Source organism: Dipodomys spectabilis, unplaced genomic scaffold, assembly GCF_019054845.1.
Source record: "Dipodomys spectabilis isolate Male_0828 unplaced genomic scaffold, ASM1905484v1 ptg000125l, whole genome shotgun sequence".
NCBI lineage: Eukaryota > Metazoa > Chordata > Mammalia > Rodentia > Heteromyidae > Dipodomys > Dipodomys spectabilis.
Genome location: NW_024870802.1, coordinates 14,718,523 through 14,862,701, shown reverse-complemented (window position 1 = coordinate 14,862,701; position 144,179 = coordinate 14,718,523). Strand labels below are relative to the sequence as shown.

Here is a 144,179-nt window from a genome sequence, read left to right as displayed (position 1 = left end):
GCATGGGCTACATATTGAGACCCTTTCTCAAAAAAAAAAAGGTAAAAAACAAAATCCTTTAAAAGATTTTTTCCCTGAAGTTATAAATTGATTTGTAGGAATATCTATAGTTTTCTATTTATTTTATTAACTACAATACAAAATAAAGTATTTTTTTGGTTGTCCTGAGGTTTGAACTCTAGGCTTCAGACTTGCTGGGCTGTCCTGACTTTTTGCTCTAGTTATTTTTGAGAAAGAGCCTTGCTTTTCGCTTAGGCTGGCACCTGGATCTTGATCCTCCTATTTTATGTTTTCGGTAGTAGCTATGGTGACAAGCACATATCCCCTCATTTCTTCCATTAAGATGGAAAATGTTTTATGCTAAATTGGCTTGGAACTGAGATCCTCTTAATCTTAGCTTCCTCCAAAGCTCGAATAACAGGTAGGATCCACTGTGCACAGCTACAGGTTGAGATTGAGGTCTCATGAGGTTTTTGCTCTGCTCAAACTACGATACTCTGAATCTTGGTCTGTGGGATAGCTAAGATTACGTGTGTGAATCACTGTGCTCAGCTAATTTGTGTGTGTGTGGGGGGGGGGGGGTGTTGGTTATCCAACTTAGGGTCTTACACATGCTATTGCTTCACCACTGAACTGCACACATGCCTTAAAGTACATTTTTTAAAAGAAAACCTTTCATGATTCTAATATTTTAATTTGACAATTATGAAACCCATCTTAAAAAAAGATCACAGTGAATCTGTTATTTTTGCCTTCTACCCATATATCTGCCCCCACTCTGGTACCTGAATAATATTTTTCCAACATGGAGACATTCCTTGCTCACTCTTGGTTCATGTGGGGGTCAGTCTTGGCTGTGGTCATTGTTTAGGGAGGGTCATCACACCAGTTTGACCAATGGGATTGTATCCTGGGGCTTTTGTTGAGACTAGTCACGCTCTCTCTCTCTCTCTCTCTCTCTCTCTCTCTCTCTCTCTCTCTCTCTCTCTCTCTCTTTCTCTATTGTATTTGAAGATTGAACTGCTGGGGGGCTTCCATGTCAAGTCTGCTTGAGAGAGAGAGACAAAGAGAAATGAAGAAGAGGAGGAAGGTGAAGAAAGAGGAGGAGGAGAAGAAGAAGGAAGAGGAGGAGGAAAGCTGAGAGATTAAGAAAGGCTACAGTATTTAAACCCCTGGATCTAGCCATGTCTGAAACTTATTTCAGACATGACCTTCTCTAACTATACAGTTGGGTCTGATCTAACTGTAGATTTTCAAGTCATTGAGAAATAAATTATGTTTTCCCTTAAGCCAATTTTTTACTTTCTTTCACTCTTCACTAATAAGCTCCTGCTTAATATATAAGTAGATCAAAGCTTAATCATGGAAGTTTATCTCCCTTCAAAGTTGTCACCTTGGGAAGCCACACTTATTCCAAAGCAGTTTTTAGAACTCCTCGGTGAGATAATCCATAGTATCAATTTAACAATAAAGTTGTCTCCTTACCTTATATCATCTGAAGGGAGATTATTCTGTTTGATCACCTGCTTTGTGCATGAGGCTTAGTTCTGAATAATCATTTCCAAAACTCAGACCTAGCCCATCTCAGAAGACGGAGACTTGCTGATGAGGATACCAGCTGCAGATGGGTTGCAGGCACAATTCTCAATTTGTGATTTGCTTTTCAAGGTGAATGGGAGAAAATTAATTTGCATAGACGAGTTGTAGTATGAAATACCAACCTCATTATCTTTGGTCATACCTCAAAACTAACAGCAGTGCCTGTTCTCCTCTAGACTTTTTTTTTTTAATGCTCCGAGAGCCATATGGATGTCATCTCATACAGGTCTTAAAGGAAGCATTCCTTTTTACAAATAAGAATACCAAGGGTAATGTAAGTTCTGAATAAGTTTCTTTTTCAATTAATTAATTAGTTTTCATTTTCAGATAATATCTTGCTATGTAGCCAGGGTCTTGAATTTGAGATCTCGAGTACTGGAATTGTAGGTGGGCACCAATAGGCCTAGATCGAATAGGGCTCTCTTGTGAAGCTGAATATGTATTAGGATTCATGATATTAGATGGAGTTACTGAACAAAGAGAACAACAAAGAACCAGTGGATGGATTTTGAGATTTAGACCATGACTACCAGATGGAGCCAGCAGACAGTAAGAAGTGAAACACAGGAAGAAAGGATCAAGCTAAGATAGATCTTAAGCAGAAACAGGAGCAAACCAGGCAAGACCAGAAGGGTCACCCAGCAAAGGCAACTGGAGTATGAGTCCTACCCACTCCAGTTGGTGATTGTCTGTACTCAGTCTGGGGTTCCCTGTCAATGTGTGGATGATCTAGGGAACTAGTACGGTTCCTAGCTTTCATATTCTGCCCAAGAAGAGGTTTCTTGCCCTCTGTGGAAGTTTACTACATCCAGACAATTTAATCCTCTCAAGTGGATGGGCAGGCCCTGGAGATAATAAAGAAAGAAGGTAGTAGATCGGCAATGCTTTTAATACACAACATTACAGGGTAATGGGAAAATCGATGGGACTATCCAACAGTGTCGTCCCACCTGCCAGCAGTGCTGTCATTAATGGAACAATTGGTGCTCTAGTCACTGCAAGGGGGCAGGAAGTACCCTAGCATCAGAGCCCAAGCTGACCTTTTCAGAGCTTAAGTGGTTTCATCCACTCTCAGGCTTCCCACTTGGTCAGAACAGGAACAGATGACCTTCTTCTCTATCTTGGGCACACTTCATGTTCCTAACTTGACTTAATAATATCTATAATTTATTGATCCCTTTCTTTGGGCCATGTTCTAGGCTAAGAGAACTTTCTGAAACATTGTATTTAATCCTTTCACCAACTCTATAAATTAGCTACTCTTACTGTAATTTTCATTTCACATGTAAGTAAAAGGAAGGCCAGAGAGACCCATGTGCCCTTGACCATTGGCCAGGAGAAAGGATGGATGGCTTAGCACAGATCACTGGCGATGAAAAAGCTGTGAAAACAAGCCCAGCGCTGGTGGTTCATGTGGGTAATCCTGGCTAGCCAGGGGTCTGAGATCTGAGATTCACAGTTCAAAGCCATTCTGAACAGGAAAGTCTGTGAGACTCTTATCTCCAATTGACTACCAGAAAACTGGAAGTGGAGCTGTGGCTCAAAGTGGTAGAGCTCTAGCCTTGAGCAAAAGAGCTCAGGGACAGTGCCCTGGCCCTGAGTTCAAATCCCACAACTGACCCCCGCCTCCCCCTCCAAAAAAAAAAAAGGAAAAGAAAAGAAAAGGCTGAGACAGGTTGCCTCACAGAGATACAGAGATCTAGACTGACCCCTTAGAACAACTTACCTGGGACCACACAACAGATCAGTGGTAGCAAATCTGGAATTATAAAGTAAGCATCTACTATTTAGTTCAGCATTCATTGTCACCATTATATCATCCAGTCATCTCAGTCCACAGAGCACACACCCTGGTAGCTTTGGGCTTGGGACTCATTCATTGTAATGAAAGGGTTGGTCATTTAGGAATTGTTTCAATTCAATGCAAAGCTACTAACGACACTCACTGTATTCTAAGGATATAGGTACTAAAAAAACCAAAAGGTCTAGTTATTGTTCTTAAAATTCTGTATCATCTGGCTGGAAAAAATGCAAAGACCTGAAACAATCTTAGAATAATTCTTAGACACAAATAAATAAGTGTGAGAGCTTGTGATGCCAACCGTGTACACCAAGAAGCTGGGAATTAGATGGGCTGGGAGAGAGATTTGGTCACCAGAGGCTGTGGAGGTACAGGTTTGGAACTGAGCTGTTACAGGAATGAAGAATCAGGATTAGAGAGAATGAATGAGGAGGGAGTGGGGGGGGGCGGTAGAAAGAACACAGCATATAATACACTAGTCCTGCAGAAAGGAGAATTCATACTACTGAAGCAAGGGTTGGGCTGGGTGGCAGAGGTTTTAAACCAGTTTAGGAAGCAATGCTGGGGCCTTGTTGGTGGTTATACAGAGCAAAGTGAGACAACAGAAGTGGGCTTAGGAAGATTTAACTGATGGTAGATAGTCCAAAACAGTGGCGATTGAGGCTGGGGAGGTAAAGAGGGAAGGCTTGCAGGCATGAAGTAGTGGTGGGGATGGTGTGTGGGGCAGGTGCTGCTGTAAGTACTACAGAACAAATAATCTTCACTTAATATAATTTTTTCCAAGTCTTTCAATTTCCCAACAAGTGGGGCAATGTCATTTTTTCTGATGGAGGCATAGAATTCCATTGTGTATATATACCACATTTTCTTGATCCATTCATCTACTGGGGGGCATCTGGGTTGGTTCCATATCTTAGCTATGGTAAATAATGCTGCAATAAACATAGTTGTGCTGGTAGCTTTAGTGTGGTCTTGTTTGTGAACATTTGGGTAAATGCCCCGAAGTGGGATTGCTGGGTCATAGGGGAGCTCTATGTGGAGTCTTTTGAGGAACCTCCATACTACTTTCCAAAGTGGTTGAACAAGTTTACACTCCCAGCAACAATGAAGTAAGGTTCCCTTCTGTCCACATCCCCTCCAGCATCTGTTGTTATTAAAGTTCTTGATTTTTGCCATTCTAACTGGGGTGAGGTGGTCCCATGGTTTCCCTTATTTGCAATATCTAGTATATGTTTGAGTCAAGCAGAAAAGGTCAGATAAGGTGATGTTAGGAAAATGAACCCTAAGATATGTATTTAAATGTTTTTTTCCTTTCATGCATTTGTTTCTAACACAATTATAAGATGATTTCTTTGTTGCTTTGTATGCCCCTCCCCCACAGTATAACCCCTGCTTTCACTGTATTTGATGTCGGTATAATTTGTGGAGGGGAAGGGGAAAAACAAGTCATTTAAATAAGGATACAGGTGGACCCGTTGCAACAATGAGAAGTACAAGTTGTTATGTCGAAAACGAACTTTACAACTTTGGTGGGGGGGGGGGAGGATTGGGTGGGGGGGGAGGCTGGGAAGGGATGGGAAGGGTAAACAAAGGAGGAGGCTACAATGCTTGATAAGAAGTGTACTTACTATCTTGCCCATGTAATTGTAACCCCTCTGTACAGTATTTTCACAATAATAAAAAAAAAAGAACAAATAATCAAGAGAAGGCTAGAGAGGCTCAAGGCGGGTCTCCAGGGGAAGTATCAGGTGGAATCATCATGGCACAGACGTGAGAACCTGGGAGGCCAGATAGTTTGTGTTGAAGTTGGGATGAGCGTTATCTAGGAGGAAGTAAAGAAATGGAAACCAGCCATTTTCTTTTCTTCTTCCCTCCCTCCCTCCCTCCCACCCTCCCTCCCTCCTTCCCTCCTTCCTTCCTTCCTTCTTTCCTTCCTTCCTTCCTTCCTTCCTTCCTTCCTTCCCTCCTTCCTTCTTCCTTTTTGCCAGTCCTGGAGCTTGAACTCAGGGCCTGGGCCCTCTCCCTGAGCTTCTTTTGCTCAAGGCTAGCACTCTACCACTTGAGACATGGCACCACTTCTGGCTTTTTCTGAGTCATTTTATTGGAGATAAGAGTCTCAACAGGCTTTCTTGCCTGGGCTGGCTTCGAACCGTGATCCTTATAACTCAGCCTCCTGAGTAGTTAGGATTACAGGTGTGCGCCATCCATGCCTGGCTGCCATTTTCTTTTAAGGACAATCTTCCTTTGAACTTTGAATGGGAAACACAAGTTCCTGTAACCATCTCCCTCCCCCAACCCTCATGTGTGTCCTCCGCTTTAACCTACAGTGTGCTTATGGTGTAAGTGGTGTGAAAGGTTAGGGCTATGAGTTAGATGGACTGGCAGCTCAGATTTCAGCCATGGCTGCCTTCGCCAGATTCCTTATAAACATGTGTTAGGTAAATATTAGTTACTGTCACTACAAAAGCAGCTTTAATGCAAACCACCGGCCAGGTTCCCAAACCATCTGAAAAGCTTAGGTCTTAAACATGTGGATGTCACAGAGAGCAGAGTTGCAGGGAAAGCTGTTGGAGGACATCAGCCAGTAGAGAAGTCTGAGGTAACGACTTGTCCCACCTCACTTCTGAGTTTCTCAGAGTGATCGACAGGCTCCTCTCCCATCTGCACGCCTGTGGGGCTGGTGGGAACTATCATTCTCTGGACTCTTCGCAGACCTGGAGAACAGAGGCTCAGCCCAGGGTGTGGAAGTCTGCTTTTAATAAGCTCCACAGGTGACTCAAAGCCAAACAGGAGACTGGGAACCACATGTTAAGTGCCAACACGCATCTCTTCACTGTCATCAGTGCAAAGTGGCCCAGAGCTCACTCCTAGCCAGCCAGTCCACTTATCTTGGTGGACCAAGTCTCTGGTTCATAAGGTTCCCTCCCAGGCCCATGTACCTCTCAGAGAAAAAAAGAAGCAAGGGAGAGAAGTAAAGTGGAAGAGGGAGCAACAGAGGAGAAAAAGAGAGTGACTGAGAAAAAAAGTAAAGACCCTTGCTGGGTTGCAGGGGGTGGCAGCACCACTGGGGGTAAGAAGGAGGCAGAGCTGGCTCCCTGGGCAACACAGTCACACCAGGTTATTAAAGGGAAGAAGAATGAGCCTCCCCTGTATCTCTATGGAGCAGGGCGAGCGTCATCAGCAGACGTTATTAAAATCCTTTCCCCACCAGTGAGACACTTATCGCTCTTCATCAGCAAAGCGCTCTCTTTTTGAAAAGGAAAATCAACGAAGCAGGTGGGGGCTGTCTTTTCCCTCCTCCTGGGAAAGAGACGAAGGCTGCCTCCTGCCAGTGCAGGGCACACGGAGCTCCCCTACGCAGCGCTCTCTGGACCCTCAGTGTCCTGGCACTGTGGACAGGAGGGGACCTCTCCCCAGCTGCAGGGACTACGAGTTGGTAGGGTGGCAGCTGCAGGCTGGGCATAGCCATGGGGACTGTTGCCGAAGGGCCCTGGATCCCTGGACAGGAAATGGTTGGGTACAGTGCTGCAGTGTGGCTGCAGGGGACCGGACCTGGTTTGGACTGCAGCCTCTGCTTTCCCTGCATCTGGACTCCTTCTTTCCATCCTCCCTCCTACCGGTCATCTCTCCTGAACATGTCAGTGCCTGTTGACAAATGCTTGGCAATCACCCAGGATAACAGGAGCACAGCCATGTATTAGACCAGCACCCTAGGCCAACATGCAGACAGCCGTCCAGATTGGCTACAAACTACCCTCCCAGACTGGCATCAGGTCAGATCACTCCTCCTCCAATCCCCATGGCTGCTCTGCTCTGGCTCAAGGCACTGCTCTGCCGGTACTTCCTCCCTCTTCTCTCCCAGGGGTTCTGTTTAGTGACCCAGTGTTTCCTCCTCTGGGAAGCCCACCCTGACCTCTCCAGGTAGAACTAATTACTCCTCTTCCAGCTCCCACACCAGAAAGCACATTCTATTTCAACAATGACTACTGTTCTCCTGGGTTGTAATCTCTTGTTCTTGTATCTGCGTCCCTCATTATGGGGGAGGCAGGGGAGGAGAGCCACAGGACTATGCACAATCTTAACAAAAGAAGGGCTTAACACTCTGGGGGCATTCAAATATATTATTTTTATATAATTCTTGGAGACTGTAGTTTTTGTTTGGTTGTACTTGTGTGTATGTAGAGGAGGATCTCAAAGTGCAGACCGGTCTGGAACTTGCTATGGACTCTAGGCTGGCCTCAAACTCACTGTTCTGGAACTCAATCCCATCACAGATAACTCTGTCCTTGAGCTCCCTGCCCTCTTCCCCGGCTTCTGCAATGCAGGCAGCACAGGCCCTCCTCTCTCACTCACCAATTCAGTCCTCACGTGCCTTAGGCCTTGCTTCTGGCAAAGCCCTGGACAACCCAACAGAACAGTAGCTGCCTTGTCTCTGTCCTCAGGTTCCAGCTAACTCTGGAGGGGGACATAGCCCTGGACAGTTGTCCTTGTTCCACTGTTGTATTTAGCAGTAACTCCTTTCCATGGGCCCCAGTTTTTAAGACCAAGGCCAATTTTACAACCTTGTAAACTCCCTAAGGGTAGCAGCTAAGCTTTTCTTGATTCTGCAGGTCCCACCATCCCTATTCCAGAGCTCTGCACCTAGACAGATGCCTTGTAAATGGGAATTAATGACTCCCAGAAAGCCCAGAATGATTTCACAAGTACTTTTTCAAATTCAACACTTTCAATCTTGATTAATTCTATCCCTTAACAATCCCCTTATTTTCCCTCTAGTTCTGGAAAGAGTGGTCTCTCTTCATCTCTATTCTGCCTCTTCATCTCTGTTCTGCCCTCTTCCTTGAGCACCAACTCTCTAATTGCCCTAGGGCACCGGCCAGTGGGCCCAGATGACTCCTCCGCCTATATTCCCAGTACCCTTGCACACTGGGACCCTGCTTTAGGTGGAGAACAGGACTCAGGCCATTTCTATATTTACTTAACATATGGTTACTGAGTGCCAACCTTTCCAGGAATGGAGAGGAATATGGTTCAGGGCCACCTGGTGGGATACAGTCTATGGTAGAACAAATCACAGTGTTTTGCTTTGTGTGTTGTTGCTTCCCTGGTACCCAGAACAGTGCCTGGTGGTTAGGAGCAGGAGTATTTATTGGGTGAAAAACCAAACTGATGATTGTTGTATATGCTATTAATTCAAGATCAGCCCCCTTTTCTCCAGGGACTGTTTCTACTCTCTCCTTCCACTGCATCCTTATTTATTCTCCTCATCTCTGGGACCCCCAAGTCCTTATACCTCAGGACTCCAGTTGCTTCTCCTCATTCACTTCCATTATCCCAGCCTCATCTGCCTTGGAGGTTTGTCTTTATCTCTAATCTGTTTCCCCCATCTTTCAAGGTTCCATTTACCTGTGTGTGTATCTGTGTGTGTGTGTGTGTGTGTGTGTGTGCGTGCGCGCGTGTGTGCACATATGTGCCCCAGTCCTGAGGTTTGAACTCAGGGCCTGGATGCTATACCTGAGCTTGTTTTTGCTCAAGGCTAGTGCTTTACCACTTGGAGCCACAGCATTATTTCCAGCTTTTTGGTAATTAATTGGAGATAAGTCTCAAGGACTTTCCTGCTTGGGCTGGCTTTGAACTGCAATCCTCAGATCTCAGCCTCCTGAATGGCTAGGATTACAGGTGTGAGCCACCAATGCCTGGCTGCCTTCTGTCCCTGTTTTTCTTCCTATAAAACCTGTACCCTTAGGAGCCATTTCAGTGAAGAATTTGGTCATCTCTCGGTAACCCACAGAGCCTCATGGCCCACCCACCTTAGCAGTTATTTGGTTCTTAATGTCCCCAATTTTTCTTTCTCTGGAAAGAGAGACTGCATAAAAATCCTGCACGTCAGCCTCACTACAAATGTATGTTGACTAGCTTCAGTTGCTTGCCAACGCTAAAACAAATGTGTATTTAAACAATTTTCTGAAAGGGAAAACATTCCTTTCATCTTCTTGCATGAACTATTTACATAACTTGGTGACCTTTCATGAACCACACCATTGTATGCGCATCATTTTCCAGGATAGAACTCAACCCATCCAGCCTATTTTATACTCTACCGTGTTCACCTAACATTTCTCATGTATTGACACAGTGCCCAAATTTATCATTTGTAATGGTTATATAATATTCTATGGTATTAATGTTCTGTAGTTAAACATTCTCCATTGGTGGAGCATTTGGGTGTTTTCCAAGATTTTGCCGTTATGAACAAGATAGCAATAAACATCCTTTTGCAAATAGTTTGTATTTCCTTTTCAGTTATTTTATGGTATGTATTCCCAGAAGAGGAATTATTGGGTCAAAGGCCAGAAACACTTTTATGGCCGGGCTCATGAGGTGCCAGACTGCTCTCCAGAAAGACGAGGCTGGTTTGCAGTTCTTCAGTCTTTTTATTCCTGTGTTGTAGCTTCCTAATGAATTCCCCCAGGGACTATTCCAATTCTTCTGGGTCTACTTTGGGCATCCAGCCACCTTGACCCTCCAGAGGTGATTTTTCTTGAGACCCTTCCAGGTGTCCCTGAGTCTTCTCAACTTCATTCTACACCAACATTTCTCATTTCATCTTGAGCCCTTCCTTGGCTGCTCTCTGAGGAAGCCATTTCCAATTTCTGTTCCCACCAACCTCCTGGCCTGTATACTTAACCTCATTCCTTCCTCGTGTCTCTTCATGCCCATATTACCTTGCTTATTCCCCCTTTCCCATCATCCTTCTATCCTCTTCTGCTCTTTCCCCCCAGCCTGCAAAGAGCCTCAAATATCCCTCTGTCTAAAAGCAATAAGCAACTTTGCCTTTGTACTCTCATCCCTTTAGCCATCCATCTTCTGAAAGAACAGTGTACCCTATCCGTCCCCTTCTCCTTTTCCAGTTCTTTCTCAGTCTGCTGTTCTTTTCCATCCATGACAAACACTCAGTTAACACGGTCATCTCAAAGATGCTAATAATGAATTTTTTTGTGCCAGTTCTGGGGCTTGAACTCAGGGCCTCATGCTCTTGCTTAGCTTTTTCAATCAAGCCTAGTGTCCTTCCACTTGAGCCATACTTCTACTTCCAGCTTTTTGATGGTTAATTGGTGATAAGAGTCTCACAGACTTTTCTAATCTGGGCTGGCTTTGAACTGATAGCCTTATATCTCACCCTCCTAAGCAGTTGGATTACAAGTGTTTGCCACCAGCACCTGGCTAACAATCTTCCTAGTCACTCAAACAAATGGCCCTGATCAAGTCATCACCCCTACCATTTTGTTGGTTGTGGTGTCTGCACTGAGACATGCTCCTGACTGGATTTCCATAGTAGTGCAATTTCCTTAGAGCCCCTGCTTATCCTATTGGTATTGTATTGCTATAGGAATCTGCCATGGATCTTTTAAATTTTAAATTATGTCTGCTTCACATTGTGTAGCAGCCAGGAGAACTGGGCAGAACTGATTCTACCCTCCACCCTGGTGGCAAGCTATGACTGGTCTGAGTCCTTAACTACAAATGCATTCCAGCTATCACAGGGAAACCAGACCAGAGTAATCAACATGTTATCTCTGGAGATCCAATTAGAGCAAACTCAAGACTTTTGTCTGCTAGTAGAGGGAAATGAGTCCTCCCCCCCACCCTGTGCATAGGTAATAATAATGTAAACATAATTATTACTGATATCATTTTATGATCTACAGGGAAACCACTATGAAGAAAGAAGCAAAACACAGAAAAGAGCAGACTTGAGAGAACTGATCTAAATCCCTGATTAAACTATGCCTGAAGCCTACCTTACTAGAATTTTCTGTTGCACAGCCTGTACATTTCTTATATTAAACCATAGTGTGTAGAAATTTCTGTTATTTGCAATTTAAGCATGGAATTATTCTAACCCTTTCTGCGGTTCTCTCTTTATATTCTATATCTCATTGCTCTCACTCATTCATTGTCACATTTTCCAGGATCATATATAATTTTCCAGGATCATAGATAATTATTCCTCTGTACCCCGTGCTACCACCTGTCTTCATCTTTAACTTTAGTACTTGTTGTTTGTGCTGAGTGGCTATACTGAATGGTTTATGAAGCTTTAATCTTAGCACATTTAACAATAACAATGTAACCCTAACACCTAAGCCAAATCAATCTCACTTTGCTATTCCATTGTATCTGATTAGTCAATTGTCAAAGTTGGAAACTTTAGAGCTTCCTTAACCTTTTGTCCTTAGAGTCTGCGGGCATCAGCTGCCATGACCCAAACCAGTGGTCTTAGCCCCTTGACTCTTAATGCATTGGAGCTGTAGTTCTCAGCATATGGCCAGCATTGGATGTTTTTAGAAACTGAGGGAGGATCTACCTTTATATGTATCCACATTTAGGAAAAAGTGAGTCGTTATAACTATTAAGACTAGTGGGAAAAAATCCAGGGGCCAAGAGCCAATCAATCTGTCTTGTTTGTCAACTGTGGGACCTTAAACAAGGTTTTCTCCCTTCTTTCCTTCCTTCCTTTTCTTTATTCCAGGGCTGGGGTTTCAACTCAACTTGCAAAGCAGGTACTCTACCACTTCAACCACTCTGCCAGCTCTTTGTGTTGGTTATTTTCAAGATAGGGTCTCGCTTTATGCCTGGGCTGACCTGAACTTCAGTCTTCTTATTTGTGATTTTTCTGCGTTTTTGGGATGACAGACATGCATCACGACACACATCCATGATCCTTTCTCCGTAGTTCAGGATGGCAGGTACATTCTACTGCTCCCAGCCATTGGTTGAGATGGAATCTTGTGAACTTTTATTTCCCAGGCTGGTCTCGAACTTCCATCCTTTGATCACCTCCTCCCAAGTAATTAGAATTACAGGCTTGAGCTACCACACCAGGTTTGAACAAGTTTAATTTCTCTGGGAACCTTTAGCTTCTTTACCTGGGAAACAATAGGGCTAGGTTGCGATGTTTCTCAAGAAGATTTGCTTCAGATTTTCCTGAGTGATTGAAATCTGCATATTCCCTGGGTACAAACCAGTGTTACTAAAAATGGGGCCTGGGTGTCAATTGGGCTAGGTTTCTTATTCCTATTTGAGTTAAAAATGTCCAGAATGTAACCAATACACACTTCCTTCTGTTCTAAGATGTGATGCTGCTGGATTTTGTAACTGAGTTGCTTGGCTATGGATGACTGAGTAACTCAGAGATTATTTTCCCTCTTTCTTTTTCTTTTATCTTTTCCTTTGTTTTCCCCTTTCTCTCCTTCTGCTCTTTGTTCCTTTCTTCCCCTCCTGCCTCTCCAACTTTTCTTTTCCTTCTCTCTCTTCCCTCCTTTTTCCCACTCCTTTTCTGTCTTTTGTTTTCTTTGCATTTTTGTTATTCTTTTTATTTTTCCTATGTAACTTGGGCTAGCTTCAAACTCAAGATTCTCCTTCCTCAGTCTCTGTAGTGCTGGGATTAACAGGCCTGCAGCCCCACACTAGATCTCCTCTTTCTCTTTCACATTTTCCCAAATCCCACTGGTACCTGGGCTAACACATCATTACCAGTACATTCATTTGCACTTACCTAATATACTTCTTCCATGAAGTCTTTCCCGCTCCCTCAACCAGATGTAAACATTTCCTGCTCAGAACTCTCAGAGCACTTTGAACTTCCCTCATGCCATTAATCATGCTTTGTCCTGTGATATTTCTAGGATGACTCTATTGTATGCTGCTGAAGAAAATGGCTACAGTGTTCATCTCTATGTGCCCCCTTGTATAGGACGTTACGTGGCCTTCTGAAGGTGCTTCACATATGATGACAATATTTTACATTTCTGAAGCATCTATCAGTCTAATGTTAGAAAATAACAAATGTGTAGAGGTGTTTCCTGAGTGGACTGATACACAAATTCTTGTTTTTCCTGTATCATATTCTTTTTGGCTGCACTGGAGTTTGAACTCAGGGCCATGTGCTTCCGAGGCAGGTACTTGATCCATGTCCCCAACCTGTTTTGCTTTAGTTATTTTTCAAATGGTCCTGGCTGGCCTGGACCATAATCTTCCTATTTATTCTTTTTTTTCACAGCTAAGATAACAGGCATATGTCAGTGAGTCTAGGGACTTATTAGTTGAGAGAGGGGGTCTTGCACACTTTTTTGTGTGGGCTTGCCTGGAGTCTTAATCCTCCCTATCTCAGCCTCTTGAGTAACTGAGACAACCGGTACAAGCCACCATGCCAGGCTATATCTTATTCTTGAGCTTATCTTCTTCTCTGTCCAGGAGGCAGAATTGAGTAGAGGGACAGACACTGACCTTAAGTTAGAGGACTGCATTTAAAGGCTCATTCTACCCCCCAATAGCTGGTGATCTTGTGCAAATGGTTTAACCTCTCTGAAGCATGATTTATATATACAGTAGATATGAAATGCTTTCTTTCCAGAGTTGGTGTATTTAACTGCAATTACTTGTGAAAATATCTGGCACACAGAAGATAATTTTAAAATACTTCTCAAATGGAAATATTCCTTGCTCCTAAACTTTCGCCTCCATTAGAATGTACCTTAAGGACAAACACTGGCCCTGCTAATTCTTTCTCTCCAGATTTTCACACCGTGTCTTGGTGTGCTGCATACAAAGTGTGTGGAATACATTTTGTGAGCTCAAAAATGGTCAATGTCATAAGGTGAAGTAAGTATGAAAAATATTTGAATGGAAACGAATAACCTGTGTTCATCAAGATTCTTTGTTGAAGGTCCACATGCCCGATTCAAACAAGCTTAAAGAGGGAAAAAGACATAATTTATCTACTTCTATGACTGAGAAACACCAGGATTTAAGTCCAGCTGAGTTAATGGGTTAAAATACTAAAGTCAAGATGTTGTCTCTTTCTCTAGCTCTGGACCCTTCCTCTGTCTTCAGTCTTGGGTGTTGGTAAAGATGGCTGCTGACTTGTGAGCCAAAAGGGAGAGGTCTTTTCTATTTTGTGTCTATGTGCAAATCTCATGGACAAATTCTCATAGATCCTGCTTACATGCCATGCCACATCTGAGCTAGTCAGTGGGTAATCTTGGCTTTGCCTCTGCTTGTGGCCATAGGAAGGGCACAGCAGTGGACAGCCCTTCAAATCGCAAATGAATGAATGAGAAGTAGTTTCTCCAAAAGAAAGGATGTTGGAAGACAAGATCAACTGTGTGTACACATACAAAGTATCACTTCTACTTCCTGTTAGATGAATCTATTATTCAGCTTTGAGTTGTTATAACAACATGTGTGGAGTCATTAGCTTACAAAGAGAAAAGGCAAATCTGGCTCATGATTCTGGAGATTCTGGTTCAAGACCAAATTATCTTATGGCTTTAGGCCTCTGGTGAGGGGTGTCAGATGGCAGTGCTGGGGAGTACATGGTGAAGCAAAGAAAGCAAAGAGGAAGAGATCAAGGTCCCATAGCCACTGTAAGGGTCATGCCTCCAATGACCCATAGACCTCCCATCATACTCCACCTCCTAAAGGTTCTGCTGCCTTCTAAACAACAACCCCAGAGACTATGCATTGGTGTGTGTGTGGGGGGGGGAGGCAGTTAACATCTAAACTATAGAATGCTCTATATATAAGACAGCCTGCTTTGTGCCCAGCAGATTGATTTATTCATTTACCATTATTGGAAGAAAGGCAAGCATTTTGAGAATCTCCTGATTTTGAGTGTCCCAGTGTGAGGGTTTGGAGTAAGGCCATGGTGAAGACAAGCACAGGCCTTTTCCCACAGAGCTCCAGTCCAAGGAGGGCCCCAACACCTGTCACTACATAGACTGCCACAGCTCCTAAAGTCTGTCCACTAAATAAGGTATTTTGCTTCAAGGAATGATTCCAGAATGTTCTCATTACAATGTATCAATGGGGAAGAGATTTGCTTTATTCTGGTATCACTTCTTTGGCACAATTGGTTTGTTGGCTGCACTGGCCTCTCCTGGCAGAGATCACGGGATAGGATGCTCAGAGGAAAGGACAAAACTGACACCAAGTACAAGGAGCAAGTTCAGGGATTCCATTGTTGCTTATGTTTTTTTAAATTAAAAATATTATTGTTGGGTGCTGGTGGCTTCCTCCTGTAATCCTAACTCCTTAAGAGACTGAGTTCATACTGGTTTGAAGCCATCCAGGGCAGAAAAATCCATGGGATTCTTTTTTTTTTTGGAGGGGGGGGTTCAGTTATGGGGCCTGAACTCTGGGCCTGGGCGCTGTCCCTCAGCTCTTCAGCTCAAGGCTAGCGCTCTACCACTTGAGCCACAGCGCCACTTCCGGCTTTTTTCTTTTTGCTTATGTGGTGCTGAGGAATCGAACTCAGGGCCTCATGCATGCAAGATAAGCGCTCTACCACTGAGCCACCTTCCCAGCCCCTCCATGGGATTCTTATCTACAATTAACCAGCAAAAAGCCAGAAGTAGAGCTGTGGTTCAAGTGGTATTGTAACAGTCTTGAATGAAAAAGCCAAGTGACAGGGCTGGGAATGTGGCTTAGTGGTAGAGTGCTTGCTTAGCATGCATGAAGCCCTAGGTCCAATTACTCCATATCACATAAACAGAAAAGGCCAGAAGAGGCCCTATAGCTCAAATGGTAGAGTACTAGCCTCGAGCAAAAAGAAGCTCAGGTACCTGAGTTCAAGACTCATGACTGGGGGAAAAAAAGCCAAGTGACAGTGTGAAGCTCTGAGTTCAAGCTCCAGTAGTAGCATACACAACAACAACAAAAATTTGATTGTGGGTAAAATGCTAATAACGTAAAATTTACCATCTTAATCATTCTTAAATGTTTAGTTCAATACTGTTAAGTTTTGTTCACACCGTTGTACAACCAATCTCCAGAACTCTTTCATCTTGCGAACCTAAACTCTTCATCCAGGAAAAATCAACTGTCCATTCTCCCCTCCCCTTAGCAACCACCAAGCTATTCTCTGTCTTCTCTATGAATTTCACTACTCTAGATTCTTCCTATATGTGGAATCACATAATTTTTGTCCTTTTGTGATTGGCTTATTTCACTTAGTGTAATGTCCTAAAAATTTGTCCATTGTTTGTGTTAACTTCATTTTGTCCCTCCATTCATCCATTCATGGATACCTGGGTTGCTTCCACCTTCTGGCTATAGTAAATAATGCCGGAACATGACAAGGAAGGTCAGTTTTAATGGCAGGATTCGAAGTGGCAGAATTCACATGTAATAGGGCTCCAGTAGGACCCTGTACAGACAAGTCCTGTGTTAGAAGAGGCAGCATATTCCAGAGTAGGCTGGGATTAGAAGAGGATTATTTTTCTAGGTCTAAGGAAGTATTCAGACATGAGGTCGAAGATCTAGAAGGAAAGAAAGTGCCACACTTGATATAGCTTACAATTCATTCAGCACTGGCCAGGATTTCACACTTTGTTGACCAATCTTCGGAACTCTTGGCAGGTCATTAGAGGTGACTTCCATACTTATAGTATTATACTAATTACTCTAGGAGGGATCTCATTCTTCAAGACCTACCTCCATCCTCTGTTAAGCATTCCATCAAAGGGCTCCCAGAAGTCTCTGCTGGTCCCTTCCCATCCTACCCCCACAGAGCTGGGCCTCCCTCCTCTACCTTCTCCCAGGATTGATTTCACTTCCCTTTGTCAGATTTGCTGTGTATCTGTTTGTCTTTTGTCTAGGCAAGACTGAGGTGAGAAGCCAGCTCACTCAAGTGCTCAGTGCTTCCCAGCAGTGAAGTGGTGAATGTTCAATGCAGTGACTTTGAAGGCAGCAAAGGTTGGTGACACAAACTGAACTCTGGGTAGTATGGTGGCACCAGCATAAATAGGCTGTTAGCTGGAGACTGAGTCAAATAGAAGCAGAGTATCTAGGGGACTTTGAAATGGCTGCTGAAGACAAGGGAATTGCTTGTTGGAACTAGGCGACCCAGAAGCAGACTTCACGGTGCAGGAGATCAATACTGTTCCTTCTAAGAAAACAAACAGAATCAATGCCAGCTGCCCTAGGTCTCAAAGCAGATCTGAAAGCTATGGGGCCCATGGATGGAAGGCTCCATGATGATTTCGTAGGATATTGCACTATGTACCTGTTTGGAGACTGGAAAATACTTCATTGAATGTTATATCAACAAGTGAACCTGGACCACCATAGACCCAACAACCAAGCATATAGAGTAGCAACAGAGGAATATTACAGGGAACAGTGGAAAAAGGCTTTAGACATTGCAAATGGCATTTTGGCTGCCATCCTCTGCTCTTCTACCCACAGTAGACATGGCTCATTGACATACACTTGCCTTCTGAGCCTGGCCACAGCCTCAAAATGGTTTTATTAACTGTTGTTTCAGGAGCCACTAGTACACAGTTCTGGTTGGCTGTGATCAGTGTGGATCAATCTAACGCCATTCCAGAAAGGGCTGTTTCTATAGTTTGCTGAGGAACTGCTCTGGAGGCCTTGTGAACATTATTTCCTTATTGAATAGTTCAAATTCTTAAACCTCCAGTTCAGTTAAAGTCCATTACGTTTTTACCACAGGAAAGATTTTGGGCTAAGTGTTATGACGTCCTTTCCTTAAACAAGGCAGAATTTCCTCCTACCTGCTTCTCATTGGCTCTACACTTGTTTTCTGGATGACTGAATAAGGTTGTCCCTATCCATGTGCCCACCCTTTCCAACACTTGAAGGTAGCTTGTGCCTTCACTCTCTCCACCTCTGTCTTTGTTTTTTTTTTTTTCTTCCAGAATAAGTCATTCCAGTGGTTTCAGACTTCTCACTCTCTGGAGCAACCAGACACATGCAGTACTTATTTGTAATTACAGTACAAACCAGCACACTAGGATGCAGGGATATTTAGGTGAGTCTTATTTTTGGTTGGTTCTGGAGTTTGAACTCACTGCTTACGTCCCTGAGCTCTTTTGCTCAAGGCTAGCACTCTACCACTTTGAGCCACAACTCCACTTCTGGCTTTTTGATGGCTAATTGGAGATTACTAGTTCATGTCTAGGACAAGCAGAGAAGGTCAAAGACTGTGTAGATATGACCATATGAGATGATTGAGATGATGTTAAGCGAAATGTACCCCAACACAGGGACACAGTGGTTTTTTTCTTTCTTGCTCTTGTTTTCAATGTACTTGTAATGTACTATGTGGTTCTTTTGTTTCTTTTGTATGTTCTTCCCCCGCAGTGTAACTCCTGTTTTCACTGTATTTGATTCCAGTGTTCTGCATTTTGCGTATACATTTTTTTTTTTTTTGGTCCGGTCGTGGGGCCTGAACTCTGGGCCTGGGCGCTATCCCTCAGCTCTTTTAGCTCAAGGCTAGCGCTCTATCACTTGAGCCACAGCTCCAGTTCCGGCTTTTTTCTTTATGCTTATGTGGTGCTGGGGAATCGAACCCAAGGCCTCATGCATGCAAGGCAAGCAATCTACCACTGAGCCACCACCCCAGCCCCTTGTGTATACATTTTTGTAATTTGGGGAGGGGAAGGGATATAGCGGAATGCTTACATAGGGATGCAGGTTGACCCATTGTGGCGATGAGATGTACAGGACACTATGTTGAACATGAACTTTACAATGTCAGGGGTGGAGGGAGGGAGGGGTTGGGAAGGTTGGGTGGGAAGGGATGGTTAGGGGAAAAACAAAGTAGGATGTAACAATGCTTGATAGGAAATGCACTTATTACCCCACTTATGTAACTATAACCCCTCTGTACAGTATTTTCACTATATATTTATAGTTATATATAATATATGTGTAAATATATTATATATATAATATATATAAAGAATCTTACAGACTTTTCTGCCTTGGCTGGGTTTGAACCATAACCCTCAGATTTTAGCCTCTTGAGTACTTGAGTTTGAATACTCAGAGCTTTTTACTTATTAGTCATGCCTCCACCTTTTTTTTTCTTCTTCTAGTTATTTTTTCAGATAAGGTTTGTGGTTTTACTCCTGGGCCAAGTTGGACTGAGATCTTCTATGCCTCTTGCATATCTGGGATTACAGGCATAGCCTATCATGCCTGACCTAGGTCATTCTGAAGATGACCTAGTTAACAAAGTACCAAGTTAACAAAGTACAGCAAGGTATTTCTTAGCAATTTCTTGCAAATGTATCTGTGACTTGTTTGGGATAGATTATGTAGATTCTTATATGAACCAAGTCCTGCTATTTTCATGACTTAAAATTATTCTTAGAAATATAAAAGCTCAGAGTCACAAAGATTTTTTAAAAAGACACAACCTCTTATCTGATGATTAAATGACTAGTCTATAATATAACTTACAAAGGATTAGAGGTCTTGAGTCTCTTCTATAATGGGAAACTTTGTTCTTTTGAAGGCAGTCCGTTCAATTTTTTGTCTCCTCTCTTCAAAAGTTCCTCCTTTCCAGTTGAAACCTGTTTCATGGCAACATTAGCCATTTTTCAGCCATATTAAGCATTTCATTTGCTCAGTGCTATTCTAGGCATTGCTGTGTATGGAAAGCAACTGTGCTCTATGTGGGTAATCAAGAAGAGGAACCAAGACAAATAAGCCCCAACTTTTGTCTCCAAAGAACTTATACTCCAGTGGAGACACCCATACACATAAAAAAGTAAAATAAATACTGTTTAAGGAGACATAGGTAAAATACTGCGGAAGTATAGAGGGAGCTATCAGAGATGACCTGTCATCCTGTCTCAATACCAGCCAGAGTTATCTCTTTCCAAGCCAAATCAGATGGCATATGTCTGTTTAAGACTCCTCAAGGCTTCCCATCATACTCAGAATTGAACCCAAAGTGCTGACTGTGGCCTGCAGAACCTGAATTACTGTCACCTGGTCACTTCTCATTGTTCACATGACCTCTTGCCCTTTTCTACTTTTCATTTTCCAGGTTACCTTCATTCCCTTGGGTGTCTCCATGACTTACTCCTTCACATCATTCAGTCTCTGCTCACTGTTAGCTACCCAGAGACCTGAAGTCCTCCCCCATGTCCCATGATGCCTCACTTACTATCTTCCTACTTCTTTACTTACTAGCAATCATTATTACCTAAAACTACCTTTCTGTTTATTTATTGTCAGTTTCTGGTAGTATGTGATTTGGTAGAAGCATGGATTTCTATCAGTGAAATGAATGAATGAGTTTATGTTTTTGATAATCAGTTCTAAAAACCTAGCAGCAGGCAATATTAACATCCAGGATATTTTGCTGTTTTTTAGAAACAAGTCCAATCTGCAAAATGAGACCAAATCGTTTCTCATTTGAAATCTTATGGAATCTCCTTCTTTATATGATTTCTCAAAAGATTTTGACTGTGATTCTAAGGTTTGCAAGCTCTTCCATCTGCCTGGGAGGTTTTTCTACCTAGGGTGAGGTACCAACAAATTGCATGCATGGAGGAGTCTCATGTAGCATAAGGTTACATTTTCAAGTCAGCATGCAAAGGTAAAATTGACATATCACTGGAATTTTCCTTGAACATCCTCAGCATCACAACAGAGAACTGGTTCCTAGTTGTACATCCAAGGAATTGAATTGTTTATATTAAGAACCCTATAGTGTGAAAAATATGGCTCTGAGAGTACCAGTCACTCTTAGCCTGACTGGTACTTTTCCTATTGGAATGAGTTTGGGAATTAAGGCTTTGAGAACGGGTATTTACATTTCCTGGTATAGCAAAGTATGGATATTGGAGTTAGACTGTCTAATTTTATTCTATTTTATTTTTTGTGCCAGCTGTGGGGCTTGAACTTAGGGCCTTACACTCTTTTTTTTTTTTTATCAGTTGTGGGGCTTGAACTCTGGGCCTGAGCATTGTCCCTGTGCTCTTCAGCTCAAGGCGAGTACTCTACCACTTGAGCCAGAGAGCCACTTCTGGTTTTCTAGTGTTTTTTTATTGGAGATAAGAGTCTTATGGACTTTCCTGCTTGGGCTGGCTTTGAACCCTGATCCTTAGATCTCAGCCTCCTGAGTAGCTAGGATTATAGGCGTGAGCCACCAGTACTCAGCTTGGGCCTTACATTCTTGCTTAGCTGTTTTGCTCAAGGCTGGTACTCTATGACTTGAGCCACACTTCCACTTCTGGCTTTTTGTTGGTTAATTGAAGATAAGAGTCATTTGGATTTGTCTACCTGGGCTGGCTTCAAACCATCATTTTCAGATCTCAGCCTCATGAGCAGCGAGGATTACAGATGTGAGCCACCAGCTCCTGGTTAGACTGTTAAATTTTTGTCAGTACTGCCTCTAATACTTGTTTACTTGTCATGTGGCTTGCAAACAAGTGTTACCCAAGCTCTCTACAAAATCAGTTTCCTCATCTGAGGAAACTGTTTCATCCTCATCAAAGAGATATGTTGACACCAAACCCATTAATGTATAGTCGTTAGAATGACCTCATATGACCTGGCACAGTTTACTATCTCTCACTGAAGTTCATATCAAGGCATACACTAAGTGGGTGGCAAAGCAGCCAGAATGTGCTGGACTGTTCAAACTGTAATTGCTTGCTTGTTCTCTTACCTTCTTTCTCTTGTTTCTCTTTCCCCAAAGGCCAATAGTTGCATTTATCTGATGTGACCTCACTGCAAATTGCTCAGGTACTTCCTTCTGCTGGAATTCTTCACATTCTTATATTTATTATCATATAATTTGTAGCTTACAGGTCTATCTAAAGATTGACAAAGGTAAGAAAATGAACCTTAAAGCATTCATGGAGTCTTTTGACCTGTTCCTCTGCCACACACTCATTTTCACAGTTACTAGCAATAGAAGCTTTGGCCTTTTCCCAATGTCCCCCTCCAAACACAGCTACTGACTCTCTTCAGTTGCTTTCACCTTTTCTTGGAGCCCCAGTTCACCCTGTGGTTTGAGGTAGTTGGATGCTTTTCTTTTAGATTCATGTTCTTCCCTTTCTTTTAGCACTGAGAAAGTAAAAAAGTCAAGAAGAAAGGCAACCCTGCAAAAAAATGTGTGAAAAATAGCCAGCCAGGATTTTTTTTTTAATGTGAAGAACAGAAAAGAGCAAGGCCTGAGGAGTTGGCATGAGGCAAAAGGAACATTTGCTGTTATATACGGCAGAAGCCGCTGTCCTACCACAGCTGATGAATTCCCAGAGGCCAGAGCTGCAGGAGACACATGAGGCTCTCAGGGACAGGCAGTCTGGCATACAAACGAAGTGCTAGAGGGTGCAGGCCAAGTTTTGACCACATCTGGAAAGTTCACTTATTACAAGTATTTGTTTTCCTTCTAAGCCCTGGCATAGAATCCCTTGAGACTAGAGAGGGAAATGGTATATAAGCCTCAGTAAGTGTCAGCTGTTATTCTTAATATCATCCTTTGATTCCATATTGAACTCACTAATTCATTGATTCACTCATTCATTCAACAAATATTTTCTGAGCATTTATATTCCAGGCACAATACAAAGAACTCAGGAAAAAAAGATGAAAGATGTAAGTTTTCTCCCTCAGGAAATTCATGTCTATGGACAAAGAGAGGCAAACATAGATAACTCTCTAAAAGCCAGATGGGTCAACATCTGAGGTTGGGTGTCTGACAGTTGTGAAGTGATCCCGGGAATTACCAACAGAGGAGATGAAGAAAGGGAGGCCTGTAAGAGCTGTGTTGGTCACGTCACTGATTTGGGGTTTAGTCCCACTGCATGCCTCTCAGAGAAAGAGGAGAAGTGTTGTCCCATCTGAGGGTGAGGATCTGAGGTTTTATCCCAGGAATCATCATCTTCCTGACTGCTCTAATTTTTGGACAAGTGAATTCCTGGACATAGGAAGTAGAAAGTAATGAGGGAATAGGAAACAGACGTTCCACAAGAACACTGACAGTGTCTCTTATGTGCACTTAAGAAACAAGCAAAGCACACTGTGGAATCCTAAAAGGATTCCAGCTCAGCCTGGTTGAGTCTAAGAAGTCTTCCTGGATGAGGTAACCCAAGGGAAATCTTGCTCCACAGCTGTTTAGGGATAGCTCAATGCAAGAAGTCCCTGATGTCTGGCCACATAGAAGTTTTCAAATTGCAAGTTCTGTCTAAGGTTAATAAAGATATCTACTGATCATCCTACTCAGGACGTTAAGATCAGGACAAGAATTCAGAAGGCTGAGATCCTTATAGAGCTATTTTTCCAGGACGAGAGAGAGAGAGAGAGAGAGAGAGAGAGAGAGAGAAAGAGACAGAGACAGAGACAGAGAGAGACAGAGAGAGAGAGACAGACAGAGACAGAGAGACAGAGAGATACAGAGAGATACAGAGAGAGAGAGAGAGAGAGAGAGAGAGAGTTTTGGGTTTGCCCATGGCCTGCTCTAGTTTCCCGTGGGATTTGGTGCTGTCCCAGAGCATCCTTCCTTCCATCCTCCTTGCAGCAGCCCTGCCCAGCCCCCACATGCCTGCTGCACTCACTCATCCCTCACCCAGCACTATCTCCCAATTAGACGAAGGATGTGGCAATTGGGCTGCCCAGAATTGCTCTCCCCACCTTCAGCTTGCCCTGAACAGAGTTCAGATTGCACATTTCCCGACACTCAGAGAGACCCATTAATATTTAGCATGTTACATTTTCAAAGCACTTTGCTAACACGAATTGATCTTCTCAGCACCCCCTTGTGAGGCAGCTCAGTACTGCTAGCCCTACTGGGGACATAAGGCTTCAGGAAGATAAGCTACTTAGGCTGGGGCCTTGACTGGTGAGCGATGGATCCAGATTAGAACCAAAGGTCGATGACACCAGTTGTCTGCGCCTCCAGACAGAACTCTAGAGTGGCCACGACACCTCCTCCCTCTCCAGGCTGCCCTGGAACAAATCCAGCCCTCAGAAAGCTTAAATAGAATGGATTTGTCATCTTTAAGATTGAACTGTCTACAAACCAGCTACCATTTATGGACCTTGGCACTTTACATAGATTGTAGCATTTAATTCTCACAACCCATGTGCACATTCTGTGATGCCACTACTATTGTGTGCGTCAGAAAACTTAGGCTCAGAAAAATTAAGTAACTTCAAGTTTGCCCTGTAAGTAATTAGTAGAGCTAGGATTCAAATGTAGGCTGTTTAGTTTCTGAGGTCTTATCTCTTCTGAACCAGATTAGGTATGGATAGAGGGACAAAGTCAAGTGGAATTACTCTGTGAAATTCTACCTACTCCCAGTCAATTCATCATATACTTTGCAAGCTTATTTCTGGAGGTAAAGGAATTACAGGAAAAGGGGTGGGGGTCTGCAAAAAAAAGTGTGTGTGTGTGTGTGTGTGTGTGTGTGTGTGTGTGTGTGTGTGTGTGTACTGGGGCTTGAGCTCAGGACCTAGGCACTGTTCCTGAGGGTTTTTTTTTTTTGTTATTGTTCAAGGCTAGTGCTCTACCACTTGAACCACAGTGCCAGTGGCTTTTTTTTGGGGGGGGTGTGCTTAATTGGAGATAAGAGCCTCCTGGACTTTGCTACCCCGGCTAGCTCCAAACCACAATCCTTAGATTTCAGCCTCTCAAGTGGCAAGGATTATAGGAATGAGCCACTGGCACCTGGCTAAAAAGTATTCTTGAAGAATGAGAGTGTAAACTAAGTTGTTGGTTGTTGGATTTCTTCTGTTTTTCCTTTGGCTTCCCATTGCAAGCCCTCCCTAAAAGGACAGAGAGGCAATCAGTTTATCCAATGAACCTGGGGCCCATGTACCATGCACTGAGTTCCATGGTGACACTAATGTGTGCAGAGACATTCATAAGTAATTGTGATTTAGTAGGGAGCATTATAACCAAGACTTGTGTGAGTTCACTGAGGGGAAGGAAGATGGAGGAGGCCAAGGATACTGAAGGTTTGCTAGAGATGCCGCAAGTTAGATATTGATGGAAGTAGTTGAGAGAAAGGACAGCATGAGCAAAGGGAAAGAACTGTGAAATAACACAGTGGGGTTAGAGACTGGAATTATGCTTCTTGCTTTCTTCAGTGATGTGGATCAATTTGGGGCTTCCAATCTTGGATGAAAGATCGGGTTACAAATTCCAGGGAGTATCTGAAATGTAACTCTCTGGGACATACCTGCTAGCTAAACTCTCATCTTAGTGTTTTGCTGTGGTATAGAAAGGATAATTGTCTACCAGATAATATATGCAATGCACTAGGAGTCCTGGTGAGGGAACCATGCCTTCCTGAGAACACAGGGCTATAGGAAAGGGCCTGGGACTGATAGTTGTGTCCTGAAAAGGAACTGCCTCCACCCCTCTCAGAAGGGAAAAAGAGGATTAGCACTGCAGTTTTAAAATGTATTAGTTTCCTGTTCATATTATGTCCTTTTGTGTAATGTTTATCTCTCCCCCCTTTAAAAATAGTTTACTAAACCGTTTTTCATTCCTTTTGTAACTTAGTACTCATGGTTAACTGACAGAGTGGGTCTTATTGGGTCTCCATTTTATATTTGAGTTTTAGTGAATCCTCTAAGGTTATATGCTTTTTTTTGGAGGGGGTCTAGTACTGGGATTTAAATTTAGGACTGCCTCATGCTCAATTTGCTTGCTTGCTCAGCCTGTGCTTTATACTTGAGCCACGCCTTTAAGCCCCTCTAGCCTGGCTTTACTTTGAAGATGTCTTTGAGACTTTTATGCTTGGGATATTTTAAATCTTGATCTTCTGATCTCAGCTTCTTGAGTAGCTAGGATTACAGGTGTGAGCTACCAATGCCTAGCTATATCTTTTCAATAGAAGGCATTTTGGGGTCTTAGTCTCAACTTGTTCACTTACACAAGGCATTTCATCGTCCACCCCTGCTGGGTACGTGGCACAGCCTCTAAGGCAGGCTAGAGGTCCCCAACAGCACTTTGCAGTAGGAGGTGTGGCTTGTAGCATATCCCAATTTAACTGTTGAAGGTATCAGAATCAGGGCATAGATGATACCATGTTGGAATAGAAAAATACAGACTAGCCCAGCTCTGGTAGTTTATGCCTGTAATACTAGCAATTCAGGAGGCTGAGAGCTAAGGGTCAAGGTAAAAAGCCAGCCCAGGCAGGAAAGCCTGTAAGATTCTTATTTCCAATCAATCACCTAAAAGTCAGAAGTGGAGCTGTGGCTCAAGTGGTAGAATGTTAGCCTTGAGCAAAACAGCTCAGGGCCAGTGCCCAAGCCCTCAGTTTAAGCCCTACTACTCACACACACACACACACACACACACACACACACACACACAGACAGACTAATAATCAATTATAGCTCTAAGGAGTCAAATTATTATCAGATGATTCAGTCAAGATGAATGTCAGCACAATATTGCTGAGCCCTTCCCACTATGTGGGCAATTGTGGCATACTAGCCTAGAGATCAAGAGCAGGGTCCAACAGTCTTGGTGCAGGAAGGCTAAGTAGAAAGTGGGTGGATATGTGTGCTGGTGTGGTGGTGGCTGCTGGCACAGTTCACATAGTTGGATAATAGCAGAAGAGGCTGTGACCTCATAGCCCAGAAATGCAGTCAGAGCAGGATTTGCTACTAGGTCCTTTAACAAGTGGCTCCAGTGACAGTTGGAGAGTCCTCTGGGTTCCTAAACTTAGACTTTGGAGTCTGGAGTCATTGTCATTTGATAAGTGTCCTACTTTTCTCCATTAATTAAAGGGAGCTGTCTGTGGATGCCCTGCCCAACTATTGTCCTAAAACAAAACAAAACAAAAGCCCAGATCCTCTACTTGATGTCTTGGACCCAAGGCATTCAAAATAGTAGAACTGACTGGTTAGTCACTGGGAAGGACTTAATATTCAAAAGCCCAATAAAATTTGGATTCTCTGTGCTTATGTGTTGAAAATCACTAATGAAAAGAACCCTTAAGTTAGGAGGCACTAATCAGGACCCACATTTCCAAGAGGAAGGCTTGTTTACTCCTTTCTTGATAATATTTTCTCCTCCACCTTCCATACTGTATGGTAATTAAGATATGTTAGGTTTTTAAAAAGAGGTGAGTAAGAACAGCACCACGCATGTGGTATTCAGGTAAGGGGTAGGTTTATTCATCGTTCTGGCTGGCACCAGGCCATGTTGGCCCTCCACAAGGATGGGAAAGGCCTGGGAAAGAGAGCTGGGAAAGAGAACTGAGAAAAAGAGCTTGGAAAGAGAGAGAGAGCTGGGAAAGAGAGCATCTGGGCCTGGGCTAGGCCTTATCTAGGGTATGGGCAGAGAAAGGTGTGGCCACATCAAATTCAGATGTGACCTCAGCGGATGTAGGTGTGACCTCTTCCAGGTGTGCCAGTTGCCTAGGTAACGCAGGTACTGGGTGGAGACTTTGCTGCGAGGAGGGTGAAGTCTGCTCACCATCCAGGAGCGGACCTTACAGATATTATATCAGAATATTGAAACTCAAAGATGTCTTCCAGCAGGTTTAGGCCTTTTATTATCGATATATATATATATATATATATATATATATACACACATACAAATATATATTTCTTATCTCTTGTATATGCTTTGTTTAAACTGTCCATTTTGAAACTAGGCTGGAGATAACCATGTCCCCAATCACTGAGCAGATGGGCAATAGCAAATCCCTGAGTCTGAGAACCAGATACCCTTTGTTAGTCATGACTCAAAAGGGTCACACTATTAAAGCTAGGAATCTGGCCCTAGGAGCCTCTGAGAGGAATAAAGTAAAGTGATATAATAGAGTAGTTGAGAGCTCAAACTTGGAAGCCAGGCTGTCTCTGTGCAGATATCTGGTTTGTCACCTATTAGCAGCATAGCCTTAGGCAGGTGATGTAATCTCTATGTGTATGCTTACATTTTTTCCCCAGATGTGAAATGATGGTGCACGTGCTCCTCCCTGACAGGATTTGTATGAGGACCAACCCAGATTAGGCACGTAAAGAATTTGGCATGGCTCCTGGCACACATTAGTAATGCTGTTAACTGTTAAATGCTATTGTTTATTAAAGGAGGGAGATTTTCTTCTTTCTGTTTCTTTTCTTTCCTATATCCTTGAAATGTCTACCCTGACTCTTTCTCTAGTTCACATTTGTGGAAACAGCTGTTTCAATAGCCTCTCCTTCTTCTGGTTGGGGATGTAAAGAAAAGCAGCTTGCATGTGAGCAATTATTATCCATTATTGTTTGATGGTGATTACAGTATCACCATAAACCAATATGCCACAGCTCATGTTTATCCAAGGGCTAAAGGCCCTTTAAACTAGCCATTCCTTATTTATTCTGTTTTGAAAAAAAGTCTTTTGGTTTCATGTTCTTTGATTGTATTTTGTAAGGCAAGGCACATACAGGGGCACTATATAAATGTTAAAGACTCTAACAATAGTAACTGAGACAGATGAGAAACTCAAGGAAGCAAAGTCACCATTTTGAATTTAGCTTTTTATTGATGGGCTGAGTGATCTGGGAGAGACAATGTGGCTCCAAGGCTAAAGAGCCCTTAGGGAGCTGGATGGCAAGGTTTGAGTCTCAGTCATAGCAGCAGCTCCGGTGACCCCAGGCAAGTAGCTTCCTTCCTCTGGACCTCAAAGTCTCCCCATGATACTGGGCTTGAAGCCACAGAACTGTCTCCCAGGGATGCTAAGTTAAACTGTATTGCTGTATGTGGTCGTGCAGACTGTGCACTGCACAAGGGCATCTGCTGAGGGGTAGAGGGAGGATGGAATGCAGTCCATACACTGCTTACTAGTCTGTACCCTGAAGGAAGGTGGCACTATTGTCTTTTTTTTGGGGGGGGGGGTCCGGTCGTGGGGCCTGAACTCTGGGCCTGGGTGCTGTCCCTCAGCTCTTCAGCTCAAGGCTAGCGCTCTAAACTATTTGTCTTTTTAATTTGTACAAGAGGCAAATTGTGCTACTATATGGGCTAGTAGAGGGCTTGTCTTAAGCAGTTTGACGTTTGTGAGGCACAGGTTAGCATTCATTCAGCTCAACTATTGAATATGAACTATGTGCCAGACCTAATCCTAGGCTGAAGTTATGGAGATGGATCTAACCAATTATTTGTACCATGGGTTTGATGTTTCTTCACTAGCTCATCCTCCATTGTGGTCAATCTTTAGCAAGTCTTGTTGACTTAATGTGTCAAACCTACTCACTTCTCTTCATCCTATTGCTAAGAGTTTCATTATTTCTCATTGCCTACTACAAGAGATAGACTCCTACTTGGTTTCTCCAAACAAAAACAATGAGTGCTCAGGAAAAGAGTTGGGGATAGGAAATACTCAGGAAAGGCTTCCTGGAGGAAGTGATATTGTCTCTGTGGTTTGTTGACTTCAGGCCTCTAGCTTCTAAACTGGCTAACACAGTCCTGCTCCCTGTAGTCCACAATCAACTGTTCCTGGTTTTTCTACTCAGCTCATCTCTGCTTACCTTGGCATTATCAAACAATTCAGTTGAATTCTCAGCAAATCCTTCCATGTGGCTGGAGTTCTCCTGGGTTTGCTTTGACTCTAACAAAGGAGAATTAGAGCAGAAGTTAGTCAAGGGAGAAAGGAAATTAAAAAAGGGACAGCTTATGCAAAGGTGAGAGAACAAGTATAATACAATAGTTTGGCAATTTTAGATGTAGGTGGGAAGAAAGTGTGTGTGTGTGTGTGTGTGTGTGTGTGTGTGTGTGTGTGTGTATTTGTGTGTAAGATTGGCTTCCTACAGGCTTTGCTTGTTAGGCTAACATAAGCTGATTCTCAAACTAGACTGGGGCAGGTGGCAAATAGAAGGGAAAAAGGACAATAACTTTTCCTCCATTATTCTTATCACATATGGTAGTATGTTTGCCTAACTATGTCTGCGTTTATTGCTGTTACTTTTTTGGTATGGGATTATTTGATTAATATACATCTTTTGTAAGATAATGTAAACCCCACAGGGGAAGAGAATCTTCTGTTCACTATTATTTTCTCAGTAAACAACACTGACACATAAGAAACAACAAAATACATTTCTTGTTGAAAAAATCCTTGGGGAACTTGTAAAAAAAAATGCCCATGCCTACCTACCTTACAATAAAATTTGATGTAAATCTTCCTTTTCTAAACCTCTCAACCACGATAGAGGATTAGGATTTTTTTTTTTGAGTGAGGTTCATATATTTTGTTTTCTTGCTGGGCTGGGGAGGCCCCTCTGCTTTGCAGTGCACAAGCTAGACTAGCACTCTAACACTGAGCTGTATCCCCAGCCTCTGGGATTCCTGTTTTGAAAAAGGTAGGCAAGGTGTTAACCTCCATTCCTCTTTTCAAACTCAATCAAATGGAGTCTTTAAAGGATTTTTAACACAAACACGACTTGATTAAACTTGTTATTTACATTAATTGGCCTAAGGCAGTAGGGAGGACCCCACAGAGGTACTGAGATCAGTAAGCAAGCCCACACAGTAATCAGCTACGAAATGAGGAGGGCAGGAATTAAATCACCCGCAGTGGAGATGAAATGGAAACAGACACAAGGAGTTGGAATAAGAGGAACGACAATATTTGTTGACCATCTGAACATGGCGAAAGAGGCAGAGGACTCCGGGGGGGGGGGGGGGAGAGTGGGGAGGGAAGGAGAGGGAAGGAAGAAGGAAGGAAGAAGAGGGGGGGGGGGAGAGAATATGAAGAGGGGTAGTAGTTCGCTTTTTTTTCCCTTTCGTAGTGCTGGAAGTTGAATCCGGGAGTACTGAGCTACACCCACCAACTTTAGGTACTTCGGAGACGTCTGCGGAGCGGGGGATCTGGAGGGAAGGGATGGAGCCTCGCCTCTCCAGCGTCCACAGCAATGCTTGAGAGGACCGAGTGCACTGCCTGGAAAGGCGGAGGGCAAACCCGGGTAGGTGTCATAGAAAATAAACGATAACGTCTCACAGCGTCTCGTGACTAACGCTGAAGTTGACGAGCTCGAAAACACCTCCAGTGGGCCTGGCTGCAGGGACACAGACGGGCGACAAGGACGTGTGCTGCGGGGCGAACAGAAGCGGGGGTGCAGAGTGGAGGAGGCGGAGACTGAGTGTCGACTACTTTTCGGAGGACGTGGCTGTGAACAGAGAGGAGACGGATAACCGAGACGGACGCGAGGAGACATTAGCAGGACCGCCGAGGAGGGCGGAAGGGGGCTGGAGGCTCGACATTTTCCCGCCCCGCCACTTACAGGCCCCGCCTCAACGTGACGTAACGTGGAGGCGCCGCCGCATCCCGCGCGGACTACAGTATCCAGAAGGCCCTACGGAAGGGGCGTGGCTGAGGCCTGGTGCGCGCCCCAGCGGCGAGCGGAAGAGCGGGAGCTGCGGTGAGGCGGCGGAAGCAGAGAGTCACGGCGTCCCGGTAACCACGACCCCCGCCCCCCCTCCACATTTCTCTGTCCCTTCACACCCCGACCGGGGGCTCATTGTCCCTACTTTTCTCTTCGTGGCGTGTGACAAAAATCTCTTCTCCTGTTGTGTTTGTTACCGGTAAATTTTTCCCCTCACGTGACGCGTAGGGTCGGCCTCCGCCTGGGGCGGAGGTTACTGGTGACCTACTGCCCTTCGACCCCAGGACCCCCGCAGGCCCGGCGGCCTCGGGGACCTCCGGACCCCTGCTGTCCTGACTCGGCGTCGCCGCTAGCGTTCCCTGCCGCAGGGCTCGTCCCTTTCCTCGGTTCAACAGGTAGCGAGGGCAGGGTGTGGAGCGACCCCGGAGGGCTCCCTGGACGAGGGCCGCAGAGCCCCCCCCCCCCGCTCCGGACCCCGCACCCCGGACCCGCTGGCGGTTTCCTGGGCCGTCAGTTTGGCGAACTCGTCGGCCGGGCTGTCCCGGAGCTCGGGGCTACGGACTGGAGTCTGCGGGGAGGAGTTGCACTTCCTGCTCTTCTGGGTCGGCCCCGGGAACACTCCCGAGTCCCGGTATCAAAGTTTTCTTCCCGGAGTACAGAGCCTAGGATGTGGTGTCTGATTCAGTCTTGGGAGGAGGCCTGACGCTTTCTAGACCTAGGATCTTCTTGTAGTCCCGCTTGCTGCTGCCTTGATGTCCCTATCTGAAAAAAATGGGTCTGTTTGCTCTTCTCCCTTCCAGGGTTGTAGGAGTCAGCAGAAGTGATACATGCATGCAAAAGCTTTGGAGTACAACTGTAACCTTAATTAATGTTCCTCCTGTCTCTAGTCCTGGTCGGTTGAATTTTAAAACTACACATTCATTATAAAAAGTCAAATGAGTTTATAAGATCGAATGAGTTAATAAACGGCCCTTGGGAACCAATGCTGTCGATATATGCCAGGTTTCTTAGTGAAGAGGTGACCCAAGGGAGGAGGAGTGCCTTACCTCCTGTCGACCAGTTTAAACTTCTGGATTTTAAGGCTCACCATTCGGATTCTTCCCTATTCTCCAACACAGCCTTCCATCTACCCCTTATGCTCTGTTAGAACCTTTTCAGCACTACACAGGTCCAAGCATCTGAGGAGGCGCTTTGGCCCCCAGCTACGTTGCTGAATTGATTGATAACCAGCCTCCAGCAGTTCATATGTCTTTTTCTTCCTTACACATAGTACTCATGCACTAAACTAAACATACTCTGCTTCTTACACAGTCCCACTCACTAACCTGTGCTCATGCTGGCAGAAATACTAGGATTATTTTCACTTATCTTGGTTATATTTGAGTTCACAGAATTCAGAGTATAATGAGCCAATATTCCAGCCTATTTTCTATAGGTTGAGCACAAATCCTAAGCAGGTTGCTTATTTTTTTTTTTCTTTCCTTTGTAGAGAAAGGAAATTGTAATCAGTTGTTACAGAGTCTTATGATACAGTTAGGAGGTATCTTTATTTTACTTTTTGCCAGTCTTGGGGCTTGAACTCGGGGGCTGGGCGCTGTCCCTGAGCTTGGTTTGCTCAAGGCTAACATTCTACCACTTGAGCCACAATGCCACTTCTGGCTTTTTCTGTTTATGTGGTACTTAAGAATCAAACCCTGGGCTTCATGCATGCGAGGCATGCACTCTACCACTAAGCCACATTCCCAACTGTCTTCAGCTGTTTTTTTTTTGTTGTTGTTTATTTTGTGTTTTTCCCTGAAGTCATTGATTGGAAAGTGTTTGGCTCAGAAAATACAGAATGGCAGTAAAAATGCCGCTAATATTTGGTGTATGAACTAGAGTTCGAATTCTGGTGTTGAGGCTTACTATTAGTTTTTAGCTTTGGACAAATCTACTTCCTTGAGTCTATTTACTAATTTCTAAAGTGGATTTAGTAGCATTTACCACCTAACAATGTTGTTAGGGTGAAGTGAGATAAAAATAATAAAAGGCATAGTAATGGCAGGTGAAAGTAAATTATTGTGTTGCTGTTTTTGACTGTGATGATGATGAAAACATGATGACTAGACATTTGTCAGGAAATTTATTTGTAAAATGAGAATAGTTAACTTTAATCGGCAGGCTTTAAAAAATTCTCTTGTGCTGCTCTGACATGCAATCCTAGTAATAGATATTGGCTCCTATAATTTGTGTCAGAAATGTAGTTGTTTGCAAAAAGAAATTACCTGCATTTTGAGAACTTCTACTTAGATTTTTTTTCTTTTTTCTTTTTGTTATTAGAGTTGTTTTGGAACTCAAAATCTCAAGTTGAAGGCCAACTTGGCCACTTATTAAAACTTTCAAGTACAGTTTTGTTTGTTTACTTCCTTCAAGTGCTACTTCAGTAATCAGATATTTGCTCACTCTGATAATGAGGAAATGTTTCCTTTGTATCCCCTGACTATGCTTCTCTGGTTTCATTGTTACCATTAGTTATGAGTTAGTCTAATAGCTATTTTTTGAAAGAGACCTTGGTATACAAAGTTATGACATGCTTGCCATCCTAGCTAATTGTAAGGCTAAAGATAGGAGGATCTCAATTTGAGGCCAGCCTGGGCAGTAAATTTTGAGAGATCCTTTCTCAACCCATAGCTGTGTGCAGTGGTGCCCCTGTCATTCTAAGCTACATGAGGGGCTGAGATTGGGAGGATCATAGTTTGAGAACAGTCTGGGCAGAAAAATCCACAGGACTCCATCTCAACAGAGGGAAGCTGGGCATAGTGGTAGGTCCTTGTCATTCAAACAACTAGAAACTATAGGAAGCCTAAGATAAGAGAATTGTAGTCCAGGTGCCAAGAGACCCTTTCTAAAAATAACTAGTGAAAAACAGGACTGGAAGTGTGACTCAGTGGTAGAGCACCTGCCTAGCAAACTTGAGGATCTGAATTCACACCCTACTACCACCAAATTCTGGCAGTAGTCATTTTCATTGAAAACTATTTTGTATGCCATTATGTGCTATTTCCTTTGCTTGTTGACTCTTAATTAAAAGGAATTTGGAAGGTAGACTTCATTCTCAAATGTAGCAGCTAAGGCTGCATACTGGGTGCTTAGTGATGGTGCTGAATAGTTCTGAATAAGAACATTTATTATCTTGTGTCACGGAAGCATGCTCAGGAGAGGCTTCTTTGTATAGTGAGAATAACCTAAGCTTTGGAGTGAGACAAAGGTCTATATCCAGACTGCTGGGTGTGACATTGGTTCATATAGTCATTATCTATGCACTATCATCATCTGTAAAGCAGGGACAATGTTATTAGCTCTGCATGGCTGAAATGATGAAAGATTATTTGAACTAAGCATATACTAGTTATGCTTATTTCTAATTTTTATTATTGTGTTTTTCTAATAGTAATAGATTTGGTTTTACACCTGTAGTCATTCTCCTAATCCTTCATGTGATGAGTATGTCTTTGTTAGCCAGGATTCAGAATTGTTGATTGTGACCATGAAACCTGAAACATTACAAAGCTAAGTGGCAAACATGGAGTTTGAATCTGTGACCTTGTCTCCATTAGCTTCATGAGCTTAATACAAATATTCCACCAGAAATAAATGAAAAAAAGTGTATTTTTATCTGGTATATATGCAGTTCATTAGACATAAGTAAAATGAATGAACGCATGAGGAACTGTATAGAATCTTTTTTTTTTCCTTGCCAGTCCTGGGGTTTGAACTCTGGGCCTGGGCTCTGTCCCTGAGCTTCTTTTGCTCAAGGCTAGCACTCTACCACTTGAGCAAAACCACTTCCAGCTTTTTCCTTGTATGTGGTACTGAGGATATGAACCCAGGGCTTCATGCATGCTAAGCAAGCATACTACCACTAAGCCACCTTCCCAGCCCCTGTATAGAGTCTTAAATATTTAGAAGACTAGTCCTTATGGTATGTATAAAATTGTTAACATACATGATGACCTTTGACAACCACCAACCTGAATTATAATCTAGACGTTATTTTAGTTGTTGAATTATATTTGTTAATGACTTCTCACCAATAAGAAAAGTAATAAGTAAACTGTTTTTGGGTTGAAATTTCTATGTATCCCATAAGAAAAGACATTCTTTGCTAGTGGGAAAATATTTAGAGTTCTGTATTAATGAGCCCAGTAGGAGGATGTATTGACTTACAGAGAAATTCTAGTTGTCTAACATTTAGATAGAAGAAACCTTGTGGAGTGTTGCTCTATAACAGAAAGCTTATCTTTGAAGAGTGTTTTCTCCAACTTACAAGTCTGTGGTATGCACTTCTTCATTGTTCCATACTAGCCTTCCGTGTAATTTTCCATTCTTCAGATTTTCTTTAGTTTTATTAATATTTGTTTTCCCGCCCCCACTTTCCTTTCCTCCTTCCATTTCCTTCCTTCCCACCTCTCTTGTTGTCTTTCTCACTATCTCTCTTTTCCTTCTTCTAAAAATGGCTGATTTGGGCATAGGAATAAAAACAGAAGCATTGTTAAAAACCTCAAGTTCTCATGTGTAGTATAGTAACACAGGTTAACCTGATAACATGGTGATATGAATTTATGGAATAGGCTAATGGCTGACAGTTCCTGACCACTGAACGTGATGAAGAGTTTAAAATGTGGGCAAAAGGTATATAGCATTCTTTAATATTGGATTTACTGCTTAGAAAAGAATGTGTGAATATTGGCTTATAGTTGGGTTGTTTTAAAATTGTTTACTGTGGAAAGTCAAAAACTTACTAAAGAAAGAAGGGAAGCACTTAAGTATAAATTCTTTCAATTTATGCCAATAGTCTGGTTTCTATTTTCCTGCAAAATAGGGATAATAATAATACCTGCTTAAAAGTTAAAGGATGCCAAGAAGGATGTCTTGAATATGGGATGGATATAGAGAAGAGTAAGGCAGAATCTGAACAGTACAGTCATATAGACACAATGGGCAGAGATTGAGAGCCTGTCAGAGACAGAGAAGTTTTATAACCACTGAGGTGGATAGTTACACAGGCAGTTAGAAAGTCAGGTAATCAGAGATACAGAGGGAAGGACAGCATTAGAAGGTCATCTTGAGAAATGAGAGACATAACAGATTGACAGTTCAGGGGAGGGAGACAAAAAGCAAATGTGTGAATTAACAACTGGAAATGCGATCAAGAGAGAAGAAGTGAATTGAGTTAGCTTCTGTCTGTTATTAGAGGACAACTTGTAAATATTTATAGTTTGCTAGGAAAGGAAAGAAAATCACATAGTAATGAAGTGACACACTTCTGCAGTTTTTAACTAGCATTTCTACTTAAGTATTTATTTTGCATAGTCTTCATGCATCTACCAAGGCAGTTTCAATCTTGTTATTTACTTGACTCTTCATAGTGTAGTTTAAACATGCTTCTAAAAAATTATTTATTCTTTTCCTTCTTATTTTTGGTGGGATTGGTTGGTCCTGGGGCTTGAACTTACAGGGCCTGGACACTGTTGCTTAGCTTTTTTGCTCAAGGCTAGCGCTCTACCACTTAAGCCATAGCTCCAAGTGCAGCATTTTGGAATTTAATTATAGAGATAAGAGTTTCGTGGACTTTCTTGCCCAGGCTGGCTCTGAATTGTGATCCTTAGATCTCGGCCTTTCCTGAGTAGCCCTTGCAAGCAGTTTTTCTTTTTATTTCTATCTATCTATCTATCTATCTATCTATCTATCTATCTATCTATCTATCTATCTATCTCTTTTTGTTGGTTGTGGGGCTTGTACTCTGGGCTTGGGTGCTGTCACTGTGCTCTTCTGCTCAAGGCGGTGCTCTATTGCTTGAGCCACTGCAGCTACTTCTGCTTTCCTAAGGGTTTATTGGAGATAAGAGTCTCACAGAGTTTCCAGCCCTTGGGCTGGCTTCAAACTGCAGCCCTCAGATCTCAGCCTCCTGAGTAGCAAAAACAGGCGTGAGCCATGATGCCGGGCTTCTCCCAATCTTTTTATTCTTTTTTTTTGTTGTTTGTTTTTTTTGTTTTGTTGTTTTTTTTTTTTTTGGGTCCGGTCGTGGGGCCTGAACTCTGGGCCTGGGCGCTGTCCCTCAGCTCTTCAGCTCAAGGCTAGCACTCTACCACTTGAGCCACAGCGCCACTTCCGGCTTTTTTCTTTTTGCTTATGTGGTGCTGAGGAATCCAACCCAGGGCCTCAGGCATGCAAGGCAAGCGCTCTACCACTGAGCCACCTTCCCAGTCCCCCACCCCCCCACCCCCCCAGTCTTTTTATTCTAAGCATTTACTAAAGTTTGGCTTTCCTAAGGAAGTAAAGAAGCTGTTCATAAATCCAAAATTACACTGTAAATTAACCATTTGTGGCAGGATTTTTTTGTACTCAATCTGACACTTTTATAAGCTTTTTATACATTTCTTTTTCTGACTCATTAGTAAGCTATAGGCTATATTTGTTAATTATCTTTTTGTCTTAAGCTTCTACCAAAGTATAGTGTATATGTAGGTAGTTAGAATATTTTTTAGATGAATTATGAAGTCCTCTGAGCAGAACTTGTCTTACTTAAATAGGTCTGCCTAATTGCACATTGGTAAATTGGACCATCTTTAAAGTTGATTTTATGGAATATATGTATGATTAATAGGAAGCTACTGAACTCGGAAAAGATGCTTTGTCTTTTGTTGTATAGCAAGGTGTTCCAAAAATTACTAATGTAATACGAACATTTTGTTATGTCTATGGATTCTATAGGACTTTATACAGGGCAGTGTAGAGATTGTGTTCCAGAGCCTAGCCAGAGCCTTAGCTTGGAAGAGTTGAAAGATGGTTGTGACTTGATGGCTGGGAACTAGAACCTGAAGGCTTCTTTACTTACAAGTCTCATGGTTGAAGTTGTCTGTCCCTCAGATGACCTATCTTTCCACATACGTAGGCTAATTTGAGCTGTTTCACTGCTTGGTGGTTAGTGACTGTTTTCAAAGTGAACACTCCCAAGAAAACCAATGGAGGCTGCATTGCCTTTTGTGAACTAGCTTTGAAAGTCAATGACTTGTGACAGAGCTTGGCATAATCAAGGAGAGTGTGGTTCCATGAACCCACGTCCCACAGGTGGGATGGAAGATAGGTGAAAGCTGTAATAGATTAAAAATGAGTTAAGAAAATAGTATCACTTTTGAGCCTGGTTTGTGGCTGAAATCCTAGCTACTCAGGAGGCTGAGATCTAGAGAGGATCTGGTTTGATCCTAGCCTGGGTGGAAAAGTCTGCTAGAGTCCATCTCCAAAATAGCCAGCAAAAAGCTGGGCTGGAGGCAGGGCTCAAGTAGTAGTGCACCAGCTGAGCAAGCTCGCTAATCCTAATACTTAAAAAAAAAGGTCTGGGTTGCTAGTGCTCATGCCTGTAATCCTAGCTACTCAGGATACTTATTTCCAACAACCATCAAAAAGCAGGAGATGGGGGTGTGGTTCAAGTGGTAGAATGCTAGCCTTGAGTAAAAAAGCCAAGCAAGAGTATGAGGACCTGGGGCTGGGAAGGTAGCTCAGTGGTAGAGTGCTTGCCTCGCGTGCATGAGGCCCTGGGTTCGATTCCTCAGCACCACATAAGCAGAAGAGTATGAAGACCTGGGCTGGGAATGTGGCTTAGTAGTTCAGTGCTTGCTTAACATGAATGAAAAACTGGGTTGGATTCCTCAGTACTGCATAAACAGAAGTGGCACTGTGGCTCAAGTAGCCTTGAGCACAGAGAGGCTCAAGGACAGGCCCTGAGTTCAAGCTCCAGGACCAGCAAAAAGAAAAAAAAAAATTAGGCCTTGAATCCCAGTACTAGTACCAGTGCACAAAAATGTCATTGAGTAAATGTGTAAAGGTTTGCCCTATTGTTAGTGGTATTTTTAACTTAGTTTTAAATCTTACACTTAAGTTATAACAACATTCAAGGTTTTAAAAATAATTTTTTTGACTTTTAAGCTCTGAGGAAGACTCATTCACTCTTGTTGTTTTAGTCTGTTCTTTTCGTGTCTCTTTTTGGTAATGGAGATTACTAATGCACATGTCCTTGTGCATTGTAGGGAACTGCTGAACCACTGAGGTACATACCCTGCTCTTATCTCTTTAACTTACTGTGATGGTCAGTTCTGTGCTTGGGCTTTGCCGCACTCCATTTTAAAACAGGAGCTTTGATTTTGTAAATGATATGATATATACTTACTGTAGAAAATATGGAGAACTAAGGAAGAAACAGAATCAATCTACAATCTTACCTCTTAGATTGTCATTTAAATCATAATTTCTTATTCATAGTTCCTAAGTTCAAACTTATGAAAATGAAGTTTTTAGTTTATGGTAAACTCAGTTGGTAGCAAAGTCATCTGATATAAGGCTATTTATAGTCTTTGTTCTTTGTAGAGTCATGTTAATAACTCATACTTTTTCTACAGAAAGATTAATTTTTGTTTTGTTTTTTTAATTTGTGGTGGTATTGAGAATTTATACTTGCTAGAGTAGTGTTCTATCCCAGAACTTCATCCAAATTGCTTAATATATTGGATGTGATCTAATAAATAACAGGACTTCCATTGAAAGTCATATAATGACTGCCATGTTTGATAAAGGTTGTCTTGCCATTTTTGTATGTGAGAACTCCAAGTACCAAGTGGCTATAGAGCATTTCAATAGTAATGTGGGGTAGTATAGAAATAAGACATGGGCTGTGTTTTGTGGAGGAAAAAAATATTAAGACATCGGGTTCAAAAATCTTGAAGAGTTTGAGCTAGACATATCAAGTGCATTGTGTCTGGAAAAGGGTCTCAGATCTAGGAGAGAGATGATGAGTTCACTCTCTGATATGTTAAATTTTAGGGGTATAATTGATGTGATATGGGAAGTCTGATACTTAAAAAATTATTTTAATATTCCCTTTAAAGTCTATTTTTGAGGTCACAAGTTTATTTTAGCAAACAAATGTTCTAAATATTTCTTTTAATAAATATTTTGTCTTTTGGAAATACTTTTAGAACCAATAGAGCCTTATGAAAAAAATCAATGTCGTCACTTGATGGTTATATCCCTTGACCCTAAAAAGAATGCTCTCTTGTTTGGTCACCCATCTTATTTATATAGTTGTCTCTAATAATTGATAATTTCTACAAATTAATCTGCAAAGGCATTAGATTTATGATCATGCAGATTTAAATGTGTTGTGGTTGTTGAAGATATTTATGAAGTGTTAGGCTATATTGGCACCTTAGGAACATCATGCTAGTTAATGTGCACTGGTTAAGAGGATGGGCTTGGAAACCTAGGTTTGAATGATTTCCCTTAGTTATCTTGAGTAAGTTATTCAATTTGTATTAGTCTTTTTTTTTCATTTGTAAAATAGGAGTTGTAATACTAACTTTGTGAGATTGGTGTAAGGATTAGCTCATATTTAGAAAAATGTCTGGCAAATATTAAGAGTTCAATAAGTACTAGTTATTTTTTTTACCATAACTACTACTACAATCACTTTGTCTATTTTGTCTGTTTTAAAAATCAATTATGATCTTATAATTATGTCTCATGTTAGTGCAATCATATCTTGCTGGAGATAAAACTGGATCTGAAAACATCAGACATAAAGATGTTTCTTTACAGTGTCCTAGAACATCTTGGGGAAGAGCAGGAAAGATTAAGGAGGGGGTACTGGGAGTCTACTACTTGAGCCACAGCTTTTTTCTTTTTTCTTTTTTTTTCTTTTTAATTGGAGATGCGAAACTCACAGACTTTCCTATCTGGGCTGGCTTTGAATCCTGATCATCAGATTGCAGCCTCTTGAGTAGCTAGGATTATAGTCATCAGTTCCTGGCTAGAGGTTATATTAATTAGGATTAGATTTGGTCGCAGTCAAGAAAACTTGACTTAAACATGATAGAAGTAGTATTTCTGTTAAGGTGAAGAATTCCAGACATTAGTTTAGGACTGATTGGCTTGCAGTAGTAACATGTTGTTGGTCCTCTGTGCATGGATGCAGTTCTTTTTCAAAGTCTGTTAAGAGTCCCAGCCATCTCATTTATACTCCAACTAGCAGAAAGAAAGAGATTTCACGTTTCTTCTTTACAGGATACTTCTAGGAGGTTTTATATACTAGATTTGCTCATATTCTATTGATGAAACTTATTAATACAGCCACAGCTTGCTGCTATTATTTCAAATCATCACTGCCTTGGAATAAGTTAAGAACAGTGTAGCTAGAGGAATAAAAGGATAAAAGCCAGTATTTTTCAAATGACAGTTTAATTCATTATTGGTATTCTTTAGTAGAATTAGTATAGTTACGAAATTATATGAACATTCAAAACCTGAAATACCCTGAAACTCCAAATTCTCTAAAATCAGAAACACTTCTTGCCCCCAACCAATTTGGATAAGGACCTCTAAATCAGTATATTGTTTTTTAGAACATAATCCTGTCTGAATTGTGTGTGTGTACATGTACACATATACATATAGGTACACATATACATATAGGTACACGTACATAGATACACACATATATATTCTCACTTAACATTAAGTTGACTACCGCTACCTCATATGATAGCAGTGTGCAGAAATTGATGACAAACCTCTGATATACCTTTTATGGTTTTAAGCCTGTAATGTTTTGCCGACACCCAGCTTACCAGTTTGATTGGGTTTTGGCCAATTTTTTAATCCATCTCTGTCTTTTTATATTACTTTTCTCTCATGGTGCTGTTAATTGTACTTCCCAAAATAGATAAATGAACAAATTTAATTAAATGCCCTATTTGCACAGTCTCCTGATCATTAATGAATTTGTAAGTAAGGTCAGACCTAGAATCTTCCCAGTATAACAATTACTGAATTTTGTCTTCCCATTCCTGATAATTATTTGCTTTTAATTTATAAAAATATTTCACATTTTGTGTGCTTATGCTCTTTCTGTGTTAGAAATATAAAAATCTTCTAGAAAAAAGATTTTTTTTGTTTTTTTAATTGAAAAAAATATATTTTTGTCAGTCCTGGGACTTGAACTCAGGGCTTGGGACACTATCCCTGAGCTTCTTTTGCTCAAGGCTAGCACTCTACCACTTGAGCCACAGCACCATTTCCGGCTTTTTTAGAGTAGTTCATTGGAGATAAGAATCTCACAGATTTTCCTGCCTGGGCGGCTAGCTTTGAACCACAGTCCTTAGATCTCAACCTTCAGAGTAGCTAGGATTATAGGTTGAGCCACCAGTGTCTGGCTCAATTGTAAATACTTTACTTGTACCTTTTTGTTGGTGTTGTTGCCAGTCCTGGGCCTTGAACTCCAGGCCTAGATGCTGTCTCTGAAGTTTTTTGCTCATAGCTACTCCTCTTCCACTTAAGCCAGAGCTCCACTTATGGCTTTATTGGTGCTTAATTGGAGATGAATCTCACACACTTTCCTGATTGGCTGGCTTTGAACTGCCATCCACAGATCTGTCTCCTGAGTAGCTAGAATTATAGGCATGAACCACTGGTACCCAGTTTATTTGTGCTATTATTTATTTATTTATTTTACGTCGTGAGGCTTGAATTTGAGCACTGTCCCTGAGATTTTTTGCTCAAGGCTAGCACTTTACCACTTTGAGTCACAGCACCACTTCCAATTTTTTGATGGTTAATTGGAAATAAGAGTCTCAGGGACTTTTCTTCCAGGGCTGGCTTCAAACTGTGATCCTCAGATCTCAGCCTCCTCAGTAGCTAGGATTACAGGCTGAGCCTCTGGCACTTGGCTGTTTATACATTTTTATTTTTATTTTATATTTTGTCGGTTGTGGGGCTTGAACTCTGGGCTTGGGCGCTCTTCCACTTAAGCCACAGTGCCACTTCCGGTTTTCTAGTTGGTTTATTGGAGATAAGAGTCTCACTGACTTCCTGCCTGGGCTGACTTTGAACTGCGATCCTCAGATCTCAGCCTCCTGAGTAGCTAGGATTATAGACTCTATACATTTTGAAATAAAGATGTGTTGCATTTTGTTTTTTGTTTTCCTTTTACTCTCTTTTGAGGCACTGGGCTTTGAACTCTTCTTGTTTGACTATCTTGTTTATGGTAGTGCTCTTCCATTTGAACCATGCTCCAGGTCTATATTTTACTAATTAATTGGACATGGTATTTAATGGATTTTAATGCCTGGGCTAACCTTGAACTGTGATCCTCTAGGTCTTAGCCATCTAAGTAACTAGGATTGCAGGCATGAGCCACAGGCATTGGGCTCACATACTTTTGCCTGGGTTGGCCTAGAACTATGATCCTTCTGATCTCAGCTTCCTGCATAGCTGGGATGACAGATACAACCACTATGCCCAGCTATTGATTGAGATGAGGTCTCATGAAGGTCAGCCTCATCTGACTTTGAACCATGATTTTCTTGATCTTCACTCCCAAGTAGCTAGGATTACAGGTATGAGCCACTAGTGCCTGGCTGGCTGTTTGTTTGTAAATTATTCTTTATATGTTACCAATAGACAAATTTTAAAAGTCAAAGAGTTAAGAAAAAAGGATTCATTAAATGTAATGAGTAGTTTTTTCTCTTCATCTCTACTCTATAGTCTCTAACAATTTTCAAGTCCTTGTTTCTTTTTAGTTTTTTGTTTTGTTTTGTTTTTGACATACTTAAGACTGGACTCAGGGCCTTGCACTTGCTAGGCAAACACATTTCTACTGAGCTAAACTCCCAACAACACCCTTTTTCTTTTGATATTATGTATCTTCATATTATGTATCTTCATTAACCGATTTATTCATAATATGGAGTTTTCATTATGGTAGAGAAAGTTTTGCTCTTTTTAAATAACCATCTTCATTGTTGCTTTCCCTTCCCGATTCAGTTATAATATTTGGTTAAATCATATTGTTAGTATTATGTCAGGAAAAATTTTATTCCCTGATAGTATCTTAAATACCCCCTTAGTGTGGTTTTCTACAAGGTTAATTAGAGTAATCTTTCAGCTCTTCTCTCCCTCCCTTTCTACCTCTCCTCCCTCCAAAAACTTCTAAAGACTTTCCTTATTCTTGCTAAGTCTAATCTCTAGGCCCACTGCACAGCTCTTCTCTGAGATGATTCCCCTTTGTTGCAGTCCTTAGACTTTCTTCTCCTTTTAGGTTTGATTCTTAGTACTGTTAGACTTTTGTATCTTCTTTTCATTTGCTCTCTAATAGTTGAGCCTGAGTAGATGGTTGCTGTGGCTGAAAGCAGGTGTATGATTGCCTTGAATGTGCCTGTTTGTCACATAAACCCAGTGTGGATTGGTTGTCTTTGCTTTTGGTATGGCATTATTATCCAAGAATCCCCAATTACCAGTCTATTTCACTTCTGTGTTGTGTTGGCTATCCTGTTTTCCATTCCTCTTATCTTTGTCTACGTTATTATCCTGTTATCAAAGAATGACAAGATCATAACTTATTCTCTAGAGTATCTGATCACACACAATCTCTTTGAACAAAATAGATTACTAATCTTATGTAAAGCTTTATATGTTTCAACTTTGAAAGTTTTATTGCTCTTCTTTCCTGCTTTCCATCTTTATGAGTTTATGTCTTAAAAGAAATTTTCTGTTAGTAAGATTTTTGGGAAGAAGCAAAATTACTGTGTATGTACATGCCTCTCACTTAATGCACAAGAGTGAGATGATTTGAGAAGAAAGTATGTTTTTTGTTTGTTTGTTTATGATGGCAGGAACTGAACCCAGGGTAGGACATTCTTATGTATGTTAATATTTACATGATCATTATAATTTCAAGAAGATGAAAGTAACAACAGTACTCAAATGTAACTTAAACAATTTCTAAAAATAATTTTTGGAAAAGACACAAATGTCATCTTTGTTAGAAGAAAACATTGCTGTATGAGGATGAAAGTAAGAATCACTTTAATTTTACCATCCAGAGACTATCACTAGTGTGATAGCAACAGTTTAGTGTGTATTTTTTGTGTTTTCTGTATTTGTGTATTTAAATGGAGCATACTACATACATTTTTGTTCCTTCCATTTCTCCTGCTGTAAAAGAATGTACCTCTTGAGTCAAGAGAACTTCATTGTGCACAGTATCTTGAGATTATGGTCTCATTAACAACAGCTAACAGCTATCAGGAATTTGAGTGTTGGTCATGTGTCAGGTACTGTGTGCTGACATTTTTTTACTGCTGTTGTTTCAGCTGGCAGAAAAGTTCTAAGAATGGTGGAAAGAATTGACTCAGAGATCTCACATATTAACGTTTTACTGTTTCCTTTTTGTCTTTTCATTGCATCATCTAACACATATACAGTCATGTAGTATTTAATGATGGGACTATGTTTTGAGAAATGTATCCTTAGGTTATTTTGTTATTGTGTACATATCATGCTTAACAAATCTAGGTGGTGTAGGTCAGTAATTCCATGTGGCCTCTTGATGCAATCGAGACATTTGTAGCATAGCATGCTGTTATACAGAATTTTTCGTAAGTACTACAATCTAAAATAATGATAAAAGTATAATAAGTACACAAACTAGAGCATTATCATTTATAACTGTTATCAACTACTATGTTCTATATATAATTGTGTGTGCTATAACACTATACAACTTGAAGCTCAGTAGATTTCTTTCTTTCTTTCTTTTTTTTGATTGGTCATGGGGCTTGAACTCTGGGACTGAGCACTGTCCCTCAGCTCTTCAGCTCAAGGCTAGTGCTCTACCACTTGAGCTACAGCACCACTTTCGGTTTTCTGGTGGTTTATTGGAGATAAGAGTTTCACAGACTTTCCTGCCTGGGCTGGCTTTGAACCGCGATCCTCAGATCTCAACCTACTGAGTAGCTAGGATTACAGGCGTGAGCCACCAGCGCCCAGCTTTCAGTAGATTTCTTTACACTAGCATTACCATAAACATGTGGCTAACACAGGTTTTAATGTTACTCTGGCTTTGGTGTTATTAGGTGATAGAAGTTTCAGCTCTTAGAAGTTTTTGAGATCACTGTTGGATATGCAGTCTGGTGATGTCATCATGTGGTTCATGACTAAATTTCTTGAGAGATGAAGATGTAGACCTTATTGCCCCTTTTTTCTAAATAACTTCATTGTTTCTTTTCTTTTCTTTTTTTTGGGGGGGGGTCCGGTTGTGGGGGCTGAACTCTGGGCCTGGGCGCTGTCCCTCAGCTCTTCAGCTCAAGGCTAGTGCTCTACCACTTGAGCCACAGCGCCACTTCTGGCTTTTTTCTTTTTGCTTATATGGTGCTGAGGAATTGAACCCAGGGCCTCAGGCTTGCAAGGCAAGCACTCTACCACTGAGCCACCTTCCCAGCCCCTGTTTATTTTCTTAAAACAAGGACATTCACTTATGTAACCAGTTGTCAAAAGCAGGAAATTAGCATTGATTTAATATGATCTACAGCTTGTTCAGATTTTGAAGAAAAATTTTCCAATCATGGAATGCGTTCAATTGTCATTATCTCTTAATCTAAAGTAGTTCCTCAGTTTTGTTCAGATTTTTTTTTTATGATACTGATAATTTTGAAGAGTACAGGCTACTTATTTTGTAGGATGCCTTCAGTTTGGGTGTCTGATGATTGGATTTAGGTTATCCATTTCTTGCAGGAGTACCACAGAATTAGTGTGCTTCTGAAGATACATGAGGAAGCATAGAATACTGAAAGAAAATATTAAAATATTGATGTATGTAATCTTGGATCACTTCATGAGGGCTTTTCACTGTAAAGTTAACTGTTTTCCCTTTTGTAATTATTTTGTGTGATAAAATGAACTCAGCAAAATGTATTTTTATGCATTAATTTTTAGGTGTATGGCTCAGTGGCATTGCATTCTCTTTGCTATTTATGAATTACTAGTAGTTTGAAAATAGCTTGTGAGATCTTGTTAATATTTTGTTATTCCCTGAATTATCATGCACTAATTTATCCTTTGGTGACTTCTGACTGAAGTGTGATTTCTGATGAGTTTCTAATTCTCTCATTCCCTCTATATTTAATTACAGTAGTACTTTATTCTGATTTTGTTTCTGCTTTGGCCATTAGGAACCCCTTGAAGCTGATTTCTGCCTCATTTTGACATATACTTGTCATTCTTTGAGCACTTCTTCAGGCCCCAACCCTAGAATGAGTAACTTTTTCAAGGAGTGCTCCTTTTTTAAAAAAAAAATTAATTTAGTTTTTTAAAATTTACCTTCAAGTAATTGTATAGAGGGGTTTCAGTTTGATCTATCAGTTTGTGACTACATGCATCTTGATCAATGTCCTCTCATATCATTCTCCTTTTAATAGAGAAATGGCTTTACAAGCATTCTTTGTCTTAGTTGTTACTTGGTAGTGTTGTTTAAAAGGCCTTTTCAGTAGACATCTGTGAAAAAGATATATGTGAGGTGTGTGTGTGCACGTACGCTTTTTTGTGCCTGCATGTGTGTGCACATTCTGATTCCAATCTAATACTACAGGTTTATTCTGTTTTCCTTTATTCCATGTTAATAGCTCCATCCAATAATGAGAAACCTGGTCCCATTATTCATATTTATTATTTATCGATTCAATCCTAGAATATCAAAATCTCAACATTTACAAAATATGATGAAAAGTCAAATAGATGTCAAAGAAATACTGTCCTTTTTTTTTATAAAAGTAATTTTTTTTCTTTTTTTTTGGTCATGGGACCTGAACTCTGGGCCTGGGTGCTGTCCCTCAGCTCTTCAGCTCAAGACTAGCTCTACCACTTGAGCCACAACTTCACTTCTGGCTTTTTCTGCTTATGTGGTGCTGAGGAATTGAACCCAGGAACTCATGGATACAAGCAAGCACTCTACCACTGAGCCACCTTCCCAGCCTAAAAATAATTCTTGTTACTATTATTTCCAGGTGAGGCTGCTATCAGAAGGAAATTTTTGTATAATTTGCCATCAGACAGTCTGTCTGCATATTGTAGAGTTTTATTATTCAAAAAAACGTAGTAAGTTGCCTACACTTAGGAATATTTTATGGAGTTATTTTTTTGTTTGCTTTATATGTATTACTTGAATGCTTATTTTGTAACTAGTAAGTTTTAAAGTATAAATTTTTAGAAACACTTAGAGCCTTTAATAGATTTTTCTTGCTTCTGTTCAGTGTCTTTCTTTGTTTTGTATCTTTCTTTGTGTTTGTATTTGTTTGTGGTAGAGTTTTTAAGAGTTGGATTACTAGCTTTTTTTTTTTGTTTAGTCTTTCTGCTGCAACTGAGAATTAGCCTTCTTATCAAGCTCTAGGTTTCTTACAATTGATAATGAGAACTGCAAAGATGTAGTGTTATTGTAGGGGTTGAATTTATTTAGGAAGAATACATGTCTATTTTAAATCCTTAGTAAAGTATAATAAAGCAGGATGAATAATGTTATTAAAATACTTTAAAATTAGATAACTAATTTTAATGCTTAGTATTACCCTGTAGATACTTCTTTTCAGTTAATGTGTGTTTCTCCAGAGAAGACTTGGTAAATTCATATGAACTACTGTTTCGTGAGATGTTCTTATCTGTATCTTCTTAAGATCTTTTCAGTCTTTCATGTGTAGTAGTGTAAAGGCTTTAGTGTGAATAAGAGCTTTGGTCACAGCATTGGTACTCATGTGCTGCTCAATCATATGACAAAACTTAGATAGCAACTATAGCAACATCACTCTTTTCCTCCCTCCTTCCCTTCCTTTTTTTGGGGTAAGAGGAGGTGTGGGGGGGATTGCACGCATGTCTGTGCCTGTCCTGGGGCTTGACCTCAGATCCTGAGTGCTATTCCTGAACTTTTTTGCTCAAGGATAGTGTTTTACCACTAAAGCTATACCTCCATTTCCAGCCTTTTGTCTCGCTGTGTGTGTATATATATGTAATATGTGTTTGTGTGTTTGTGTGTGTCTGTTAACTAGAGATAAGAGCTAGAGATAAGATTTTCCTGCCTGCACTGATTTTGAACCTCCATCATCAGATCTTAGCCTTCTGAATAGTTAGGATTATAGGTGTGAGCCACTAGTACCCAGCTTGTTTGTTTTTTTGAAACAGTATGCTTAGGCTGTCATTGAATTCTTGATCTTCCAACCTCAGCTTCCCAAAGGCTAATGATACAGATTGTGTTATAAGTCCAGGTTCAGAATTTTCTTTTAAATTGTTTTACAGTTAGATATAGTGAGAAATAAATATTAATGTTGAAACTTGAGTTTAAACAGTGTTCTCAAGTAGTATACAAAGTTGAGGAGCTATAAGCACAAAAAAAGGGAAAAATTAAGATTCTCCTTTGTTCCATTTGTTTGGTAGACTTTTTGTTTTTTTTTAGTATCAGAAATCTCTTTAGATAAATTTCCAGATGTGTGTGGCTTAAAGTAGATTGCTGAGTTTTTTTTTTTTTTTGTATATGACTGAAACAGCTTATGTCTCAGAGAAACCAAAGTAAGTTTTAATCTTGGTTATTTAAAATCTCCTTGTACCTGTCTTATTAAGAGTATTATTTTTTTTAAAGAAGAAGCTAATTTGCAACTGGCTATAAAAACTGACATTGTGTCTGGGAAAATGCTGTACTAACACACTGTAACTGTCCCATAAGAGTACTTCTTAAGTCTCCAAATGCAGTACTGACAATCTGTGACAGCCTGTGAATTGTTGAGCAGCAGTTTGGGAAGGTGGACAGCAGAATAAAATGGCTATAAGTCAGTTAAAGATGAGATGAGGTGGGAGGAAGTGAGCAGAGGAACTCAGGTTTAATAGGTAGTTTGAATGGAAGATATTCTAGTTGTTAGGCTCTGTTAATAAAAATATAAAACAAAAACCTAAAACTTGTTTGGTTCGTGGAAACTCAGTCTTTTAATGTGTAGTTGTTTCACTTTCTTATCAAAACTATGTGGCTGGATTAAATGGAACTTTATACCAGGAAATGAAACTGTAAGAGTTAAGGTAATGGAGATGGTAATAATAAGACCAGTTACCATTTCTAGATCCATAGTGTATGGACCTTTATTCAGGCAAATATGTCTCTGTGACTTATTGATTGCTTATTTTGATTGGATTTACTAACACACACATTGTTGGCTAGTATTGTTTCAGAAATACATGGCTTACCATACAGTCTCTGTCAGATACCAAGGAATGAATTTCAGATTTTTGGATTAGGGATGCTCAGTTCATAAAGTCTACATAAATATTCTAAGCCCTGAAACCTGAAACAGTTTTGGCCCAAAGCTTTTCATATAAGGGACTCAACCTGTAAGTGCATTTGATTGTTTTACTAAGTATAATGTCTAATTCTAAGATTAGATTTCAGACCCATTGTTTCGGAACCCATTCATTCTCTTGATTCATTTGTGCTTTTAGATTAAATATGTTGCTAGTTGGCACAACTACCATTGGATTAAGATGGAGATGGAGAGGGGAGAGGGAGAGATATAGATAGATACCATTCTTAAAGTTTCTTTTTTTTTGGGGGGGGCGGGGGGTCCGGTCGTAGGGCCTGAACTCTGGACCTGGGCGCTGTCCCTCAGCTCTTCAGCTCAAGGCTAGCGCTCTACCACTTGAGCCACAGCGCCACTTCCGGCTTTTTTCTTATTTGGTGCTGAGGAATCGAACCCAGGGCCTTGAGCATGCAAGGCAAGCGCTCTACCACTGAGCCACCTTCCCAGCCCCATTCTTAAAGTTTCTTGCTGTCCTATTTTCTCTATAGTGTGAGATAAATATATTTAAAACAGATGCCAGGGGCAAATGGAAAGACAGATGCAATGATCCAAGGGAAAGTGCAAGCCTAGAAAGACTACTACTATTCTCACATTATCTGTGGAGTCTAGGCTTGATTTTCTCCTGCATAGGGTACTAATGCCTACTCCTTAGTGTTGAAGATCTTTCAGGCTGAATACAATCTTTCTGACAAAATCTTCTTTCTGTTTGGAATGTTTCCCCTAAAATTCAGTGTCAGCTTCTGAATACCTATCTCCGTCCACTACCACCCATTTCATGAAATATTCCTCAACCATTCCAGGCCCTGTGTGATACACCTCTTTACCTTGAGTTTCTATCATTTACTCCTTTTCCCTTTATGTGGCACCTATATTTGATCACTTTGGACAACCTCTTTATTTTTTCCTCCTTACATCTTAAGGTAGAGACACCTTAAGTGGAGAGGTTGCATTTTTATTTATCTGTTTCAAATGACATTGTTACTTACAATCCTAGATTTTAATCTCCTCTACCCTAGCCTAGATGTCAGTACAGTGTGTAAACTTAATAAATATTTGTTTGATGGTGAGAAAATACCATTACCTATTATTAGCTTTTATCTCTCTTTAACATTTATCTTTCTTTCTGAATCATAAGAATAATAGATTAGAATGCCCTTTAAGTATCTGGGCAATGTTTGCTTAGTAGATTATTCTTTGAAAGCAATCTGTAGCCCTCTGTACTAGCTTTCTGATCCTTAAAATAACATTGCTCTGAAGATGTAGTCTAAAGTAATTGTTATACTTGAAACTCTTAATTAGTAAACTTTCAAGCATCATAGAAGAAAAGCTTTTATTATCCACCTAATATTTTCTTTGCCTGCTTAAAGTGAAACTTGCTTCTTCTGGTGTCTTATCAGGCACAATTGGCTTTTGTATGTGCTGGTATAGCATGTATGATAGAGTATGATAGAGGAAGTATGGAAAGAAGAGCTAGAAAATAGAGCTCTGACTGTATTGCTATGTATGTAGACTCTGCCTCCTTTACAGTTACTCATTTTTGTTGCTACTGTACTTTGATGCTTATTAAATTTAATTATTTTTGCTGTGCTTTATCACACTTTTAAAAGGTATGTATTCTATGTAGTAGTTAAATGCAAGGACTTTGACATCTGAATCAACATTTAGGAACATGGTGATCTTAAGTGACTTAAGGTTCAGATTTCTGATCCAGGAAGTTGAGATAATAGTAGTAGCTCTTACTTAGTTGTAGTTGGGATCAAATGAGATACTATATGTAGACACTAAGCACAGATTAAAATAGTGTCCTTGACTTAAAAAATTTACTTAGTGGTTTAGTTTTTAAGTCTGTTCATCCTAAAGAGGAAAAAGATATCAAATTGTAATACATGTCAGGATTGAGATAGAACCTCTGTTTGTGCTCTTTCTTTGTCACTTATTAGAAGTCAGTTTAACTCAAACAAGAGAAACCAATGTTAAACACAGACTAACTCCCAGTTAGGGTTTTTTATTTCCCCCTTCTCTGCTTGCTCCCTCCTGCTAGGCATTTATAGAGTAGGAAATGTATTTTTTGTGTTACTTTTCTATTAGATATTATATTGCTGCTGTTCAGTTATATTAAGGCTTACCTGGGTGTTTTCAAAGGAGTCTGTAATCAATGCTAAGATTGAACTTGAAATGGTTAAGTTGGTGAACCATGGAGTTCCCATGTCAGTGGATTGTGAAAGAGACTCAGCTGGGGCCTATGTCCCAGCCTATTAAATATGAAATCAGTAGGTGACGATGCCCGGTAAGACATTAATTGTGTTGAATTGTGAGAAAAAAAGTTTTCATGCCATAGTATCTTTATGTCTTTTGGGGCTCTCAAGATAATAATGGAATATGTATCCTGTATCCAGATACCCAAATTTTCCATGAATTGTTTCTTCTCATTGTACAAGCTGTATTCTTTGTACAACTACATGTAGAGGGGCAAAGACTTTTTATGTCTGTGGAAAACTAGTTAAAATATTGTTAACATGTTCTGTGCAAGATTGAATCTGAATATGCTATCTGCAGTTGGTATTTGCTGTATATGTTTCTTGTTTTAGGTTTTAATTTAATTAAATTAATTAATTTATTTTTGGGTCCGGTCGTGGGATCTGAATTCTGGGCCTGGGCGCTGTCCCTCAGCTCTTCAGTAGCGCCCTACCACTTGAGCCACAGCACCACTTCCGGCTTTTTTTTTCTTTTTGCTTATGTGGTGCTGAGGAATCGAACCCAGGGCCTCATGCATGCAAGGCAAGCGCTCTACCACTGAGCCACCTTCCCAGCCCATAGTTTTATTTTTTGAGTCAGGGCCCTGAACTCACAACTCTCCTTCCCAGTGCTGGGATTAAAGGAATGTACTGTCATACTCAGTTTAGTTTCCTCTGCTCAGATTGAGCATATTTTATGCTGTGCTTTGAAGCTCTCTTCAGCCTGAGATCTGTGTTAATCTGTGTTACTGGTTATTAGTCCCATATTTCATGTACCTCTGGATACTTCCAAATGCTTGGGGAGTTGAAGAGAAGTATAGAAATTATTCTTATGGGAAATAGAAGAGGAAGAGTTCTTCTCCTGACACCTGGTGAGGTTCTTTACCATATGGCTTGGAGAGTGAGTCAAGGTGAATGAGGAAATTTCAGAGACAATAGTGAATTATAATTGTCAGCACTTTTAAGTCTAGAAGGTTAGTGGAAATAGATATGCCATAAAAGCATTAAAGTTCTTCCATTGTTACTCTGCTTGTTTTTCTTAATTATTGAAGCATCAGTCTTTGAACTGTTTGGTTGCGTTGTATTTATTTACACATAGTCTAAGAAGATTGGGAATATTTATGAACTTAATACATTATTGTGAGACAGACCATCCTGCTGAGTATCTGGCAGGCTAGTATTATAGTCAAGTGCAGAGACTAATTAACCAATACTCAGAAGCTGGTTACAAGTTATTTAAGCTCTAGATTGCCCATCTGTAAAGCTAAAGCTACCTCATGTTGTAGTTGAATCAAATGAGTTAGTGTATATACAGTATTTAACATAGTCCTTTTGACATTGTTAATACTCAAACAGTAGCTGATCTTGTTCTTTTTCTTCTACTACTATTATTGGTATTACTTTATCACAACTTTGTTTGTAGAACCTAAACTTAGAGAATGTAATTGACATTGTTTACAGCCACGAGAGTTTGGAAAAAAGGTCATTCTTCTCTTAGGCATGGAGTAATCGTTCTTTCTTGAAACTCCATTAAGAGACTTTAATAAATACGTTAAAGATCTTCATACTGGTTTAAGATAGCTGTCCAAATAAGTATAAAAACTAATTTTTATGAAGTGTATTTTATTAATTCAAATAAAACAGCATCTATGAAATTATGGATTATATAGAAGTAAAAATTGAAAGAATTTTCATTCCTTATTACTCATTTAACATAGCTATTTATTTCTGAGTTAAAGCCCTTTTGGGGGGACTCTTAGAAAAAAATGCTTTTTTCCCTCATAGTAAGAGTAGTTGTAGTGTCTTGTCCAGTGTATGAGGCACATTTTTGTGGAAATGAAGTAGAAAAGTCATCCTAATCATTTACATTAACGCAATTGAGCATTAGTGTGGATAATATATTTGGATTTGATGTGCATTATGTGGTTATTTTTGCAGCACAATTAACTTCCTCATTAAACTTTGCTCAGCATATATCCTGAGTATGTACTGGGTAGAAAACTGGGTGATACAGCAATAATGGTGATAAAATTAGTTTAATTGGTAGGTGGTCTAGATTTTAGTTTGAGTTTCTACTCATACAGCTGTAAATCATATGTAAGTTTCCTAACTAGTTTTTTTTTTTAATTTTTAATATAAGGAGGTTATACAACATGATTTAAGGGTCCTTTTTAGCTGTAAGGTATCAAGGTACATGTGGAGGTAGAATGTTAATCAGGACATGCAGTAGTGAAACATCCTGGCCACCAGAGGGTGAAGTCCAGTTAGTCATCTTGTCCTCCATTTTGACCAGAATGTGACATTTTTGGACATTGCTGCCTTAGCTCATCTATTTATACTGTCTTAGGGCTTCTGACTCTGATTTTTATGTTCATTTTATTTCTACTTTATTACTTTTCAACCTTCTGTATAGAATTGGAGTAAAGGAGAGAAACAGAGGTTTCTAGTTGTTAGGCTTTCTCTGATTTTGTTCCTTTAGCTAGTAAATGGCTCTCAGATGAACTGTGTGCCACAATGATGAGAAGCACGATAGGCAATCAGATTTCTTTGTGACCACACTCTGCCCATCCAAACATACGGGCACACACTTATACAACACTTAGCCCCTGTCATGAAATCCCTAGTATAAAAATAGAAAGCCTGAGAAATTGACTAGAATGAGCACAGTATTGTAAACTATGTACCAGGCTTGTTTTGATATTTAGTATTTAATGTAACTCCACACTTAAAACTTTGGAATCTCAATATCTTTATTTGAAAAAAAAATTGGTTATATTAAGTTCTGACATGTGATTCCTTCCAGTAATAGAACTGTAGGATTCTGTTGTACAACTATTTAAAGATAATTTTTTAAATGATTTAAAAAACCCAAAAGTTATGTAAAATTTTTTCTTTGGTAGAGAGTAATATCGGAGTTTGAACTTAGGGCTTTGTGCTTGTTAGACTGGCATCCTACTACTTGAGCCATGCCCCTGGATCTCTTTTTTTCTAGTTATTTTGGAGATAGGATCTCTCAAATTTTTCTGCCCAGGCCGGCCTCTAACTTCAGTCCTGTTGCACTCAGCAGATTCTATAAAAATTCTTGAATGTTTTTGTGGTCAGTGCCTCTCATTCATAAGTATGCTTATAATAAAGGAGTACTTTCAATCATAGAATATTATTTTATAGGAGTACTTTTAAACATAGCAGTTTATCCTCTTCATGTCCAAAAATGTCAGTCTGGTCAAAATGGAGGACAAGATGACTAACTAGACTTCACCCTGTGGTGGCCAGGATGTTTTACTACTGCATGTGCTGATTAACATTCTACTTCCACATGTACCTTGATAAGCTAAAAAGGACCCTTAAATCATGTTGTATAACCTCCTCATACTAAAGATTTAAATAAAAAACTAGTTGGGAAACTTATCTAAGACAGCTAGCTGTATGAGTAGAAACTCAAACTAAAATCTAGATCACTTACCAACTAAACCATAGATATTGTTAAGGCATTGATATTGAAGTATTAGACTACCATACAGCAAAAAGAAAGTTGCCACACCCTTAGACATTTTCCTCACAGATACAAATTTTCTGAGCGGAGGCTTAAGGTAGCATCATTTCAGTCAACAGTTTGCCAAGACTAGGAGCGAGGTTATCCTGATAACATTTAGAGGAGTAGTACAATTGTAGCTATATTAATAGTACAATTGCTAGCATTTAGAGGAGGTCATTTGAGGTTAAGTAAGCATAAAAAAATAGAGCATGTGAGTTCTAGAATTCCATATCACAAAGCTAGAATCAGTTTTCTGTTTTAGTCATACTAGTGGAAATAATTTGTTTTATTGTCCATTGATATGAATCTAAGTTGTTTGAGAGCTGAGAATAACACAAAGGTACAAAGAAAGGTGTGGAAATTAAAATACACAAGCTGAGATAGTGTTTAGAAGGTGACAGAAATGGACACAGAAATGTACTTGTGAAGGTAGACATGGGATTACAGTCTGATACATATGCATGATATTAGAACTTAATCAAACAGTAGATAAACAAAACATTTAAGACAGAATTTTAATCTGTTCTGGTTTTGATCACCATCATTGGTGTTGGTAGGTCGTCTTAGTAGTTGTAAGACCCCACACATTTGAGGCTAGTGATTGTATACTGAGAAACTCTAGGTGGTTTTATGGTTCTAATAGCTTCATAGTACACTGGATACACATATTCACAGATCTACTCAGCACTACTGCAGAGTTCATTTTCCAGAAATGAACTGGCTAGTAAAAACAAATTGGCAGGCAAGCTAGCTAGGAATAGAGCCCAGCTGTTCCCTTTGGGCTTTGAGCTGTTGGAATTCATTGTGTTAGCAGCTAGAAAGAATGAAACTATAACATTTTTAGCCTGGTTCATGACAGCAAAGCTGAGGTGTTAAGATTTCTGCTCTAGAGGTTTACACTGCAAGTAACTTAACCTGATTGTGTGTCTTAATATTACTGGGCTTCTGACCGCTGAAATATGGCTTGGATCGATGGTGGTTTGGAGAAAGTAGAAAGAGGGCTATCCATCATTTAGAGGCTCCATAGAAGCTGGCTGATAATGCTGCTTTCACCAAGCAGCCATCTGTCCATCCATCCATCAGGCCGATGAAATGAGATTTAGCGGAACAGGCAGCTGTAACTCTGAGACACTTTTTAACCAACAATTGTTGCACTGGCCTATGTCTGACCACAGAACACAGTACTGGGATTTGGTGGGGGTATGGTAGCAAGGGCAGTCTTTTTCTCTGACACTCCTGGTCTAGAATGTATTGAGTATAAATACCTAAGGTAGCCTTCCTTCTCATGCAAAATTTGGCTGATTAGTAAACAGTAATTCTCTTTCAGCTCTAGATTGAACAGACACTTTGATGGAGAATGTTTTTGTTTAACACTATAAGCATTTCTGCTGGCAATTCCTTGTCCATCATGATGATAAAGGCTAAAAATAAATTCAGAGGTAGTTTAATGACTTCATTTTATACAATTTCTTCTTAAGTTAAAAAGTTTACCTAGATTCTTACATAGAATTGAATTTTCATTCTTATTTGTGAATGTTGGTGATTCTACTGTGAAAGGAAAAAAAATATGGAGAGAAAAATGCTGCAAAATTAGAAGAAAGAAACTGGGTAATCCCTAAAATAATCAGTCTAAATATGTGAATGTTAAATATATCTTCTGGTTCCCCTGCTTTTCCAGTACACCCAACCTTCCAAGAAAGAGTGTGATAGTATAGCACTTCATGCTCATGTTCTTATCTTGTTGTCTTTCCTGGTCAGCTTCCTTGACTGTTTTCTTATAGTGATCACCTTTGACCTCAGCTCATGTTCTTTGTTCAGAGGCCTTGATTTTCATTTCAGATTGAGGGAGGGGTTGAGAGAGCCTAATGTACCGGAGATGCCTCGGAAATGAGGGCTTTGGATGAATTCCTGGGCCTATTGATCCACCAGCAGTTTATGCATCCTGACATTCATAATCTCAGTAGGCTGCTGATGTTCCTGATTAATGGGCCCAGGGGCTGTCCATCCGTCACTTCACATTAATTACTGAAGAGGTGTTTTTCCAGTGATTTACCTGACAGTGGGCTGTGATAAATACCCCTAAGCAGAGTGGGCAGTGATTAATCACAGGGCCACACCCCTCCCCCCACTCTTCTTTTCCCCTAACCACAGGCCAGCATGGGGACCTGACCAAGGAGTGCCCCCCTCCCCGTAAGCTATCTATCTCTATAATTGCTTGTGGATGCATATTTATTGGGACATGGGACCTGGCATAACAGTTTAGATTTGTGCCAAAGATGATGAAAAATAAATCTTCATAGTGGGAAGAGTAACTAACATGTTTTTACATAGGACAGATAAGTATATATGAGCTTCCCTTGAATAACTTCTAAAAATTTGAGAGATATTTCGTGCCTCCCATTACAAGTACTATGATAGTTGCTTTACAATCTTTAAGCAGAAAAGAAAGTACAGTTTTTGTCTTTTGACACTTGGAGTCTATTCAGGGGTAATAGGTAAACAAACAGAATTTAGAGACTACTACAAAATAACTTGCACAGTCTCTAGAGGACTAAAACAGAACTCTAATGTTCTGTTTATGGTTGTAGAAAAGAAAATTTTATTAAGTATTTAAATGTTTTAGTGCTTTCCACGTGTCAGGCACAGTCTTTTTTTTTTTTTTTTTGTCAGTCATGGGCTTGAACTCTAGGCTTGGGTGCTTGCGTCCCTGCACTCTTCAGCTCTATCACTTGAGCCATAGTGCCACTTCCGGTTTTCTGGTGGTTTATTGGAGATAAGAGTCTCACAGACTTTCCTGCCTGGGCTGGCTTTGAACCTTGATCCTCAGATCTCAGCCTCCTGAGTAGCTAGGATTACAGGCGTGAGCCCAGCTTCAGGCACAGTCCTTAACTCTGCAGTAGGAAGATGCATGCTATATGTTAGGTTTTTAAAAAGAGGTGGGTGAGTAAGAACTGCACCAGCATGCACGTGGTATTCAGGTAAGGGGTAGGTTTATTCAGTAGACCTGTTAGACCAGGCTAGGGTGGCACTCCACGTGGCTGGGAAAGAGAGAGAGCTGGTAAAGAGAGAGAAAAGAGCTAGAAAAGAGCAGAGAGAGCTAGAATAGAACAGAGAGAGAGCAGAGAGGAACAGAGAGAGAGAGAGTTAGAATAGAACAGAGAGAGCAAGAGAGCCTCTGGGCCTGGGCTAGGCCTTATGTAGAGTATGGGCGGGGAAAGGTGTGGCCACATCAAATTCAGATATGACCTCAGCGGATGCAGATGTGACTTCTTCCAGGTGTCCCAGTTGCTTAGGTAACACAGGTAATGGGTGGAGACTTTGCTGTGAGGAGGGTGGAGTCTGCTAGCCATCCAGGAGCGGACCTTACACTATACAGATGCAAATCCCAGTGTCTAGTGTCCTTTGCCTCATTTTCTCAGTTACTTTTCTAAAAAGTAATTGAATTAAAGTTAATATGTAGTTTTACAATTTAAAATTAACCTTTAATTGTCATCTCTGAATATTTAGCACTTATATTTACGTAGATGTAAGAAACGTGAGAGACTTTAAGAAATTTAGAGAGTTTGAGAATACTTGAGTAAATGCAGATTTATTAATTATATAAAAAAGAAGCAGGGTCTCACTGTGATGCTCAGGTTGGCCTCAACTTCTTGAACTCAAATGATTCTTCTGCCTGAGCTTCCTGAGTATCTGGGACCACAGTTATATACCACAGTGCTTGGCTATAAGTGCAACATATAAATAAGAATATAATTCATGTATATCATGACAAATGAATATCATAGGTGATAAGTGCATATGAATTCACAGGATGGTGAAATTAATTGCTTTCCAATAGTTATAGGAAAAAGCTGAATTTGATACAAGCCATTTGAATGAATAGTGACTAAGACTATTTAAACTGAGATAATTCATGGAGGGCATTTCACAGAAGTTAAAAGGACCAGGTTATAAGGCCATCCATCCTAGAATGGAGGATTTTATCTGAGTAGTAGAAATATGATTGGAATAGTAGATAGCTATTGAATCATAGAGAGCCTTCAGTGTCAGGTAAACATATTTTATGTGGACTAAAGATGTGTGTGTGTGTGTATGTATGTATGTGTGTATATGTGTAAGGGGGTACATGTTGACCCCACTGCCTTACTTATGCAAGGTAAGCACTCTTAACAAGAATATGGAAGTATTGGTGGGACTGTGAAGTGGAAAACAGTGTGGAAATACTTCAGAGTATTAAAAATAGAAACGTGTGACTCAATAATTTCCTAATTGAAAGCAGCATCCTGAACAGAATCTAAGTTCCCATGTTCATTGCTACATTATCTGTAGGAACTAAGATTTGGCATAATCTAAATGTCCATTAGCAGATAAATGGATCAAAAAAAAATGTGAGATGTATATACATAGGGGAATATTATTCTACCTTTAAAAAGAAGTAATTCCTTCCTTGTAACATCTTGGCTGAACCTTGAGGAATATAAAGTTTAAAAAATAATTTATGCTATAATCTTATTATAAGTACAAAACATCTTAAATATATACATATATATATAGATATAGATATAGATATATTTGTTGTTGTTGGTTGTGGGGCTTGACCTTAGGGTATCGTCCCTGAGTTTTTTCACTCAAGGCTAGCACTTTACCACTTTGAGCCATAGCACCACTTCCGGTTTTGTGGTGGTTAATTGGAGATAAGAGTCTTGTGGACTTTCCTGCCTGGGCTGGTTTTAAACTGCTATCCTCAGATCTCAGCCTCTTTTTAAAAAATGTTTTTTTATTGTAAAAATAGTGTACCTCTAGAGGGGTTACAGTTACATGAATAAGGTAATGAGTACATTTCCTATGGAGCATTGTTCCCTCCTCCTTTGTTTTTCCCTTTACTATCCCTTAGCTCCCCACCTCCCCAACTCCTCCGTCCCCACCAAGTTGTAAAGTTCGTTTTCAACATAGTGTCTTGTACATCTCATTGTTACAGTGAGTAAACCTGTATCCTTATTTCAGCATCTTGAGTAGCTAGGATTACAAGCTTGAGCCACTGTTACCCAGCTAATAATTTTTTTTTATAAAATTGTATTTTACCTTCTACTTCAGATCTTGAGCCATCTGTTATTTTTTAAGGTGTTAGAAAAAAATCACACTTTTTCTACTTTGGAGACCTTATTCTTATATTTTAATCTATGGTGACCAAGAAATAAAATAGTCTATGGTGACCAAGAAATAGAATTTTGAAATCTAGTGTTGTCATCAGAGTACTGACCACTGTATAAAGGTTGATCAATGAATATTACTGCTATATCCCATTGTTGCCCAGTACTACAAAGGTATATAATGGCCATTACTAAAAAAGTATGTGTTTATTTACTCATTTGTTCCTTAGACTGTTTGGATACAAATGACTGAAGAACTGATTTTGTATAGATTTTAATCCTAAACTTCTTTTTTTAAAAATTTTTATTATTTATTTATTTTTTTTGTTGTGAAAATACCATACAGAAGGGTTACAATTACATGGGCAAGATAACGAGTACATTTCTTATCAAGCATTGTTACCTCCTCCTTTGTTTCCCCTTCCCATCCCTTCTCATATCCCCCCCAATCCTAAACTTTTCTAAGTCTGAATAACTTATAAAAATACTTGTAATTTGTGAGTTTTATTTGTGTACAAAAATGCTGAGGTTGAAATTGCTTTAATTGTCCTCTAGTGAAGAGTTGAGCAATCTAGACTATTTTATTCTCTACATTATTTTCCATTTATTTCTAATAAAGATATGATGAAGCAGGTTTATTAGAATAGCTAAGCTCATACACTAACTATATACTTTAGAATTCAAAGCTTGTTTATATCTATTATGCCTATTATGACCTTCTATGTCTCCCTAGGTAGTAGTAGTTTATTCTTTGAAACTTCATGATGATTCGTAAACATTCATCTTACATGCTTACACTTCCTTTAAACTTCAGACTTATTTCCCTGTTATTTTCTTAACAACTACAGGATATCCAGTAGGCAGAATTGTTGATTGCTTTTTTCTTTTCCTTCTCCAGTCTTCCCATCTAAATATATATAACTGTTGTCACTCAGGTTAATCATACCACAAAGTCTCAGCAACTCTTTCTTTTACATCCTGTATAGTCAACACATCATTTTGCTAGTTTTGCTTGGAGAATCGTGTCATTAATCATTTCTGGTGATGTTTTAGCATTTAGCCTAGACATGCTGCAGTAGCTTAACTAAAACCATTTTCCTCTTGGTCTTATCCTCCTATATTCACATATTGCTAAGAAGGTGTTTAGAAGAAATAAGTTAGATTGTGTCTGGGTTTTTCTTCCAGAAGATATCCAGTAATTACCAAACACATTGAAAATAATGAATATGACTTGCATACCCCTACTTGTTCTGGTCTACTCTATCCTTTTTACGCTGCTATTACCACATTTGTTTTACTGTTATTCTGTATATGCCTTAGATCTTTTTCCCTTTTCTTCCTCTTTTCATAGATCTTTCTTTCCCCATATCTGTTGTGTCTCACCAACTTTGATTATGGTGTGTTTACTCCTTAACAGGGGTGTCCTTGCTTTACCAACATAATTTTCTGTTAAAATAGCCATACACACCCCATTGCTCAGTATGCGATCCTTGCTTCATTTTACTCCGTAGCTTCACTATCACATATAGTATATGGTTAAAAGTTTATTATCTTCACAGAATGTTACCTTCATGAGGTCAGGGACTTGGTTTACTCATTACTATGTTCTAGATTCTAAGGTGACTTTGACACATAGTAGGTACTCAATAAATGTTTGTGGAATGAATGAATGGATCAGAAATCTCAATTGGGTGTGGAAAAGATTCTTGAGAGATTCTGTTGTCATGATTTAGATTCTGTTGTCATGATTTAGCACATTTGTTTCATTCCAAATGGATGCTTATACTGTGATTTTAACTTAGAGCATCATACTTGCTTGCTTGGCTGGTGTTCTTGCCAGCTGAGCTATGCCTCCAGTCCAGCTTTCTGCTGGTTAATTAATTGGAGATAGATTCTCCTGGACTTTCCTGGCTTCAAATTGTAGTTGTCAGCCTCTTTAGTAGCTAGGTTTATAGGCGTAAGCCACCTATCCCAGCTAAAGATAGTCTGTTTTTTAACCCATAGAGGTATGATGAGATGACACCTGGGCATACTTCGGCTATACTTTAAGCATTTGGAATTGATAGACAATAGTCTGGAATTAAATTGGAGGTGAGCCTAGGCAGGAAGTTGTAGGGTAAGGATGACTTACGTAGGGCTGTATATGCTATTCAACATACTTTTAAGTTCTGTGGCTAAGAGTTGCTGAAGGGTTTGAACAATGGAAATGACTAAACTTGTTGAAATGTCAGGCAATGAGTTCCAAAGTTCTAGCTATGAAAACTGGGTTAGCCATTATAATATTCAACAGATTATGAAGTTGAAGAGATAAGGATAGTGAGCTTTTTCTTTAGAAGATAGCTAGAACTTTAAAGTACATACTTATCTTAGTGCCCAGAAGTCTTTTGGCTTACTTTTGTCACTTAATATGTTTTGTAGCTTAATAAACATACTAAATTTACTTGTAACATACTTATATTTCTTTACACATGGATATCAGCACTGCTGAAGAATCCTGGCATTTGTTGATTTTGCCAGTTTATTAATAATACAAAGAGAATAAAGAATTGTCTTGATTATACAGAAAAATCAAGAAAGTTGCTTTCAAATGTGAAAAAATAATTTAAATCTAGTACCTGTCATAGTTTCAAATAAGTACAAAGCTCTTGTTTTTAGAAAAAGAAAAAGTTGGAAAAAATTGATCCTAAACTTGAGGATAGCTTTTATGTCAAGGGAGTGTTGTCTGACTGATTTAATTTTGGGATTGTGAAATATTAGTAGAACTTCTTTTGATAAAACAGTAATTTATAGAATATTAAAGTATATGTAAACACAAGCATATCTGTTCATTTGCACTTTAATTCTTGATTTAGTATATTCTCATGTTGTTGATATAAACAGGGCTCGGGGAAAAAAGGCTGTTTTTGTCCATAGGGTCATATTACGGTTATGGTAGTATTTTAGACATATTATTTTATTAGAAATGTAATATAGGCAGCAAATTTAAATTTAAAACTACTAAAAGTTTTAAATTATCCAGTACTACATTTAAAAGTACTTAAAAAAAAGATGAAGTCAATGTTCTATTTAACCTGATATATCCAAAATAGTATGTTACATCTAGTCTGTAAAAATAATGGGATATTTTAAGTTGTTTTTTTTTTTAAACTAAGTGTTTCAAATCCGCAAGTGTTTATTTACAGCGTGTCTCAATCCATACTAACCATGTTTCCAATGCTCAATAGCTGTTGTGGCTAGTGTTTTGGACAGTGTAGTCCTAGATCATTCTTAAACCCAAGAGTGAAGATTGCTCAGCGTTTGGTAACATTTGAAGCTGTTTTTCCAACACCCAAGTAATAGATGTGCTGCTTGTTTTATTATGCTGTAGGGTATGCTAAAGAGTCCTCTGTTATGTTCATCATTTCTCTACTTAAAATTTTGTGTAATAAAGATGTGTTTACAAATATTCATTGCTTTTTCTCTTATACTAACACAGCAGTATTCTACTTTACTATAAAATAGTGTATCTAAATTTTAATATTGTATTTCGCAGTACTGCAGATTGACTTGCTGGACAAGTGCTCTACCACTTGAGCCATGTACACTTTAGTTTATAATCTCACTTAGCATTCTGTACTTTGCCTGGCCAGCCTCAGGCTACAATTCTCCTACCTCTTTGTCTCCCAAGAATCTGGGACCACAGGCATGTACCACCAGGCCTGGCTTGTTTTTGAAATAAGATCTAGCCTTGAACTGCATCATCCTATCTCTGCTTCCTGAGTAACTAGGATTACAAGGGTATGCCACTACTTCTGGCCCAGACATACTGGGCCATTATTGCTTTTAGTAATAAAAATAGTGCATGGAACAAATATAATAAATTTAAACAATACTGTGGTTATGTAGTATACAAATATAGCAGTTCTTTTTTTTTAATTTCGTTCCTCTCTTGTTTCATGTTCTCCTAACTGTACCACTGACAGCTATATTGTGTGTGTGTGTGTGTGTGTGTGTGTGTGTGTGTGTGTGTGTGTGTGTGTGTATGAGTCTTTCTCCTTACCATTATATATTTATGAGAAATTCTTGCTAATGAAGAATATTGGTCCTCTGAAAAGATGGCCTATTAAAAATTGAGATTAGATTGTTCTCACCCTAGATATGACCCACTTTCAGTGTATTGAAACTACATTCCCTTCCTAAGAAACTTTGCTATTTAACACAAAAAGAAAGTTCATAAGCAAACTATAGTAGCTCAGCATTGTAGCTCACTATCGGCAATCTCAGTTACTTACAAAGTGAATGAAGATCAGGGGGATTTCAATTCAAGACCATCCTGAGCAAAAAGTGTACAAGGTCTTGTATAAGCTGGATACGATAATACATGTCTGTGTCATCCTAGCTGTTACTGTAGGTAAAGTGAGGTGAAAGTAGGTGGATTGTAGTGGGCATAAATGAAAGATCCTATTTAAGAAAATTTAAAGTAAAAAGGACTGAGGATGTGGCAAAAGTGGTAGATCACCTGCCTAGCAAGCTTGAGGCCCTAGTCTAAACTGTAGGACTGTAATAAAAACTCAAATGGATGATAAAACTTCATTCTTTTTAATTAAAAAAGAATTATTAGTGACTTTGGTGCTAGTACTGGAGCTTGAACTCAGAACCTTGCACTGTCTTTAAGCTTTTTTGCTCAAGGCTAGTAATCTACCACTTGAACCCACAGTTCCACTTTGACTTTTTGATGGTTAACTTGGAGATAAGAATCTCATAGACTTTCTCGCTGGTTTTAGACCGTAATCGTCAAATCTCAGCCTTCTGAGTACTTAGAATTAATAGTTGGGAGCTACTGGGGCCTGGCTTGTTTGGGCCATTGTTCAGAAATACATTTATTTTATCATGTATTTAAGAAAAAGTCACTGGCATGATTTTTCTAATGTTTTAGTCTGATAGCATTTGTCTACCTAGTATTTATAAGGTACTGATTTATCATTAGACTGGTGCATCTACTTTTAACAAAAACTATTGATGGATTTTACAGTTTTTCAAAAGATTTTCTTAATCCTTTGACATGTTTTTCCCCCCTTGATTCTTATTGTATCATCATCTTTGTTGAACTTTTTCCTTTAGTTGTTTATTGGTTTGATTTTGCTGAAATCCAAGTTTTCTGTGAGATGAGTTACTTGAATATTATTTTCATGAAATTCTACATTTTCACATTATGACTGGTTGCATTGTGTTTATTGTATTAGATGTTTACAAGATTAAGTGATTAGTGAGAGCTTGGATTATGTGCAAAGACAGATGTATATATGTAGTACATGTTAGTAGATTTTATAGTTGATTGGGGTATGTTGTATTTTATTAGGACTTAAGATTCCCTTTGTAAACTTTGTAATTTAAAGAACTCAACTGCCTATTTAATGATGGTTAACTTTAAGAAAACTTTTGGGTATTTTTTGTGGTAGTGGAATTTGAACTACAGACCTCACTTTTGCTAGTCTGGCATGATAATGCTCAGCATGCCTCCAGTCATGTTTTTCTTGGGTTATTTTTAGAATAGGTTCTCACATCCCACCCTGACATACTTCTGAGCTGATAGTCACCTATGTTTAGGCTTTCCATTGTTAATAGGATCACAGGGTGTGCTACTGTATCTAGTTTCTCTTGTGTGGAGATGATGTCTCCTGGACTTTTCCTGCCCTGGCTAGCCAGGAACCATAGTCTTCTCATTCTCAGTCTCAGTCCCATGTAGCTTGGGGTGACAGGCATGCACCACTGTGTCCAGCCATAGGTTAATAAGGAGTTTGACAACTTTTCCTGCCTGGACTGGCTTCCATCTTCAATTCTTTTGTTTTCAGCCTTTCAAAATAGTACAGGCATGCACTACTAGTACCCATCATCTTTCATGAAGACTTATGATCTATCTATCATCTTATTTAATCTGTTTGATATGTCTGTGAGATATGTCTTCTATTATCATTTTATACTTCGAGTAAATTTAAGACTTTGAGCACTATCTTTTACTATAAAGTTAAATAATTTGTCAAGGTAAGGCATAGTCAAGTTGGGTTGAGATTCTAATTGAGGATTACAACCTATTAATTATTTTTTTTTTACTTTTAGTTTATTTTTTACTTTTAGTTTTTAGTAACTTGAGACTTAGATTTCATTGGTATATGGGAAATAGGAATGGAGGCCTTGGCCTGGGAGAGAAAGAGGGCTTAGATACTGAATTCACTTCCAAAAGCCTTAATTTGGAAAGACTTGTACTTTCACTTAAAGGGTAGGCCATAAAAACAATTCAGTGCATCACAGAAAGAAAACAAGCTTTTCTGTTTTTATTTGGGCAATGAGTGAAGGGAAAAGTTTCTTGGAGAATTTGTAGCTATTGATTTATTCTCATGTGGATTTGTGTTTCAGATGCATACTAACTACTTGGTCCATAATACCTCAAAAAGAAAATGTGTTATTATAATATTATTGCAGAAACTCTCTAGAGGAAACTTGCTGTCTGTCGCATGGAATTCTGTAAAGTCCCATCCGCTACCCAAAGTTACTAAACTAACAAACAGACAACAAAAATGCCTTAACAAACAGGCAACAAAAATGCCTTAAGCAAAAGTCAGACACAGGGTAAGTAGAAAAATTAAATCTTTGAGAACTTAAGAAAATAGTGTTAAACATAAAATATAAAACCACAATATATTTAGCGCAGTTGTAAGTTAGCATTAATATTATAAATGCTATAATCATTATAATTCGATAATATAAAAATGTTTAAGGTAGAAGAAAAAATATGAGTAAAGTAAAAACTAGCAGATGGGGCTGGGAAGGTGGCTCAGTGGTAGAGCGCTTGCCTTGCAATGCATGAGGCCCTGAGTTTGATTCCTCAGCACCACATAAGCAAAAAGAAAAAAGCCGGAGGTGGCGCTATGGCTCAAGCGGTAGAGCGCTAGCCTTGAGCTGAAGAGCTGAGGGACAGCGCCCAGGCCCATAGTTCAGGACCCACAACCGGACCCAAAAAAAAAAACAAAAAAAAATCTAGCAGAATAAAAAAGAATGCAACCAAGAAGATTAGGCATAATAAAGGAAAGGGAAAAGTGTAATAGAACCCATAGCTATGGCGGATGGAGAGTGATAGAAGGACCAACTCATTAAGATGCTTTGAACACATAAATGGCATGTTAAATTATAATTCCCTTATACAACCATTAGTAGACAATACATACACACACCATAACCATTTAAAATTTAAAAGCTCATTACATGTGTTAAAATGTAGAGCAAGATAAAACAACAACAAACCAAGTAAACAAACACACAAAAACCCCTTAATGAAGATAGATTTATTTTTACTTAGTCTCTTATCTTGAATTTTTTGTCTACCTGTTGAATCTTGCATTCAAGATATATGCATTAGTGTGTCAATATATGGGAATTGTACTGGCTGGCTTTATATGTTTTTATATTGCATACATTTTGCCAATCATTTGAAGAAAGTAGTGTGGTCAGAACCCAATACGTATCTCATTTGAGACATTTATTTATTCCATAAAGCATTTTATAACTTAGTCTCATTTAAGTGGATAAAACTTAAACTCTCCAGAAAATGGATTTAGAATAAACATGTTGCTGCCATATTTTCAATGAAAGATGTTTTCTTCCTGTACCTTCACATTTCTGTTTATTAACATGTGTGAATTGACTGTACGTTGCCTTTTAAGGCTTTCTCGAAGGAATTTGAGATGACTTTAAAAAGGAACAGTGAAATAAATATTACCAGACATCTGGGATGAATTAATCATTGCATTTGAAGATCAAACTCAGCTTTCTGTTTTTCTGGAAAAGAGGGAGCAGAAGGGGCACATTATGCTGTTTTTAGTGAAGGAACTATATAACTTTGGGAGCATTCCTCTTTTCTTTTTATTAGTGGGACATTGGGGATAAGGTAATAGTTGCTTTTAACTTGGGTTTTGCAGAAGTTAGAAAATGTTTTTCAGATGGACATTTCCTGTATTGACCAAATCATGAGATGTGAAATTTTAACATTGAAAATTAAGCTTAAAGAGCCTTACTATCTTGTGTGTTAAGATACATAGCCTGCTTTTGTTCTCAGAAAAAATGCCAAAGGCTGACTGGTAAACGTGGGAAGACTGCTAGTATTGGCAAACCATCCTTTTACAACCATCTCATAAAAACTGGATTAGATAAAACCATCAGATTTACCATTCTGAATACTAAATCAAGAGGGAAGTTTGTTTTTAAAGTGATACCCTGCAGACTGTGTTTTTTTTTTTTTGCAATGAGAAAATACAGTTAGTTATTAGACTGTAGAGAAATTGGATACACCTTGAACTGGATGACAAAAGTTAAGAGACTGAAGAGAAGATGCCTTTATATGTTTCTTTGAGGACATATCACCAACTTGTAGTGTTTAGTTGCAAATATATGACCTCAGTCTAATCACGGGGAGATACTCTGTAGATAAAGTTTAGTGAGATAGTGAGGAATGCTCTGTGTGTGTGTGTGTGTGTGTGTGTGTGTGTGTGTGTGTGTCTGTAGATAAAGTTTAGTGAGATAGTGAGGAATGCCGTGTGTGTGTGTGTGTGTGTGTGTGTGTGTGTGTGTGTGTGTGTGTGTGTGTGTGTGTGTGTGTGTGTGTGTGTGTGTGTGTGTGTGTGTGTGTGTGTTGATCCTGGAGTTTGAGCTTAGTGCCTAGGCACTGTCACTGAGCTTATTTTGCTCAAGGCTAGCACACTACCACCTGAGCTATATCATGTCTGAGTTTTTTGTTAATTTATTAGAGATTAAAGAGTCTCATGGACTTTCCTGCCCAGGCTGGCTTTGAATTGTGATTCTCAGATCTCAGCCTCCTGAGTAGCTGGAATTACAAGGTGAGCCATCAGCACCCAGCTTGGTATGCTGTCTTTATTAAGTATGAAGGGGTGAGATACTCTAAATGTCATTGTCATAAAGATAATGAAAAGGTGTGGAAATGTCTCAAATTAGGATGCTAAAGAGACATGAATCTAATGTAGTGCCTGACCCTAAATTGGATCTTGTTTTGGAGAGGGAAATATTTCTAGATTAGCTGGCAAAATTAGACTACTTAATGTTAGCTGTGTTTATATTGTATTATATCAATGTTAAATTTGTTTACATTGATAATTGTTATCAGTGGTTGTATGAGAGATATTTCTATTTATAGGAAATACACTCTGCAGGATGTAGAACAAAGGGCCATAATACCTATAATTTACTCTCAAAGGCTCAGGAAAAAATTCAGTGTCCATGTAATAGAAGGGATGGGAGGGAGGAAGAAGGAAGGGAAGAGGAAAGGAGAAAGAGAGAAAGGAACATGCATGTTGCAAATGATAAAAGATATAAAATATTCACATTAATATATAGGTAAAGGTATGTGGACACTACAATTTTTAGTTTTGCAACTTGTATATGGGCTTTTAATTATTTCAAATAAAAGTTGAGACTATAAATGGCTTATTATGATGCATTTCTATTAAAAAGTAATAGAGCTTAGAGAATTTATTCTAGAGGCTTACATAGTTAACACATCCATTAGCTAGTTTCTCTCAATCAGATAACCTAAGTGAGCCTTTGGCAAATACTAGATCAAATCAATTCCTTGTCAAATAATCCATTTAACTCTCTGGAGGGTTAATATCCTGTTGATTGATAGGGATCTGTGTATAGATCACAAATGTAGGACAAGCAGCTTTGACATACTGTTGTGAAAATGTAAAAGCCTGATTCGTTTTGTGCTAGTTTACTTGCTTATGGAGATGGATCATAGAGGAATGTAAGTCTTTAATAGATCAGTTACACGTTAGAAGTACAGACACAACTGTTTTTTTTCACTAGAGTAAATGTAAACGTGTTCTTGATACATTTCTTCTTGACTAGTCATAGATGTAGACGTCACAGTATAATTCAATAATAAAAGGGTCATTAACCTCTAAAACAGAAGAATACAAATATAAGATTTAGAGATTGAAGGGTGCTTAAAATTAATATAGATCACTTTTCTTATAAGTAGAATTATATTCTCTAATGTATGTCAGTCATCTAGACTTTATGTCAATTATTAATGAAAGATCTCCTTGCCCCTGATAGTAGCATTAGAGATATCTAGAAGTAGAGTTTCTTTCTTATTTTTTCCTTTTCTTCCCCCTGATCTCCCTTGCCCTGCCCCTTATTGGTAGCCCAGGCTTGCCTCAAATTCATAATTCTCTTGCTTCAGCCTTTTAACTGCTGGGATTACATGTATGAATTACCATGTGCAGCTGATTTTTGAGTTCTCTCTCTCTCCTGTTTGAACTCAAGGCTGTGGGCCTACCACTTGAGCCACACGTTTTCAGCCCTTTTTGCATTAGTTATTATTTTTAAATAGGGTCTCAGGTTTATGCATGGGCCTGCCTAGACCATAATCCTACTTCATGCCTCCCAGAAACTGAGGTGTCAGATGCATGCCACTATGCCCAGTTTATTGGTTGAAATAGTGTCATTAGCTTAGGTTAGCATCAAACCACAATCCTTCCAGTCTCCACCTCCCCAGAATTTGGTATAACAGATGTGAACCACCTTCCCTGGCCTTGTCTTCATTAATTAATGGATTATAAGTCCACTTACTGGTTCTTTAAGTAATCTACATCTCATTCAGAAATCCATCAAGGTATACTTTGATAGATAGCTTACTAACTAAATCAATATACACCATGTTTGTTGCATCCCTTACTATGAAATAACTTCCTTTCCTTTCCTTTCCTTTCTTTTCCTTTCCTTTCCTTTCCTTTCCTTTCTTCCCTCCCCATATATATATATATATATGTATACATATAAATGCAATGATCAAATCAGATTAATTAAATACCTTTACCTTTTCCATTATTTTTTTATTTCCATAAAACTGTAGTTAAGAGGCAAGCACTCTTCTAGATCAGAAGCATTCCCTGATTAGTTATTAACATTTTGTAGCTGATATTTGTTGCTCTTAAAAAATACTTTTAGTTATATGTATGTATTTATATCCATCACTACTGGGTTCTTCCTTGAATATACTCTTCAAAGTAAAAACCTAAGCTCCTAAATATAGTAGACATCACTGTATTTTATGAGTACTTGATGGGTGTCTACCATTGTCTGCATCATCTGGCTTTAATTTGGCATAATTTAGAACTTATTTAAAAAGTAGAGATTTGAAAGGCAGAGATAATTTAAGAGAGTCTGAACAAGGATATTTGGATACAAATTCATAATTAAAAATATTTCCTTATTTGTACATTTTATTGGCAGATTTTATGACAGATTTTACTTTGCTTTGTAACTTGAGGATTTCTATAGGATGGTTTAGTAGGCCTATCTAGTCTTAAAAAATCTCTTGGTTTCAAAAAAGAAATCTTTGGTTCAATACATTGTAATTAGTTTTTAGTAATTAAATCATTCTCCTTTTCTTTCAGATTGAAGTGGTGCCATGCAGCCAGAAGCAGAGAGGTGCAGAGTTCGAGCCAAAAGGCCTGACATGGCACTTTATGTCCCCAAAGCTAGAAGGGATGCAGCATTCCTCAAGACAGGTGTTAAAGAAAAAAACTGCAGTCTTCCTGACTCTGTGCTGAAAGAACAAAAAGAAGATAGTCTTTCTCAAAAGGAGATTTTTGTGGACAAATTGGAGACTGAAAGACTGAGTGTAAATCTAAATAGAAAAGAGTATAATTATAGGGAAGGCAAGAAATCTTCATCAAGATTAAGGAGAGACACATGCCTTCAAAAAGGGAATAAAGATAGGCTTTGTACTAAGAAAATAACCATGGAATCCAAAGCTGTATTATCCCAAGAACCTCAGCAAACAGTCCCAAGTTGTGGGATCGTGTCTGGTGTACCTATACAAAGACATTTTAAACCAAAGGACATGGAGTGTTTAGAAGTTCAAAATATAGCTGTGGCAGGATATGAGGGGACACTTCTATCACAATCTTCTTCAGAAACCAGTGATATTCAGCTTCTAAACAAACCATTTCAGAAGATGGAATGCTGTGATTTTAGTAGGCATGAGTTAAACGGAGAAACTTCAGAAGAAAGCAGAATTGAAACTGATGCTGAAGTTGTGGAGATTCTCTCTCAGTTTCCCAGAGTTTGTACTACTGTGTTGACACCACCAGATACTATGCTTGCACCAGTAAAAATAAATTCTGATTCTGAAATCTTACCAAAAGACATACAGACATCAGATGGAATGTTAAAGCTCACCATTGGGAGCATCACTGCTGCTTCTGTTTCTAGAAGTCCAGATGATGTCATTGATCAGACTTGTATAGACTCTAAAGCTGAGAATATAAGTGATATATCCAATAGTACAAGTCTCATCTTGGGTCAGAAAAATGCAAATTTCATTCTTGATAATATGGGTCACATCTCTCATAAAGTAACTGTAGTCAGCAAATTAGAGATCACAAATGACATTATTGATCCAACAATGATTAGAGAGAGTGATAATGACAACACTGATGATGAGTTACGTGGAAAATGTGAGCCTTCTGATACAACTGTCCTTGCTCATGAAACAGATACAGATAATAGTTCTGGAAGAGTAAGTGCTAGTGCTTGTGAGGCATGTATGATGGGCATTGCAGGTACCATGTGTGATCACATAACTATAGGCAGCCCTTGTATAGTTGGAATTGGACTACCTGATGAGACTTGTAGCAGTATAAGTACTTTCTCAAAGTGTATAGGAATGAATGTAGATGCAGCTCCTCTTCATGTACCTAAAAGTGAGAATGACTCTGAAAATGTCAGCAACCTGACTGCTTGCTTAGATATTTATGCTGAGAGTTTTACAGAGTCAACAGGAAAGTTGATAGAGAGCTTGTCAGATTGTGCTTCTTCCTTACCTATAAAGAAGATTGCTGATAGTAATTGTAATACTTTTTTGGACTCAGAACTCACTGTGTCAAATGGGGCAAAAGTACTTTCAGAGAATGCCTTGGGCAGTGATCTGGATAGTACTGGTGATATAACAGAGGCATCGCATGAACTAAGAACTGCTGAACAGTTCCAAACAAAAGAGCAAGATGACTTAGAAAATACAGAATTTACTGTACCATTTCCTGATAGAGAATCATCTATAGAAATATCTGTGGAGCTAAAAGCAAATGAAACTTCTCACATACAGGGAAGTACTGGTAGTGAGGAGAGCTGGGAATCTATGTTTAATGATGATGGTGACTGCGTGGATCCACGACTTTTACAAGAGGTATGTTTAGTTGAAATTGCTTGATGTTTAGGCAGTTTATTAATTTGGGCAACGTAGATTTTGGAAGTAATTTTTGTAGACATGTACATTCATATATTCACTTTCATTCAATTTAAGAGTTCCTTAAATAACTTAATAGGCTTATAATTAAGAAAAGTATCTGATATTTAAAGGTTAAAACTATACAGAGTTGAGCAGTATCTATTACAGTCAAGTCCTAAGAGATCTTAGTGAATCTATTGAAGATGAATTTAGTGGATCATTGGCTATTTGATGAGGACATATAGAGGAGAGCTTCAAAAGGGTTTTTCTGTATGGACAGGAAATAGTGTACATGATCCACTTGAAAGATGGAAATAATTTATAACTTGTTATTCATACACATTTAATTTTGGTGGATATTGGAATGCCATTGGTCACAGTAGAGGGAAAGAAGTAGAGAAGGAAAAGGTAAAAATGTATGGCTATATTTTAAGGAGTTTTTGCTGATTTAAATCGAAGAATAAATGAGTATTGAGTATATGTAGAAAATGTAAGTGAATAATGACATGCTGGCTATGGCCAGTTAGGGCTCATAAATACAAAATGTTAGCATGAAGCCATCTTACAAATTCCTTAGCTCAGTCTTTTCATTTTCCTAATTTAAATATTTACATTATATCAAGTAGTTAGTTTCCTTGCTATAAATTAGAACTACCATTGCCAACTGGTAGTTCCTCTTTCACACCTTATTGTGGGTTCACATAACCTTTGCCTGCAAGGGAAAAAATAATCCCTGTAAAATTCCCATTCTATAAATGAGGAAATTGAAGCCTAGTAAACACACTTTTAGGAAAGTCAGAATCAGGACTTCAGTCTTCTTCTTTCATTTATATTTTGACTTTTTCTACCAGACATCTCCTTGCTGAAGGGTTTTGTTTGAGCTATTAACAAAGAGGAGTACTAAGTGATGAGTCTTTTGTTTCTAAGAAAAGAGGTAGAGCTGAGTGCCAGTGGCTCATGCCTGTAATCCTAGCTACTCAGGAGGTTGAGATTTGAGGATCGTGATTCAAAGCCAGCCAGGGCAGGAAAGTCTGTGAGGCTTATCTCCAATAAACCACCAGAAAACCAGAAGTGGCGCTGTGGCTCAACTTTGAGCCGTAGAGCACAGGGACAACACCCACAACTGACAAAAAAAAAAAAGAAGAAAAGAGGTAGATAGGCTGGGTGCTGGTACCTCATGCTTGTTATTCTAGCAACTCAGGAGGCTGAGATCTTAGGATTTCGGTTCAAAGCAGCTTGGGCAAGAAAGTTTGTAAGACTGTATGTCCAACCACCAAAAAGCCAGAAATGGAACTGTGGCCTATGGTACTAGCCTTGAGTGAAAAAGCTCAGGGACCTAGACCCTAAGTTCTAGCTCCAGGACCAGCACCAAAAAAAAAAAAAAAGGACATGGGTGTGAACAGGCAACTCCAACTCCAAAGTATGTATTTTTCTGCTTTGTATTTTAGAAGATGTAACAATGATAATATTCTAAAATGCCACAAATCCAATTTCTTGTTCATGACTTTTGCTCTTAAGTTTATTATTTATATTGTTCAAACATGCCTTATTAAGTGCTAAACCAGACTGCCTGTCTACCTTGAAAATTTTCCAACCAAGGGTTTTTGGCTATTTTTCCTAGGTGGTTTATTTGTTGTTAATGGCTGGTCATATGAGGCATGTCTAATGCTTCTAATAGGTAGGAAGATATGTTGTAGAATAAGGCATGGCAGACATTAGCATTTGAAGGAATTTCTTGTGTAGTTGAACCTCTAAGATTGCCCAGAAAAGGTAGAATATAATTGTGTCACTATTGTTCTTCTGCAACTATTGATGAATTTCCAAAGATCACATAATCACCTAAAGCTCTGATTTAGAATACTCAGAGATTTAAGTTAGTAACTGGTAAAGGCAAAAGATCTTGGTACAAAGTCATAGATACTACTGTTTCTAGAAAAAAATATTTTCATAGTCCCTGCTGCCTCCTGTACTGGTCAGCAAATTTATTAATAGGAGGGTGGGTAGTGAGATGTCAGCACACAGAACTAATGTTGTTGATAGATAGGCATTTGGTACCTTCATTAATCATATCCAGTCTTCACTTGGGTTTAAAGATAGAGGTAAATGGGGAAGGAGTATCTATATTTTATTTGGGAAGTCTTTTTCGTACAAAAATCTACTAATCTAGTATACTCATAGGAAAATGGAGTTGGAATAGCACTCATTCAAGGTATTCAGGTGTAAATTGATACAGGAAATATAAGGGCTAATCAGTAATCTAGATTGGCCAGCTACTAGGCTTATTAAGGAAATTCCAAGGGGCTCCTGACTGAATTTTGTTGATCCTTCAGATTGTAGATTATGCCTTGCTGGGTCAAGATTGAGTCAAATTGGACTGAGTCTGCTATTGAAAAAGTATATATTTTGTTTGTTTGCTAAGAGGGATAGGCAAAAATTAATAAATACTCCAAGAGAAATTTTGTTAGGAGCAAACAGCCCTGCACAGTACACACAAGTATCAGAGAAATGAAGCACTAGGCAAAATTACAATAAACCCAAATTCTGTTAGTTTTGCAGTTTTTCTTAGGGTTCACAGACTATTTCAGACCTTTACCCTGCATCTTATTTTTCCCTCTTTCCTCTCATCATCTTACATAACTTCATAGTTAAAATAACACATATATCTATGTGTGTATGTATGTGTATGTGCATATAAACTTATGTGTATAAGTGTCTACACATGTGTATACCCATGAACATGCTTTTGGGTTTGTTTTTGTTTTTGTCAGACTTGGGCTTGAACTCAGGGCCTAGGTACTGTCTCTGAGCTGCTTTTGTTCAAGGCTAGTGCTCTACCACTTGAGCCACAGCACCATTTCTAGCTTTTTCTGAGTAGTTTATTGGAGATAAGTGTCTCATGGACTTTCCTGCTCAGGCTAGCCTTGAACCATAATTCTTAGATCTCAGCCTCCTGAGTAGCTAGGATTGCAGTCATGAGCCACTGTTGCCTGGCATTATGTCTTTAGGTCTGTCTTCCATGTCTGAGTGAAAACATGCCTTTTTTAAAAAAAGCTATAGTGAATGGAATTGTTTTCCTGATATTTTTCTTAGCTTATTCATTGTTGGTATATGGAAGAGCTACTAAGTTTTTTGAGTGCTAGTTTTATATCCTGTTGTGGGGTCTATTAAGTATAAAACCATATCATCTGTAAATAGGGATAATTTGTTAGACTACTTCCTTACATATTTTGAACCCATTTTTTTTGTCTTTTTACTCTAGCTAGGAATTCTAGTACCATACTAAGTAATAGTGGGGAGAATGGATACCTTTATCTCAGTCTTTAAGGGAAGTGATTTCAGTTTTTCACCTTTTATGTTGTGTATAGTTTTATCATATGTATCCTTTATTTCTTTACTCTTTTTTTTTTTTTTTTGTCAGTCACGGGGCTTGAACTCTGGGCTTGGGTACTGTCCCTCAGCTCTTCAGCTCAAGGCGAGCGCTCTACCGCTTGAGCCACAGCGCCACTTCCATGTATCCTTTATTAAGTTCAGATAACAGTCCTTATATTTCTAGGTTTTTCAGAGCTTTTATCATGAAGGATGTTGAATTTTGTGTAAGGATATTCTACATTGATTGGGATGATTTTTGTTCTTGGTCTTGTTTATGTGATGTATTTTATTTTTTAGTTCACATGTGTTGAACAATCCTTGCATCCCTGGGATGAAACCAACTGGACTATGATTGATCATTTTGATGTGTTGCTGAATTTAGTTTGTAAGGATTTTTTTTTTTTTTTTGTCGGTCATGGGGCTTGAACTCTGGGCCTGGGCGCTGTCCCTCAGCTGAAGACAGCTCAAGGCGAGCTCTCTATCACTTGAGCTACAGCGCCACTTCCGGTTTTCTGGTGGTTTATTGGAGATAGGAGTTTCACGGCCTCGGCTGGCTTTGAATCGTGATCCTCAAATCTCAGCCTCCTGAGTAGCTAGGATTACAAGTGTGAGCCACCAGTGCCCGGCTTAGCTATGTTTTAAGTGGTTTTATATTTTGTTGGTGGCATGAATGTATTTAAAAATTTATCCATTTTTTCTAGGTTTTCCAGCTTATTTGAGTATAACTTTTCAAAATATTCCTCACAACCCCTTGGATTTCTTTGGTATTTGTTGTGATAGTCCCTTTTTCATTTCTTATTTTATTAAGTGAATCTTTTCTCTTTTTGGTCAAATTAGCTAGGGTTTTATCAACCTTATATGTTTTTCAAAGAACTTTTGTCTCATTAATTCTTTGTATTTTTTTTAGTCTCTATGTCATTCATTTTTGCCCAAATCTAGTATTTCTTTCCATCTGTTAATACTGTGTTTGATTTGTTCCTCTTTCTCTAGATATTTGAGGTACATCATTATTTGAGAACTCTCTTTTTGTGTGTGTTTGGGGGGGGGTGATGATGTAAGCCCTCATAATATAATTTTTCCTCTCAGCACTGTCTTTGCTGCATCCCAGTGGTTCTGGTGGGATGTGTTTTCATTTGCATTTGGTTCTGGAACTTTTTGATTGCTCATGTTGAACAACAGACTCACTTGTCTGTCATTCAACAATATGTTGTTTGGTCTCCATGTTTTTGAATGTTTTCTGTAGTAACTTTGCTGTTGAATTCTAATTTAATTCTGTATGGTCTGGTAGAATACAAGTAGTTATTTTAGTTTTCTTGTATTTGCTAAGGTCTGTTTTATGCCCTAGAATATGTTTTATTTTGGAGAAAGTTTCATGGGCTGCTTGAAGAATGTGTATTGTGCAACTGTTGAATGAAATATTCTGTAGATATTGTTTTTCATTTATGGTATTTTTAATTCTGAGGTTTCTTGATTTTTTTGTTTGTTTGAATGGCCTGTTTATTTGTGAGAGTGGGGAATATTGAAGCCTCCCACTATGATTGAGCCTAGAGTCTCAACCTAGGTGTATCACTATTTGGTAAAGATATGTTAACCACTATAATTTCCTCTTCATAGATTCCAAATATAAATATGAAGTGACTTTCTTTGTCTCTTCTGTCTGATTTTAGTTAGCAATCTATTATACTTTGTAATTACATAGTCCTCACTATAGTTTAATTTATTATATTGAACACTTTAATTAAAGGTATTTAGAAGGATAGCCTGATTACAAATTTCCAAGACCTGAATTATCATTATATTAATAGCTCTTAAACTATAAAGGACTAGGAACTAGAATTTTATCATGTCTTAGAGATGGAACTTTACAGTCTTTTCTAAAAGTGCAATGTTAGTATTGGAAATCATTTTTGGACCATATGATTCAGTTGTTCCACTAGTGAGTGTATATCAAAAGGAAATTATATCTGCATAACTAAGAGATATCTGCATATGCATGTTTATTGCTGTATTATTCGCAATGACAAAGATAAGGAATCAGCCGAGATGATCAGCAGATAAATGGGTAAAGGAAATAAGAAATATATGCACAATAGAATATTACTTGTCCATAAGAAAGAACGATATCATTTACACCCAAGTGGATAGAACTGGAGAATATTATGTTAAGTGAAATAAGTCAGACAAAGAAAGATAAGTTCTCTATGTTCTCTTTCACATGTGAATGCCTTTAAAAAATGTCACTTTTCATGTAGAATAGTGATTACTAGATGCAAGGAAAGCTGGGAAGGAGGACAGATAATGGGTACTGAAACACAAAGGAGTTTTAAGTTGTAATGTTCTGCAGCACAGCGGCTACCTATAGTTCACAATAAACTATTGTGTATTTTGTGAATAATTACAGAGAAGAGCTTGAAGACTCCAAACAAAGTAAATAGGAGATGGAAATGTTCATTACCATTTGCTTAACTGTATATACCTGCATTGAGAAAAATCACTCTGTACCTCATACATTTGTAGTTTCATTTGTTAGTCAAAAACATCAAAACATAATTTTGAAGTCTGGCATGGTCATACATGCTTAAAATCCTCACAGTTTGGGAAGTGGAGGTAGGTGGATCAAGAGTTTGAGGCCAGCCTGGGCTATCTGTAATGAGACTCTGTCTCGTACAAAAATTATTGGAGGGCTGGCTGGGAATGTGGCTTAGTGGTAGAGTGCTTGCCTAGCATGCATGAAGCCCTAGGTTCGATTCCTCAGTACCACATAAACAGAAAATGCCAGAAGTGGCGCTGTGGCTCAAGTGGTAGAGTGCTAGCCTTGAGCCAAAGAATCTCATGAACAGTGCCCAGTCCCTGAGTTCAAGCTTCAGGACTGAGCAAAAAAAAATTGAAGCTAAAAAAAAAAATGGTGCCGGGTACCACAAAAGTAATAGAACTTCACATTTTTCTGAGGTTTTGGTTTTTATCTGTTTTTCTCCTTTTTCCTTTTTATTAATGGAGTGTGTTGGATGTCTCAGTTTTGTTCACGTGACTGCAGAACCTGGAAACGCTGTTGCTGCAATTAAAAAGCTGTTGCTGCTGTTGCTATGCAAAACATACTGCTGTTATTGGTCTTTTATATAAATATATCCACACAAACACCCCCACACATATAATTTGAATTTTTTGAAACAGCTGTGCCAGATTACTATGTTGAGTTGGCATTGTATAAGAATTAATAGCCATGTTGGTATAGAAACACTAAACTTAATTTTTTTCCATTTGTACAGGGATAAATGCACTACATGATGTAAGGTCTTATGTTCATGTTTTTGATTGCAGAAACTAATAGTATTCTCTGAATAATGGAAAACATCTTTGAGTTACAATGTTGACTACTTTGATTTAATCATTACATATTTTGTACATGTATCAAATTATTACACAGTACCCCATATATAGGTACAATTCAAATAGTTGGGTTTTTGGGTTTTGTGTGTGTGTGTGTGTGTGTGTGTGTGTGTGTGTGTGTGTGTGTTTTTGTGTGTGTGTGTGTGTGTTGTCAGTCCTAGGGCTTGAACTTTGGGCCTGGGTGCTGTCTTTGGGCCTCTTTGTGTTCAAGGCTAATGCTCTACTCCTTGAGCCACAGTGCTACTTCCAGCTTTTTCTGAGTAGTCTATTGGAGATAAGAGTCTCAAGGACTTTCCTGCAAGCTCATTTCAAACTGCAATGCTCAGATCTCAGCTTCCTGAGTAGGTAGGATTACAAGCATGCGTCACTGGTGCCCAACTTCCAAGTATTTTTTCATTAAAATGTCATTTCTGAGATTGTCTTATTACCAACACAAGACTAAAAACTCTTTTTATCATTGAGGCTACGCTGGACCAGCTAGTGAAGCCTATAATGTAGTCTGGGCCCTCTTGTTTTATACATACAGTAATTTAGGTTCAGAAAGGTTTTATTACCTAGCTAAGGGTTGCAGGTGCCAGAGTTAGTATTAGAATCAATGCTTTAGAGTTTCTAGTCCTGGACTCTTTTCATGATTTTAAGATGAAGTTCTCATGAGAGAGCTAATAGTGCCATTTGTAATCCACTAATTTTCTTTTTCCTTTCTTTTCTTTTTTTTTTTAACTTGACTTTGGTTGTGCTGGGTTTGGTCCTAGGACGTTATATGTTCTAAGTACATAAGCTTATCATGTGCTTATTATTGAGCTTACAAACTTACAAGTCTGTACTTTCTTACATGTTAGTTGATAGATACAAGTTAAGATTTATGCATTCATTGCCTATGTGCTGGAATTTCAACAGTTTTTCAAATGGTCCACATGTATAATATAAACTAGGTTGTAAACACTTGGTCATCATCGTATTCATGAGCAGCATTAGTTTAGACAAAATGACAAAGGTTAACAAGGAACGTGGAGATAGGGGATGGGATTGTTTATAATGCCTTGATTTCATATGAACAGTCACATGTATTTCTCCCACCCTAGTTATCAGGGAACATGAAGAACAGAGAAAGCATTCAGGAACCTAGATTTGATTATTACAACAATGAACTTCCTGATATAGACCTCAGTGAATGTGAGTTCCCACATGTCATTGAAATTTATGACTTCCCCCAAGAATTTCGTACAGAAGACCTTCTCCGGGTTTTCTGCAGTTACCAGTAAGTATTTGCAAGTAGTTATCAATGCTGGGGAAGGTAGAATGTAAGTTTTGGTTTGTTCACTGAAAAATTAGCTCTTGTTTTTATATTCCCCACTGTTTACCTTAGCATTAGCTTTGTATGCTTTTTTAGGTTGTATTTTACATTTGAATTGACATGCTGAATTGAACTATTTAAGGATAATAAATCATAATGTTTATTTTAAAATAATAAAAGAAAAATTTAAACTCAAATATTATATATCAAACTTCTAAGTTCCTTAAAAATGCCAGGTAACTTTGCTAGACCATTTTTATCATTTAAGAAGATTACTATTTCTGATGATTGCTAAATCTGTTTTCGTAATGCTTTTAGTCCATTTATATTTGTTGTAATATTAGTATATTTGGATTCACATCTAAATATATGTTTTTATATTTGCTTGTTGTCTTTATTGTATGTGTTTACTTTTCCTATCCTTTTCTTTCTAGCCTTCTTTTGGATTGATTAGGTATTTTTTTCTCATTCCATGATTTAAAAAAAAAAGGTCATGTGTTTTATTCTTTAGTAGTTCCTTCAGAAATTATAAAATGTGAATTTAATTCATTAATAGCTAGAGCTAATTTCATGTCCTCTTTCTAAATCCTGCAACGACTTTCAAACTTAATTTCCCTCTTCTTCCTCCCCTAATTTATATGCCATTGTGACTATTTTATTCTTTTTCCTCCTATGGTGGTTTATCATTTAACTTAGTAATAGTCTGCTAGTTACAAACTTTTGTTTTGTAAAGCTTTATCCTTCATTCTTTTGATTTACAATATTTAGGATCAAATCCAGGGCTTTGTATATACTAGATAAGTGCTTTATCTACAACTGAGCTATAGTTCCAGATATTCAGCTTGAAAATTTTTTGCTGGGTATAGAATTCTAGATTGGCTGTTATTTTTCTCTCTGAAACTGGAAGATATTTTACTGTCTTAGGGCTTCTTCTCAGTGATGAGAGGTCAGCTGACAGTCTCACCACTGTCATTTCTGAATGTAATCTTTTCTCTTTGAATGCTCTTAAGGATTTTTCTTTGGTATTCTTCATTTTCACTGTGACAAAGACTTTGTAGTTTTTATTTGTCCTGAGTTTGATTTTTTTGGGGGCCTATTATATCTGTGGATTACTGTTTTTCATTATTTTAGAGAACTCTTAGACTATATCTCACCAATTATTATCCCTTTCCTAGTTTCTCACCTTCTCTAAAGCGCCCATTAGATGTGTATTAGAGCTTCTCATTTAATCCCAAGTTATCTCTTATAGTCTCTCTTTGCTTTGGTTACATTCTGAGTGATTCCTTTAACTTTAGTTATTGTGCATTTGTGTGTGTATATATTGTATATATATATGTATGTGCATTTATTATGTATGTACATTTTTTGGTGTTACTAGTGTTTGAAATCAGAGACTTGTACTTACTAGGCAGGCTCTCTATTACCACTTGAAGCACACCTCCATCCCTTTTTGCTTTAGTTACTTTTTAATAGGATCTTTCCAGTCTAGTCTGCCATCCTCCTGTTTTGACTTCCTGTGTGGCAGAGATGGCAGGTGTATACCACTGCACTTAGTTTTTGTTAAGATAAAATCGCACAAACTTTTTGCCTGGGCTGGCCTCAAACCACTGTCCTTTAGATCTCTATCTTCCCTGTATCCAGAATTACAGGCGTGACTACCATCTTCTCCTGTCTTTAAGTGTATTAAACATATATCTTCTATAGTCTCTGATAGTTACTTTACCTGAAGTCTTTTTAGTTCTTTTCTGGTATTTTATATTTCTTCAAGTCTTTGCTCACAGTGTCTTTCTTTTTAGTTTTTTACTCTAAATTTTAGTTGTAAGCTGATGATAAATTTGAGCTGATCCTTCAATTTTATTTGTGGGACTAGAGGCCTACAATGAAAGAAGAAAGTTTCTCTCAAGAGAATATAAGCTTTCTGCCAAGCATCAAAGCCACAATAGTCCAGGAGCTATCTAAATTAAATTATTGACTTGGGGTTTTTCTAACTAGTCAAAAATGGTCAAATGGAAAATTATTTTAAAAATCATTATATTTCACAACTTTTTTTTTACACTATTCATTTGCCAATCTTTTGATGTGATGCCAAATTCCTTCTCTTCTTTTGTAAGTTACTGTGGGTATGTTGATAGAGTAGTTCTTGTAAATTACCTTCATACTTGCTTATTTGTAGGATTTTTTTTGTTTGTTTGTTTTTTTGGTAACCTGGGCTTGAACTCAGGCCTTGTATGCTTAGCTTGCTTACTTGACTATGCTCTACCACTTGGGCCGCCTCTAGCCTCAATTTTTGCTGGTTATTTTGGGGATGGAGTCTCTCAAACTTTCTACACAGGCTGGCTTTAAACCTTGATATTCTGTGTCTCAGCCTCCTTAGTAGGTAATGCTAAACACTAGCTTACTAGCTAGCTGGTGAGCCACTGACACCTAGCCATAATTTCACTTAAGTGAATCAAGAACTTTAACATATTCTCATCCTACACCTTATGAGTATACTTTACTAATGGGGCTAAACTATTTTCTACTGTTTATAATAACTATTTTGTCCACAAATTATACTAGCATTTTGTTTATGTCAGTGAATACATTTCCTTAGTCTTCCAAAGGTAATTTTATGGACACAGTTCTTCACATTCATATTTCATTCATTTTAATTTTATTTAAATTATGTCATGAAAATATCAGGCATAATTGGTATAAGTGACCTTTACAACAATTGCAGAACTCTTGATATGTATATAGTTGGCACAGTTATAGAAGGTAAAATTTAGAAGTATACCTTTTATTTCTAGTTTTAAGAAAAAATAATCTGCAGGAATAAAGAAAAGTATTAAGAAAAGGAATAGAAAAGTATTCATGGTCTAGAAGAAAGTCGGTGTCAAGAAGGATTAATTGTATTAAATGTTACAATCCTGATGTAAAAAAAATCAACTATTATTATTAAATGATAAATTATTTATAGCCTTAGTGCTAGTGTTGTAGGTAAGTCCTACCATACCCCACTATATATGAATTTGTTAGGTGCTACCTCAAAATAGAGTGCCTAACTCTTTTTTTTTTTTTGGTTTTTTTTTTGGTCGGTCGTGGGGCTTGAACTCTGGGCTTGGGTGCTGCCCCTCAGCTCTTCAGCTCAAGGCGAGTGCTCTACCACTTGAGCCACAGCACCACTTCTGGTTTTCTGGTGGTTTATTGGAGATAAGAGTCTCACAGTCTTTCCTGCCCGGGCTGGCTTTGAACCACGATCCTCAGATCTCAGCCTCCTGAGTAGCTAGGATTACAGGCGTGAGCCACTGGCGCCCGGCTTGAGTACCTAACTCTTAAACAGCCAAGTAGCAAATTTTTTTAGGCAACTTGCTGTGTCTCACAAAAGCAGCCATAGATAATATGTAAATAATTGTAAAATAAAGCTTTATTTATAAAAATATGTAGCAGTTATATACTTGTTTAGATAATATTTAAACCAATAATTTTAAAATGAAGCTTTATTTATAAAAGTGTCTTGTCTTTATATAAAGTGATAGAATGGATTAAACTATGTAGCACTTACATATTTATTTAATCAGTTAAACTTGATTTGAGGAGAGCAGCCATGCTGTACCTGAGTGAAATAAGAAAGAGTGAATAGATCCTAGAGGAGAGTTAATCTCTGCCATAAATCTTACTCTAAATATGTAGTATAGGTCAGTTATTTGATTACAATTATGTTCAGACCCAATATTAAGCTTTGACCAGTTCATAACAGATCTTTAAAAGCAGTCACAACTACCTTAGATTTTCATTAATAATCAGAATTCTTAAACCATGATTTTGTTGATGTCTAGAATTTCCTCTATAATAGTTAATTCTTATGAATTATTTGCTTTGTTTCTCCCCAACCTTAACAAGCCACAAGACAATTTTTCTATAAAAGCCAACCTTATTCCTAAAAGATAATTTAAAAGTATTATGAAATCCCAAAGTCTAAAAGTCTCTTCAGAATCCTTCCAGGTCTTTTCCCATCTATGTTATAAACTATATTATAGCAGAGACTTTTACTGTTAAAATCTTTTGGTCTTCAATCTGTGGTCACTTTATATCATGGTCAAGCTCATCTTATATTCAGGAAAATCTCTGATTAACCTCCAAAACTTATTATTCCATACAGGGAATATTTTTGATTCATTGTTAAAGTGGGAAGATATTAGCATTGTTTTTCCTTATAGTAATTATAATTTTTAAGGGTCATGATATAAAAGCTATAATATCTATGAATCAGAAAAATCAGATTTTTGTTTTATCACTATATTCATCAATATTAATAATTTTCCTGATGAACATTGCAGTTAAAAATAATGAGTACCATTCATTTATAAGATGCCTACTGAGTACTCAACACCATGTTCTTGACCTTGTAATAGATGTTTTTACTGCCTACCATTTTTGCAACAATTCTGAGAAAGGTGCCCATTTTTATAGATAGCAAACTTAATCTCAAGAATGACTTAACCTGCTCAGTGTCTGAAGATGGGAGAACCTTGGATCCATTTACATCTGGCCTTCTAACCCATGTTCTTTTCTAATGAATAATTGAGTCCATGAACAGTTTTGTAATACCTAATACCTAATATCTCTTGTAGTGATTGTTTCAAAAAAAAGATAGTGCCTAGTACTAAGTGATCATTCTTTTGATTCCTTCCAATCTGGTATGTTAATTTCTCTTATTGTGACCACTTTTATTTTGAAGTTTTCTGACTTTGCCACAGTTTTTCCTATTATCTCTCTTACCTCCCTTCTACAAAAATAAGAAGGACTAAGAAAACCTCTATGTTTATAGTTGTTGCTATCATTACTTGAGTTAAGAAAAAAAAAAAGAATTCGAATGACATTTTGCATTGTAATTCCCTTTCTCTGTCTCTCTCTCAAGGACATGCTTTATATTTGCACTAAGTCCAAGTGACCTTGCCTGATTCCTCCTCCTATATTCTTTTATCCCTTCTCTGCTACCTCTTTTCATCTCTTCTCATTTTCTGACTGTAAGAACATCTTTTATAAATAGAACATTAAATACTTTACCTTCCCAAGAGACTTGTGAGGATTAATTAGTTGATGTCTATAAAATGTTTGGAAACATAAAATGCTCCCAGGTAATCTTTATGACAGTATTATTGCTTTTAAATTTCAGTGGCTTCTTCTGTCCTTCAAGCTGTTTTTGTATCATTATTCCCATTCCACCTCTGCACTCATTGAGTGCTTCTTCTGTCTTAATGTGCTTCTTCTGTCTTATGAAATGCTTTAGAAGTGTCTATTTAGAAGATGTTTTATTAAAGTAAGTTTTATTTTAAGAAATTGTTTTCTTTTTTACAGAAAGAAAGGATTTGATATTAAATGGGTAGATGATACACATGCTCTAGGAGTATTCTCCAGTCCGATTACAGGTATTCATTCAGTGAATTTTAGTATTCCATTCTTATCATTTGTTTCTCCTCTTGCTTGTTTTTATTTTTCTTCTATTCTAGTCAGTGTCATTTTATTCAACTAATACATGACACAGAATAGATACTTGTTTTTGAAATATGCTACTTTGGTTATGCATGTGTTTCCTTTTTCCCTTTTCACTTTGTTCCAGTGATATTTGGAGAGATACTTTCCTCCTTCCAACATAATTTGTGGTGTTAATGTGATAACAGCCTTATAGTGCAAAAACACTAACAGGTCTCAAGAAGATAGTAGAACTAAATCATACAGTTGTTATTTTTCCCTCTCAGACAAATGAATTTGAAGTGACCTACCAGTGAGAAATTGCAGAACATATGCTGAATATTTGGTTGGACCCTGTGAACATATCCATATATACATACACATATAATTGGGCTTATAATAGATCTGATGCAGAGGTATTCACAGAAATTAGAGACATTAAAATAGTTTCTGTCTGAACAATATAGAATACAGGTGTACAAACTTATTTTGTAAAAAGCCAAAAGTAGTTTTAGATGTAGTGGAGCAAAAGGTCTGTCACTCTTTAAGTCTGCTGTGGTAGAACACAGTCTACAAACAAATGGATATGACTCTGGTTTATTAAATACTTATTTACTTATTTTTAGTGCTGGTCCTAGGGCTTGAACTCAGGGCCTGGGTGTTCTCCCTGAGCTTTTGTGCTTAAGGCCACCAGTCTTTTGAGCCATAGTGCCACTTCTGGCTTTTGTGGTTAATTGGAAATAAGAGTCTCACAGACATTTCTTCTCTGTCTAGCTCAATCTCCTGAGTAGCTAGGATTATAGATATAAACCACCAGCACCCAGCTATTAAGTTTTCTTTATGAAAACAAGTGGTTGGCTGGATTTGGTATTAAAGCCATAGTTTATTGATCCTTGATCAAAAATAATCACTACCAATTTGTTCTTTACAGATTTTTTATATCTTATGATAATTTTTTTTCTTGTTATAAAAGAATAACATCTAGAAATAGTTTCTAAGAACTAGCCCTAAATTTTCTTATGATGTCTTCCACTTCCTTATATTTATTCATCCTTGCAGCTCGTGATGCTCTGGGTATTAAACATACCATGGTGAAGATCCGGCCCTTGTCACAAGCTACAAGAGCAGCCAAGGCCAAAGCTAGAGCTTATGCAGGTGAGCCTGTCATCTCTGCAGTTCTCTCATTGATGATATTATTGTTCTTTCCAGTACTTGTATCCTACCCAGGATTCTAAAGACTTACTTTTCCTATTAGGGAAAGTATGGATTTTGTTTATTTTTATTTTTTTATAGAATTGAACCCAGAATCTCAAGCATGCTAGACAAGCATTCTATACTCATTTTTTTAAATATATAGAACCGTAAATTTTATGTATCCATTTTTTTTTTATTCTCTGGTAGTCTTTTAAGCTGGTAGTCTTTTCCATTGTCAGTGACCTGTTCTTTGGCATTACATGTTTTCGACAGCAGCAAATGTATGGTAAAATTTACTGTTTTGTTAAGAAAAACAGATCTATTACCTGAATTACAAACTCTAATCATTCTTTGAGCCACACTCCCAGTCCTTTTTATGAAACAGGGTCTCTGTAATTTTGCCTGGGCTATTTTCAAACTTTATCTTTCTGCCTATGCTTCCTAAGTAGCTGGGATTACAGATGTATGCTACCATACCCAACAAAGAAGTATTCATTTAAGGACAGAAAGGGAAAAAAGATCATGTTGGAAATACTCCATATGAGTATCCACTTGAAGAGCAGGCAATACTAACTGCAAATACTATATATAGTAGCTAGTTTGCGATATTGCTACCTAGTATACCTGTTTTTGCTATTTTAATAGTCACTGAAGGAAAGTGTGTTAATGCAGATAATGAAGTCAGGATTGTTTGTGCTTTGCCATGTTAATCTCCTCTGATCATCATCTATAAGGCTTGTATTAATTACTGCTGAAGCAGCCCTTGTTAGTCAATTTTGCATGTTAATTACTGAGTTAAATCATTTGGAGCTGGAGTGCTTTCACTTCTTTCCTCCCTATTCCTCCCTCCTCTTCTCCCATTCAGAGTTCCTCCAGCCAGCAAAAGAGCGACCTGAGACTTCAGCAGCCCTAGCCAGAAGGTTGGTCATCAGTGCCCTTGGGGTTCGAAGCAAGCAGAGCAAAACAGAACGAGAAGCAGAGCTTAAGAAACTGCAAGAAGCCCGAGGTGAGTTGACTCAGTGATCTTCTCTAGTGCCCCTAGAGTTCACCATAAGCCTTGCATTTAAGTAATGAAAAATGAATGAAGCCCATTACATTTTGTCATTTCCATTTTCTAGAAGCCTTTCAAGTATATAGAAAGTATTTTCAAGCTTTATTTTCAGAAGGAAGACTTTTCAAGATTTGTCTCCTGTTCCACATACAGAGGCATTCTAGTCCATGCTCTGATTATCTACAAGTAGGTTTGACCTCAGCTCATTCTTGGAATTTTCTAGTTTTTGCTCCAAGCTCTGAGAACAATTACCTGTGAAGACATAATTGTCTTCTAGACAGAAAACCTTACTTGCTGTGGTTTTACTGGGTCATGATTGCCATGATATTGCCATGATGTTATCAAATGGTTTAGATCTTGGGTAGAAGACAAATTAAGGGAAAGCTTGCAATTGACATTGGTGATGGTAACTGTAAAGGGGTTTTTTGTCTTTTTACAGACAGTACTGAGTAGCTCAATTAGAATACATCTAGATCCCCCTGTCTTTTAATTATTTTCTAGTCCCTAAGAGTTTGTGAAAATATCTCCAGATTCACAAGCAAGGATTTTCTCTCCTTGGAGTTGGGGTTAAAATAGGTCTCCTCTTTATAAGCTGTTGAATTGTAGGTAAAGACTTGGAACTCAGGCTTGACACTTAAGTGCTTTTTATCAACCTTTAGGCTTTAGACAGTCTTATTGCCTTAGCCCCAAGATCTGTGAAATCTGTGGAGGCAATTTATTCTGAAAATTCCACTTGCCGAGAAGTAACTTCATTTTTCCATTAAACCAATTGAAGTTTCACACTGCTTGTTTATTGCCAGTCTAACAAGGCCATTAATACTTCCTGTCCACTCTGCTTTGGTGATAGCAGGCAGCTTTCGGACTCTCGGCTGCACTGGCTAGATAACCAGTGACAGAGTGTGTCATGGCAGGTGCTAGAGTTTAGAGTGGAACCCAACTAATTTTTGAAACCTTAATGATTATATTGAGGCAGTTTTTATTTTTTTGGGTGCATTATTTAATCAAAACATCTCATAAACTACAGAAACAGGAGCAGATTCCTCTGGTCTCAGTGTGGTAATGAAAGAACTAGATTTTTTAAAATGTTCAGTATCCCTAACCTCTTACTGGTTACATCTGGAGAAAATAATTCTATGTGACAACTACAGTTATCCCAAAAGATGAGCTGAAAGTGGCTCAGTGGTAGAGTGTTTGCCTAGCATATGAAAAGCCCTGGGTTTTACCCCCTGTACTATGAAAGAAAGGACGAAAGAGGGAGGGATAGAAAAGAAAAGAAAGATGAGTAGAGAGCAGTAGTAGCAATATCTAAAGGAGATATCTCCCTCTGCAATCATGAATATCATCTAATTATTCCCCTCTAGCTGTCTATAGACACATTAGCATGCAGCTCTACTTGGAAGTATTTGTTTTAAATAAATGCCTGGCTATACAAAGGACAATTTAATGATGAGATTAAAAATGAGACTATTGTACCCTATTACTTTTTAGAAAAAGGACTTACTTTATTTATCTACCCTTTTGGGGATAAGAGTATAGCTATGTTGCAGGTTATGCTCAAACTTACAAACCTCCTGCCTCAACCTTCTAGGTAGCTGGGACTCAAGGATACCTTTATTTGTAAATAGAGAGATCCACTGTGATAGGTTCTTTCTATCTCTTGATGCATAAATTACAGAAGATCCTTGTTTGTTTCACCTTAGAGATCTATTCATATTTGAGAAAATGAAGAAAATAGAAAAGTTCATGGCTTCTCTCTTTCTGGCACCTTTCAATATGAGCAGATACTCATATAGTTGTCTACATAGAATCTATATTTCTTACCTAATTTTTTTCCTGTGGAAACTCAAAAAACTTTTTAGGTATTGAAAGAACAGAACAAATATTTTTGTTCCCAGTGGGATTAGTACAGCATAGTTGATAACATTATAGACGCTAAAATCAGACTACCTGAGTCATTTTAGCTTTTCCATTTACTGGCTAGGTGACCTTAGGCAATAATTATTTGTTCTCCAGAGACTCCTGTTGCCTCGCCCATAAAAATGGGAAGCAGAAAAGATAATTTATGAAAGATATTTAGTCATCCTCAAAAATCATAGGAACTTTTGCTTCTTTTTCAATCAGGCAAATGTTAGTAGCTAATATTTAAGTATATGATATTAGTAGCTATATTTGTAATAATAGCAAAATTATTCATAGTAGCAGTATGTTAAATTGTGACTCCAAGACATACTTGAGTGCATACATTTTTATTCTTCTTTCTATTTTAAAGTTTTTGTAATACTGTCAACTCCACTTGGTGTTCCCTGCTTACCTACCCTGTGCCAAATACTGTCTTGCCTATTTATGAGACTTAGAAGACGAGGTTTTGTTCTGTTTGACTTGAGTTAGGAACAAAATATGAACTATATTTACATATTTTAAGCAATTGTTTTCTCTTTCTCCATCTCTGTCTTCCTCTCCCTTACTTTCTCTTTCTCTGTGGTGCTGGTGCCATGTTGTTGCTTTTGCTAGTTAAACACTCTATTGCTGAATTACCATTTCAGCCTCTACTCCTATTTCATTTCTGAAGATTTTAAGACTAAAAGGCATAGAAAAGGTTTTGTTATAAAAAGGTCTGAAAGGAAATTCCAGGCATTGTAACATGTTGTGATAGTATTATGTCATGATAACTGTGATGGATGATATTATCTGCAGTTTAGAGTTGGCCTCAAGAAGCTAAGTAACTGGCCAAGGAAAATGTGAGGAAGGATTTGATTGTAGGTCTTTCTAATTAAAACTTATGTTTCCTCTACAATAGTATAATCTCTCTTGAAGGACTTTTGGGGCAGGTAAAAAAAATTTTCCCCTGAGAGGAAAACTTTGTAAAGATGGACAAATGAACAGGTGCTGGTAGCCCACACATATTTCTGTCTACTCAGGAAGTTGAAGTCTGATAATCAAGATTTGCATGCAGCCAAACCAGGCATACAAATCTGAGAGACTCTTATCTCCAACTAACCAGCAAAAAGCCAGAACTTGAGAGGTCAAGTGGTAGACTGCCAGCTTTGAGTGACAAAAGCCAAGCTAGAACCCAGGGCTCTGAGTTCAAACTCTAGTACCAGTACCAGGAAAACAAAAAAGTATATTTTAAGTTTCTAGAGAATAAAATGTGAGAGGCTTCTTTATGTGTATCAGTGGTTAGCAGCTTTCACTGTGGGAAAAAAACTGTCTATGATAATCCAAATTCCTTTAGACACAAGTGGATCAAAAAAAATTTGGGTGATGCACATAATGGAATTTTATTCATCAGGAAGAATAATATTTTGTCATTTACATAATGAATGATAAATGATGAATCTGGAAAAAGTCAAAGTGAGTAAAATAAGTCAAACTCAGACAAAAGATACATGTTTTCTCTAATGTGGAAGTTAAACCTAAAATAGAATCATATATGAAAATGTATACAAGGTGTATGCATCTATATATACATGAGCAAACTGATTAAAGTATGGTATATGCAGGGGTGGATTTCCCTTTGAATAATTAACAGATAGTGTAACAAAGTGAATACCAGGATACCGAAACATGACTTGACTGAGAGCAGGTGGACCAACGAATGGTGACAGAATTGGTGGGCAGATACAGTTAGCTTACTGAAATATATGTGTGGAAATGGAAGTAGGCAACTTGGGAGACTGGTGGGGATGTGGCATATGTGAGGGGGCCGAGAATGATGGAAGAGATGTGAAATTGAAACTCCGTTACACAACTATTTGAAAATAATAAAAATTTAAAAATCCTCCCATGGTCCACAGGGTAGTTTGAACCAGTTTCCTCTTTCTTTTTTCATAATAGAATTACAAAACATCTGGGCACATTCTTTTCTAACAACTTTTTTTTTGGGGTGGGGGGGTGGAGGGTCCAGTCGTGGGGCCTGAACTCTGGGCCTGGGCACTGTCCCTCAGCTCTTCAGCTCAAGGCTAGCGCTCTACCTCTTGAGCCACAGCGCCACTTCTGGCTTTTTTCTTTTTGCTTATGTGGTGCTGAGGAATCGAACCCAGGGCCTCATGCATGCGAGGCAAGCGCTCTACCACTGAGCCACCTTCCCAGCCCCTCTAACAACTTTTAACTATAAAGATCAAGGGCAGATTGTTTAGGAATAATGGAATGCAGGCTGAACTAGAAATTTGGCTATTAATTAGCTATGTGGCTCTGGCCAAGTCCATTATACCTCTTTCTGCTAAACAAAGTGAAAGTAATGCTTATCCTACCTAACCAAGGAGAATTTCAGCACAATATAATCTCACTTATCTATGTAAGAATGTTTTAAAAGGTGCTATATAGCCAGGTGCTGGTGATGCATGCCTGTAATCCTAGCTACTTAGGAGGCTGAGCTCTGAAGATTGTGGTTTGAAGCCAGCCTGGGCAAAAATGTCTGTGAGTCATATAATTAGCCACCAAAAAACCAGAAAGTGGTGCTGTGGCTTAAAGTGATAGAGCACTAACCTTAAGCAAAATAACTTAGGGACGGTGTCCAGGCACTGATAATTAAAAAAAAGGTGTGTAGCTAATGCGAATTTCTGTATTATAATGTTAGCCAGTAATGACAAATAATTATTATATATTGCTGCTCTTTCTTCATTATACATGGCAGATATTTCTAATCAGTCATGACTTACCCCATGTTCATAACTGAATGTATGAATGATACTGGCTTCTTTAGAGTTTTTTTTCATGAATGTTTTGATTTTACTTCTGAACTCTATTCAAGTCCTCCATTTTTTTCATTTTAGAACCCATAGTGGACCACTATATTTGAAACATTCCTTATTAATGAACTTGTAATTTGTTATTTTAAGTTTTAAATACTTTTTCTTTCTGCCAGTATCTTTCCATCCTATCTGGGTTTTCCTACCCTTTTAGTGAAAGATAATTTTTTATAAAGAGATTGGGGAATTTAAGTTACTCTTGGAGGAATTGAGGAAAAGGAAATTCCTAAATCATTTTCAGCAAGTCACTTGTACATATCAAGAGGAAGTTTACTTAGTACATAGGCCTTAAACATTAGTTCTGCAGAGTATATAACAGATCAGAGATATACTAAGTAGAAAATAAAAGCATCTATCACCTGGAGTGCCACATTTTAAAAAACTGAACTCAAGAATACATATAAATATATACATATACATATACTTCCCATGTTCCATTTTTCCAAACATTTGCTTCCTACTTAAAATTAGAGATAGATATTATTGCCTCTCAGAATAAGCTACCCTATAATTTTACTTCAAAATTTGTTTCCTTTTACTCTTGGGAGGAAGTGATTAATTAGCTGGCTCTGAAAGGCCATCTTTTGGTTCATAGGCCTAAAAGAGTAAGTAAACAATTTGATCATCTAGTTTGATTAATTAAGCCACTGAAACCATAAAATCATCTGTCAACTTAGTCAACTATAATAAGATAAATTTCACTACAGCTGATTCCTCCTGGAAACTTTTTTAGGAGTTCTCTTATTCTGCAATGCTACATTACTGCCTCATAATCTAGGCCTTCAGATAATTTTTTGGTCTTCCTTGTTACTGGAGTTCCCTTCATTTCTAACCATATACTTCTAGTGTGATTTCCCCCCGCCCCCCATAAAGTATTTACCTGTTTTTTGGTGTCAGTTGTTTTTGTTTTCTTGAGACAAGGTCTTGAAATACAGCCTCAGCTGGACTGAAACTCACTATCCTTTTACCTCAGCCTCCAAGTGCTAAGAGATTAGACATGTGCTTGTTGCTCTTTAATAAACTCCTAAATCAGAGATAAAAAATATCAATCATAAAACTAACTGACCAGTTTGCCAAGTATTGCTAAAATAAATAACATATATTTCCTTGAAATAATCATTCTCTCTGGAGTTAAATACCTCCTGATGAGATCTAAATTATATTTTCCCAGTATTATATTAATGATTACACTCTGAAATGTTGCTAAAATTAAGGGTTACTTATGCTATGTCTTGATCTACCAGGTCTGTCATGCCATAAAAGAAAGCAATTAAATTAGTTTAACTAGGCTTGTTCTTCACAAAGTGTGTTATTACTCTATAGATGACTACAAGTGGATTTGTGATCATTTTTCTTAGATGTGGAAGTAAAACTTGAAAGTCCATCATTTGCAGCCCTTTTTCTTTATTCACTTTTTTAATATGACAATAAATTGGCTCCTTTCCATTCCCTCAGTGATTTCAGATCAACTCACATAATGTAGTCATTTCTGTCTACTTGTTTATAGTGGAGAGTGAAAGTCTTATGGAAAGTTTTTGCAAATGTTATCTCATGCTAATCCTCTATTTTACTTTAGTTCCTTGTCCTTCCTTATGGCTTTCTATTTAATCCATTTCCCTTTTTTATTATTAAAGTTATAGAAATTATTTTTCATATAATCCACCAGATACTATTGGCTTTCTTTTCTCCTTATTAAAGATACTTTAGATATTTCAGATTATATTTTCATATATGCAGGTAGTGGAAAGTTTACTGGTTAAAATTAAAGACCTTGATTCCAGCTTCAGTTTTCACTGATTATGTAATTTTAGAGAACTCACTTAAGTTTCCTAAGTTTCTGTTACTTGTCTTAAAATTGATGAAGTAGACAGGCACTAGTGGTTCACACCTGGTATCCTAGCTACTCAGGAGCTGAGATTTGAGAATTGTGGTTCAAAACTAGCCTGGGCAGAAAAGACTCTTATCTCCAATTAACCACAAAAATCTGGAAGTAGAACTGTGACTCAAGTGGTAGAGAGCTAGTCTTGAGCACAAAAGCTCAAGGACTACGCTTAAGCCCAGAGTTCAAGGCTAGCGCACACATACACAAAAGCTTGAGAGCTCTTAGCTCCTTGAAGTCTCATTCTACCCTGTATTTCTCTATGCTGTTCTATATTTCTTAAATTTTTTCTATTTATATGTTGACTTGTTTTTCCATGTATATGTTGACTTGTTTTCCCATTATTCTTAGTTTTGTCTTGGTTTGCCAACAGAATTTCTTCTTACTTTTATTTACATTATGATTGGCAATATAGAGCTTTTAGTTTTAGTAGAAAGCATCAGTACAAGCTATCAGATTTGTGAACTTTTACAACTTTAGAAAGATAATACAGTATCTGTAATGTATATTTCATAACACCAAAATCAAATACTTTAACATTAATATATCTGCAGCAAAGTGTGTGACTGACTATATTAAATGAGATATGTAAAGACTGAAACATCTTGTATTCTTTTGGATTAGATTTACCATTATCAATGAGTTTGGGCCCAGTCTTTAAAATAAAAACAAAAACTTTACTTTCAGAAATGTTTGGATTTTAGAATTGTGGATTGTGGGACAGTCATAGTTTCACACTATGGATAGCTTTTTTTTATAACTGTCCATATTGTCTTTTTATTTGTTTATTATTAAAATTTTTGAGTTCTAATAATTCATTCTTTTTGTTTTTCTTCCTTTCCTTGGAATTCAGAACCAGTTTTTGATGGATATTCTTCAAAGGTGCCTTGCAGTTAGCTCTCCTCTTAACTTACCCATGGTTTTAAGCATCAAAACTACACTGCCTACCTAAGAAATACTGGCATCCTTTGGACAAATTAGTTATACTTGACTCTTCTGGAGAATCCCAGCCCAGTCTAAATCTTCCTTACATATGAGTCCCCCATTTCTTGCCATTTGTAACTGCTGCTATATTCAGATAATGCCACAAGATGGTGCCCAAATAGCAGGGAATTTCTGTTGCTCACATTTCCAAGTGCCAGTCAGTTTCCCTTAAAGTACAGTCAAATATAGTTGAGGAATTTTGTTAGGGATTCTGCTAATTTGGAAAGGTATGTTGAAATAGCAAGCGTCACTCTAAACTCACCTTGATTTCTGTAATACACCTATCTCATAACCTGCAAAGCCTTTTTATAGACATTATCAATCTGGAATAATAGTCCTTGAAAAGAAGCATTTAGGCTTATCACCTGCATTTTATGGTGTCAAGATAAATGACTAGCCATAAAATTAGAACTAGTATTATGGCATCTAACAGTACTTGGGCCACCCAACCATGTTTGTTATTTACATGATCTTGCTATGTTACCCAGGCTGGTCTGAACCTCTTAGGCCTAAGTGATCCTTCTGCCTTAGCCTTTTGGAACTACAAGCATACAGAAAACCAAGTTTCTGCTGGGCACTGGTGGCTCATGGCTGCAATCCTGGCTATTCAGGAGGCTGAGATCTAAAGATTCCAGCCTGGGCAGGAATGTCCATGGGACTCTTACCTCCAATTAACAACCAGAAAACTGGAAGTGGAGCTGTGGCTCAAGTGCTAGCCGTGAGCAGAAAAACTCAGGGACAGCGCCCAGGCCCTGAGTTCAAGCCCCATAACTGACAAGAAAAAGAGAGAGAGAGAGAAAAACAAATTTCTAGATTAAAATTAGAGGTTGATTATCTAGATTTGTACATTTTTTGTTTTTAAAAAGTTATTTCTTTTTTTTACCAATTATATATGGTAATTTTTCCATATTGGAATTGTGTATTTTTGAAGATTTTTGATTCCTAGAAATGCTCTGCAAAAATTTGGTTTGCCTCTGAAATATTTATTCAAGAAGTTTGTAGTAGGGAAATAATGAGGGGAGCCCAATGGCTGCTATTTCAATTTAAACAACACGGTGGAAGGGGAATATTAAAACATATTCTTAATCCTTACTGAAACATTCATACACAGCAGTGCACTAAGAATAATGTGAAGTTATTCTGAAGTATTGGTCAGAAAAGTAGAAGTAAAATAAATACTAGCAAGACTCAAAAAATCTGTCTTGCTAGATTCTGACTGTGTGTGTGTACGCATGTGTGTATGCATGCTTGTATGCACATATGCATGTGACAGTCCTGGGGTTTAAACTCATGGCTTGGAAACTGTTCCTGACCTTTCTCATTCAAAGCTAGTGCTCTACTGCTTAAGCTACAGCTCCACTTCTGGTTTTTTGGTAGTTAATTGGAGATGAGTCTCGTGGGCTTTTCTACCCCAGGCTGGCTTTGAACCATAATTCTCAGGTCTGTCTCTCAAGTAGCTGGGATCACAAGCGTGAGCCACCAGCACCAGGCTCTATCTTTACAGAGGTACTGAGGTTTGAACTTAGGGCTTTGCACTTGCTAGGCACATGCTCTACTGCTTGAGTCTTATCGCTGTCCCTTTCACTTCGGTTATTTCTGAGATAGGTCTTGCTTTTGCCTGGGCCTGCATGAACTGTGATCCTCCTATTTACCCTTCCCTTGTAGCTGGGATGATAGGTATATTCCACCACAGACAGCTTTTTCTGTTGAGATGTGTTCTCATAAACTTTTTTGCTTGGGCTCACCTGGAATTGTGATTCTACTCTCCCCCACCCCTATCTCAACCTCCTGTATAGCTGGGATGAAAAGTGTGTGCCTTGCATGTTTCATGTACTTTTTATTTCTATTAGCCCTTTTTTACTACATAAGAGACATGGTGGGTAGAGTTGGTAGAGTGTATGCTTAGCATGTTCAGTGCCCCAAGTTGGATCCTCAGTACTGATACTGTACACACACACACACACACACACACACACACACACACACACACACACACACACACACACACACACACACACACACACACACACACACACGGAAACAAAAATGATTTAGTAGTGTGTATTTCTAGCTAAAAAACAACAAAACACATGGACAACGAAAAGAATTAACCCTTAGGATCAGGGTCTACCTGTCTTATGATTAAAGTATTTTGCAGTTTGGATTCTAGTCTTATGAAGTATACAATCATGTTTAACACTATGCTTTATTTACAGAGAGAAAGCGGTTGGAAGCCAAACAACGGGAAGACATCTGGGAAGGAAGAGACCTGTCTGCAGTTTGAACATTGCTTAATGAAAAGGATAAATTCCCATGCATTAGAAAATGTTTCATAGTCTTCAAATGAGAGGATCATTCTAGAGCTGTGTACATGCTGAGGTACATGTTAAAGAAAAAGTGGTCAAGACAAAGACTGACAGGGCTAAGAGAGAAGGTAAAATCCTGTGCTCACTCCTAGTTGCAGTTCTTTGCGACTTTTCCTACCATGGTAGATACAGAAGGGAACTATCAAAACATGGAAGATGTGCCATCCAAGAATCCTTTGGAAAGGGTCGTGTACGCATCGTGTTTGTACAGTTCATACTTCCCAAGAGGTCTAAAGCAAAAGAAGAGCGCAACAGAGGATTCAAACCTGTAGTGATGGGAGATTGAGGCCTTGTAAAGGCAGAATGTTCCTTAGTACCTCACAAAGCCAAGTATAGTAATACTGGGGCAAGTAGGGGGAGCAGTTACAACAACAAGAAGAATGACTGGTGTACTTGGCATACACAGACTTACTCTGCCAGTTCCAGCACTCCAATGATGGTGAACAGCAGCAGCTATGGGTATTTGGACTCCTGAGTTCATACTGATCTCAGTGCCTGGGGCTGCTCCAGCTGCACTTAAGCCAGGGGTCTGCCAGCTTTCTTCTCATAGGAAGCCAGTCTGACGAGCTGTGTGCCAGTTCCAATTTAAGCAGCAATATGTTGTAAGAGGGAGACATTAAAGGCCATTTTATGACATACATCATCCTGGTATTTATCAGTTTGTCTTTCCCACAAAAAATAAAACAGGAGACCACCTCTCCTTTTTATGCCTATAGTGCCATGCATGGTTTAAATTGATCTGTTGCTTTTCTTGAACCCCAGTGAGTGGAATGCTGACCATTTCTCTGCCCCTGACTTATCTTTGGGTTGATAAGTTGCAGCTCCTCTGACCTTGACCTCCTTGTGCACCCCAACTTCCTGTCCTCCCCCTTTTCTGTCAAATTTGACATCCTGCAGGAAACATCTGGCACACAGCATGTTCTTGGTATGATCTTTTCAGCTTGTGCCAGAGGCACCTGGCAAGCAGCACCAGGCCATCCATTATAGTGAGAAGCAGCCAGGATGAAATAAATACCTCTAGGCAGTGAGAGATTCTCCAAAGGACACAGGCAGGACAGAGCCACCAACTCAGGCTCTGTCTACCTCATACCTGCTTTTTCAATGTGTTTAGAAAGTAGTTCTGCACTGAAGAAGTGCTAGGCCATTAAAGAACAGAAGTAACTGTATCTCTTTGGGCTTTAGACTAAGCCAAAGCCTCTTCATTTTATGGTTTAGTACTCATAACAATGATCGATTCTTTGCATGTTCTAATTCTTGGAAAAAGCTATAGAACATGGTGGAGTGGGACTCTCTTCAAATATACCTTAAATGGCCTTGGGTCTTAGGCCTGGGCTAAACTGTTCCTGTTACAGTTCCAGTCCCCGCACATCAGCATTGTGTGTCTTTTTTTTTTTTTTTTTTTATAGTTGGTAAGATTTTATTGAGCCTTTTAGATTACATGAGGTAAAAGGAAAAAGTACTCCTTAACCAATATTTTACACAGCTATACCAAAATATTTTAGATTTCTGGGACTTATACGGGACTGCATTTCTCAAAAATTGGTATCAAGTATAAACATGGGTTAACTCCTTGGATTTTCCAGTTGACTATTCCAACACAAGTTTCAAGGCCAAGTTTTATCACTGCTGATCTCTTCAGATCTGAAGAACTATTTTAATCGATGTCCACTAATTCCACTTCAAAAATAAGTTTTGCATTTGGTGGAATTTTGGCATCAGGCTGTCCTTTCTTCCCATAAGCCCATTCTGGTTCAATCTCCAGTCGAGCCTTTTCTCCTTTACTCATAGTCAAAAGTGCTTCATCCCATCCTCTGATAACTTTACCTACTCCAACCTTAAAACTTAAAGGCTTGGCACTTTTCTTCTTCTTTGAACTTGTTTGAATATTAGTATCAAAAACAGTTCCATCCTGTAGTGTTCCTGTATACCAGCAGTGAACAACATCTCCCTTTTTGGGAAAGTTTGTTTTATCCCCCTTTTTTAAAATAGATTTTGTATATTTTGGTGGACCCTCATCCAGAGTCTCTTCAGACTTGGTTTCTTTGGGTTTATCTTCATTAAGCTTCACATTTTTTACTTGCTCAGATACTTTACTTATACTTTCAGTACCTTTGAAACGCTTACTTTCAAAGAGATGGTTATAGGCTGTAACCAAATGGTCCTTATTAGCCGTCTTGGCTACGTTTTTAATGTTTCCTAATAATTTATGCTCTGCCAGAAACGAATCTGAACCGTTATCCTGCAGAAACTTGATAATGTCCTTCTTGGGCAGCTGCTCACTGCGTAGCTGCTCCACGGTCCACGCCCGCTGTGGCACGGCAGCCGCCATCTTCCCCTACTGGCGCTGCTTCACTCAGCATTGTGTGTCTTAATTCCTGGCCATTGTTTATGATCAATGCTTCCATGTCAAGTTTGGAAGGGTAAACAAGTCATTCTCTTGACCTTCTGACACTCTTTCTGACTTTGGCTTATAGCTGTCGGACTTCATTTCTCTTGTCTTTGTGGAACAAATACCTCTAAGATAATATAGGTCTATTGGAATAGTGTAGCTTCTTTGAATGAAAATTGAGGGAAGGGAGTTACAGCATGACTTCATACTGAATGGTATATTTCTGAGATACCTTTGCTCTGTTTTGGTTCTTCCCCTCAAGTGCTGGTTATGCATTAGGCAAGTACCCTACTATTGAACTACATCCCCCGCTGATGTTTTAATTGTCTAAACCTGAGTGACCTTGTATGTAGAAAAAAATAAGTGTTCTTATCACTTACCTCTGAGTGTGTATCCCCTTTCTGACTGTAAGTTGCTTTTCAAGGCATTGCTAATGGTAATGTGTGCTTATTATATCCAGTTTGCATTTCTTTTTGTGTGTATGTGCTGGTACTGGGGGTTGTACTCAGGGCTTCATGCTCTCACTTGGCTTTTTACTTATATCTGGTGTTTTACCACTTGAGCCACTTGGCTTTTTACTTATATCTGGTGTTTTACCACTTGAGCCAAACTTCTACTTCTGGCTTTTTGCTGGTTAATTGGCGTTAAAATTCTGTCAGACTTGTCTGCCCAGGCTGGCTTCAAATTGTGATCCTCAGATCTCAGCTTCTTGAATAGCTAAAATTATAGGCATGAGCCACTGGCACTCGGCTCCAGTTTCTTTGTAATGCTCATAATTTTAAGAAGTTATATTTGTTCTCATTTTAATATAGTGTTGTAAAAACTTGTGTTTTTTTTTTTTCAGCTGATAATCAGCCTCTCAGTTTTATAGCAGAGAAAGGATTTTTTTTTTAAAAGAAACATCTGAAAATATAGAATATTGCTGTATTTACCAAGTTTTGAGTTTATAATATTCTAGTAGTTTGAGTTGCTGTATACTGGCCAATAATGACTATTCCTTAGTCATGTCTAAACCAAGCCTTCACAAATAGGATTTGCTAGAGAACACTTATAGGCTGCTACAGGCTCAGGGAACAAACTAAGATAAGTAGATCTGTTTGTACAGTATGGCTGCTTTAAAAGAAAATGTTAGCTATTTGGGAAGACAGCTTATACACTCTGCTGTACATATATGATTCATGTGTGTCAAACATCTATACCCCAGGATTATCTCGAATTTATAATAAAAATGAGTTCTAATTTCATAGAGTGAAAGTTTGTGGGTTAGTTTCTACAGAGTAAGCTGAGATTCTTAGCACTTCAGTTTCTCTGAGGCCAAAATGTGTCGTGAAAGTCTTCTGAGGTTTTTTACTCTGTCTGGAATTTAGTGGTCAGTATTCTGTTAACATTCCTCATCTAGTTATAAGTCATGCCAGCCACCAATCTTCCCATGTCCTTCCCTTTCAACTAGGTATAACAGCACAACCCTTGTATAGCTTTTTCCAAGAATTAGAAGTAGCCACACCTATCAAATATGTGATGTGGGCAGCAAGACTGAGACTAAGGCCAGTGCTGTCGACTTGGCCTGCTTTTTCTGGCCTCTTAGAAACTAGATAGAGCAGGAAGCCGAGGGAACCTCCCTACCTGCATCTAGTCATCAGTCACCACACTTGGCCCTGCGAGCTGCACATTCTTTCACAGACCATTAGCTGAATGTGTGAGTATAATGTTGTTACTGTTTAGGAGATGTTTGCTAGATCCAACAGGAAATCAGTCCTTCCCTTGTTTACCTAAATTGCCAGGCCAAAATAGGCTCCCTTACTTTGCCTAAAGGAGATGAGGGAGTAGTGCAAAAGAAAGTGGAGGAGAGGAAGGAAGAAAGCACTTCTTTGTATTCACAGAAGGCACCCAGGACATGTTTCTGTTAACTCCCTGTGTTGGGATAGTTCTTAGTGGGGAGAAGAGTACTGTTATAAGTCTGTTCTGTCTGCTACCATTTATTTTGTTTTTGTAGCCTCTGTTATAAAAGTTTATAGTCCTTAGATCTTACCTTCTCTCTCCTGCCTTTTGCCCTCTAACCTGTGTTTCAGCCTGAGCCTGGGGAGGATAACTGGGGAGCAGAGTAGGCTAATACCAGTGTAAAGAAGCATATGGGGTAGAACTCTCATGAGTAGTCTTTATGCCCTGTACATCCTCTTTCCTAGCACATCCTCATTCCCAGCTTGAAGGGAGGAATAAAAACTAGAGTTAGTGTACTGGAAACCACAGACTCATAGCTGGTCTTGCCTTGGTAGGAGTCCATAATGAACAACCTTTATTGGCATTAGGATGTCAGACCTATAAGGATCATTTCTTTCTTTCTCTTTCTTTTCTTCTTTCTTTCCTTTCTTTCTCTTTCTTTCCTTTTCTTTTCTTTTCTTCTCTCTTCTTTTCTTTTCTTTTCTTTTTTTGACAGTCCTCAGGCTTGAACTCAGGGCCTGGGCACTGTACCACTTGAGCCACAACATCACTTCCAGCTTTTTCTGTTTATGTGGTACTGAGGAATTGAACCTAGGGCTTCATGCATGCTAGGCAAGCACTCTACCACTAAGCCACATTCCCAGCGGAGGATCATTTCTTTAGGTGTGAGTCAATGGAGAAAGGGTCAAGAGTTATGTCCAAGAAAAGACTATATGATTTTAAACCACTTGAGCAAGAGAATAGCAACCACATCAAGTAGAGGTGATGGCCTTTTTTAGGTTCATTCTTTTAATGTTCCCCCTCTGCTTTCTCCATAGTCTCTTCTACCAGACCTGACTTTGTGTTTCTATAGTGTGTTCTTTAACATAGGTTCTTTCTGTTGTAAAATATTTACTCAAGGCAAAGTTGACTTGGATAAAACCTGAAATTTAAGCCAATCCTAAGGTGTGTGGTGGGGGCTGGGGATTTAGCTCAGCGGAAGAGCACTCGCCTGGCGAGCACAAGGCCCTGAGTTCAGTCCTCAGCTCTGGGGGGGTAAAAAAAAAGGCTATAAAAGACCAAAAAAAAAAAAAAAATACAAGGCAACTAAGGTGTGTGGTGATCCTGAAAGATACTGGATTGCCCCAGGTATAGGACACCTTGTTTTCTTTGGCAAGAGGCCCTGACAAAGACAGAGTCTATATCACCTCAGTGCCTTTTCTGCTTGATGGCTTGCAGTTCTATAAGAGGGTCCTCTTGTGCTACTTTTATGAAATTTGTCCCTTCTCAAGCCTCGGTAACTGGGGTATTGACCCATAAGGAGATGATGGGGGGTACCAGAAGCCTGAGTTTATAGGGGTATAAGAAACACCCAAATATGTGATAGGGAAAAGACACTAAGGAACAGACACTTTGCAGAGGATAAGCGCTGAGTCCTAAAGGAAAAGAGGTAAAGCAAGAGACTGCATTCACCAATTCACTTCTCTAGTGTGACTTTGACACAGTTGTGTCTCATTGAGCTCCTATCAGAGAACTAACTCTGTTTTCTGTATACTGTGGTCCTTTATCCTCTGCTCCACTAGGACATTAGGAAAGCACCACTTAGATGGGGGAGTGGACCACAGCTCATCCCTAAGGAACTGCAGCAAGTTGAAGAAAAACTGGTTCCCCTTACAGAAGAGGAGCTCAGCTGACTGCAGCCTGGAGGCCATATTGTATGGGCCACAGGTCTTCAGGGGACAAGCCCAGAGCCATCCTGAGGAAGCAGTACCACCCGGCCTGGTGATCTTGCCGTCAAAAGGCTTCCTGAGCAGATTCTTGGTGCCACTTGGCACTAGCCCTTTTTCCTCTGAGTCAGAGCTCTGTGAAGGGCATGGCTCCAATAAGCTGAGGTATCTAGTGTGTGGGCAGAGCTGGGAGCGTGTAGTGATGACTTCAGATGAGGTTGTTCCTGAGTCGCTGTTCCTGCTCCACGGAGAGCTCTGCATTGGTTCGATATGAATCTCCTGTGGCCAAAGAAAAATAGCTAAGTAACCACCTCTTCCACAGCCCCTCTCCTTCCATGACTTTGGACCGATCTATTCTGCCCAGCTTGTCCTTGCCATCAAGTCAGTCATAGACACAGGTGCCAGTCATTCTTTATAAGCAGACCTTGATTAGGAAGAACAGGCTATTGAGTGGGAAGAACTGTGGTGGTTCTGTTCTGTTCCCACTCCAGATTCATTTTGTGTCCTTTGTTCTCTGCCTGGAGAACTGACCCCACCTGCACCACCCTGGAGGTCAGAGAGTAGAGAAAGAAGAGAGGGCAGCCATTTCTTTGCATGTTGTAGTTCTACAGTTCTGGCAGTGACGCTCTGACTATAGGCCCTGGCCAGGTTCACCATAGCTGTGGCTTTCATCTGCCTCGAGGATGCCCCTTCTCCCTTCTGATAGAAGGATCCGCAGAATTGTGTAGTTTTTCTCTTCTTAATCTGCCCTGGAGCCAGGTGCCAATGGCTTATACCTATATCCTAGCTAATTCGGGAGGTTGAGATCTGAGGACCATGGTTCAAAGCCAGCCTGGGCAGGAAAGTCTGAGACTTTTACCACCAATAAAGTACTCAGAAAAAGCTGGAAGTGGTGCTAGGGCCCAAGTGGTAAAACACTAGCCTTGAACAAAAAGAAGCTCAGGGACAGTGCCCAGACTGAAAAACAACAACAACAACAAAATCTGCCCTGGATCAATTATTCCTCACTCTCTCCTATTTATTACCAGCCATTTTTTGCAAACAAGTGAGGCTAGGAAGGTAGCTCCATAGTAGACTGCTTGCCTTGTATGTGCAAAACTCTGGCTTCAACCCCTAGCACTGCAGAAGGAAAGGAAAAAGAATAAATAATCTCCTTGTTCCCTTGACTGAAATTTATCAGTGTCCTAGAAGTTCACAAGAAAAATTCCAGAACTACCATAATTCTCCCTGGAGAGCACTTTGGTAGGTTGGATGTTCATAGCTCTGTTTTACAGAAGAACAAGAGAGGACAGTTGGGATTTCCTTACTGTCCTCAGTAAAAGTTTTGGAATCCATTGAAGCTGTCTGAAGCCAAATTCAGTGTTCTTTGTCCAGCTTCTCCCTTCTTTGTCTTCTGCACCTCTTCCTCTGTGAAAACTTTTCGGTCCCTATGTTGTTCTCTGTCTTTGTTTCTCCACATTTAGTTCATTTTTATTTGGGTTACTCATTTGATTGTGGTTATCTGTATGTCTGTACATTGTACTCAATACTGAGCTCATGTATCTTAAGAGTGCCTGGCACAGTGTTCACATGGTAATAGGCCTTAATACATGCTGACTGCAGGCTAAATTGTCCCACTTCACACCACAAATGCAAGAATGGCTGTCCTACTCACAAAGAAGATGAAGTAGAGCAGCAGCTTCCCTACTCGATTCCCTTGTTGCTTCTTTTTCCCTGTAAGTGTTTCTGTTCTCTTTGTCCTAGTCTTGGAAGCAGTGATTACAGCTGGAGGTAGGAATACAGATGGTGGGAATTCCTACAGTCGCAGGCAAAGTCATAAGAAAGGAGGAAAAGAAATGGATTGGGAAAGAAAGTTATGACAAGGCTTGAAGTGACAGGAAGATTGGAAACTTAAGTTTAAAGTCAAATAGCCTTAAAGGGTAAATAGGTGTTCAGAAGTAGTTATTGGGTGAGTTGTTGATGGTCTGACTAATTCTAGAAGTTTACCTGTGAAGATGCCAAAAGAAAGTCACCTCTGTCCCATCCCTAGCGATCTATCCATTCACTCTTGGGTGTGTATAACATCTTCCTGTGCCCTGAACCCACACAGTAGTTTCACAGTGGCCCTTGAATTACCTGTGTGGCAGTTGTGCAGCCAGATCCGCTGCCCGTCATATTTGCAACGGCAGCGCATCATGTTGTTGGAGAAATCCGACTCTGCCACCTCGTTTGTGGGGTTCACAACCACCTGGAGTGGGACGGGGGATGATAGAAGAGAAAGTTGATGTGTAAGATCCCTTCAGTCACCCCAGGAAGTAGGCATTCATGTCTCCATTTTACAGAGGGAAACAGAATATGCAATATCTATTGAATTGGGACTCACACCCAGGCCCTTGGGATCCCTACTGGAATATTCTTCCCCCAGCCTGTGTTTTCCCCCAGCAAAGCTTGGAGTGACAGGACTATGATAGAGGATTGTAAGGGGAAATGCCTTAATTTGGACTTGAAAAAGACAAGGCTCCAGTGGCTAGTCTCTGGGCCTCCTTACCTGGAAGATATAGTTCCCTGGCCTCACATCTGTGATATCCACCCACTGGCAGTCAATATCATGCCGGTAGGTATCCCAGCAGCCCACAGTCACTCCCTGCTCCCCAAAGTTGGCACATGCATAGCGCCGCTGCATTCCTGCAAGGAAAGGCACACCATGACTGAGGTGCCAAGTGGGTCCAGACACTGTTAGGAGTTTCATGTACGTTAGCATATAATCCTCACTCCAGCCCTTGTCAGCTCAGTGCAGTTAAGACCAGTTCACAGATTTGAGGCTACAGTTTCAGTTAAATGACTTGCTGAGTACCCAAAGTGTTGAACCTAGCATCATAACAATGTCTGTGACAAAAAGACGATTTCTCTAGATGTGCTCGTTAAAATTTTAAAAAAATCCTTGCTGGCCTAAGAAATGTAGCTGAGAGATTCTCACCCTACTGAACTAAATTGTCCATCTGTCCAACCCTCTGAAGATCCAGTGTATATACACCAGGTCATTCCTAAGAAATCCCTGGCCTCACCCTAGTAGACAGCAAATATTATCCAAGATAGAAACTGGTTAGCCTTCTAAAATGTGGTGCAAAGTATGTTGGGAATTTAGAGGGAATGGAGACCATTGAAGTTGATCTTTTCGGATTCCCTTGAATATTGGAGTCTGAATGTCTAGGGCTTTTAAACAGGGCCTGTTGTCCATGGCACAGAGGAATACAGTGCAAAGGGTGTCCTAGGATGCACTGATAAGAAACTGTGTACCTGTGGGACAGTTTGTGTCTTCTAGACAGAAGCTGGCCTTGTGTCCCTCGGCCACCTTGGAGCCATTGAGTGTGAGCAGGTCATAGTGGGTGAAGACCTCGATGCTGTGGTAGTGCCTGCCGAAGAAGCAGAGCTGTCAGGTCTATGGCAACAGAGGGTCTACTCTGGAGGAGTTGTTGGGGAAGAGTGAGGGACTAGGCCCCATCATTACCCAGGGAGGAAAGTTATAATAGTAGGGCAGTGCCCTTTTCCCTTCCAGACCTGAGATTAGTGTGGCCCACAGCCTACTCCATTGGCTGGCAGCAAGACACAACTGTCCCCATCACCTAGTCATAACCTGAGTAGGAGAGGTAAAATCTGCCCTGATCACCTCGGGGTAGCTGGTGCCTGGCTACAGGCCCTAGGCAGAGGTGGGAGGAAGGACCACTGGCCTAAGGAACAGCTGGGACCAAATTGCTACCACATTTTCCCATTCAGTATAATGACAACTCTTCATGCTACAGGAAAAGATGCTCATTATCTCAGGCAAGCCATTGCCCAAAGTCACTGCTCATTCCTCTCAACTTTCCCTACCCTTGGCTATGTTCTGAAGGGAAAAAAAAAAAAAAACCAGAAACTTCTTTTCCCTTCAATTTTGCCTTTGTCACAGGCTTTGTGTCTCTCCAGCCTGATAGGAAAGAATGCTCATTGTCTCCTTTCCAGCACAGTTGTTTCTTCCATTCTTTGGGGTCCTTGCTTTGTGCTATTGCAGGATCCAGCAAGCTTTGTCTGCAGTGCTAGAATCCTATTTTGGGTCTCCAGGTTTCTGGGATTCCCCAATTCTGATGACAAAGCGAGGGCCCAAACATATAAAGATTATATTAGGCCATGTTCGCAGCACCAGCTGCTGCAGCTGGCTTCTCTCTGGGACTTAATTGTGGGAAGCAAGTCCTGTGAATACCATTCGCCTAGGTACATCCAAGGAAGATAAGGGATGAAAAGGGCAGGTGGATGCTACAAGGATCCTTTGTAAACACCCCTTCCTCTTTACAGGGGTGTATGGGAAGGAAGACATGCAGAGTGCACAGTGCTCCCTGGGAAGTGTGTCTGAGGTCCTTGGGTCCTTGAGCTCTGCTGTTTGTCTCTGTCCCAAGAGTTCTAGGACCAAGGCTCTGGCGGGTACTAACCTGTGACACTGGTGCCAAATCCAGCCATGGCGTCCAATCTTGGGGCGGAAGTCTGCCCGCCCCAGGTTGTAGATCTGTGAGGAGAAGCGCAACAGGCGCCTGTGTCCGTAGGGCCAGTCCATGTGGTCAGCGGACTTGGAGAGGCAGTTCTCCTCATGAGCACAGTATAGCAGGCTGAGCGGGCGGTCCTCCAGGTAGGCTGTCTCTTGCACCAGCTGGGCATTCATGACTAGGTCGGGAGCACCTGGAGCAGAAAACAGAGTGAGAGGAAAAGGTAGAAAAGCAGCGGTCTTGCTCCTCAGCCCCAGCCCAGGCTTGCCTCCACACTAAGATCTCTGATGGGATCCCAGAAAAGGCAGTTGAGTCACGTGTGCTCTAATAACTGATGAAAGGAAGAATCCATCACTTAAAGATAGGAGATAGCTCAAGGGTCATGGTTAAGCTCATCACCTCTGGAGCCAGGCCACCAGAGTTCATGCTTGTGTCTTGTGTCGGACTACACCATTTGCCAGCTTGTGACTGCTTGGCTTTTTTGGGTGTTGTTTTTATTATCTGCAAGCTGGAGATAAGATTACAGGCAGGAATATGATAATATATGCACTGCATGTAGATCATTGTCTGCCCCACAATAAACAGGCAATGGATATAAACTACCATTTCTTTTGTAAAATGCTTTTCAGTATTTAAACTGCCTTTACATAGCTTAGTGCATACATAAAATACTCTTGAAATTTTCTGCTGATACAGAACTTCATTACTTTAGCCAATTCCCTGTCTTTGCTTCAGTGTCCAGGGTCAGCCAGAAAGGAGGGTTGGAGGAGTTTGTTTCCCAGGATGCCTGTTCCTGAGTTCTACCTGTCTGGTCTATGCTAGGATTCCCTGGTCTGTGCTCCCTCCAGATCCTGGTGTAGCCTGACTGCCACCTAAGGTATTTCCCCGTGCTTCTTTCTGAGGCCATGCTGGGCATGTCCGGTAGTTTTCTATATGTAAAAAATCCAATCTGCTGCTGCCTGGATCTCATTAAGCAGCTCAGCCTCTGCCCTCTACTCTTCCAGGGACCCTTAATCTTTGCTACCACATGTCTCTACCATTGTCCCTGTGTCAGTACAGAAATACAGAGGTTTGGAGCTGTTGCCATGTAACCTCAGTAGACAAAAGGGGCCCCTTCTCAGTCCTTGTCTGTGACAAAACACAAGGCCATAGTATAGGTATTTGGACAGTAACCCTTTATGTGGAAGGATGCAGAGTGTGCTTCAGCATGCTGAGGCCTTGGTACTGGGGAGCCGCTCTGATGCGTCACCACTCTGCAGAGGAGGGTGTGATGGGTGGGTCTGGTGCTCTGCCCTGCAGGCATTGCACTGAGAGGAAGTCTAGAGCTCCCTGAAGAGTTCAGGATGGTTTGGACTGAAGTGTGTCAGGGAAGAAGGTCAAATGGTTACTAGGGCTGGAGCCAGCCTGCCAGCTCTGAACTATATATAGTCATTTTGGCCTAGGCCATATTGGGTGGTGTCAACCGATGCTGCTGTCCTTCGAGTCTGGCTCTGTGGGAAAAGCCTCGCCACAAACTGGTCTTGTTCTTAGGTCTTCTGGGTAAATCTCAGAACTCAGGGAGAGAACGCACAGGCCTTCAGCCCCAATGTGCCTCACATTTATATATCCCATACAATGGCTCTCAAGCTATTTTCCTTACAAACAATAACATTTTGTTTACACATACACATAGTTCCAAGAAAGAAACACTATCCTTACTAAGTGTCATGCATTCATATTTTCTATTACTTTCCTTAAAAAATAAAAAACTTCCAGTCATAAGCCCCAAGTTGAAAAACCCCTGTGTATCTCTTGTCTCATATCATTTTCTCAGTTTTCATTCGCCCAGTTACTCCAAAGGGGCAGGCCAAGCTTTGCATCCTGATATAACAGAGCTGGTGCTTCCACTCCCAACCCCACCTGCGCCTGTCCACGCCCATGAGCCGCTCCTGTAACTCACTGTTCATGCAGGCTACTCCAGCTGAGAATCGCCCGGTGCCGTGGGAACAGTGCACAGGCCCGTGCCTCGGACACTGCTGCAGGGCCAGCTCTGTGCCTGAGCAGCGCACCCCGCTCATCACCACTTCTCTGGCCTCCGGCGTCCCCTGCCAGTACCAGGTGTCCTAAGAAGACAGCCAGCGTCTCCCAGTCAGAGCCAGAGAGCCACCTCGGAGGTACAACTGAGTTTTAGGCCACACCGCCCAAAATCTTCATTAATGCGAACCCTCCGCCCCCTGGGGTAGTCCATCATCGCCCATCATCACACTGGACCCCTGTAGGATTAGGAATTTCTTCCATGTATGGAGGCAAAACTTCACTCCCTATGGCTTCCACCTGATGCTGTTCCTATCCCTATCTTGGAAGACAGTCCTCTTAGAGGAGAATGAGTCTGTGCCTGCCTCCACACACAGATGCTGTTCTGGTTACCCCAGTTGCTACTCACACAGTAGATACAAGTATCTGGGGCTGGCAAGGTGGCTCAGTGGTCTAGAGCACTTGCATTGCATGCATGAGGCCCTGGGTTCAATTCCCTAGCACCACATAAGCAAAAAGAAAAAAAAGCCGAAGTGGCGCTGTGGCTCAAGTGGTAGAGCGTTAGCCTTGAGCTGAAGAGCTGAGGGACAGCACCTAGCCCAGAGTTCAAGCCTCATGACCGGACCCCCCCCCCCAAAAAAAAAGAAAGAATCTGCTTATTTTCCCCAAACTCTCATTAGCTTGGTCCAGCCCAGCATGTTTTCTTAGCTGGACCGCTGTTGTAGCCTATATGCAAGTTATGTTCAACACTCAAATGTTTTCCAGGTAGCAAAGTAAGAAAGCTTCTAAAAATCTGGGGTGCAGGTAGTAAGTCATCTTCCTATCTTTTTCTTGAACTTTGAACTTTGCACACACTCCCTTGAAAGAAACACTGCAGCCTCTCTCCCAAATTTCCTCAGTAGACAATGCGCTTTCTCTGGCCACAGAGCTTGTGTGGGCTGTTTTACTCCTCTCCCACCTCATTTGGCTGACTTCTCACCTTTCTAAAAATACAACTATGTATCTGGTTGTGTGAACACTTTACTAATAAGAGCTACCTTCCCTCAGATGTGGCTCCTCCAGTCAGCATGTCAGCTCATGGTTTCATTCTAAATTAATTGGTGAGTGAATGAATAAAGGGCCTGAAAGTTCTGGTCCTTTCCATCCAGGAGGCTGAGGTTGTGGAGAAGGAGCAAGACAGCGACCTACCTTGATGGCAAAGTTGGCAAAACCCAGGCCAAGTTGTCGACAGACCACCATGGCTTCGGTGAGCCCCCAGTGGTCGCTGCACACTGTGCCCCAACGTTGGATCCCGTTCACCTCCACCTGCACCTCCACCACGCCCTCCTCTGGGTTGCGCCCACCAGCCAAGCGCACCTGCAGTGGGTAGAGGCCTGTGAGGGATATGTGGCTATGTCTTCAATTTCTTCACTTGTTTCTCCCAGATTGCCATGGGCCTGTTCCGCCCAGGAGAAGGAGAGCACAGGACTGTGAGTCTGGAGACATGCCAGGTCAGCTGAGTGTGGCTGTAGACCAGATATTAACCCTCCCCAGGCTTGTTTCCTCTACAAAGTGAGGACAGGTTTCCAGATGGTCACTATTGTCCCTGCCCACTGGAGGAATCTGACTGTGGCTTCTTCCCTGAAATCCCACCTTCCTCCTACCTAAAATCCCACCATGAATGACACTCGAACCTCGGCATCTCTAATGCCCTCCCTGGTGCTGGCAGCCTGTGACTCTGGCCTTAGGCACCTTCTTCCTCAGCTTCAGTGAGGACCCAGGGGCGTGTGGGTAAGTGTGTGCCTAGCCATGTGTCCCTGTATCTCTAGGGCTGCAGATGAGACAAGTGACAGAAGACTTCCAGGCTGGCTCCAAAGGTGAGTGGATTGCCCAGGTGGGATTACTGGCCCTATGTTTCCTGAGTTCCCTCCCCCTGGCTCAAGGAGGTGTCCTAGGGGTGTCCCTGTGGCTCCTGGACTCCTAGCTGGAGAGATACTCAAGCCTGCACTCACCTGGTTCTGGAAGCCCATGTCAGGGATATTGCACCTGACAGAAGCATCATTTGCATGCTGACAGCCGGTCTGGGACCCTTCCAGGGTGAGGCAGTCACTGAGGGCCTGCTCATAGCCCCTGCAGCGCACCTCACTCAAGTGGATGGGCCCTAGTCCTAGGGGGGATGAGAACAGGCTGTGTGAGTTGCCACCTCTGTGGGCCACACTGTGCTTTCTCTCCCCAGAAGGGGAGACCCTTCTGAGCCTTGGCACCCCAAAGCCTCCAAGAGAGGAGACAAGACAGTGGCACATCTAGGTTCTCTGGATCTATCCTGAGCCTCCGGGCTCACCTTGACCCAGCTGGGCCCCAAAGAGGGCCTCCCGCGCAGAGCCAAAGCCGAGCTGACGACACACCACGCTGGCAGAGATGAGGTTCCATCCGTGGTCACAGACGGTGCCCCACTGGCGGTTCATGAGCACTTCCACGCGGCCCTCACCCACCTGGGCCCCAGCACGCAGGCGCACCTTCAGTTCCTGCTGGGGGAGGAGAAAAACAGCTTCACAAAGGGCAGCCAAAGGGCTTGAGCTCACTGCGACTCCAGGGCAGGGCCTTCAAGCTCCACAGTCTGAGCTGAAGCCAGGAAGGCATGCCTTCAGATCCTGCCTAGGACTTTGTGTAAGTATCACCTTGAACAAGCTGGTTTTCTCTACCTCTACTTCTTCAGTGACTAATCTGGGTGAAATGCCTCATAGGACTCACCTACTTTTGTAACAAAGAACCTGGCTCATCATCAATACCTTTAGCCTCAATGGGCTTCAGCTATGATTTAATTATTGTTTATATGGTTTCCTTGTATTCATGGCAAGTAATGTCTGCTTTCCATTTATAGTAGGGTTATAAATGATCCCTTTTAAATTAATTCCAAGGTACTCCATTCTGTAAATTGGTCCCCTCCTCTCTGGGTCCTTTCTTTTCCCCCCATTGGGCAGCAGGGTCTTGTTGAAAGTACAGGATGGGTACAGGACATCTTGGGGCTCACCTCTGTTTGGGACTCTTTGCGATGGGACTTGGCCTTCAGTGAGCGGAAATAGGGCCCTGCTACACAGCTGACTACAGCATGCATGCCACCTGGACAAGCTGGGCGTAGCTTTCCCCGTCCTGGAGCCACCTGTACCTGGCAGTTGGCCAGGTGGGGCTCTGTCCCCAGACAGTTGACCCGGTGGATCCAGAAGGAGTTCTTACTGGCCAGGCCACTGAGCCTGGAAGACAAGAGAGACTGAAGGTGAAGACTAAAGGAGGCCAAGGGAGACAGGAAGGAGGAAGGGCAAGAAACTCTTCATGCCATACCTCTTCACCTCCTCCTACCTTACGGGGACTACTACTTACCTAGACTTTGGATCCTTCATCTTCAAATTCCAGACTTTCCTATGGCAGAAGCAAGCAAATGGGGTAGGGGGTGGGCATGGGTGCAGGAATTTCACCCCCCTGCCATTCATGATCTCCTGCAGTGCTCTTTCATGTATACTAGACTTCACAGTCTGCAGACTTGTTTGCTGATCCTATGTCATTGCTAAGTTTCACAGCAGCCTTATAGGATGACCAAGTCATAAATAATCATGACACCTATTTACTGAGAAGGCAAGCAAAGTCCATGGGCTTGATCTATAGTGGGATCTCTACTGTTTGGGGCCACCTAGGGACAAGGACAAGCACTCAGATCTGCTCTCTACCCAGCCCAGATGACGGCTGTCTTCAGAGGGTGCTCTGAGAGAATTGCCCTGGGGAAAGGTCCTCTAGAGACAGGTGGAGAGGCAAGTTGAGGGCCTTGCTGGGATGGGGGTGGGAGGGGGTGAGGAGGCAGGGGGAGGACCTGCCACCCAGAGACACCCAGGCTGTAATCAGGGCTGCCTTCCTCATGGGTGGTGGGTGAGCCAACGAGGATCAGTGTGCAATTACCAGGCAGGGGGAGCCAGGGCCCATATCCCCATGACTCCCAAAGTTGGATTCATGTAGCTGCTTAGCACCCCCTTTTCCTTTAAGACCTTGGTCATCTCAGTCAGAGACACAGGGTAGAACAACCAGGGATTTGATGCTTCAGTGAAATGTGGTGCATTGATTGGGTTGGGGAAGGGGTTGCTGAAGGAGTGAGAACTTCAGAGTTCTCACTGATACAATGCCAGTGGGCTTGGGACTGGGCTTGGGACTTACTGGGCTGATGTAATCTGCTCTGACAGTTCTGCCACGTTTCTGACAGAATATTTTTTAGGTCTCCTCTTTCCAAACTGGCCCCACCCAGAGCCCTGCTAACATGCAAACCCAATCTTAGGGTTGACATCATTCATGGGAAAGTGGATTGTTCCCCAAGGCCACACAGCTAGTTAATGAGGGAGCTGAGCCCAGCAGGCAATTTGTCTATATTTTGGATGACACTGTATAGCTCTTCATTAAAATCTATCTTCTTAATCAGAGATGTAGATTTACATTCACCAAATGTTTTCATTTGGTGCAGTAGTCAATTCTGTTTTCTGACCCCTTCTAGGTATTTCTCAGGATCTCGAAGTTTACCCTTCCTCATTCATGTTAACTATTCTGAGGTATCTGTAAAACCCAGAAAGTCCAGGCCTAATCCTCTATGGAGCTGTTTCCTAATCACAGACATGAGCCCTGCCAATCCATCCCCCCAGCTCTTGCTGAACCCTGCAAGATCCCACATTCCCTCCATCTCCTACCCCAGACCATACTCACCCATGACTCCACAATCCCAGCCCCTCCTACCTGTAGTAGTAGCTGTTGACAGGTACTTCTTTAGGGAAGCCCAGCATCCCACACACCACTCTGCTGTTGTTCATGGTCCAGCCCTGGTCACACACTTGTCGCCAGTGGCCCTCATACCGTACCTCCACAGCCCCCTCGGTCACAGGGCTATGCCGCTTGGCACTGGCAAGGATGGGCTTGAGGCGCACCTCCTCCAGACGCCGGCCCTGCAGTGTGCAGAGTCACTGTGGCTCATACAGGAAGAACCTGGTCAGAGCTCTAAGTTCATCTTCTGGACCCTTTATTGCTTCAGAGCTGGAGGCATCACACAGGGTGAGTGAACAGCCGAACTTGGGTTTGACTAGGCTCTTCACTCCATCTTGTCTATTGAACTAGAGAGAGTACAGTGTGGGGTCTGTGCCCTCCTGGAGACCAAATAGGAGCTCATGAGATCTAGAAGGCGTCTCCTGGGCATGGAGTTTACCCCTGGGGCCCCCTACAGGACCCTGCCATCCTCTCCTTGAGGTGACTCAGGCCAGTGGAGTGGAGGAGGGGGGAGGGGAACCAGGGCCCTGCCCTTCCACTCCTGTTGTTTGGCTTGGGCTGTTTTTAGCTCACAGTTGTTTGTGCTGGGAAGAGGCAGCAATTGTGGCCACATCTTGTGGGTGAAGTGGTCCTCTCACTCCCCACTGCCACTTCCCTTGTGGGGAGCAGTTTCTGTGATTCCCGGCATGCCTAGCCTCTTATCCCTCTTGCCTGCCTGTATCAAGCTAGGGCCCTCTGTCCATGCACCTGCTTCAGGCCAGAACCTTCTGGATGCTACTCAGCCCAGCTCTGCTCTCTTCTTCCTCTTCCAGGCTAATTTCTAGGAAGGTCTATCTTGAACCAACCAAGTCAGGGCCTTAACAACCTCCTCACCTGGGGCCCAAGGGCATTGGAGACCTGCTCAGAGAGGTAGCCACGGTGACGCTGGGGGTGACACACCACCCCGACATCTTCAGAGTGGCTACAGTCACTGACACCCCAGCCATTAGATCCACACTGGTCCAGGCTGCTCTCAGTACCCACACAGCGCACATTGTCCAGCCAGATGGGTCCTGAGGGGGAGAGGAAGATAAGCTCAAGGATGCACAGAAAGGCAGCTGCAGCTCCATTTCTGGTTGGTACTCCATACTTATCAAGTCTCCTCCAAACGCTGAGTAGAAAATGGGGGGAAGAGGGGAGGTTGATTTTCTTTTTGGTGTCAGAATCTATTTCTGGAAAATGGCATGTAGGTGTAGTTATTAGAATTACCCATCCATCCATCCACCCACTCACCCACCCACCCATCCATCCATCCATCCATCCATCCATCCATCCATCCATCCACCCGTCTATCCACCCACCCACCCATCCATGCACTCATCCACCCACTCACCCACCCATCCATCAATCCATCTGCCCATCCATCCACCCATCCATCTACCCATCCATCCATCCATCCATCCATCCACCCATCCATCTACCCATCCATCCATCCATCCATCCATCCATCCATCCATCCATCCATCCATCCATCCATCCACACTGGCTAAGAACCCACTGTGTGACACCATTGCCACATTCAAAGATTACAATTTAGAGATGGTGATGGAGGTGGCCTCATTAGAGAAAGCTGGAGCAGGGACCATCTGCACTTGGGGCACTCAGGATGTGCTCATAGTAGCCATTTGAGATGGACATTAAGCACTGGTGAACATTTTGAAGCTTTTGTTGGAGCCCCAGTGAGCCAACCCCTGAGAGAAGCCTTCTGTCATCTCCTTGACATCCTGAGGGGCAGCACCATCACTCACCCTCCCCTTGGCCATATTTGGCACTGTGGGCCCAGGTCAAGGCAGACTCAAAGCCCAATTGGCGACAGGCCACGTTGGCTTCCTGGAGAGCGAAGTCATCGTCACATACGGTGCCCCACTGGCCCTGGTGCAGCACCTCCAGGCGACCCTCCTCTGGCCTGCTCCCTGGGCCCACCAGCCTGAGCTTCTTGTTACCCAGTGACTGTGGCCTGCTGGGAGAGGCCTGGCCTAGCAGCAGCAGTAGGAACAAGGAGATGGTGACTGGTGAGGATGATGTCATGGTGACTCCAAGGGCCTGAGGAAGGAGTAAATAATGATTACCATGTTCAATCACTACCACACGCCCCCTCAGCAATGTGCTGCAGAGTGAGAATGTCTTCAAGTGGAATCCTCCTAGGGTAGCCTCCAGTGGTTCCTCTGAGGACAAAAACTCATTGAAGAGTTACTGCCCTCTCCTATTTTTTTAAGCTCCCAGCATCCCAAGCAAAGGTATAAAATGCCACCTCCCCCATGGTTGCTGGTGGCAGGAAGGGTTATTAGAGAGCCAAGATCTGTTCCATTCATTTGTTGTGTAGCTTGGCTAAGTCTCTTTAATCTACTAGGCACTAGTTCTTTATTTCCAAGGTGAGGAGGTTGAGCCAAATATATAATATTTGCCATTGTCCCAGGGCCATCTGTCAGTGTGCTCTGTGCAGCAGACACTTTTGGAGGACTTGCTTTGGTCCAGTAGTAGGCCAGGTGCTGGGACACAGAAATAAGACATCAGCCTGGTGTGGTGTCTCACACAAAACAATTGTAGCTGGCTTACAATCCCACTTACTCAAATGAAGAGACCAGGATGATCAAGGTTCAAGGCCAGGCTAGGGAAAAAGGTTCTGAGATCTCATCTAAACCAATAAAAAGCTGGGTGTGGTGGTTCACATCTATCATCCCAGCTATTCCGGAGGTATAATAAGATTGTGATTCAAACCAGACTGGGCAAAACAAGGAACCCCTAACCAACCCCCAACTAAAGCAAAACGTGGTAAGAGAGATGGCTTAAGGGACAGAGGGTCTGTCTAGTGTGTGAGATCTTGAGGCCAAAGTCCAGTACTGAAAAAATAAAAGAAAGATAGAAATGGAAACATGAGATGCATTCCTTACCTTCATAACACACAGAGAAGAGGAATCAGGGAAGGCTTTCAAAGAAGGGCCGTGTTGAAGGAGTAAGAATTCTAGCTAGGAAAGGGGGTACTCCGGCAGAGGGGACAGGATGGGTAGAGGAGAGAAGTAGGGGAAAGAGGTGAGATTGTTCAAAAGCAGGGAGTGCCGTCTCTTACTCCCATACTGCAATGCTGGGGTCTTAGAGGGGAAGGAAGTAGAGAAGGAGGACCCAGATGATTGAGGGGTCTGAGCACCTTGTGGTGGGTTTGCCCTTCACAAATGTGTATGTGAGAGACAGAAGACAGAGAAGGAGAGGGAGACACAGAGATATGGCCTGAGTACAGACTGGGGGAATTGGGCTGCCTGGATCCAGATTCCACTGCCCTAATTAAGGTGATTTGTGATTTAGGACAATTCTGGACCTCACTGTGACCCTCTGTAAACTTATTGTAACAGTAGCACCTGCCATATATGGTTTTTGTGAAATTTAACCAGTGGATACTTGCTGAGCCTTCAGAAGAGCAGGCCTTGCATAGCATGATGTTCCTTCTCTGCATCATTCTCCAGGTTTGCTCCATTCCCTTCACGTCCCCTTAAATCTTTACATTATTGTCTTAAAATACTGGTGGTACCACTATCAGCAGAGCACTCTCCATTGCTTCCCATGTCCCTTTCCCCTCTTCACACCTGAGCCATACCAAAGTCACTTGGCCATTAGGACCCAGTGGTCACATGGGTCCTATGTGGCCAAGAGATGATCTTTCTTTCCCCCATTCCCTGGAGTCAGGATGCTCCTAACTCTCCCACAAATGGAGTTGAGTTTTCTTATGAATTCCCCCTCCATGTAGAATGAGGGCTGGCTCTAGAGGATGACGTGCTCTGAAGGGCCCCAGGGAAGGCTAAGCAGTCTGCTTTGGCTTGTGGTTGAAGTCCCACAGCATGGAGGAGGCCTTATTAGAGGCTGTGGACAGTTCCAGGCCACTAGGGCAAGGGCCAGGGGTGGGCTTCTGCTATAGGACTCTGGGCACTAGGGCAAGACAGCTCCTTCTAGGTAGTCTGCTAGGAGGAACCAAGGCATCAGCAAGGGCCAAGAATCAGACATGGGGACAACCCCTGTCTCAGCATTCCCACCTCCTATAGCTTTTGGTCACACTCAACTTTGTCTTCTCACCTTGGCTCTCATTGCTACTTCTACCTGGAGTGCCCTTTCTGTGTATCTTAGACTGTTCAACTCACACATTCTTCAATACCCAGCTCAAATACTACTACCACCTCCAGGAAGCTTTCTCAAGCCCCTGCCTTCCTGGTACTTGGAGCATTTCCTTCCTGACTCCACACATCTGTTGCCCAAGCACAGGACTAGGCTGCGAATTAACCCTCCATGGCTGGTCTTTCTCCTATGTGAGGGAGAAGGGGGTGGGATGGGAAAGAGAAGAGAGGGGAAGGAGATGTGAAGGTGGAGATGGAATGAGAAACAAAAAGAGGGGAAGAAAAGAGAAGGAAATCATTTTAAAATGCATTTACAATAGCTCTTGAATGCTCATCTCCACTTTACACACAAGATCAGGCTCAGAGAGGCAAAGGGACCTTGCCTAGCCAGGATTCCAGCAGGCTGTCTGGAAGAGGCCCAGCTCTCAAAACCTCAAATGGTGGATGTTGGGAGAGGAGGGAGAAGAGGGGAGGGAAGAGGGAATGAAATTGTACCCTGTTGGTGGTTGATTTATGACCCAGGCCATGGCTTGAAGGCCATGGTGTGGGTGCCAGCACTGAGTGCTACCAAGTGACAGATTCAAGACCCTGACAGCTCCAGGCAGAGAGGCACCTGCTCCAGGTGCTGCCAGGGGACACTGGCTCCTGCCCTGCCCTGGCCCAGTAGTAAGGGCTGGAGGAGGGCAAGGACAGGAGAAAGCACCAGGGCTTGTACTGTCCTGGGGACACCAGTTTGGGGATCACTCATAATCCCTTCTCTGTAGCAACCTGGGATGAGGTTTCTGCCTTGGGTCCTGTCCCCTCTCCAGGATTGCCAACTGAGGGCCTGGAACATTGCCAGCTGAGTTCCACCTATGGGGCTGGGGAAGGGAAGCTTGGATCCTCTGTCTCTTCCCTCCAGGCCCCCACCCTCTCTCTCACTCTCCAGCACAGTCAATGCTGGGCTGGTTAGCTAGGAAGCCCAGCTCAGTCCCCCAGGTCACAGAAGTGACATCTGAGGCTACCTCCCCTCCTCCCCTGGGTCCCCCCTGGTTGACAAATGATTACGCGTGGTATGATCACAGACTCCACACTCAGGCACCCTGGGGCCAGTGTGTACCACCCATGCAGGCCTTGGGCCAAGCCCCCTAGTTGATCACTGATCCATATAAGAGCAGGTTGTAAGCCACTCCAGGGTCCAGGGTGACTGTCCATGGGATCCCTTCCTCCATCTCTCCCATCCCCCAGCTTCCAGGGACTCCCAGAGGCCTGCAGACCCAAGAGAGGCAGAAAGATGGGCAGAAGTCAGAAGGCAAGAATCAGACCCAGGGCTAGAGGCCCAGCTGGGCGCGGAGGGGAGCTCACCAGCTGGATCGCAGACATCAGGGCAGGGTCCGGCGCCGTGGTGGAGCAGCGCTAACCGGCTTCCCGAGCCACCCTGGGGGCCTTTTATCCGCTAGTTGCCGGCCCCCAACCTGGGCCCGTGGAGGAAGCTACAGGCCCCGCCCTGGGCGCGCCAAGTGCGGGCGCCCCGCCCCGCCGGCCCTGCGCCAGGCGCGAGCTACCCGGGACAGGAGTCAGCCAGCCAGGCCGGGAAGTCCCGGGGCTCCAGGCTCCGGACCGAGCCCCCCAGGCAGCCTTTCCCCGGGGACCGGGTGAGCGCACGCCTTCCTCCTTTGCCAGAAAGGAGTCACATTCAGTTCCTCCCCGTGGGAGTACTTTGATGTCCTGGTCCAGACCTCAGGAGCTCCTGGCTGCAGGACAACGCAGGCAGCCCTGGGGGGAGGGGGAATCTCTACTTGGATGCCTTTGAGCTGAGGTGCTGCGGCTCTGCTCCCTGGTATGGCCCCGGAAGTTATTGTATGGTACTTGGGGCAAGTGGGAAGTGGTGGTCTGTCTGTGCAGTGGTCACTGAGGCCTAGGAGACAACGACGACTTTCCTGCCAAGTCATAAAGAGAAGAGGGAGCAACTGGAACCTTTCACAGAGTGGGCTGAGGTGACCCTGGGCCTTGGCAGGCTCATGGGGGAGGTGTGAGTAAGAATAGAAAGAATATCAAAATGGCTGAGAAGGGAATCCCCGCAGGAGTGCCCAGGAGCTCGAACCCTAGCCCTGTCTCCTCCCCACCGCTCCCCTCCCAGTTTCTTTCCACCCCTGGGTGTCAGCAGGATCCCCTTTATGAAATGGGCAGAGGATTCCAGCTTTTCCTTCCTAGGTACCCAGCGCAGCCCAGTTCTGTTCCCCCTTGCCCAAGCACCCTTGCGAAGGTGCATTCATTCAGCAAACCATTGATTTTCTCCTATGTGCTAGACAGGAGGCTGGAGTGTTATACACTGGCTGGGGTGAGGGAGGGGGGTCTTCCCAGTCTGGTGGAGGAGGCAGATGTGCAAACAAGGCCTGCACAAGGCAGCTTTGTGATAAGACCCCACCCCCCTCCATGGCAAGATGGATCTTTATGATCCCTGGATGAAGACTAGGACACACTGGGACCAGTGACCTGCTGTCTACCCCTGGAAGCTCATGTCTGTGATGTCCCCCCAGTGGCCCTGCCCCACCCCATACTGGGCCCAAAACATTCCCTGTGATGAATCAACAGGAAAGAATGTGCCCAGCTTCGGGTCAGTAGCAGCAGACACAGCCCAGCTCCTCCCCCAGGGACAATGAGGCAGCTGTGGACCTGGGTGCTAGGTGTGCCTGAGCCCCTCCCCATGCCCAGACACCTCTCATGCTGAGCCAGAAGCAACACAGAGGGTTCTGCCTGCTGCCAATCACCCACAGGGCCTGGCTGCCCAGAGCTAAAAATACCCTGGAGCTCAGGGGCTGGCACCCTCAGAGCCCAGTGAATGAATGGAAGTTGCCCGGAAGTCCTTAGCTTGCAAGGCTGGGCAGAGGCCCAGGCTGGCAAGCAGTGGATGGGGGACCTCCAGGAGACTTGCTATGAGTCCATCCTTTGAGAAGTGAGGGACTTGGGCTCAGGCCTAGCCCCAGGACTTACTGGTGGTAGGATTTTTCTCAGGTGTCATCTCTTCACCCCATGATGTCATGGGGGTTGGATGGTACAATTCAACTAGTTGGATTTAGATGCTCTGATCTGGCTGACATAACACTTCCTCCATTACAGATCCTCAGTCTAGTACTCATAACCCTCTACCAAACTCTGTACATGCAGGTCTGTGGCTACCTCATCTCTGAGGGCCCCTTGATGTAATTTACCCCTCAAACCAGACTCTATTACAGGCCCTGACACATAGCAAGTTTCAGTAAGTGTTTAGGGAGTAAACAAATGCACTCCTGGGAGACACAGACAACCCAGTTCTGTACTCGGGATTCAGCATATCAAGCTTCTGGGTACCATCTTATTCAATCCTTTCAAAGCCCCACAAATGGTGCTTTTATCGCTTTGAAAGTAACATAGGGATGGGACAGATGATAAAGAGGAGCACAGAGGAGTTAAATGCCATGGCCAAAGTCACACAGCTATTACTTACAGAATGTAGTGAGCCAGAACATGGAAAGGAAGTCAGGAGCTATGAAGGCACACAGGAAGGAAGCGGGGCACTGGAGGCTTCGTGGAAGAAGTGCCTGATGCCTGGGAGGATGGGTCCAGCTCCCTGAGTAGGGTGGTGGAAATGTGGGGTGAAAAAACCTACCAGTGCTTTGGAGCTGTGGTGCGGTGCACATACAGGTTCCAGCCCCCTTTGAGGATTATTCTTCCATGAAAGCTCCTTGCATGAAAGCTTTTGAAGTACAAGGTGCTGGAAAGAGTCACAAAGCTGAACCAGACACCATCTCTGCCCTCAAAAAGCTCACTGTCTAGTGGGAGCAATGGTTTAAAGACATACACAAACTGTGATATCAGGAGGCAGGATCAATGAGGAGAACAATTCATTTTGGCAAGATAGATGTTGTTTAACCAGGCTTGTATCCAGACAGGATGGGAGTCTGGTGGATTGGCAGGGGCAGTGGGTGTGTACCATCAGGAGGGAAGACCTACCAAGGAAGAGATGGTTCCTGGGGAAAAAGGAGGGACAGGAACTTGGGAGTAGAGCAAAGATGGCTAAATAGAACTTTTGTGATACGTAATGTTAACAACTCTCTCCACCCCCACCTCTCCCCCTCTCCTCCCCTGCCCCTGACCAACTTCCTTGGTTCTCTGTGAAGCTTCTGAGAAATCGCCATTACTCAGTAAGGTGTGAAATTGGCTAGGTTCATTCCAACATTTGCAGGGCCTGGGGTTAAAAGTCAAAGGAGGTCTCATGCCACATATACAGCAAAGAATTTAAGACTCATAAATCAGACTCATTGCTAAATAAAAGATGTCAACCTTGTACCTTGACAAAAATACACATTTGGAATAGCCTAGAGGATCTGATTGGACTCAAAAGTTCTCCATTCCTTGGAGTTCTTGTAATGGAACATGTTACTGTGGAAGTTTCTCCCTTGGCCTTGACCTCCATGTGGCCCACCTCTTCTCTCTCCTACCTTCTGTTCCATCAGCGCAGAACTCTGTGCACAAAGTTCTGTGGTGTCCCCTCCCTCTGGGGCACATGGAGGTACAGACAGTTCCCAGGGGAAAGAGATGGAGGCAGGCTCAGGGCTCTTGGGCAAAGAACTCCTAGAACTTGGGGTGGAGAGTTCTGCAGGGCATTTTCCCTTAGCCATGTAAAGAGGGGCCATGGTAATGCCCTCTGTGTCATGGAGAACCAGAACAAGGGACCCTGTGCCCAGGTCTAAGGGCAACGGGAGAGTTAGATTGTGTGTAGAGCTGGTAGATATGGCATGAAAGGGGGATGTGGTTAAGAGGCAGGCCCTGGGGAAGGGCAGAAGAATAAACTCATTTGACCTCTTAGGTCCAATTTGGAGCTTTACGGCTGAAAGGGGAAGGGACACTTCATGGGAAAGATGATTGAGGTCTTGATATGGGCTTACATCAATGATATAGGTGGGCAGAGGGGGTAGGAGAGAGACTTGCAGAGAGGACAGAAATCCAGGAAGGGGACAGGAGCAGCCTATGCTAACAGAGCTGTGGGCCACCAGCCAGAGCCAGGTGGGGAGCGGGAGCAGCCCAGAGCTTCCTGAGGCGAATTAGATGAGTGGAGATTGGATTGTCTGACCTGGATCTTGGGCTCTGTCTGGAGCTGGGATTTAACTCCTCACAGGTAAACCTTTGGGGGGCGGACAGGAGACTGGTAAGAGGGTTAGGGTGAAGTTAAGAAAGGATTACACTAAATTCCAGGTTTCTGAAGGCTGGGAATAGGACTCAGAGCCCCACCCCCACCCCACTTCCGCCCACCCCCCACATCCGGGATTCCCAGCACAAATGCCCATGAGTTCTCACAGATGTTTGGACTTTGGTTTTGATTTGCTACCAACAGCTTCATGCTCATCTGTTCCCCAGAGCTGTTTCCTTGTCCCTTGGGAAGACACATGCTCTCACTTCATTACTACTCCCCCTCCCCTCCATTTCTCTTGATTAACTCCTCTCCTTAAAGAGGCTGCTTTGCCATCTTTAGCACTGTCACCGCTCCTTCCCTGCCATTGCCCCTCTTCCCTCTGCCAACCCCTTCCCACCTTCCTTCCCTACAAGCCACACACCCTCTTTGAACTCCCTTCTAACCAGCTTCATCTGTGATCTGTATCCTCCCCACCTGCAAACCCCTGATTGTCTCAGCAGCTAAATACAGGCACAACACAGTGCTTAGCTTCTGTTCAAGTAAATTAAAGTCATAAATTGGGGGGGGGTAGTCTGAATGAAGACAGTGCTCCTGCCTGGAACCCCCTGGGGCCCCTTCAGAGCCGCACACTCTGCACTGACCTTCTTACCTGCCAGTAATTGAACCTCTTTTTTCCTCAAACAGCACAAGTTAAATTAAAAGGCATTTCTTATCCCTTGATGTTTTCCTGAGTCTTTTTACAGCAACAGACATAGTGATCGCATTGCCTCTTCCCATCTCTCGTGGCAGATGAGGTTACCAGGCTTTAGTGGGCTAGCCTGGGAACTGTAATACCTTCATGGTGTTTCCCATGGCCCAGAGTCTTGCTTCTTCTTGGCCCCTGGGGGAAACTCATTGATTGGAGACAGAGCCAAATGGAACACCCAAGTGTGTTAGGAGCCACTCCTGGCCTTGGACCAACTATTTGTGAATTACCTCTAGAATCGATTGAGGTATCTTGTGGGAAATATGAGTTCAGGAAGCAAGCTATTGATTAAAGAGAGCTACACCTAATCTCAAACACAGACACTTGCAGCTTAACCTTCTCTTGCATTGGAGTTTGTTGATGCAGATGTTTGTAAGCATTTTACAGAGTGTGTGTGTGTATGTGTGTGTGTGTGTATGCGCACGCGCATACATACATGCATGCCAGTCCTGGGGTTTGAAAATCTGAACTCTGTACCTGAGTGCTGTTCCTGAACTTTTTTGCTCAAGGTTAGCACTCTACCACTTGAGCCACAGTTCTACTTCTGGCTTTTTGGAGATAAGAGTCTCATGGACTTTCCTGCCTGGCTGGCTTTGAACCATGGTCCTCAGATCTCTGCCTCCTAAGTAGTTAGGGTTATAGGCATGAGCCACTGGCACCTGACTCATTTTACAGATTCTTACAGAATTAGTCTTTATCTTCCCAGTTAATATTAAAAGTTGTTTATGGTTGGGACTGACAGATTCCAAAGGGTTCATTTTCATATAACCAGACTATATTCAACTTCCAGAAACCAGGAGGGGGCAGCAAGGAGCTATCACAGGGGAAATTTCCCTGATCTGGCTTAAGGGGGGTTTGGGGGTGAGAACCTACCAGAAAAGAAGTCAAATGAGTTGCTGGATCAAGCAAGAATGGAGCCAAGACACCCTCTAGAGAGCTAAAATGGAGCCACTAGCATTAAAGAGTAATCCAAGACCACCCCAGGCATCAGGTCAGAAGGTGAAGGGGAGGGTGAGTATGATGGGTTCATTCAGACAATACCAGATAGAGCTAGAGACACACCTGACAATCTCCCATCCTAGTCCATCAGCAAAATCAGCATGTCTTGGGATTGTTAGAAATGTCAGTTGCCATTCCCCACCCCAGACTTCTGGGGATGAGGCTCAGCATCTGTGTTCCTCCAGATAATTCTAATGCCTGCTGACATTGGAGAACTTCTCTAGGCCACACTCCTAGAAAACATTTGCACTGACAGAATCTAGAGCCCTATAGATGACCCAGACCTGTGCCTGGTGGACTCAGGCCATTTAGGGCCCTCTCTGGTATTCTTGGAGGACTCTGTCATATATGATGAGCAGTGTCTTTAGGAATCACACCTTCCATATCTCAGTTTGTCCTAAGTAGATTTCAATCGCTTCATGGTAGGGTGAGTGGACCACATCTGCCTTACTGTTCTACAAACGCCTCAGTGTCCCTACGACATCCATCATATGAGGGTGTTGGGATGGGGAGAGAGTCTCCTCATTATTGCCCCTACAAGGCCCTATCTTTGACGATCCAGTAATAAGAGATCAGGTCAACATCTAGGTTTGGAAAAATCTTCCTGCATGACAGGAAATCCAACATCTATCCAATGCCATGAGAATCAATGTCACGGTGACTCTCAGGCTTAAGTCAGAGATCTTTCTGGAGACAAGCTAGTCAACAGATGCCATTGAGGCCACCAGCTCTGGGCAGGCAGAAAGGATGTGAAACCTGTTCCAAATGTCTGTCCTTCCCTTGACACGGGTGATCTTGGTGTTCAAACTCACAGTTATCCTGGGCTGCAACCCGACTTGTTAGTCTACATCATTCCTGATACCTCAGTGACAAAGGAAGAGTTAAATAACTACAGGATTGTTACTTTTCTCATAGAAAGAAACTGCCCAGAAAGGACAAGAAAAGCTTCCTTTCTCAACCACTAGCTGAAAACCACTTTTATTAGGACGGCCTGACCTCTAACGTGTTGACTGAACTATCCAGAAAAAAAAAATGTAGATACATGATGTCCCCTTTTAGCACTGAGGGTTAGTAAACAAGGGTGAGAGAAAGGAATTCCACCAACATATCAGCAGAAATGCAGCTTCTGAGGGCAAATAATTTCCTCTCTTCATTACCAATTAATGAGCACAAGCTTCTGCCCACCACACTCTGAATTACTGTCACTGTGGTAAGGCGGCATGACGGGAACCTGGTGCAATGCCTTATGCCTTTGGCAAGGATTTATACATTCAAGCCAATAGGTGAATGTGCCTCATTCACCATGGGTGTTGTCCTGTACAAAACCTTGGGCATAGATCCATCGTTTTATAAAGAGAGCCCTTTGCTAGGCACTGTGGGGACACAAAGAGGCAAAGACCCAGCTCCCACTCAGTGTAAGTCATCTAACTCATATCATGTGAAGAAATGAATCACAGCAGCCAGAGACATCTGTTGGTGTGATCATGCATTTACTTAATTGTTCAACAAATACTATTGAGCTCTATTGAGCTCTATCTATCTATCTATCTATCTATCTATCTATCTATCTATCTATCTATCTATCTATCTATCTATCTATCTCTAGTTTCCCAGACTGCAGGTTGGAGTCACACAAATGATTATGGCCACACTTTCTAGGTTCTAGATAGTGCTTCCAGCTCCTGCCTCACCCCCAATCAGGTGCTCATCCAGTTGATATCAAGGAGTTTTTGAGGAGTGGTCAGCATATGTCTACAAACAGGCTGGGGCTTCAGTTAGGTCATAGGACCTTCCATAATCTTCCATCCCCAGCTTTTCATCTTCCCTTCCTCCAGTGATATTCATTGCTTCAGAGGCTTCTTACAAAGCCTTTTCAAGTCTTTGGGACTAGTGTTCACTGCCAAAACACCAAAGTCCAGGTCAGAGGGCCTTGCTTATGATCTTGCTAAAGCTGGTATGTCTCCAAGTGCAGAACGATGTTTCTTTTTCAGAAGTTCCACCCCCATTGTGTTTTCATGTGTCATTCTGCACCTCTGGGCTGTCATATGTCACCTGCACTTCATTCTATGTCACTAACCACTATCTCTCTGTCTCTCTTTCTCTGTATGCGTCTTGATAAAAGATTGACAATTTTTTGAAAAATACTTGATTTTTCTCTGTTTATTAAACTTCCTTGACTTCCTCGTTATCTTTTCTTCTGCTTGACTTTTGTTTAGTTTGCCCCCCCCCAAGGTAGAGATAAGATTATTGATTTTTCTCCCTTTTCTCTTGTAAGCACTTAGTGCTCTAAGTTGTCCTCCAAATACTTCTTTCTTTCTGCCCCAGTTTTGGTATGTTGTATTTTCATTTGTATTTAGCTAAGTATTATATTGTAAATTTTCCTTTGAGACTTCCTTTGTGACTCATGAATTACAATTTCAGTTATATTTCTTTTATTGATTTCTGTCTGATTCTATTGTGGCCAGATGAAACACTCTGTGATTTAAATGTTTTCAAATGTGTTGAGGTTTGTTTTATGGCCCAGGACATGGGCTAACTTGGTGTTTGTTCTGGGGGTTCTTGAAAAGAGAGTATGAATTAGATCCTGTTGGTTATTAATGTTTCAAATTCTTCCATATCCAGATGTTCTGTTAGTTGTTCTATCAGACTTTCTTGGTTTTTTTTCTTCTTCTTTTTCTTCTTTTTTTTTTTTATTGTGAAAATACTGTACAGAGGGGTTACAATTACATGGGCAAGATAGTGAGTACATTTCTTATCAAGCATTGTAGCCTCCTCCTTTGTTTACCCACTTTCTTGGTTTTTAAAATTATATTTTTTATTTTTATTTATTTTTTTGTTGGTCATGGGACTTCACTCTGGGCTTGGGCGCTGTCCCTGAGCTCTTCAGCTCAAGGCTAGTGCTCTACCATTTGAGCCACAGCACCACTTCCAGTTTTCTGGTGGCTTATTGGAGATAAGAGTCTCACAAACTTTCCTGCCTGGGCTGACTTTGAACCGTGATCCTCATATCTCAGTCTCCTCAGTGGCTAGAATTACAGGTATAAGCCACTGGTACCTTACTTTTTTTTTTTTTTTTTGAGATAGTTTCTTGCTGTGTAGCCCAGGCTGGTCTTATGATCCTTCTGCTTCAGCCTCGCAAGCACTGGAATTACAGGTGTACTCTACTATATCTTGTCTTATTTTCCTTTAATCATTGCTTGAATGATACATATTTTTTTAAGCTTTTACCACTGACCTATGGTTTGGTTTTTTGTTGTTTTTTTTGCGGGGGGGGGGGGGGGGGGGTCTGGTCGTGGGACCTGAACTCTGGGCCTGGGCGCTGTCCCTCAGCTCTTCAGCTCAAGGCTAGCACTCTACCACTTGAGCCACAGAGCCACTTCCGACTTTTTTTTTCTTTTTTTGCTTATGTGGTGCTGAGGAAACGAACCCAGGGCCTCATGTATGCAAGGCAAGCGCTCTACCACTGAGCCACCTTCCCAGCCCACCACTGACCTATGTTATGTGTGAAGTTTTAGTTTCTTGTAGACATATATAGTTGGAGCATGTGTTTTTTAAATCTTCTCTGACAATATCTGTATCATTTACACTTGCTATAATAATGATCATATCAGGCTAATCAGATATTATATCTGCCATTTTGTTTTCTTTCCCCACCTCTCCTACTTCATTCCCTTTGGCTCCATTTTCTTTTTCCTGCTTTTTTTGGTGATGGACTTCAATATTATTTAGAATTCCTTGTTGATTCATATGAGGTTTTTGTGTGTATCTGTAGAAACTTTTTAGTTTTTTTTAGATATTATTTATACCTAATTTATCACAGTCAACTGGAATTGCCATTTTCCCAGTTAGATTCAAGAAGACTTATTTCCATTTAAATCTCTTTTATAATATCTTATTACATATGTCTTATTATATGTCTTTAAATATTTTATTATATGGATACATAAGACAATAATAGCTTTGATCATCAAACATAATTTAGGAAACTCAAGGACACTAGAAAAATGGATGCTTAACATCTTTTCATTTTTCTGTTTTTCTGCAGTCCCTCCTGATGTTCCAAAGTTCTTTCTCTTTGCCTTTCTGTTTAGAAAATTTTTGTTAGCCATTCTTTTAGGATGGATCTCTTGGCTACAGATTCTGTCAATTTTCCTTGATTTGAGAGTGTCTGATGGCCCCTTTTATTTATTTATTTTTCTATTTATTTATTTATTTGTTGGTTGGTTGTGGGGCTTGAACTCTGGGCTTGGATGCTGTCCCTTAGCTCTTCAACTAGCTCTTCAAGTGGTAAGCTAGCACTCTACCACTTGAGCTACAGTGCCACTTCCTGTTTTCTGGTGGTTTATTGGAGATAAGAGTCTCACAGACTTTCCTGCCCAGACTGGCTTTGAACCTTGATCCTCAGATCTCAGCCTTCTGAAGCTAGGATTACAGACATGAGCCACCAGTACCTGGCACCCTTTTATTTTTGTAGGGTATTTTCCTCCTTAATATAGAATTCTGGACTGATAGCTCTTTTCTTGAGGATGCTGTGCCATTGATTTCTGACCTTTGTGCATTCTGGAATCTGTTGTCAGAGTAATGGTTTCTCCTGTAGGTGAGGTGGTGTTTCACTCTTGTGGTTTTCATGGCTCTTCTTTATCTTTGGTTTTCAGATGTTTAACGAAGGTGCATCTTAATGTGGATTTGTTTGGCTTATTGTGTTTGTGCTTTCTTCATCTTGATTTCATAAGTTTATGCATTTTGCAAAGTGTAGAACATTTCTGGTCATTATTTCTTCCAGTAGTTACTCAGTCCTGCTTTTTTTCTCTGCATTGAACGATACGTGTTCGATGTGTTGTTGTTGTTGTTGTTATTATTGTTTTAGAGTCCACAGTTCGGGGAGGATCTGTTCTTTTTTTCACTCTAATTTCTCCATGTTGTTCACATTAGAAAATTTCCAATTTTCTATTCTTGAATCTTCTAATTCATTCATCCTCTCCATTTTATTATTGAAATCATTCATTAATATTTCAAATTTTTTTTAACTTTTTTTTTAATTTTTGGGGGGTCTGGTTGTGGGGCCTGAACTCTGGGCCTGGGCGCTGTCCCTCAGCTCTTCAGCTCAAGGCTAGCACTCTACCACTTGACCCACAAAGCTACTTCTGGCTTTTCTTTTTTTTCTGCTTATGTGGTGCTGAGGAATCGAACCCAGGGCCTCATGCATGCAAGGCAGGCACTCTACCACTGAGCCATTTTCCCAGCCCCTCAAATATTGTTTTTTACATCTTCTGGTCTTTTAATATACTTATATATATTAAAACATTTATTTATTTCACTGTTTTGGTTGGTTGAACTTAGGCTCTCACTTGATAAGATAGGAGAAAGCTCCTTTATTTCCACTTCCTAGAAGCAGAAGTCTGTGTTTCTTCCTGCTCTATTTTTGAAGAGTATATGTAGGATTGGTATTATGACTTCCTTAAATGTTTAATAGAATTTTCCAGGGAAGGAAGAATTTTCCATTGGGTTGGAAGCTTTCTTTGTTGGAAGAAATTTAATTGTGCAATTCTTGACTATATCTAGGATTATTTGAATGGGTTTTGTGGTTTTGATTTCTCAAAGCTCTATTTCATCTACAATTTCAAATTTATAGGCATACATAATTTCTCACCATCTCTCATTTTAGTTTCTTAGGGTTGGCAGTGATCTCCATTTGTCTTTTCATTCGTAATGTTGGTAGTTTGTATCTTTGCTCTCTTTTTTCTTGGTCGGTCAGATCTTTAGGGGGCCAAACATGACAGCTGGGGGCTTGAATGACATCCACTCAAGAAGCTCTCTCCCTAGTAATGGGTAGGGGCTGCTTCTGCCCACCAAGAGGGTCAACACACATCTGAAGACTCACAGTTCTCATGTTTCCACTTATATGCTCTACATTACATCTTTGGATCCACTCTATCTCTCAGGGTCCTGACTTTAGCATAAAAAACCTATTGAAACTGAATGAATAGCTTTTGTAGTTTTGCTATCCTTATGATTAAATTCTGTGCTAAGTAATTAACAGTCTGTTATATGGTACAAGGATGTGAATCTCTTTAAATGCTTCTAGGTTGGCCCAGGATATATGTATTCATCCAGCAAAGATAAATGATCCAGCTCCAGAATCCATACGAGCATGTGCTTTCTAACTGCTTTTGGTACCAATGGAATTAGTTTTGGATTCCCTAAAAGCCAGGCTAAAGATTAGGGTGACAAGGACTACAATGAAAGCTGTTTACCTGGAACAATATCTCAGACAACAGAATTAAAGTCCACAAAGAATGCTACAGGCAAAGGCAAGGAGTGTGGCTTGCCTAGTATACATTCAATTCCTTGGTACCACATAAACACAAAAAATTTTTTTTTAAATCTGGAAGTGGCACTATGGCTCAAGTGGTAGAGTGCTACCCCTGAGCATAAAGAGGCTCGGGGACAGCAGTCAGGCCTTGTGTTCAAGCCCCAGGATTGGCAAAAAAGAAAAGAAAAGAAAAAAAAAAACAAGAATGATACAGGCAAGGGAGAAGAACCAATAGGAGATGTTTATTATTGAGTTGGTTCCTATGCTGAGCAATCAAGGCTCTACCTAATGAGGACCTTCTATAGACAGATGCATTGAAAAATCCTTCACTAAGGGTGTGCATGGGTCGGGGGAGTGGAGCATTTGTTTACTATCTCTCCCTCCCTTGTATCTTCTGTTGGCCATGGAGCATTACCTATCCCAGGGGGATGTGGCATGGGTCATTCAAAGTGTCTGCACTGCTTCTGTACTATGCATATAGAGTGTGAAGTCATGGCAGCCATAGCCATAGTTTTTGAGCTACAGTGTATTTTGCCCTTGTAGCTTTCTCTTAACCCACTCTTAACTCTGGGATCTAGTTGTTAATTGGGCTTCTCTAGTGTGAGCGCTCTCCTGGGACTTGAAGCTTGCTTTACTGAGCCTGGATGTCCTGCCTGCCTCTGAGAAGTAGAGGAGAAAGGAAGGATGGGAAGAGGTTGTTCTGTTTCCATATACTATCTGGATCAGTGTGTTGCATGGTGGCCCTAAGAAAACATGTCCATGTCTCAACTCTGGGAATCTGTGAAGGTGACTTGTATTTGGGAAGAGGGCTCTTGCAAATGCAGTTAAAGATCCAAATGCAGTTATGATGAGATTATTCTATATTTTGTGTGGGACCCAAATCTAGGGATTGGTGTCTTTATGAGAGATATTTGAGCTGCAGGGACACAAGTGCCACATGAAAACAGAACAGGAATGAGGAGGAACACCCAGATCCACTAGAAGCTGGAGGAGACCTGCCTCCTTTTGAGCCTTCAGACCAGAGCCTCACCTCACCAGTACTTGATTTTGCACCTCTAGCTGCAGACTGTGAGAGAGGATACAGATTTACTGCTTTAAGCTACCCACCTAGTTTTGTAGAAATGTTCTGTGTCCACCCCAGGAGAACAGTCACAGATGGAAACTTCTATTATGACAAGCTCAAGTACATCCCTGCCCCCATTGCCTCCTTATTCCCATGTTGCCTCTGGCCTCTGGGAGACAACTACTCCAGTGGTCTGATCTCTGCTGTCCTCATGGACCTGATCCCTGATACATCAGGAACTTGACCATGGCTGACAGCTTTAGATCCACTTCATTTTACTGTGGACTGCACGATTCTTCCCCTTCGCTTTGCATGGTTTAGTTGCTCCAGGCCAGCCTTGCTCATCATCACCCTTCACACCTTTCCTGGTAGGAGTTCTTGAGGGTAACATGAATCAATTAGCTTGTGTTCTTTGGAAACAATGGACACCAACTTTGGCTAATTTAAACAACAGGGATTTATGGGAAGGATAGAGGAAAGGCTGAATAATGTGGTCTGGTAAGGGCAGGCTAAGGCTCAGGAGACCTGGTCATTAACTGGAATGAAAAAGCAATTGATTCAGGTAGTCACCAGTGAAATGGCTGCAGCTCAGTGCCCTCACATCTAAATTCCAATCCGAGAAGGTCTGATTGGCCAAGTAATGTCTGTTCCTGGGAACAAGGAGATGGGGGCTGGGTGGGAAACTGGGACATTTTTAACAGTTCCCCATGATACCATGGAATGGAAGGGGAGTTCCTTGCAGAGAGCGTGAATGCATACATGTGCCAAGAAAAGGGCCCAGAATGGCAGTGAAGCCCCAGCTGCACAGCAAGGAATGAGAGCTTCTGTTCTTCTTGCCCCAGTTGCCTTCCTCCAATCACCATCTTCCTGCTCTGTTCCTCAGAAGGACCAGGGAGAGGCATAGATTATATATACATAAGTTTAAGAAGATACCTGGAGTCAGCGATGAGCAATAATTAGACTGTGATCATTCTATTTAAGCACCTCACTTAATCAATTACAATTGCCCAGACTGTTTCCTAGTATTGATTATAGAGCTCAGCATTTTGAAACTCTAAAAGCGCCCTCCTGGGATGCAGCCGCTGCCACTGTGATTCTTGCAGGTGTATCAGTGCCCTTTATGGAAGCAGATCTTTCCGTATGGCTGCTTGGACTCCTTTCTCATCTTAATTGTCTCTGAAGACAGGACAGAATAGCAGCTCCCTCCTATTACCACTGTGATTCTAAACGGGAAGGAGCGGCTCAGTTAATGGGGCATACAGCTGTTCCCAGGTGGGAGAGATGGGGATGACTGCTCCAGATGCCCTCTCAGAAAGGACACAGGATTTGGTTTAGAGACTGGCGGTGAACCCTTGCGTGGATGATAATTGAGGACAGGTGACCCTGAACCAACACCAAATCACTTCATCTACCTGTAGTCATTACAGCGGGCAATGGTGGCTTAGGCCTGGCCCATAGACCAAGGAGGGAGGAAGGACTTTGAGCTGCCTCAGGTCAGACAGTGTGGAAAATGGAGTAGGGGCTGGAGGTCAAGGGCAATGAGGCAAGTTGCCATGGTTTTCAGTCTGGGTGCACTTTCAAACACATCTGTCTCTTAGTTCTGCTCCTGACCTCCTACTCTATCAGAATCTCTGCAGTGGGGGCTCCCAGTGTCCCAGGTAGTAGAGAATCACTGTGTTACAGAAGTCTTTTTAACCGGACAGTCTGGGCCTTGGAAACCTTTCATGTCCCCTGAAATTGTCCAGATGCTTTTGTTTTTGTGTATCTATATACTTTTATAAGGAGAGGAGCCTTTCTTTCATAAGATCGCAGAGAGGCCCCTGGCTCTCCATTGGACATGTGGCTCTGACTTGGAGACAACAGGGCGTCTTCCACTGGGACTGAGGAGGGGAGAGTGGGAATGTGGTGGTTCTGAGGCCACCAAAGCACTTTTAAACCTCTCCTGTCAAAATCTCACAAACCCGTCCTCCCTTCCTGTGCTCCGCTGCCTGAGAGCCAACCACCAGCCCTGCAGGGGAACTGGGCAGGCAGAGAGAGACAGAGACACAGAGACACAGAGACAAAGGTTTGGAGGTGAGTATGAGGGAACTTGGGGTTTGTCCCGGGCTCATCTAACCCCGAAGCAGCAGGAGCCACTTTCAAATCCTGTAAAGGCAATGATTTTTCAACCTGTAATTTCTAGACTGGCAGCTTTACCATCACCCAAGAATTTTCTAGAAATGCTACTTATCAGACTCCATCTCAGACTTCCTAAATCTGAGACTCTGAGTTCTGACTTTCTTTATTAATGGATCTCATGCTTGCAAAAGCTTGGAACCACAGCTGTAAGAGAATAGGTACCTACTTACTTATGGACAGATTGGTTCTAGGCTCGCTTGGGTGAGCCTGCAAAGTACTGCCTACCCCTCCATGCCCTGGGATATTTGTTTTCTTCTCTTAGCCCTGTTCCTTGGCATGGAAGCACTAGATAGATGGCAAATGTATTCAAGGACTTATGCAAAGAATTTTGACCACTAACTCCAGGGAAAGGGGGACTTAAATGTTCCTCAGTAGAGGAGTGAATAGCCCTAATATGGAGTAGGAAGAACCACGGAGTGGTTTCTAGGCATATTACACAGCAAAGACTAGGCTGGGGATATGGCTCAGCAGTAGAGTACTTTCCTAGCATGGATCAGGCCCTAGGTTCTATCCACAGCATGGCAAAACCAACCAACCAACCAACAAAAAACATGAATCAAGCACCACTCCAATGCAAGTAGAAGGAAAGCACTTACGTTAATCACCAGAAATTGAGTTTATAAATAAATATGACAATGTATTTTGAAAAGACCTGGGAAGATATGTGCAAGCAACAGCCAACAGAATTTCCTTCCATGGACAAGTGATTGGAGAGGGGGAAGGAAAACAGGACTTTCAGTATGTTTGCTTCACATGTTTTTTTTTGTTGTTGTTCTACTCATTTTTTAGACAACTATCATGCAACTTATGCTACTTCCCAACTGAGATAGCTTTCAAAAATTAGAAATATTGACCCAGGTGCCAGTGATCCTAGTTACTCAGGAGGCTGAAATGTGAAAATCGAGGTTTCAAGCCAGCTTAGGCAGGAAAATCTGTGAAACTCTTTTATCCAACTAACCACATAAAAGCTTGAGCTGTGGCTCAAGTGGTAGAACACTAGCCCTGAGCAAAATGCTAAGAGATGATGGCACTGTGCGTAGGCCCTGAGTTCAAGCCCCACTATGGGTGTATGCACACACACATAAATTTAGAAATATAATTGTAGCTTGGGTGTGAGGAGGCCACAATACTGTTTTGGTGTGTGGTTAGGGAAATGGTGGTGGCCAGTTATGCGAGACCATGAGTGAGTGAGATGAAAATAAACTCTACTGCAGAGATTTAATTCCAGTGTGCTCCAGAATTACTGAGGGGCTCTTACAATGCAGATTCCTAGGCCCCATGACAATCAGAATGGACTGATTCAGGACATCAGAATAAGGCACAGGCTCTGACATGGTTGCATCTCTTCATAATTCTTCATAATTCTGAAGCCAGGCACTCCTGTCATTTCTATGACAACTTACAAAACTGCCACCCTCCTTTCCTGGTTTAGCAGTCAGCCAGCCCAGCCCCTCACCTGGCAGGCATCTTCTCTGTGTTTGGAGAAGTAGCAGGAGTGCTGTGTGGAGCAGCCCTTCAGTGCTCTCCCTGGGGTAAACACATCCTTAACAATGTATTCATTACCTTACTCATGTAACTCACCCCTCTGTATAGCTTCTTTACGATAAAATAAAATTTAAAAAACAAACAAAGCAACCAACCACTGCTTGATGCATGGTGCATTGAGGAGGATACCATGGTTCTTCCCCAGAATTCCTCCCCAGGACCTTCACTTACTGAGAAATAAAGGTGACAACTCAGGCCTCCCTTGGTGGTATTAAAAAAAGACCTGAGCTTTCCAAATCATCCATCCCAATTTCATTTTGAATTCTAAGCAAGTAGGAAAAACCGACCTTAATTAAATATTTAATTCATGTCCATTAAGGCTTGAATATTGGTTTTTAGTTCAAATTTATGACGTGGTTGTATTTTTTATAGCTGCCCATATATTGCCTATAGGCCATTGGCTCCCTTCATATAATAAAGTATTCAGTATATTTATGCCTGTTTTTATAGGATTTGGAGCATTACTTGGGTATTCTAAGTGATTATAGAGACATCCAGTATTTGCTTTTATGACATTGTTGTTTGTGACAGTGATAAATTGGCTGTTGAGTCGCCACTGATTCACTTGTAACCACATTAGAACCCTGGGCCTGTGGGAAACGGGGACTGTTTTACAACAATCCATTTTATTATATAGTTTTCTGGAATCTACTGAGGCAAATGTGAAGCTGTTTTTTCACTGACAAAGTGTAGGGGGGAGGTCAGGCCCCTGGACAATATCCAGAAGCAAAGGTCTGTGATTTAACATTAAACATTTAGCAGTTCCTTGTAGGACCGAGAGGCCATGGGAAATGATCTCTACAGGCTGGGAGAGGAATACTCAGGGGTCTTCTGCTCTTTGCCTAACTTGAGCCTTGTACCTTGGACCCAAACCTCTCACTTCCATCAGGGAGAGGAACTCTAGAATCTCAGGTCTTTGACCATCAACAAAACTGGAGTTGAAGTCAGGTTGGGCTCAGTGAAGAACTTGGGCAGAGCTGTACCTTCTTCCATGGTAGGCCTTTCTTCTGGGAAATAGATTTTCTCTATAAGTTTAATATTTCTTGAATGGATGAAGTAAATCCCACTCAGTTTCATGTTACATAAGAGCAGGGAGAGAGCTTAGAGATAGAAGTCTGACGTTCTTTGAAGATCACAAACACACATAACCAAGTACCAAACAAGCAAAACTAACTTGCTTGAAAACGTACTTCGGTAGCAGACTACACTAAGGGCTGTATAGTGTTGTCTTATTTAGCTCTCAGAACAGCCCCATTATTTTTTTTTTCCAGGGCTGAGGACTGAACCCAGGGCCTTGAGCGCTCTGGGCGGGCGCCCTTCCACTGGGCTAAACCCCCAGCCCCACAGCCCCATTATTATAACCACACATTATCAGCCCCATTTACAAGCATGAAAAGCGAGGTCTATTAAAATCAAGTACCTTGTCTATGCTTACCAAGGCAGGAAGTGGTGCAAATTGGAACAAATGTTTCTTTGTTTGAAGTTTAAGCTCTTAGAAGAGGAAGGGCATTTCTTTGGCTGCTTTTTGCCAGAATGGAGCTGTATATATAGGTCAGATTTGTTTCCTAGCCTATGAGTCTGAGAATAGTTCAAAGCAAAGCATTTTCAGATTTTGTGTGATTGCAAAGTGTCCTTGCTTCACTATGTCTGGATGTATTCTTGTCTCTAGTGTGGTATGAGGGATTGCCATACATGGGTCCTAAGCTTTGATTTGGAGACTTTCTGATACTCTACATAGCCTGGCCATGCAACAACTGCGATACCACAAATGATAGTCTCATCAAACTTGCAGGAATGAATTGCAGCAGAAACCTGAGGTTCAGAGAGACAAGCCTGTCCACAGGCAGAGTCCTGCTAGGGGTTGGGAGAGCGAGACTTCAAAGGGCGACATGAGGCACAGGGGGTGTTGGGATTATGGTAGACAGGTTGTGATGGCGGCCTGTGAATCTGCTTTGAAGCAGAGCACCAACCGGATAGCTGCTACCAATTTCCCCAGACAAACAGAAAAAACCTCATGGAATTGCACACCTCAAAAAAAACTCAGATAAAACCTAAAAGGATAGTATCCATGTCTGTCTGCTAGAACAATCTGGCTCTGGCAATAGCACCAGAGAGGCTTTGCAGGCAGGATAGCCAGGCATTGAGGCAGCTGCCTTTCTTCTCTGTAGACCAGCAGGGCTGAGCTGCCAAAGGCTCCAGCCCCAGTGTGCTGGGCCCCGGACAGGAGATTTTTCAACTCTGGAGGACTGTCCATCTTCTGACAGCCTGCTTCCTCCTCTGCAGTGAGTTGGGATAAGTCACTAATTCCAAGCCTTTTTGGAGGGATGGAGAGGAGGGAAATGCTTTCTTTGAGGCTGGCCAGAAGATTCCAAGGCCTTTCTGTCTGGATGCTGGAGAGTGAGGTTGGCTCTGGGGATTGGGGTATGACACATGCGTAGTTTTTCCCTGAAGGAAGCCTCTTCTTCTACCCCTCCTCTTCTACTCTATATCATATATCAACCAGCTGTCCGTCAGACACTCCACCCAGTTACTAGGAACAACTCCAGAACAGAATTGGCTGGAGTTGGCCAAGTTATCTGGGAATCTGGGATAATGCAGGCATGAATGATCCAGGGATGCTGGGAAGAGGAGCTGGGGGTGACCAGCTCAGAGTGTATGCTGTGACCCGAGCGGGGATTCTGTGATGACTCACGTTTCACAGGATTGTATCAGAAGACTAGAGCAGAAAAGGCCTGGGTGGTGGCATGAACCATTTGTGGTTAGAAAGGGTGAGTTCTTAGGGTGGCATCTCACATGGCACGAGTGTCTGGCAAGGTGCTGGGGCAGGACTGGGCCATCCTGGACACGTCTGGGGCTGCCGGCCTGAGCTGCCAGTACTTTTCCCCCCTGCTTACTCATCGGCTCAAAAACAACTCCACCCACTCACGGTGGAGGCTGCCCTGCATTCTTCACCTTTGGGCTATCATGCCAAAGAAGAAATATCAGCCCAGGAGGAAGATTTTGGCCAAGTTCAAAGGGAAGGACTTGGAGGAATGGAAAGTCCTTTGAAACCTCGGCTTGGATGATGATTGCCTGACCCAGATTTTCCCTTTTCAAAAATATGCTCAGAGCTCAAAGCCCTGGGTGTCAGTAGACATGGGTGTGACAGAGTTACAGGGAAAACACAAACCAAAGCCCAGCTGGACCTTTACTCAGAAAAACCTCAAGCCTGAGGCAGGCTAGACTCCAAAGGTCAGCTTGCTGGGCATGTTCCTGTGGGGTCTCCAGAGGACACCTGCAGGGAGTGAGGGTAAGCCCACCCAGTGCCCTTAGCTGGCTCTTCCTCTGGGGCTGTTCCTAGTCTAACATAAAGGCCCTCTGTCCAGTCTCTGCTTCCTAGATGTTTCAGTTCTCCCAGACATGGAAGCTGAGGTGTAAGCGATGACCCCAGAATCTCACAGTGGGGTGTCTCCATTGGGCTAGGTTTCTGCAGCCTATCTGTCTCCATTGGGCTAGGTTTCTGCAGCCTAGTCTATGCAGGCAGGTGCTTCCCAGTCTGCCACAGCCGTGATGGAGCTAGTGAAAGCAGCCAGTGCATCCCTCTGCGATGTGTCTTTCCCATGCTTCATACTTTGCCGGCGTCCCCATGACAACCAAAAGAGATCTCATCCTTCCTCCTTCTGTCAGGGCAGATGGGTTTGACCCAGTCTTAACCACATGTGATGGTTCTTCCTCCTTGTACTGCTGGAGACTGGGAGGAAATGCAGAGGCCAGAAGGGACAGCTCTCCGGCAGCGCTTTCTTGGTTTCTGGTCCAGTGGTGGTGTGTAGCTCAGAGTTACTTGGGCATCCACTGAGCTCTCACTGCTATGAAAAGCTTGGCTCTCACTCTAAACTCAGCTCTCTGGGGCCTTTGCTGTTCTGTGAGCCCCAAAGCAAACTTCAGCTCAGCTTTCAGAGGGCACCCCAGGCTCTCTAGATTCTTTTCCACCTGTTGTGAGCTGTGGCTACAGACTGCTACAGAGGGACAGAATCTCTCAGACCAACCCCAGTGCTCTGTCTCCACTTTGTGGTGCCACCCAGGCT

The 144,179-nt window shown here is 41.1% G+C and overlaps 3 protein-coding genes across 5 annotated transcripts; 1 reads left to right on the top strand and 2 right to left on the bottom strand.

Annotated features, from left to right (window-relative positions):
* The first annotated feature begins 31,545 nt into the window (after positions 1-31,545).
* On the top strand, positions 31,546-101,387 carry R3hcc1l (R3H domain and coiled-coil containing 1 like). Of its 2 annotated transcripts, XM_042689128.1 has the most exons (7): positions 31,546-31,623; positions 73,112-74,904; positions 82,785-82,960; positions 88,337-88,407; positions 89,510-89,605; positions 90,510-90,650; positions 100,523-101,387. In XM_042689128.1, exons 2-7 carry the CDS (start codon positions 73,126-73,128, stop codon positions 100,588-100,590), a joined length of 2,331 nt encoding a protein of 776 aa, XP_042545062.1. In that variant the 5' UTR covers positions 31,546-31,623; positions 73,112-73,125; the 3' UTR covers positions 100,591-101,387. The 2 variants fall into 2 exon arrangements, with proteins under 2 accessions (XP_042545062.1, XP_042545063.1); XM_042689129.1 differs by lacking the exons at positions 89,510-89,605; positions 90,510-90,650; positions 100,523-101,387 and having other exon boundaries at positions 82,785-82,875.
* A 707-nt stretch (positions 101,388-102,094) lies between these two features.
* Positions 102,095-103,027, bottom strand: LOC122115710 (peptidyl-prolyl cis-trans isomerase FKBP3). Its single transcript, XM_042689133.1, has one exon. The coding sequence runs from the start codon at positions 102,999-103,001 to the stop codon at positions 102,327-102,329; it is 675 nt and encodes a 224-aa protein (XP_042545067.1). The 5' UTR covers positions 103,002-103,027; the 3' UTR covers positions 102,095-102,326.
* A 3,211-nt stretch (positions 103,028-106,238) lies between these two features.
* On the bottom strand, positions 106,239-123,563 carry Loxl4 (lysyl oxidase like 4). 2 transcript variants are annotated; one of them, XM_042689130.1, is made up of 15 exons: positions 123,465-123,563; positions 119,769-120,063; positions 118,855-119,033; positions 117,958-118,163; positions 116,569-116,607; positions 116,222-116,441; positions 115,532-115,718; positions 115,203-115,357; positions 114,400-114,567; positions 113,138-113,300; positions 111,148-111,391; positions 109,982-110,097; positions 109,233-109,369; positions 108,821-108,932; positions 106,239-106,984 (listed from the first exon to the last, which is right to left on the bottom strand). In XM_042689130.1, exons 1-15 carry the CDS (start codon positions 123,480-123,482, stop codon positions 106,914-106,916), a joined length of 2,310 nt encoding a protein of 769 aa, XP_042545064.1. In that variant the 5' UTR covers positions 123,483-123,563; the 3' UTR covers positions 106,239-106,913. The 2 variants fall into 2 exon arrangements, with proteins under 2 accessions (XP_042545064.1, XP_042545065.1); XM_042689131.1 differs by having other exon boundaries at positions 115,532-115,715.
* Positions 123,564-144,179: the final 20,616 nt, after the last annotated feature.

Coding starts and splice junctions, on each gene's coding strand:
- R3hcc1l (XM_042689128.1), top strand. CDS start 73,126: ATGCAGCCAGAAGCAGAGAGGTGCAGAGTTCGAGCCAAAAGGCCTGAC. Junction 88,408..89,509: donor ATTCTCCAGTCCGATTACAG/GTATTCATTCAG, acceptor TCATCCTTGCAG/CTCGTGATGCTCTGGGTATT. Junction 89,606..90,509: donor CAAAGCTAGAGCTTATGCAG/GTGAGCCTGTCA, acceptor TCTCCCATTCAG/AGTTCCTCCAGCCAGCAAAA.
- LOC122115710 (XM_042689133.1), bottom strand. CDS start 103,001: ATGGCGGCTGCCGTGCCACAGCGGGCGTGGACCGTGGAGCAGCTACGC.
- Loxl4 (XM_042689130.1), bottom strand. Junction 116,442..116,568: donor ATGAAGGATCCAAAGTCTAG/GTAAGTAGTAGT, acceptor CTTGTCTTCCAG/GCTCAGTGGCCTGGCCAGTA. Junction 113,301..114,399: donor TTGCCAACTTTGCCATCAAG/GTAGGTCGCTGT, acceptor CTGTCTTCTTAG/GACACCTGGTACTGGCAGGG.